This window comes from Elgaria multicarinata, chromosome 6, assembly GCF_023053635.1.
Source record: "Elgaria multicarinata webbii isolate HBS135686 ecotype San Diego chromosome 6, rElgMul1.1.pri, whole genome shotgun sequence".
In the NCBI taxonomy this organism is placed as follows: Eukaryota; Metazoa; Chordata; class Lepidosauria; order Squamata; family Anguidae; genus Elgaria; species Elgaria multicarinata.
Genome location: NC_086176.1, coordinates 48,405,085 through 48,520,535, shown reverse-complemented (window position 1 = coordinate 48,520,535; position 115,451 = coordinate 48,405,085). Strand labels below are relative to the sequence as shown.

Below are 115,451 nucleotides of genomic sequence, written 5' to 3'. Positions count from 1 at the left end.
CCCCAGGGCTCAGGCTTCTCAAGAGTCTTACAACAAAATCTACAGTGAGTCTGAATTATGCAAATTAATTAACATCATTTCCTCTGTTTACAATGTTTGTTTTGTTCATCAATTAGTCTACTAAGGAGGGAGCGCATTTTAGGAGTGAAGGTGTCTGACAAAGTAGTGAAGGAGAGTTAAGACCAGTTTTTTAAAAACTTTAAAATGTACGTCAGGGCAACCCATCACCCACGGGCTGCATTTGGCCTTCGCTGCCCTTTAATTTGGTTTTAGAAAGTGTTTTGTTTTAAAATGGCATCCACAGTAGCTATGGGTAGGGTGACCATATGGAAAGGAGGAAAGGGCTCCTGTATCTTTAACAGTTGTACAGAAAAGGGAATTTTAGCAGTTGTCGTTTATATGCATCTAGCACCTAGCAAAATTCCCTCCTCATCACAACAGTTAAAGCTGCAGGAGCCCTGCCCACTTAGTGACCAGATACAAAATAGGGACCATGCACATTTTCTCTAGAGAAAAAAAAAGTAAAAGGATACACCTCAGCTACATACTACTCAATTAACATAAGATGAAGTTTGACCCTCAGAACCAGTTGGTGAATCAATGCCTTAGACATTCACTGTGCTCGGTTCATTGAAAAGCAATGTTTCAAGTCGTAGAAATGTGTTGATATCTTCCCTCTGATTTCTTTGTGCCAGTGGACCAGTGGGAATGACAACACGGGGTGGGGAAATGCTTCAGATGCACAACATCAATGGATCTAAACCTACAATTGTACAATAGAATGTGAATGTCGGAAAGACAATATTCTGCCTCAGGTGACCCATTAAAACTCTAGATTCTTTTAGAGAGCAGACTATCATGACAGATTTTTATCACAATGACAAAAGTACACCTTGATCTGAAAACAGAAGAAGTACTGTTTGGTCCTGTGGAAAAACATAATTTTCTGAACAGGTGACTCCTTTCAGATTGTGGCCAGTTATTTAATTGTAAGTAGGAGCTATGTAGCCTATCATGTTGATCAAATTATTCAATGACAAAGGCAAAAAATGAAATGGCAGGAAGGAATCCCTCCTCTTAAAGGATTTGCATCAGTACCATAATATACTTTACAAGAAAATTGGGCGCAAGCAAACAACAGCCAGCTGTGATGAAAAAGATATCCCATACCACAAAAGACAAGAGGCATAGGCCTGTTCATTGAATTTGTCTCAAATCAATCAGAAATTACAATGTGTAGCTGAAGACATTTGAAACAGCAATTGCCCTACAATGCAGCCTAAAAAGGGAGTTGTTGATTCTACTTTATCGCTTACACCATCCATTAAATTGTATACCATACCTGTTTCAAAGCAGGACCCTGAAATTCCTGGCCTTAGCTAACAAGTAATCTGAGAATACATCATTCTCTGTGAAGGCCAAACCTTCACAGAACAAAGCTTATGCAGACACACAAAGCTTATGCAGACACACAAGGAAAATGCACAAGTGTGTTGCATCAATGCATGCTATGCATGCAAATTATACTTTCACATCACTGTGCAACTTTGCCCCCTCTCACAAAAAAATAATAATCTTGTGGATGCCCATGAATTCCAATGATTGAACCTGGGATCTATTGCATACACCATGCATACCACCATGCTACAGCCCTTCCTTGCTATTATTTAGCCTATTCACAATTAACATCTTTCTAATTAAAGTCAATCATTGGTCCACTCCCATGAAACAATCCACCATACCATCTTTACTGATTTCCTTGCCTCAGCTTCTTCAATTGCAGTGGTAATTCCACCCACCCAAATGATTATGAACTCCATGTATTATGAAAGATGTCAAGTTAAACTCATGTTACTTCTGCAGAATGAGTTGATAAATACCTCCAAAGGATCCCAACTCTATTGGTAATTACTGTTCTCTTATTGTTCTTGAAGGAAAACATATGTTTTTGCCAGTTGTCTTCCCATCACCATCTTATAGTTGCCATAACTCTTAGAAATATATTATGCAGCTACTTGTTGTTATGTTTTACGATTTCCTTAATTTATTCATCCCACAGCCTTACAAATCTCTGTCTGTTTAATATCTTTCTTCTGAATATGTTGGTTCTACCCATCTGCTGTTCGGATGCATTTTGGTACATGTGCTAGCTAGACTGTGGGGTAAGCACAAACCTAGGTCAAGGTAATCCCATTTAAGACAATCAAATCAATAGGAATTACTCCCAAGCAATGTATTTAGGATCAGAATGCCAGTTCCACAGAATAAGAGATCGTGAACAAGCAAACTTAGCTTTTATTGGATCATGTGGTACAATTATTAGAACTTCAAGGAAATGTTTAAAAATAAGATGTTAGGTTGTTAATAATTTAGGCTGGGGTCTTCTGAGGACAGGGAATATCTGGGGCAGTATCCAAAATTCCACTACATCTCCGTTCTTTCTATTATGCCAGTGGAACCTACCACTAGTGCCTCTTAAAGCAACCCCCAAAATGAGTGAAACACTCATTTCCAGAATGGGACATACCAGTGGAGTCTTCGAGTCCCATGAGGTTCTCTCTGCGGTAGTAGTGAGTCCCGCTAGTGCACATGCAACATTGGATACAGCACCTGAGCTGTTGATTCAATAACGTCTTAATTTGATACAGCCCAGAAGATATAGAAACCATATCAGATTTCATGCCTTTTCAAACTGAAATGCTAAAAGAAAACAGTAGAGAGGAACTGCTTTGGTTCCTTGCTAGTTTCAAAGTTTTATTCTAAAGTAGAGAATGAATAAAGCTAAATTAAAATGCCATTTTATTAACTTCAGATTACTTGGTGAAGCACACAAGGAAGAGGCATCACAGTTTTAATTTGGTCTTATTATAGCCCAACAACTTCACTTTCCTTTTATTCAACATTTTCCAGTGGCTTTTCGTTCCAGATACATGATCAGTATACTGATATAGTCAGGATATGGTATTTCAGAATACAGATCCAAGCCGCTGCACACATGCCTCAAAACACAGAAACCCCAGCCATTTTACACAAGCGTAGAGCTTTCATTACTGAAGCACCACTTGTACGCAAAGTCCAAAGGGATTTGAACAGCAGCAGCATTTGATGAATTCCATCCTTTGTCAGTGGATCCAATGTCTTTGGAATGCTTACATCTTCCCAAAGTTGTTTCATGGTGTATCTTTTTGAAGTTTTGTGTTTTTTAGTCAATGAATAATAGCACACCACTGTCCACTTTCAACCTTGAAGTGAACTCTCTGGTTAGCCTTAATAAATGCTCAAAGTAACACCAAAACTGCCAGTAATAACAGATTCAGTCCTATCTGTGTAATATTCTCCAGCACCAATTTCTTGTGTTTTTCTTCCTATTGTTTTACAGTCCTGCTAATTTTATTTTCACCCCTCATTTTCAACTCAATGTTCCCTAATCACAGCAAGATACCCAAGATAATTATGGACACCAGCACTTTTGTGTGGGCAGGAGTTGAACTCTAAACCCTCAGGCCTCACTAAACCCCCGAGGTATGCTGAAATTCATAACAACCCTTGGTTTGTGTTGCCATATTACTTAATTAATCCAGCTGCTCCAGACTTGCATTACTAGATATTAAAACAACTTGTCAATCTGTAATTGCAGATCCTCTTCCTCCCCTTTTTATCTAATTCAGTTGTGTTATATTAAGTCAGTCTCTTCCCTGCACTCAGTCTCTTTGTTTCATTAACTTCTAATAGAAATGCATTTGATAAAATGACTCGCAGTGAAAATGCCATCTGGCCAGCATGGACAGTGAAGGCTGTATTTATGAAATCTCACATATACTTGGGAACTACACTAAAACACTGTTATGAAATACACAAGAATATTTATACGTGAAGAATCTGGGAAATAAGGTCAGTCCATTTTTTGAAAAGATGCCATGTTGCACACACACAAGTATTCACCCAGGAAGCTTCATGGCTTTTGTTGCATTTATTCATTTGTTTTTAAATTGTATTTCACTGTTGCATTCATAGAATGTAGAAAGCAGTTTTTGAACCTTTTTGAAATATTCGCTATGCAAGTTCAAGCATCTTTTGGAACATTTCACTGGGATTTAAACACCCATCTCAGGTGTGTACAAGCAAGGACAACCTTGCAGATGGGTAAGCTGGGCACTGAACTGAAGGGGGCACCACGCTGAGCTCAGTGATTTGGTGTTTGTTGAGTGTACTGTCAGCAGTGAGCTAAGGCAAATCTAAGCAGTAAGTGTCTGATCTTCTTCTTCTTCTTCTTCTTCTTCTTCTTCTTCTTCTTCCAAGTTCTAACTTTGAAGTACTAACGACAAAAAATAATTTCCATCCATTCACTTTAAAGTACATTTCTTTTTCAATTTCCAATTTGATGTCATTTGTCCAACAGAATCAACAGAACACTACAAGGAGCACTATAAATAATATTACAAATATTATAAACACTACAGCAAGCAAACATATGGCTCATAGATGGCAACTGGGGAGAGGGGGAGGGGCATAGGATATTTTGGATATTTGCATCGTAGGTTGGAGACATCGCTCTGAACTTGGATCCAGGAATCCACACTTCCTGCCCCCTCACAACCAGCATGGAGAGAACTGTGATGGCTGCCTCTCCATGGTTTCAAAAGCAACCTCGGTGAGGAGATAAAGGGGGTGCTTCTGTGGGTGGGGCAGGGCAAGGTGGGAAGGAGAGGCTGGCCTATGAAGTATTGCTAGGCTTCTCAAGACTCCTTCCCTCTCCCTCCCCAGCATCTAGCTAGATGGGCGAAAAAGCCCGTCTAGCCAAAATGCAAAGCAAGAGGACCACAGAGGTGAAGATCACCTCTGTTGCTCCTCCACCTCTGCATTGGAAGCCCATGAGCCTCCGAGTCCAGCGGCTTACAGCCATTGGGATAGGATTGCACCCTATTATAAATAATTCTAAAAAATCTAATCTGATGGCAGTCTCCTGCGCTTTTTGAGCATTATCTCGCTTTCAAAAAATTCACCAATCCAAAACCAAAATCCTAGCTGAAGCCTTTAAAGAGTGTTCAGAAACTTCAGCTGGTTCAAAGAGCTGCAGCCAGAGTGTTGACTGGAGTTGGTTACAGGGAGCATACAACTCACATGTTAAAACAGCTCCACTGGCTTCCAGTCTGTTTCCGGACACAATTCAAAATGCTGGTTATAACCTATATAAATCCCTATAGGGCTCAGGTCCAGGTTACCTGAAAGACTGTATTCTCCCTTACAAGCCTGCCCATCCTCTGAGATCTTCAGGGGAGGCCCTTCTCTCGGTCCCACCACCATCACAGGCACACCTGGTGGAAACGCAGGAGAGGGCCTTCTCAGTGGCTGCCCCAGGGCTCTGGAACTCCCTTCCCAGGATTTACACTTGATCCATCAGGGAGAGACTGATGTCCCCCACACCCAAAACCCACAACCAAACAAATATACACACACACACACACACACACACACACACACACACACACCATAGATGTTGTAGCAGCATCAGGGTACATAGGTTTAAATCCAACATCGCACAAGCAGACTTCTGTTTGTGCAACAGGACTTCTCTGTTCTCTCCTCCCATCCTTCTAACCCCCAAGCACCCCCAAAACTGTTCCAGAGCAGATTTGGAGGGGATTCTGAGGACTGCAGCCAACAGGGGAAATCGGTTCCATCAGTAGTTTCCCCTCTATTGCTGGAATGACACCACTGGACCCAAACCATACAGAAAACAGCTTCCAAGACAGCACCATGCCTAACAGAGAAGGAATAAATAGATTAAATGCTGCCACGAGTACCCAATAGAAGGTCAAAGTAGAAATTTGGAAAATAAATACACACAGTTCGCACATTACATATTAAGAGTGTAAGTCAAATGTATACAAGGTCACCCATGGTGAAACCAGTGGCATCTGAAGTTAGTTCACACATCTACTTAATGACGGTGTATGCCCCAGTGAGATGCCGACAATGCCATATTAACTTGGCATGAAACAATGTAGAAGTCCAATGGGTCAGAATACACTGTCTCTAAACTACAACAACTGAGCATCTCAAGCAATCACAGTCTTCTTAAAATCCAGATCCACAGAGAAGGTGGTGAGCGTACAGGTGCCCGTTCCATCTCATTAATCTTTAGCCTCTTATCTGATATGGTTTAAAATTGATGGGTTTCTTGCTGGTGTCTGCCTGATGCTCAGTAGTGCTGATGTGATCCTCCAAAAATGCTTTGGCTGACATGGGTTCTGAGGACTAACCTAGACCTGACAGAGGGGTTGTCTTCATGGTGCCAAGCTGGTGCTCCTTCACCACCAAATCCAACAGTTTCACTGGTGCAGAGTGCAGGAGGTTATCTAGATGGAGGGTGGCAGTGTGGGCTTTCTGGCAACCATTATCTAGATGGAGGGTGGCAGTGTGGGCTTTCTGGTAACCATTATCTAGATGGAGGGTGGCAGTGTGGGCTTTCTGGCAACCATTATCTAGATGGAGGGTGGCAGTGTGGGCTTTCTGGCAACCATTATCTAGATGGAGGGTGGCAGTGTGGGCTTTCTGGCAACCATTATCTAGATGGAGGGTGGCAGTGTGGGCTTTCTGGTAACCATTATCTAGATGGAGGGTGGCAGTGTGGGCTTTCTGGCAACCATTATCTAGATGGAGGGTGGCAGTGTGGGCTTTCTGGCAACCATTATCTAGATGGAGGGTGGCAGTGTGGGCTTTCTGGTAACCATTATCTAGATGGAGGGTGGCAGTGTGGGCTTTCTGGTAACCATTATCTAGATGGAGGGTGGCAGTGTGGGCTTTCTGGCAACCATTATCTAGATGGAGGGTGGCAGTGTGGGCTTTCTGGTAACCATTATCTAGATGGAGGGTGGTAGTGTGGGCTTTCTGGTAACCATTATCTAGATGGAGGGTGGCAGTGTGGGCTTTCTGGCAACCATTATCTAGATGGAGGGTGGCAGTGTGGGCTTTCTGGCAACCATTATCTAGATGGAGGGTGGCAGTGTGGGCTTTCTGGCAACCATTATCTAGATGGAGGGTGGCAGTGTGGGCTTTCTGGCAACCATTATCTAGATGGAGGGTGGCAGTGTGGGCTTTCTGGTAACCATTATCTAGATGGAGGGTGGCAGTGTGGGCTTTCTGGTAACCATTATCTAGATGGAGGGTGGCAGTGTGGGCTTTCTGGCAACCATTATCTAGATGGAGGGTGGCAGTGTGGGCTTTCTGGCAACCATTATCTAGATGGAGGGTGGCAGTGTGGGCTTTCTGGCAACCATTATCTAGATGGAGGGTGGCAGTGTGGGCTTTCTGGCAACCATTATCTAGATGGAGGGTGGCAGTGTGGGCTTTCTGGTAACCATTATCTAGATGGAGGGTGGCAGTGTGGGCTTTCTGGCAACCATTATCTAGATGGAGGGTGGCAGTGTGGGCTTTCTGGCAACCATTATCTAGATGGAGGGTGGCAGTGTGGGCTTTCTGGCAACCATTATCTAGATGGAGGGTGGCAGTGTGGGCTTTCTGGCAACCATTATCTAGATGGAGGGTGGCAGTGTGGGCTTTCTGGCAACCATTATCTAGATGGAGGGTGGCAGTGTGGGCTTTCTGGCAACCATTATCTAGATGGAGGGTGGCAGTGTGGGCTTTCTGGGAACCATTATCTAGATGGAGGGTGGCAGTGTGGGCTTTCTGGCAACCATTATCTAGATGGAGGGTGGCAGTGTGGGCTTTCTGGCAACCATTATCTAGATGGAGGGTGGCAGTGTGGGCTTTCTGGTAACCATTATCTAGATGGAGGGTGGCAGTGTGGGCTTTCTGGCAACCATTATCTAGATGGAGGGTGGCAGTGTGGGCTTTCTGGCAACCATTATCTAGATGGAGGGTGGCAGTGTGGGCTTTCTGGCAACCATTATCTAGATGGAGGGTGGCAGTGTGGGCTTTCTGGCAACCATTATCTAGATGGAGGGTGGCAGTGTGGGCTTTCTGGTAACCATTATCTAGATGGAGGGTGGCAGTGTGGGCTTTCTGGCAACCATTATCTAGATGGAGGGTGGCAGCGTGGGCTTTCTGGCAACCATTATCTAGATGGAGGGTGGCAGCGTGGGCTTTCTGGTAACCATTATCTAGATGGAGGGTGGCAGTGTGGGCTTTCTGGTAACCATTATCTAGATGGAGGGTGGCAGTTTGGGCTTTCTGGCAACCATTATCTAGATGGAGGGTGGCAGTGTGGGCTTTCTGGCAACCATTATCTAGATGGAGGGTGGCAGTGTGGGCTTTCTGGCAACCATTATCTAGATGGAGGGTGGCAGTGTGGGCTTTCTGGCAACCATTATCTAGATGGAGGGTGGCAGTGTGGGCTTTCTGGCAACCATTATCTAGATGGAGGGTGGCAGTGTGGGCTTTCTGGTAACCATTATCTAGATGGAGGGTGGCAGTGTGGGCTTTCTGGTAACCATTATCTAGATGGAGGGTGGCAGTGTGGGCTTTCTGGCAACCATTATCTAGATGGAGGGTGGCAGTGTGGGCTTTCTGGCAACCATTATCTAGATGGAGGGTGGCAGTGTGGGCTTTCTGGTAACCATTATCTAGATGGAGGGTGGCAGTGTGGGCTTTCTGGCAACCATTATCTAGATGGAGGGTGGCAGTGTGGGCTTTCTGGCAACCATTATCTAGATGGAGGGTGGCAGTGTGGGCTTTCTGGTAACCATTATCTAGATGGAGGGTGGCAGTGTGGGCTTTCTGGTAACCATTATCTAGATGGAGGGTGGCAGTGTGGGCTTTCTGGCAACCATTAGGCTCGGCAAGCCTGTTCCCTCCCCCTTCCATGGCTTCCAGTGATCAATAGCAGGTCGTCTTCAGCCCGGGAATCCCCCCCTTCCTGGAGCAGCACCTGAACGAGGACAGATGGGAAGAGCTGCACTAACTTCGCTCCACATCCTTGGCTCTTTGCTCCAGGATGGCTCTGAATAGGTGGCTGCATCATCTAACCAAGGCAACGCAGATTCGGAGCCACCCTGGGGCAAAGAAAACATATAGATAGCCCCATGGGAGACACATACACAGTCTTACAACTGAAATACAGTCATGGGAGACCACAAATTTGATCACAGCAGTAGAAAAGGAAGTCAGGTGCTAAAAAGAAAGGGAAGTGCCTTTCCTTACAAGATCCCCCCTAATTAAAATCACCCTCTTCATACTGCTTTCACACACACACACCAATAGAGTTTACAAGATAATGCAATAAAGTAAACATACATGCCATCAAACATTAGGTTTCATTTATACCAGCTACATTAGTAACCATATGCAGATTTTTCCTGGCTTTTCTAATAATTTTCTGGCTAAAATTAGAGTAACTAACTACCAAGCTATGCTTCAGAGCACAGCAATTACTTCTCACATTAACTAAGTCTTTGTCTCCCTCAAGTGTCTGTCATTTGAATGGCAGAGGATAAAAATCAAACACTGTGAGTGGAGGGTGGGAGGGGGGACTTAAGCATTGTCAGAAAATACAGAAAATACTTGAAACTGTTTGGTATTTTGTTTTTGTTTTTCAAGTATACACAAATCATTAAATAAACCCAGGGAAAGTTGGGTTTAAATCTGACGGTATCAGAACAATGCTGAGCCCAGGATGCACAAAATTAATACAACAGATCTGAGGCTGCCAGAGATTCAGGATTGATTTTTCACTTTTCCCTCCTCAGCAAGCGATTATATTTAATACTTTAGTGTTACCTTGAAATATTACATTCTGCAAAAGCTTATGTAGTGAAAACCTCTAAAATGATGCCTTTTATAATCATATAGATAGCTGAATTTGCATGATCTCATCAAGTAATCTTATAATGGCGTCAATGATTAATCTTATTAATATGACCAAAAGTAACCTGAAATAAGCTCCTATCAAACTGTAATATATGAGTTGTTAAATTATGTCATATCTGGTACACTGTAATTAAACGATTCACAAGTTTTATGTGCCTGCGCATTGTAATTATACTCATCAAAGCAAATTAGCTTTCAATCCACTAGAATACTATTTATTTATAAACTCTCTAATTGTATACTAATTACATTAGAATTAGTTAATGATCAACAGTCATTTGGCATACTAAATGCTGGCTGCTCAGGCTCCCATGCATTCCATGTGGTGGTGCATTCGAAGACAGTTCAAAGGATGCAGTTGGCACCTCTTGGTCTAGTCAAGGCTATCTGTTAAGCAACTAGCAAGGTCAGGCTGCAGATGCGTCCCTGACAACTTGTGACCACTCCTATAAATAGTGCTTTAAGTGAGGTTGGTCCCCAAAGGGTTATGATCCACATAGGTTTAATCATATGTAGAATATTTTTTTAAAAATGGATAAAAATGAGGTCCAACTTCATGTACAGATGGGGTTGTTCAAATAAATAAAAAGGAGGGTGGTCACTTGCAACCCTGCTCAGGTTATTTATTAGCCATTTAACTAAGGAAGAGGACCTGCGTCCCAATCCAGCAAGGGAGAGCCGAATGTGGAAGCGGGCTTTGATGTGCATAGTTGATGTGAGTGCAAATCTGAGTACAGCTGATCCAGCTAGGATGTGCATCGATGTACATTGTTATGCTCATTCAGCCTCCACTGAATTGGATGCGTGTTTTGATGTGGCTAGGAATGCACATCTCCGGGCAGAGGGAATGTGCCACTAGCTGTTTTGCACAATTCGTTGCATGTGACTACAGTTGGAGCATGGCCCGAGGACATTTTGGTCAATTTTTTTTGCACAAAAGGTCCATATTAGTTTTCTGTCTGTTACACACAGTTCCTTATTTCCAGTATTCAAGAGATCCCTTTCGTTGTAAGGGTATTGCAGTCTAAAGAGAACTCGCAGAATGGACATGCATTCAGTCCTATTGTGATTGCTGTGTCAAATGTGGCTATTGTTTGTGATAGGCAACGCAATGTCACCATCCATGTGCCTGTCTTTTTGTCATGTTTTTCAGTTTTGTGCTTCCCTGAAATTACTAGGCCTTAACAGAAGCTCCAGCTGGCTTTTGGGGCAGCAACTGATGATGCTAGTGGGCGTGGTCCCATCCATGTAATATCGGTGGGTGTGGCTCCATCCATTTAATGACTGTGGGCATAGTCTCACCCATGTAACATCATCTAATTCTCAGAAGGCTTGATGGGGGGGGTCATCTAGCCCCCCACCCAAATTAGGTCCCCCACCCCTGTGCTAGAGAATGCAGCAAAGTACGTCATTCACCCCCAAACACAAACAGTAATGTCATTGTCATTTAAACATTTTATTTTATTACGCAGAGTTTATTTATATATTCAGTGGCTGTTCATTCCTTCTCCGTACAACTTCGGTATTCAGTGTAATTCCCCCACCTCAGTCTCTTCCATGCACTCTAGGGCATATTCTTGTAACCAGAATGTCACTGGTGTACTGTGCAAAAGCTCATATGCAAGTGTGATCTGCCTGGTGATATTCTACCCCAAAATACCGGTCCTAAGAATCTACAATTACATGGAAACAACCCTTCCAAAGTATGTAGATCATTAATAATATAAGAAAAAGCATGCACGCTTTTATAGACAGACATCCCTTGGTTGTTCTTAAAAATGCAGGCCCGTTATCTGCCATTACTTTTCACATTCTCTCATCGTCTGAGCAAACACCAAGGAGTCTGCCAGCTAATGACTGCTCTTGTAATTGTTTGGCCTGGCAAACCAAGCTGAGGACTGAACCACACAGTCGCTCGGCTCAACTGAGGAATGATCTAATCTTGATGGCAACCTGCAAAGAGACAGATGCAGTACAGAAAATCCTTTTTCCTAAACATGGATGTTATATCTTGTTGACATATGTGACCTAGGAGAAATCAGTCTATTATCAAACACCTGGGAGTACATTCCCAAACCATTCTAAAGATGTCTGTCATTGTATAGCTTGCCCTAAAATCAATAGGCCAGTGTCTGAACTCATTTATAATAGAGAGCTATGTGTCAGCAGGGTGACACTAAAAATGTACCCCTCTCTTTCTATTACATTGTCACTATTCTTTCCCATCACAAGGCAAGGATGAAGAAAGCTGAATAAAGGCTGCAGACTTTGTGAACCCCTAAACTAGGGGATTTGTGGGATCTTTAACTGTTGCGATTACAAATAATCCTGAGTCACCCTGACCCAAATCTTAAATATTAGATTCCATTTTTCACATACAGATGCCATTGTTGCGACATTTATCTTTTGCTACCATATATTGAACCACAGCAGGAACCTAGACCATCCTTCATAATAGAGTTCGCTTTCGAAAGTGGAGCTTCGGTATCCTGTATTGATTCAGCGGTTGCATGAGAGAATTCACAGCAGTTTCTCAGATGTATCAGCAGGAGGGCTGCTCCTCAGACTCTTAAAGGAAACTAGCATTGTTTTGATCATTATTATCTATCTCAGCATTTCAAGGAGGAGCAGCCCACAATTCTAGCTAAATAAACAAGCCGTTTAAGGAGGTTGGTGTATTGACAGGCCTCTCCATGAAGGGGGATCCACCATATGTATCTGTCAGTCAGTCTTGTCTGACTGTCAATAATACACAACTAAAATTAGCCCACATTTTAAGTGACCACCACTATTAAATGCTAACTCAACTAAGGAAACTTTAAAGAGTTTTTCTGAGGTATTCAGGCCCAGACTGACAGACCTTTATACATCAGGGGCAGTTACCATGAAGGCCTTTTTTTTAAAAAAAAAAAGGGGGGGGGAAGCAGCATGCTAAAAGTGAACATACACATAATTCTATGTAGCCATAGTAACACATGCCTTGATTACATCCAGTTGAACTACTGTAATGTGCTCTACATGGGGCTGCCCTTGAAGTCTTCAGAAGCTTCAGTTGGTGCAGAATGCAACAGTTAGGGTTCCAACGGGAACGCAGTTGTGTGAGTATCTTGGATATCTGCATTGTTTATCAATATGCTTCAAGACACAATTCAAAGTGCTGATTATAAAATCCTAAATGGCTTGGGTCCAAAGGTAACTAAAGGCCTTCCTTTTCCCATGCCAGCCTGCCTACACCCAAGTTTTGGTGGAGAGGCCCTTCCCATCCTGGCATTAGTGTATGCTAGGTAGTCACGATGCATGGGAAGTCCTTTTCTGTGGTTGCCCCACCCCAGTTGTGGAACTCTCTCCAAAATGCTTATAGCATCAAACAAACTCCGCTTTCTAAACAACGTCCCCATTTTATTTGAATAAAGCACTCTCAGCAGCTTGTCTCTTCTGAGATTAGAGCAAGGAGATGTTGCTCTTAACAAGTCCCAGAGAAGCACAACCCATTCAGGTTGTCTGGTAGCACTTTCATGTTGTTGCAATGCCCATGCTTTCTATACTTTACCTCAATTCCTGTCCACTTGCCAAAAATTGTTATATTTATTTATTTATTGCATTTATATCCCGCCTTTTTTCCTCCAAGGAACCCAAGGCAGCGTACATAATACTCCTCCTCTCCATTATATCCTCACAACAACCCTGTGACTGGCCCAAAGTCACCCAGTGAGTTTCCATGGCCAAGTGGGGACTAGAACCCAGCTCTCCTGACTCCCAGTCCAACACTTTAGTCGCTACACCACACTGGCTATTACCAATTCAGCTTCATGTGCAGTGCAGACCGAAGGCGATCCACTGAGTTCAATGACACTTATTCCTTAGTAAATCTGTTTAGGATTGTGGCCACGTCCCATAATAGTCCCTCTGCCTACATACTGATCAGGTTCTAACCTTCTTGTTCATTCCTAGTAATTCATATGCTTGTCAGCTACATCTTCACTTGGTTCTGATCCTAAACTCTGCCATGATACCAATCCTACACTGAGTCTACCAGGCTCCTAGCACTTGACCTGCCTCAGGTCCAATGCACCATACAGGGCTGCCTAGGGTACAATCCAACTGAAGTCCTACTTAGAGTAGACCCATTAAAATAAATGAGATTTAAATTAGTAATGACTAACTTAATCCCATTTATTTCAATGGATCTACTTTAAGAAGGACTTTAGTTGAATTCTAGCCCTAGGCCCAGTACTATTTTGTTTTTATATGATAGGCCTGTTCTACCACATATGAAACCCCGAAGACCAGCAAAACCTGTTAGGCTTATTGCGCAGCACATTTCATTAGGGTCTGCACCCAGGGATTTATTTGTTTTTAAGGTGAACATTTAATGCATACTCCGTCACAAAGGACTTTATTTTTATTCATTTATTTACTAAACACTGATGCCCTACTCTGCGTTCGGCTTGCCTAACCACAGGAAGGCCATTGCAGGTGGGGGGCGGGGGGAATGAGGAGACGCTTCTCAAGCCCCACCATTGGTGGGGTTTTGTGCTGACACTGGCCAGAGGAGGGGCTTAGGAGGTGATATTAGCCTTCGGGGGCCCTTCTCCTGGCCTCTTTGAAGCAAGGCTTCTGTCAGAGTGGCTCCCAGAGGAGCAATTCCTTTTCGCTCCTGCGGCTGGGAACAACAGTAGCAGTTCTTTGGTGTGGCAATGAGCAGCTGGAGGGCAGCCAGGGGACTATTCCTGCTGCATCTGGATCCCTACTCAAAGGCCCCTTCAATTCAGTGTTTATTGCTTGAGACATTAGGGTGTGCCTGGGCACATCCAGCACACCCCTTGCGCATGCCTATGGATGGGCAACATTACTGGACAGAATCTTTCCCTTTGCTTGTAGAAGAAATTATTATTATTTCCTCTGGTACATGCTGAGGAAGTTAATAGCCTTGGTTAATGGCCAGTGGACTTCTATAAAATAAGCATTTATTGTTGTACAAATTACAATTCCATTTCTAATCAACCTTTCCCATACAGAGCCATATTTGATTTTTTTTGGTGGGAGGGCTTGTGTCAGCCCATATATGTTAACACAGACATTTTTGTTTTACACTGTTTAGTCATTTATTGCATTTTATATTACACTGTCATTGAAATCAGTGGTACTAAAATGCTCCATTAAATGCCTACGTTTAATCTAATTTTTGCAGGGCTGAGCCCTATAATTGTAGTAAGTCCCTGCCTCAATTTTGTCCTTTTAAATTGAACTCTTTCCATTGGCCTGTTAGACCAACTGCTGCTCAGATCCGCTGGGTCAGTGCAGGAATTGGCTGTGTTTGCTTTCTGCAAAACGTGTACTTACGCAACTGATATTTCAGTATTTTGATGCTGCATTTGGCACTTCTAAACTATTAATTGTTTCTCCAGTCAGGGCCACCCCAAGACATTTTTGCTGCCCAAGGCAAAGAACAAGATGGCACCTCCTTCATTCCATGTACAAAAGCCAGCTGGGCTGGCAATCAAATCTTTCTTCAATATGGACAATGGGACAGCATCCTCTTCCACACCTGAAGGGAGCAGGCTAGCTTAGGGGGCGCAGTGCAGGCCACATGGCACACACAGCCCTCCCTTCATCACCTTGTTACCACCTCACTTTGCCTCATGGTAGGGCCAGCCCTGCATTCAGGTGTTGTTGTTTTTATTAAGTCATTAGCTAACTCAAGTCATATGATGCAAAATTCTACTGAAATACTGAAGTAAAACAACTAGATGGAACAAGGAAGGGTGAATAGTCAAATAATAATTCAAATTGGTTTCAAATTGCTTTCCCTGTCCTCCTGTAAGGCTGCCATCCGATGGGGGGATCGTGGGAGGGTATCCCAGTGGTGATAAGAGATTGCGAATCTCCCTTTCAATCCACAAAGAGGTAGGTCCACTCTTGCAAGGCTCTCTGCTGCCAGCATGGACATCTGCCCTGCCCTTGCTGTGCTGGCATCAGTTCTTCAACAACAATAATGACAAAAATAGGGCATGCTGGGGATGGATTGGAGGAAGCTTTGGATTCACTAGGGCCAGATCTACACTACTGCTTTAAAGCGCTTTATAACCGTTTTATCGCACTTTAAAGCAGTTAAAGCGCTTTATAACTGTTATAAAGCGCTTTAAAGCAGTAGTGTAGATCCGGCCCTGGGCCCCAACAGTTCTCAAGACTGTTATAAAGCACTTTAAAGCAGTAGTGTAGATCCTGCCTAGATCCCTTTTTCACTGGAGCCCCCTCCCTTTTCCTCTGACACCCAAATTGCTTTAGGGTAGAATGTGCATTTTGCTAAATTGGCACAAATGGGAAAGAAAATCAGGGAGCGGTGGGGGGGACCAGCTGGATAGGAAAGGGGAAATGGAAAATGCACCCCCAACATACACCTCTTCTGTCCTGCTTACACAACCAGAGCAAGGCTTTGGGTTTGGGGCTGCTTCCTCTACCTCCAGTTTTCCCTCTCCAGCCTCATAGGATTGCTCTGTCCATCCCTCATTAAGAAGACAGGCCATTGCAAATTGCTAGATTCACTAGCCACAGCTATGCTCTGAAGACACATACTGCTGTAATATAGCTGAGGCTGAGGCGGCCTGGATGGGGAACCCTCTCCAGGCTGCCCTGAGTTAGATGATGGGGGGCAGGTGGGATATAAATGTAATAAATAAAGTAGAAACATCAGTACTTGCCTTGATCTTTGCCGCTCCCACCTTCTTCCCATTTCTCTGTGCCCTGTCTTATTTCTGTCATTTTGAACAAATCCTGGAATACCTTTGGAGACAGATCAATGTTAATAATTACCAATAAATGTCAGCTCCACAGCAAAAGCTTACGACAGAGTAAAAGAGAGCAGGAATTATTTTATATATTGAAGGTAAGTCTGACAGCTTCGGAAATCTGAGGCTCAGAGACAGCTCCATTTTGTATTTCAAAAACACCTTTTGAATTTGTCAATACACATGTGCTTATAAGCCAACTCTGTATATGTTGCGTTCCCCTCACCCTCTCAATTTTGCCAGGTTTGCTGGGAATAGAAAGAGGCGCCTAACTGCCAATTACCAAATGCATTCTTCAAACAATTGGCACACCTGTCCAGAGAGCTCAGCCCCACCAAGCGATGCCTAGCCCAAGCCCTAATAAACTATTGCAAAGCAGGAGAGGTCTACCAGGACAAATGCTTGTGAACCTTTGAATTCAGACAGAAACACCTTGGTTATCCAGTCACAAATAAAGAACGACAGTAGCTGTTTCCCTAGCCCACTGGAAACTTGCTTAGATTTTGACAGAATAACTATCCACATTTAAGTGCTATTTTTTCTGCTAATTTGCAACAAGTTTCTGGAGATCTACTGTACTTTTATAATGCTGAGTTGTGCCAAAAATTGGCCCCGTTCAGACAACACGCAAAACCATGCTGCTTAACCACAAAATGGTTAAGGGGATGCATTAAGGTTAATGCATTCAGTTAACCATTTTGTGGTTAAGCAGCATGGTTTAGCGTGTTGTGTAAACGGGGCCATTATGTCATTATGGAGTGGGGCAGGGTAGAGACACAGTGGTGTGCATGCGCATAGGTTTGTTTTTTCATAATACCATAACATTTTGAAATAATTAATAAATATTATATTATTCTAATAAAATCAAGCTCTTACATAGGACCTCTTACAGTGTAATCCTATGCATGTCTACTCAAAAGTAAGCCCTACTGTGTTCGGTGGGACTTACTCAAAAGTAAGCCCTAATGTGTATGGGATTACAGCTTAAGTTCAGTTACATAACTAAGGGCACAATCCTGTGGGGATGGCCATAAGCATAAGGAATGGGCTAGGTGGAGGCAAACAAATTGGAACTTAATCCAGACAAGACAGAGGTGTTCCTTGTCAGTAGTAAAAAAGACAAATTCGTTTCATTTCATTCATTTATTATATTTCCATACCAACGCATAGCCGAAGCTCTCTGAGAAGTTCACAAAAAATTTAAAACCATTAAAATACATTATACAAAGTCCAAAAACTAAAAAGTACTTGCATGAAAACATATTGATGCATAACAAACACATGGACAACGTATAAAGGCAGACACAGCAGATTGCAACAATTCCAGGAAGCCTAGAAGAAATTACCAACAATTTCAGGGAGCTAAAAAACCACACACAAGAACCATTAGCAACCTTTATAGGCCAAATGCTTGTCAGAATAAGTCTTTATGTGGTGGGAAAAGGTCATCAGGAAGCAAGCAGGGTGTTCTACAGCCTGGCCACAGCGACTGAGAAGGCCCTCTCTAGGGCTGAACATACACTATTTCTTGTTATCCTCTGCATGTCTGAATTAGATACATCTCAGAACTCCCCACCCCACCCCACCTACACACACACTATCAGCTAAGGGAGGAGCAGATGCAACATGTCTATACACAAAGAAACAGTAGGTTTGCAATTGTTGAAAATGTTTGTTTTGTTGTCATTTAATGCATTATTTTAGCCATAAGAACAAATTCTTACCCACCATGTCTGACAGAGGCTGAAAGAGAACTGTGGGATGGCAGAAGGAACCTTGGGGCTGCAGGGCCTCTCTTTGCGGATCTGATGTGGGGTAGCCCGTAGGAATGGGTTTTTCATAAATAAAATCCTTGTTCCAGCATCCAGAAACATTTCTCTCCATTTTGAGGACTGTCTTTACATTTTAAAAGCCCCGCGGTGGCTGCATAGCGGCGCTGTGTCAGTTATACGATGCAGCAGCCACCACAGGGATTTCCCATGAACCTCTACATCGGAAATGTCAGGAACTTACCCTGACTTTTCCTGCTAGAGGTCATTATGGCTCTTCTGCCGTCTTTGCTCTGATGTCGCAACGGGGGCATTTTTGTATGGAAGGTGAGCTCCAATTGGTCACTGGAAGCTGGATGAGGGGCAGGGGCTGGGCCCGGGGAGCCAAATGGCCACTAGAAAGCCCACACTGCCTCCTCCAGTGAAGATTACTCACTGCCACCCTGCAGCGGTGATACCGCGGGGTTTGGCAGCAGAGGCCAACATGACACTGTGAGAGCAGGGTCTTGGTCTGCCTTTAGGAATGCTCTTTTGTCTCTATTTATATATTTGTTTAAAAAAGGCAAATATAACACACACACACACACACACACACAAATCTCTAGTTATGCAAAGAAAATAAAACCCACTTAGTGCTGGCCCTGGCATTTCCCACCATTAAGAGGAACAGGGGGAAGCATGTGCCAACAGCATACTCTGTAAGCTTGTCTGGTTCAGGGCAGGCCAATACCAACTCAGAGAACAAACTTGTTCCTCTTTTTTAACACTCATAATGTGATTAGAGAATGGAATCAGACCTGAAGTACCGAAGCTGCCATGGGGCATATGGATGCCTCATCAACTTGTGCCGAGGTACATTTTATTGATAATAGCTTAGATTATAGCAAAGCAGCTAATTAGGCCTATCACACTTTTCAAGCGCCTTCTGAAAGCTCAGCAAAATCCTGACTTTTCTTTTCTTTTCTTTTTGGAAATGTGCCTGCATTATTAGTGCCTGCAAGCATATTGTTTTATAGGCTTTCCAGCTTAATTTACTGTAACTGTAACTTTACACCTTGCCGCTGTGACTGAAGAGGCTGGATGCTTGCCTATCATCTTCAGCTCTGGAAGAATTCTGATAAGAAATAACAAGCTGATACATGCTAACAAATTAATTAATAACAGCTCTACTCTGAAGCAAAACAAACAAGGCTGTGCTTCATTTTTTTTCTTTCACATAAGGCAGTATAATGGATTAAGAGCTGGTAGAGACAGGCATAGGCGTGTGCAGGGGGTGTACCGGGGGTGCCCAGTCACGCTCTAATGTCTTGCAAGGCTGCCATGCATGCTCCCTGGTCAGCTGGGCGGCTCATAGATGCTCCCTGCTCGACACTGCAGTATGAAGAGACAGAGACAAGCAGTGGTGCTGGGAGACCCACTTCTTGCAGGTTCCATCACAGCGTGGTGAGCTTGGCCCTAGCTAAGCTGCAAGTGCTGTCTCAGCAGTAGCTACTGCTGCATTGCTCCAGATCCAACCTCCCCACCACAGCAGTGGAGAGGGGACCAAGCCCTGGCCCCTCTCAGGGAGTAGAATGGGTGAGGACAGGGTGATTTGCCGCCACCACCACAAGAGGAGCTAGTAAGAGATTTCCCTTCTCTGTCTTTCTCTCTCCCCCTTTCTGCCCCATGTAACCCAAGACCAGCATCCGCGAGCTCGCTTCGAAACCCGGCTTCCCTAGCAGCCCTGCCACCCATGCCTTATGAGGCCTAGGGGTTGCAGCGGTGTTGCTGGGCATTGGTGGGGGGGGGGTCAGGCATGCCTAACTCTCACATGACCACCCCTTGACTCGGTTGTAGTTAAATGTGATGTTATTGAGGAATTTAAGACCATAACACCTGGTGAGTGATGACTCATTCTCTAGGACAAGAAGATGAAGAAACCTTAATCTGTTTTAGCCAATTTGTGTTAGCTCATTCTCTGGTTAAAGGTAAAGATCATGAAAATTGACTGTACCTTTTATACTCCTTCGTAATCACTACAGCAAAAATGTTGTATTTTGTTTCTCATTTTTTTAAGTTTGTATTTTTTAAGGAAAGTTTAGTTACTAATTTTTTAAAAAATGTTTAGTTAAGTGTTAGTTTCTTTAGTTGATGAATAAAAATAATGCCCTTTATGAGTGTGTATTCAATAAATATTCACCTTTTTTAAAAAAAAAACACCTGGGTGCACACCCTAATGAAATGTGCTGTGCATGCCTATAGAGGAAAGGCAAATACATTATGAAGGGCTGCATCGTTAGTGGGGAAAGTACAAGAGGTTGTATTATTTCACTTGTGGTTGTGTGTTTTACTAGAGGTTGCGCAAGCACTGGCAGAACTACTAGCACACGCCCAGGCTTCCCCCAAAACTCCACCTCTTCCTCCTGCTCCACCCCGTTTTCCCCATAACTACCAGTCATTTGATGGTTTCCCAGCTCAAAGGTTGAACTCCCCCTCCTAAGGCTGAGCTACTGGCAATAAGAGAGTGTTCTTCACTGCAAGGCCTGAGGACCCCTGGTAGCGCCTGATCACCTCATGCATGGCTCTTCACATTTCTCTCTTTGCATAGCTGCTCACTCTCAGCAGGGGCTCTCTAGCTTTGCTTTATTGTTTGCTTTAGCAGTGGGCAGCTGGCTGCTGTTGTCTGGACTAACAGAGGAGGCTTTTGTGGTGGGGAATTGGGAGACCGGCAACTCATCAGCATAGGTGTGCACAAGGGGTGTGCCCAGGCATACCCTATTGTCTCAAACAATAAGTGCTGAATTAAGGGGGGCATTGAGTAGGGATCCAAAGGGGGATCCAGACACAGCAGGAACTGCCTTCTGGCTGCTCCGCTGCCACACCGAAGAACCGCTGCGTCTGAGAGAGCATCATGACTTCCAACAGCAAGAGTGAAAAGGCCAGTGTCACCACAAAGCCCCACCAATGCTGGGGCTTAAGGACTGTCCTCTCATCCCCCCCACACCCCTGCAATGGCCCTCCCATGGTCAGGCAAACCGAACACAGAGTAGGGGATCAGTGTCGACAGTGTTTAATAAATAAATGAATAAAAATAATGTCCTTTATGACTGAGTATTCAATAAATGTTCATCTGTAGATAGATAGATAGATAGATAGATAGATAGATAGATAGATAGATAGATAGACATAGATAGATAGATAGATAGATAGATAGATAGATAGATAGATAGATAGATAGATCGATCGATCCCTGGGCACACACCCTAATGAAATGTGCCGCACACACTTATGCTCATCAGCTATTAGGCAATTGGAGCAGGGAGGAAGAGGAGAATGCAGGAGCAATTGGTAGGGGAGGAGCCCAAGGGGCAAAGAGCAACATGATAGGCTGCCTGCAGTTGCCAAAGATGGAATGGAAATGGAATGTGCAGGCTAAGCTACAGACAGAGCAATGTGGACCTGTGCTGGGAGATTGTGCAGCACTGAGTTTAAAAAAGAATTCTGTGTGTAATGAGAAAAATATCCATTCCAATGTGGCCCTGTCAGAATTTGCCTGCCTGTTGACTGACTGATGAGGCCTTGCTTAGAAGTTATGGAGGGCAATGGGGAGGTGAGGCCACCAGTCAAGGTGGGTGCACAGCAACACCGCTTGAGCTTCCCACAGCCCAGGCAAAGTCCCCAAGTGGCGCTAAGTGCTGGTTCCAATGTGGCTCTGGTTTAGTGACAATCACTGCAGTGGTATTTTTGCAACTTTGGCTCCACTGCTTTTGACTTTGGCCCCACTTCTCAAGAGCTACTCGAAAATGGAATTTGGCCCTTGGCCAAAAAAGCACCCCGCCCCGCCCCCTTATAGGGACTTCAGTTTTCTGTGAAATATAAACCGTGATCTTCTGCTACATGGACATATTCCATCATTTACAGATGTTTAACTTCCATGAGAAAACAGGTTACTGTTAAACTATCACTAATTTAATGCATAATGGATTCTCTGTAAATCTGCTACTTGTTATCTTAGCACCTAAAGACCGTGCCTGACAACTTGGTTCCACCTTCTCAAGAGCTACTCTTGATTGGGGATGATGGGAATTGGGGATGATGGGAGTTGTAGTCCCAACATATCTGGAGGGCACCAAGTTGGGGAAGGCTGATCTATAAGGAATGATAACTTATTTGGAGGTGGAGACTTGCAGATATGCCATGGGTCAGGAAGCAGAGCACTACCAGCTCCCAGCAGGCTTGATGCTTTAATGCTGACGCTGACAAGTTCCTAGTAGACATGGGCAGGATCTACACTACTGCTGATAACGGTTTATAATGGTTTTGACAACTGTTCAGGCCCAGGACACATTACATATACAGTTTTCAAACCATTTTTAAAGTGTTGTATCCTGCTTGGTGTAGATCTGGCCATGGTCCTCATTTCCCCCCTATTTATGTCTACCCACATTCCACCCACACAAAGAAGCATTTGCATATTATTTTTTAAACGTATGCAGCCATGCACACCGTAAGCTGCAGTGGGGAGGAGAAAAATAAACAAGAGAGCTCAGATTTAGCTAATTATATTTGTACAAATTATGGTTTCTAATCATCTCAGTGGCAATTCCTGCTACAATACTTCTGCACACTCAAATCCCTGACACATAATTTCTGCAGTTCGAATGTTATGCAGATTAATACATTTTCTAAAATACTCATTTCCTCTCCCAGGCTCTTGAAGAGCCTTTTCCCCCACTCCCCTGGGATTTCAGATGTTGCATAAGCTTTTGTTTTTGCTACCAATACACACTTACTCTTTAGCTCCTTTAAAACCTAATAAATCTTCATGTACTAGACAGCTTTTCTCTCTATCTCCTTCCATCTCTTTGATCTAGCCATCCAGGAGTAATCCATGGGTAATTATAACTTCTGAGCTTCTTTTAGCCTAAAAAGGAACCAATTTATCACAAACTGTCATGAATCCTGATTTAAAATCATCAAGAGCCCAATTACCAACAGAAGTAAGGGATACTTCTTTCCAATTAAAGTGATTGATTTCATATAAAAACCAAGTAACATTTCACTTTTTAATTATGCACATTCTTATCAAATGTGAAGAGGTTCTCCCACATTTTATTTTACATTCCAAGAGTGTAATATAACAAACATTAATCATATGCTGATATGCCAAGCCTAATAATGTTTTCATCTTAATTTGACAGAAACTAATCTATCAAAATATCCTATCACCTTTAATGGTTATTCCTGGTTACTTATAGCATTTAATAATTTGGAGAAGCAAAATAAGAAATCTGATTTATTTGCTATATCCAGCCATCCAAGGTGATATTAAATCTACCCCTCAGATTTAATTTGATTTCAGCGGAGTTTGAGTTGACACAGAACATTAAAGAGCCATGCGGTCATGTTAGTTTAGTTTTAAAAAATACATTTTATTACAGATACTTTAATGCCAAAAAGTGAGGGCATCCATTTCCAGATAAATCTTTTTAAATCATGCAAAATAATGTCTATGAAAAGTGCATCAAGTTCTAAAGAAATGAAAGCACTGATGACATATTATATTCAATCCCATCTGATGAGAAAAACTTTAACTTCATGCCATGAATTCGAAGAACCAAACCTGTTGCAATGCATTGTTTTTACTGCTGTTTTGTTTTACATCATATGGGCAACCTGCGGCCCTAGAGCGAAGTTCAAAAGCCCTCTGCTTGTTATCACTTTAGACTCTGATAAGAGCGACCTATCCCTCCGCTAGCAGCCCCCTGGATTGAAACGAAGGGGCAGAGGGAAAAGGGATGGCAGAAAGAGAAAGGGGACAACCCATAGTTAAATCGCAGTGCAGGGTTCACATGTAATGACAATTCATGATTCAACAACCCATACTCAACCTGTACTCTGGGTTGCTGCCATTATATACTGGCGGACCACATGGATGGACAACTGGCAGACCAGAGGAACAGAACCCAAGTTATGTTTCATGCTTTATGCATAGCTCCAAAGTAAGCAAATACACCTGCATGCCCTCCCCCCTTTTTAAAAGACAACCAAGTTTCAGACCACATTAATGTCAAGCAATCAGAAGCCTTCATAAAATGTCACTTTCCAGTAAAAGTGAAAGGGATGAATTAGAAAATTCCATTAAGGGCCATGCTGCCTGCCTTTAGCTCTGCCACAGCTTGGCCAACAGCCATGAAGGCTCATTAGTGGCTGAACATTGTGGTGGATCACCTCTCTCATCTGGACTGCTAGCTCACACCCAGCTGTGGAATGGGAAGAGGCTGTGCAACAGGTTTGCTAAGCCAGAGTGTATGGTGTGGACCAAGAGAGCAGGAAAGAGGACCATTTGAAAGTGGGTAGAATAAACATTTTTAGAATTTGAAGCCTGGGACTTCAAATGTGCTGATATTGCCTTTAGAAAGTGATTCTGAATGCATATGCTTACTTGTTTCCCATGTGCTCAATCTGTATACTTTTCCGATAGATCCCATAAATTAATACTATCATTTCTAAAAGGAAGATGACTCTTCAAAGCTTCCCTGGAACTTCCTAATGTTTAGGGAAGCAAACAGAACCTAGTTGCCATTCACTGTTCAAATTCCACCAATTGTTTCCAAAGGTTCTGTATCCATCCACTCTTACCATGTACTACCACATTAACCATACACAGTTTGGGTCTAGAACACCTGATAGACTTATTCCACCCGTAAGTTCCGTTATTCTTTCCAAGGTCCGATTAAGAGAGTATTCAAGTTTGTTGCCTTTGTGCCCAGTTAAAATAGCAAGAGGAGATTTTTACTGGAAACCCCATATTTCTTCTACATGGAGATGCAAAACTTAAGCATATTTTGGGCTGCTTTTTTATTGCAATTATTATAAAGGCTGCTGCAATGTTGTCAAAGAGTGAAGCAGCGCCGCTGCTGGGGCAGGAAGACCGCAGCAGAAGGAGGCAGGGAATGACTCAGATTATGCATAGTAGCTTAATAAACTATGCACAATAGTTCATTTGTCTGATCATGTGGGGGATAACAGTAGCTTATTTTCAAAATAAATAACCTACTGTGAATAGCTTATTAACCCAGCATGGCTTAAAGTGATGAGTGATGTCAAAGCGTGGCCACATTGTGACAAAAGGAGCAAAACACGCTACTGCAAACCAGTAATAAAAGTACGTTTTTAAAATATGTAATCATTTCCGGAATTTCCGTATCTGTCCTGTCAGCTTTCACCACAGGAAACATCATAGTGGTGATTATCAACTGTATTTAAAAATGGTACCTGGATATTATAGAATAAACAATGTAATAGGAGAAACATCTGAGCTGGGATGAATAAAGTATAGGATTATAAGGAAAGTTGGATTTGGGACCAGATTAGATCCTGGTACTGTTGAGTTTGACTGAAGATACAATACTAAATGTTATCCAACATTATGGAAACACATGAATTTCCAGGTCCAGGGGCAATTATTTTTGCCTCCACAAAGTGCCAACAGTGAAAATACTGCAAGCAGGGGGTCTGGGGTGGGTGGGCTGCTGGACTCCTCTGTTGCAAGTAATATAAAAATAAATTCTGGGTTTTGAATTAAATTAAACCTTGTTAACATACTTTGGGGGTTATCGAAGACCAACAGACAACATTGTAATAACATATGTGTTGATTCCAGCATGAATCTTATTTGCAAAATCCTGGCAAACGATTGAATTGAAAAAGATATGGACTATTTTGCTCATTAATAAAATCACAAAATTATAAACTGTTCTGGGACAGATAAACTCAGCTCAAAACTGGATTACATTTATTAGCTACTGGAATTGATATAGTTCTGATGAATTAGTAATTTTCAAAATTGAATCTGAGATAAATGTAATTGGAACACTATGTGCTGGAGTATGGACAATGACAAAGATTAAATGTTTAAAAACTGTAGAAGAGGTAGGATTGTTTACAAAAGTCTCACAGAAGATAAATTTCCATCACATTTTCAAAATTAGAGCAAAATCAAAATCAATAGTGTTGTTTGAAAGACTTTATTACTTTTCAACTCAGTGTTAACACAAAAGAAATCATGTTTATTTTGAACTAAACAGACAAAACCATTTCCTCCATAGTGGTGCATGTATACCAACTCTGGGCATTATACCAGGAATAAAAAAGGGACATTTATTTAGGCATATATGCTATGCTTAATACTGTACATGATGAAATTCTACATTAAAATGGGAACTCTGCTTCCAGCTCAATGAGTTCCAGTTCTCAGAAACTGATTAGGAGACCACAGTGTTCTACAAATATTTACTTATTTCATATAACAAGCAGCCAGGAGAGCTTTAAAAAATGCTCAAAGTTAATAAACATAGGCTTTGAGGTGAATTGTTTTGGTTAAGTTTTATTGGTTAAGTTTTATTTTGAACACAAGACATCATCAGGCAGATTAGGGCTTAAGTTAGAAAAAGAACAGGAAAAAGGGTGAGAGGATGGGAGAGGTAGAAAGACCGTAACATGTGGTGAAGGGAAAGTTCAGTGTTAGAATGTGGGCTATTGCACACATGACAGGTTCTCTACATGGAGATAATATCATTGTAGGAGGGAAAATATATAAAAGTGAATCATGTTTGAAGGACTTAGAAGCCCCTGTTTTGCTGTGGGCACACCTTCTGAGAAGGTACAAAATGTACAATATAGCCCCTGAACAAAAAACCTTCATAAGATGCCTTTTTTAATGGTGTGCTGCTTTTAATGATGCACTGGTTTTAAACGTTTGAATTAGTTGTATGTATTTGATGGTGTTTTTATTAGTTTTGTACCCCGCCTCGATCCAGAGGGAAAGGCGGGTAACAAATACAATTATTATTATTAGTAGTAGTAGTAGTAGTAGTAGTAGTATTGAGAAATGTGGGGAGTCAAGACAGTCTTGTAAAATGAAGTTGACTTCAAAAAGAGAGACACCAGGAAAGGAAAGTTACTTTGGCTTTTGTGCTGTCGAATGCAAGACTGCCAAAAGGAAATTTTCTAAGTCAATATTTTAAGTCTAAGTTTAATAATTTAGTGAAATGTGCGCTTAACAGGTTAAATAGAAAATAATGCCAGAGCCAAATTTATAAAACTTATCAGGCTTCCCATTTCAAAATGTTTGCAAGAGTAAAGCCTGAGGTCATCAAAGCATAATTGGCAGTTGTTTGCTCCTTTAAGCACCATTATAGTGATGTGTACTTGGAATTATCGGTCATATAAAAAGGTGATGCTGCCAAATTTAGCTAAAGGTGTTAATTTAACTCAGCTTACTAGACCAAGGACATGGCACTCTTAAGTTTTATAACTTAATTTTAAAAAATCAAAAGAAAAGACAAACAGCAGGAAAACATAACAACAAAGAACTTCTAAAAGGTATTTTACAAAGAACGAGGTTGTTTACAGGATCACTTACATCAAAACCAAATGATTGCCATGTATGTAAATCAAGTCTAATACACTCTGTACCTTACAAGTGCTGTGGTCTGGTTTAAAATTAAAAGCGTAAATATTCTTTGATGGACCAATGAATATCCCTCATTCATACACTTAACAACAAAAGAAATCTCTAAGCATTGTGATAAATATTGGGACCAATTCCAAAAGTGCTAGCCCATGGCTACAGCTGAGACTGCTTTGAATATTGAAGTGACCAATGAAGAGATGCCGGAATGTTTAACTGTTGCAAAATCTTGACTGGGCTAGTTAATGTTTTATGTGAAATATTTCTACCATCTTCCAATTCTTTAGACTTTATTTCAAAGCGGTGCAGCGCAACGTGACTTCCTGAGTTCACGGCCGATACGTCTCCATGAAGGTTCTCATGAACGTTGCTAACTTCTGAACATCTTCTACAGTCACAGCATTATACAAGGAAGCACGGATGCCTCCCACAGATCTGAAATGTGAGTGGAAATATAAGAAAGATATAGTTGGAGGGTCATTCAGTTTAACAAGCACGTTGCGTCTCTTTGCACTCCAGAAGATTTTGCTTACACGAACAAGAGGCATGCACTGCTAGGATGAAAAAATACATCATTTCTAAAGATAGCAACACTTTAGTTTTCTATATGCATAAGAACTGAAAAGCAGCCTGAGGAAAGCTTCCAACAATATAAAAGGTGAGGGGACAACACTACACTGCAAGAGTGAAAGAAAGAAAGCCTGACTGCATGAGAGTCATTTATGCTGGATCAAACTTATTCTGAATCTCCACTTTACAAAGATATCACAACCCAACAGGAAAGTGGTTTTTATATCCTGAATTTTGGGCTAAACAGCAGGTCCAAGGAGCAGCAGCGCAAGATATAAAGAAAATAAAACTCCTATGCTGCACAAAAAGGTTCATACTTCCTCAGAATTGTGAAAGGAACATCTATTATAGTTGCTTATATAATAATTAGGGTTGAGCCAGAAGGGGGTGATTTGCATGAACATTTGGGTCAGCAAAACACCCATTTTGGCTGTTACAGAGAAACAAGATGAAAGCGGTGGTCTGTTCAGGAAATACTGCCCCATTTTGAAAAGGCTTCACTTGCCCTCAATGGCCCCCAAGCACTACTGAGGATAAGTGAAGACTAATCGGAATAAGGATTATTCAGAATTAGGATTAAATCACCCATACGACTAAACCCAAGGCTTCGTTTGCTTACTTTATAAGTTTATGGATATTTTTTTTAAAGGTGCACATTCATGCATTGGAAGGATTTTTCAGAAAATACTGAAACGTTTTATAAATTTTCAATATATTGAAAATATTATTATTCAGTACAGCTATATTTCCCAGAATTACCGTATTTCTTTGATTGTAAGACGCCATCGATTGTAAGACGCACACTAATTTCAGTACCACCAACAGGAAAAAAAAAAACCTAAGACACACCCCATTTTTAGAGATGTTTATATGGGGGAAAAAGTGCATCTTAGAATCGAAGAAATAGGGTAATTCTAAGAAATGAAGATTCTTTTTATCACTCTTTCTCTGTGTGTGTGTAGGACTGGCATTGCCTTTTCCAACATACGGTATAGTGATCGCAGCCAAAATGCCTTCACAGATTTCTCTCTTACCTATGCCCTTTCAAGGATATCATGTTGCTTTCTACGGCTTTATCAAGGAATTTCTTTTCCAGGGCATCATCACCCTTAATACTGCCGATCCGGAAGGGAACATTCATTCGGCTTCTGCTCTTTCTTTCCACAGGGCATCTGGAAAGGTCACAAAACTATGTTTTATTACAGCCTTATTTTTATTGACTTATTATAAATTCAGTACTTATTAATAAATTATAATGCATATCTAAGAGACATGGTTTGTTCAGTCACAAAAGTCACTTCCCTCTATTATCTCTCAAAGGCTATTTGAAAGATAATTACATGATACATGAAAAAACAATTTAAATAAGCCCCGAGGTTTAGGGGTTAATACATAAAAGCATGACCCTGCATTCCAATACAGCTACTGAAGAAAACAAAACAGTGCCCCAAATTTTGACAATTCATTTACAATGGGCTGTCTCCTATGGGACCACTCCGCCTCTGCTGGTTCCATTGCGTTAGTGGGACTGACTGCTTGCACAGCAGGGCTTCTGCACTTCTAAGAAAGATCAGGACAGGTCAGCCAAGCTCCCTTCTGCAAGCTCTGCTGACCTTTCCTGTTCCGGAAACGAGCCCTTCCACTCGTTCCGGGTTACTTTTAGAACAGCAAAAGTACCATTGCACAAGCAGTGGTGCCCATGAGCTCACAGGAACTTTAGGACACTACCCTGTGTAAATTAGTATGTTAGAGTTAACAAGAGCCTCTCAGGGCTGAACTCCACATTCAAAATATCACATGGTACATGGCACTTTGGATACCGCTTCAGACTGCAGAATACTCCCACACATATAACACCACTCACAGCACATGGATCACCCGCAAGTCAGAGAGAAGCTTAGGTTAGAACACAGTTTTTCACAGGCTGGCAGTATGGTTACCAAAAATAAGCACTTTGTACATGAATACACATGGGAATCACCATGTTGACTAACACACACTCAGAGATATAAACACAACTTTTCCTAAATGGCTAAAAAAAAGATCCCATCCATTACAAATTAAAACTCTTTTTTGAGTTGTGTTAAGACTCTTTTCTTAAAACACAACACTCATTAGTTAACCTAAGAAGAGTCCTGCTGGAACAGACCAAAGGTCTGGCTAGTTCAACATCCTGTTTCTCATAGGGGCCAACTAGATGCCTATGGGAAATGGAAAAGCAGGACCTAAATGCAATAGCATCCTCCTGCCACCCTGCTCCCTAGCAACTGGTATTCAAAGTTATGCTGCTGCTTCTGACCCTAGAGGCCCCATACACAACCATTATGACTAGCCGCCAGAGTTAACTGGAAACATGCATGTTCTTAGGCAGTAGTGACAATAGTTCCCACAAGTCCAAGCCCATATGTACCTGCCCGGACATTAAGATCATCCACAGGGGTCCTTAGGCTCTGTGAGCCCCTGGCAAAGGAAGTAATGCAGGTGACTACTAGGAGGAGGGCTTTTTCTGTTGTGGCACCCTGACTGTGGAACGAGCTCCCAGAGAGGTCCGCCTGGCGCCTACACTGTATTCTTTTTGCCAGCTGAAGACCTTTTTATTTTCTCAGTATTTTAACACCTAATTTAACTTAAATTTAAATTTTGCTGTTTTAATTCTGTATTTAATCCTATATCAATTTCTGCTGTGTGGTTTTATCCTGGTTGTGCTTTTTATATTGTATTTTGTATTTGGGTTTTTAGATTGTTGGTTGTTTTATTATGTTCCTCATGGTTTTAATTTTTATTATTATTAATAATAATAATAATTTTGTACCCTAGTTTCATTATAAAATAATCCCAAAGCATGTTACAATTAATAAAATGTACAAGACACTGTCAGGCCCATTGAGCTTTCCCAATGGGGACCGGAGCTTTCCCCAAACGGAGGAAGAGGAGGGAGTACTGGCACCAAATGACAGAGCAAGTGGGAAGAGTCAAGACTGAAGGGCAGTTATGCTTGTCTGACAGTTCCAGCTGAAGGCAGCTCAGTGCACAGTTGAAGAACATGAAACTTGTATTATATTTTTTATGTTATATATTGCAGCACCCACCATCTGGAATGCATAAGGATGTCGCGAGCACCCAACTGGGTCCAGGAGTCTGGAGGATCCCCTCCACCCCCGGTATCTGCTTTCTAGACCCAGTCAGGCCCTCTTGCTGTGATGCAGACCCCCCTCTCAAGCACCCATGAAGCCGCAAGAGCTCTGAGCAGCCACACAACCTCATGCCGAAATTGCCTTCTTCTCCCATCCCTATGTCAATGGCGGATGCCACTGATGCCGGGGGAGGGGCGAAGAGAGGCTGCCAAGTGCTCAACAGGCCAAGGTAGGCCTCAGAAGAAGCTCATGCAACCCAACGAGCATGGGCAACAGAGCGAGCATCTGCCAAGGTGGGTGAGTTTGCCCACTCCTAGGAATACATTATCAACTGTCATTAGACAGGTCCCCAGTTTAGCCTGGAGAAGAGATTGAGGGGAGACATGATAGCACTCTTCAAATACTTAAAAGGTTGTCACACAGAGGAGGGCCAGGATCTCTTCTCGATCCTCCCAGAGTGCAGGACACGGAATAATGGGCTCAAGTTAAAGGAAGCCAGATTCCAGCTGGACATCAGGAAAAACTTCCTGACTGTTAGAGCAGTACAACAATGGAACCAGTTACCAAGGGAGGTTGTGGGCTCTCCCACACTAGAGGCCTTCAAGAGGCAACTGGACAACCATCTGTCAGATATGCTTTAGGGTGGATTCCTGCATTGAGCAGGGGGTTGGACTCGATGGCCTTGTAGGCCCCTTCCAACTCTGCTATTCTATGATTCTAATGGTGGATGGTTATACAGTCCACCTCTGGTCCTGGTTGAAATGGATCAAAGGAAGTGCGTTGCACATCACAAATGCTCAAGATTTAAAAGTGCGATCACAATTTGACTGGCTTGGAATTTCCTACTGAACGGGGGAGCTGACTGCAGCTGGACTTCAACTACTACGCACAAGTCACTTCTGAAGTTGCCATTTAACTGTTTTGCACTGCCCTATATTATTAGATCCAGCAAATGGAAGCACAGGGTAAAATGCAGACAGACTGCAGCCATATGCGAGATGGTATACGATTACCAGTGCATTCAAAGGCTGGTCACACTTTGGTCTGTCCAGTGAAGCGTTTCGTTACCTAGGTGGCATTTCTCAGGAAAACAGCCCTGCTTCAGATAAGGCTTTGCCTCCAGTCAAAACGCATGGCACAGACATTGCCACCTAAGCTGCAAAATACAGCAGTACATACTGATAAGATGCACACCGCTCAGCAGTGCTGTAATTCCATCACAGTTATGGCCACCACCTCCGTTTTGAATTCCTAAACAGAGTCTATCTGCTAGAGGCAAAAACTGAATTAGTTGTCTGGAAGAAAAAGTTTCTCCAGGCTTTAAAAACTCACTTAAATCCCCAATCGCTTTAGAACCAACAGCTAGAATTTAGGAAATGGTTAGGATGAAGGTAAAAATATTACAGATTGCTTTTAGCTTACTGGTCAAAGTGTAATGTTTCCTGCATGGCACTGTCCTCACAGCACCACCCATCCAGCAAAAGCTGGTTCATCATGGAGAAAGCTAGGTTACAAGCTTTTTCACTGATGTGCGAGTTTTCCACATACAGGGTGATTTTCTTTGAAAGCACCACTTGGTCTCTGTAGGACAGGACCGCTGGCACATCTGATCTGAGGGAAGGCTGCTAGTCAGTTGTCAACAGCAAAGATGAAGGTAAGGATGGAGACTAAAGTGTGGAAATACAGCAGAGGTGTGCTCTGGCTGGAGTTATAGAAGAATGGGGTCATACAAAAAACACAGACAAGTTCCCATGTTCAAAAGGAAAATTCCTCATATACTGGTGAACTGAGCCAGTGATGGGTTAATAAAACCTAATAAAATCCTCATTCATTTTAAATTAAATTCATGGAATTAAAAAAAATTAAAGCAAAGCTCAGTATAACTCATGATTTTGGCATGGAATAGTTCTACATTTTCTCCCATTACTTTCTATGAGTTTCTCGCAACAGAATTAATTTGAATGATTTCCTCATAGGTGCAGACTGCTTTCAATACCTCAAAAAGATAATCTCATAAGAACAGAGGAAGCTGCTTTACACTGAACCTGGCTGGCTGGTCCACTTAGCTCGATACTGAAGGCCTACAATGACGGGCACCGACTCTCCAGGGTTTCAGGCAGGATTCTTCTCCCAGCCCTACCTGGAGAGGCCAGGGATTAGAGTTGGGACCGTCTGCATACAAAGCAGATGCTCCAATACTGAGGCATGGCCCTTCCCCACTTATGTTGAGGATTAATGGGGAAAAGGCAAAAAGGCAATTCTATGGTGAGGTGTTGTTAATGCCAATTTGAAACTTTGCAAACCTAGTTGCCAAGTTGGCTCGGTTTTTACTCTCCATCACCACAAACCCAGACAAATTTCATGTGTTGGGTAAAAATCTGGTAAAATTTGAAGAGCTGTTAGCTCACATTTAATTAACATTTTAATGTCTTTAATCTCGCCACAGGCAACAGACTTCTGCACTGTACTACAACATATAAAATTAAATAAGATATCCAAAGTATTTCTACAAGCCCATACAAGTAAAGCTTCAAATGAGCTTGCCATATTGTTGCTACAGAGTCACATTCTTCCTTGCATGTTTATTCAAAAGAAAAAGAAAAAAAGAGCCATCCAAGATCATCCTAGTGATCATTAACTTCTTTCCCTGCCTCCCATGGCTCTAATACCTGGAAAAATTTCAGCAGCAATTCATAGGATTTCATTCAGCCTTCCCCAGCTTAGTGCCCTCCATATGTAGGGAAGGCTGGTTTATTCCCCTCTTTTCGAAGTGACAGATGTGTAGGCTGGGATTCATGCCTTATTATCTGCCAGTTACATTACAATAATGATAATAAAAGGTAGAGTAACTTACACATAGAATCCATCGGATCCGTCGATAATGTCATAAATCATCTGCGATTTAATTTGGCTATGTTTATCCATAGCCACAGCTCCGCCATTGTTTTTTATCCACTCTAGAACCAACCCTGTGATGTAGATACTGGAATCAAAAGAGGAGGCACCAATTACTTGCAGTAAACTACATCCATTAATTCTGAATATGTCTCAACAACGAGACAGCAAGTTTTGCTTACAATATATAGAATGTTAGTTTAGCTAATATTGCAAAGAACTGACATAGAACCAGGACTGGAGGGAAGGGGGGCAGAGGAACAGAAGAGAAAGCCAGCCATATCTGAGGCAAAACTTTAACATTTCACTTATTCTCCCAAACACACCCAGAATCTAGATCAGCATGCACCATGCAGAGTTGAAGTATGTCAACAGCAAGGCGTCAGCAGAGCCGCCAATTTTAAATGGTTCAAGCAAGTGAGCTAAGCCACATGCTAGAAGGCAACACCGATTTTTTAAAATGGCAAGTGAATCTCCCCAACTCATACAGGATAGCTTCCTATACAACTTAACGTTTTCTGATAACAACTTATCTTCCAGTGAACATTGCTCTAGGATTCCTAACATCCCAGAGACAACGGGAGGCTCTAGATTTAAACTGGGGGGAAATTCCCATTATAAATTTCTTCTGTATAGGTCCTGTCACAAGTACAAACATTTGGGGCTCATGGTCACATCTGACAATTTGAGGAATTGTTCTAGGTGCCACCACAAAATGAAAGCATTGGCCTGAAGCCGCTTCATTTCCTAAGAATGTCTCTGAGCCCTATGTGATGCTCAGAGGTAAGAAATACCATGATGGATCAGACCAAGGTTCCATCTAGTCCAGCATTCTGTTCACACAGTGGCCAACCAGCCATCGGCCAGAGATGAACAAGCAGTTATTGAATGAAAACAAGAATGTAGTAGTAATATTACATACTTAGCACTTTTATAGTTCCTTGGACAGTTCAAAGCACTTGCAATAGAAAATCTCTCAGTAATCCTTATAACAACCCTGTATGGTAGGTCAGTATTATCTCCAAATCACAGATGGGATAATGGTGCCTCAAGGCCACTAAGGCAAGATTTGAACCAGAGAATCTCAGCATTCCAAGGTAACAAGGAAGTTGCTCTCACTGAACTCCATGGGATTATGTTCAAAGAAACACACTTCAGATCCAGGCTGTTACCTTACAATTAACTATAACTTGCATCTCCAGTCCTACAATGACAAGTATGCTTATCCAAATCTTTACAGTCCATGTGCACAGAGGGACTGCTACATCCCACATCATTGACCATGTAGCTGGTATGCGGGGGGAGGCTGCAAAGGTGCCCCACCTTTTCCAGGAACATTCTAGTTGGTCACTACTTTGAAATAAAGGTCATGGACATTTGCCATGCACACGTGCCTGCATTCATAGCGCTGCCCTTGTGTCAAGGTTTGGATCTGGTCCCAGCCTTATCATTGGCGTTGCATGGATCTGCAAGGCCATGTAGGTACTCGCCCCATTTTCAACACAGCTCATTAAACAAAAGGCACTGGCACCAGTAAGGCAAACAATGTCCATCATTCAGTGTTCTATGGGCTCCAGGTGCTTTTTCGATAACACAAATTCAAGCCAGGGAGCTGTTTTCAATTGTAAGGAATGCATCGTGGCAATTGTGCTGAAGCTGGTGCAGGACAGATTGAGGGAGGGTGGGGATCCATATTCCATGCAAAGGACAGAATTTGATATGCCGTAAGACAAACACTTGTTTGGCTTGCAGCAACTGAAACAGATGCAGCGCTATCACAGCGGCATGCTGATAGCTTGCTACACATACAGCACATAAGCCGCTTACTTCATGTCCACCTTGTGCTACATGAACCTGCCTGCTCATTGAAGTCATCAGTGCTGTGCCCTGCCATTGTCAGAGGTGTGTTTGTCAGTGACATGAGACAGAGTCTTTTCAGTAGCAGCACCCAGGCTTTGCCCTCCTCCAGGATGCTCAGATGGATCATCACCTTACAGGAATTTCAATGTCCATAAAACCCATTCCAATAACCATTCTGTTTTGCTGGACCTTGAATCAGAGTATTTCCCAGCTGCGTTTGCTGTATTTGATATTTTGCTGCTGTCGTTTTGGGGGTTTGCTGTTCCACTGGTGTTTATTTGAAATTAGTATATTGAGTTGACTTATATTTTTTAGGGTTTTTTTAATGGATTCTTTTATTTCAATGCTTTTATTTTATGTTGTACAGTGTTTTGCCTTTGGCAGACAAACAGCCTAAAATATTACAAGAATTCTGTTCATCAGCTGTTTGGTTATGTTTCTCTCCCCACAACTCTGCATCTGCAGACCTGTTGCAAATGTGGGACCCCCAGAAGAATGTCTACATCTCCCAGCCAGCTAATATAGATTGCTCTATATTCTACACAGGACTGGATTTCACCTAAGCCTTTACTACCCAAAGTACATCCTCTAAATGGGTAGGTGGGTGGGTAATTGAATGACCCACTTTAAAGTCACATAGCAAGCTTCAGTGCCATCCCCAAAGCAGGTTTAGTCACAGATTTAAATATCAGGCAAATCCTTGTAGCAAGGAAATGAGATTTCTTCTGGGAGGAAAATGCTATTAATCTCCACCCAGGAGATTAATGTCAGGAAGCCAAGGCTCCTTTTGGAAAGAGGTTAAAATGATCCACATTGCACTAATTTAATTCAGTGCTTGTCTACGCCAGCTCATGGACATTCAGTTCAGGTTCCCAACCAGCGAATGCCAGCGCAGAGAAGAAAGAGAAGCAGAGGGGGACAAAAATTGAAAAAGGAAAAGAAGCCTGGCCAATTTCTTGCAACATACATGTCACATTTTAAAATCAAACCCAAGGTAGACTCATCCTGCCAATTTGCAGGTTAATATTTACAACACTGGAACGAGTATGTTCTGCAATATGCGTTACAAGCACACACACCAAAATCCTTTCCCCCACCACCACCAAAAAAATGAGCTTAGAAGCTTGCAGTTGTCGGCGTGGGGGGCACTTGTCCCTATTACAGTAGACAATTATTATACAAGCTACTGATAAGTACATTATCGCTTTAAGCAACACTGAGAGTTTTCTCTAAAATCTAATTCTCTTACAGAGGCTTAAGAATTTCCTTCCAGAGTAAGTTTATCACAGCCTTCCCCACTGGTGCCCTCCAGGTGTTTTGGACTACAACTCCCAACCAAGCTGGCTGTGGCTGATGGGGATTGAAGTCCAAAACACATATTGGACAAGGTTGGGGAAAGTGGGGTGATCCTAAGAAGTTTCATGAACTAAAAAAAAAAGCAACCACTGCCTGCTATCATCCCCACTGGACAAAAACTAAGGGCCAAGCCAGGCACCGCCTTAAATGCATGGCTACCACTGCTCCACATCTCAGTGTTGCATCCCTTGGTAAGGACTAGCTAGGGAGGGGAGGGAAGAACCTCTTTCTGCCCAAGGGCTCAATTCAGTTTTGGGAGAAGCTCTCTGGAGCCCCATTCCAGTGGTGGGAGTGGCCAAAGGCAAAGGGGGCAGAGCCTAAGATACAAAAAAAAATCAGCATATTGTAGCTGAAATCTCTTATTCTCAGTAAGTAAGCCTCAGGGGATGCATTTCAACCTTTTAGAATGGAGAAAAAACTACACAAAAGCCAGGAAACCACCACATGATTGGTGTTCGGGGTGAAGCCAGAGGAAGGGGACATGGCCATCTGGGGCACCCAAGAGGACTAGACTGGAACCCCAGGAGGGAGGGAGTAGGACCCAGGCTCTGGCATCCCTGAAGCAGATGAGTAATAGGATGAACATCCAGGGTTTGCCTACTCCACCTTGCAGGTGGAAATTAATGAAGGAAGACCGAGGTGGGGAATTGCTGGGCGTGATAACACCATATCAGGTATCTGTTTCAACCAGATGTTACTAGGAGGTACAGCAACAGCATGTTATTTTGAAATGTGTGGCCACTTCTAATCCACGCCTAGTTTGGTTTCAGTCACATCTACTGACCATTTTGGCAGAAGTGCCTTTCGATTTGAAAGTGGGCAATACAGAAGCACAAGACAAAAGGAAGCACAACGTGTTGCGATGACAAAGAAGCCTTCACTTGGAATCCAAAATGGAGTCACTGCAGCCCTATTCAGATAGTAACTTCCCTTGCATGATCAGAACTGGGGGAGGGGGGAAGAGACTGTTCACAGCCAGTTCACAGCCAGTTCCCCTCAGGATTTAGAACCCTTGGAAATTGGGTTTTTAAACTGCATGGGGAGCAACTTAAGAGTAGAAAAGGCTCCCCACTGCAGAAAGTCACCCTCCAACTCCTGAAGAGTGATGGAAGATTGAGCAAGCACTCTTGTCCCCACTTTACCTCAGTGATTGGAGGGTTTAAAACACCCAAACAGGGTTAATATGGACATAGGAATCTTTATTCCATGTTGTGTGAGGGCAGTGTTCTTTTATCCAAAGGTGATTGATTTCAAAAGTTCTAATACTGTCCTTCAATTAACACATGTTCAGAGTAGTTTATAACACTATCAAATAAATAAATAAATACAGTATTCCCCTCCTCCGAAGGTAATATAAGCATCTGCAAGGCTTTTTAAGTCCTGTCAAATGTGATAGGTTATTTTTTGTTGACTAAAAGTAAAACCAAGAAACACTTCTGGACAAAGACAGAAGCTGGGGGGGGGGGGGGACACACAATGATATTAACTTAGCATAAAAGTATCTTTATGCCTTTGGGCATGTGTGGAAAAAAATGGGAATGAAATAAAAGACATATCAGCTATACATGCCAGGCACAAGTTATAAAATTAAATACAGGAAGTTGTTTTTCCAAGCCTGGGATTTGATAAGCCTACTCCACCTGCCCACTCTAGGCAATGTAACAGGACATAAGCTGAAGAAGACTTTAGAAAGTCTGCAGATTCACAACACTAAGCCTAAATTGAAAACAAAATGCCTATTCTATATATTCCTTGCCCATGTTAGAAAAAGTTGTAAGAATAGCTGGCGTAACTTCAATTTACTGTTCTTGTAATTCAAACGCTCACACTGTAGAAGTGAGACTTGTTGGTCTGGTATTCAGAGGTTCAGATCCACACACTGCCAGCTACACACTCACCTCGAGCACGACAACTAGCTCTAATTACCCTAGTAACAAAACACCATTTCCCTGCTGTCAGCAATTCAGAGGCAAGGAGAGCAACCGTGCAATTCAGTTTCGCCACGTTTGCAACCAGAACTGCTAACTGACTTGCTCTTTTGCAATCTCAATATCTAGGCGACAATTAAGTGGAAAGGACGCCGTGCTCTTTTCATATTTATTTTTTCCTGGACTTTGGTCTAGGGAAACAGTAGTATGAACAGATTCGCCTTGAAACAGGTAAGTCAAGGAGGGCACCTAGACAGCAGAAGGGACTGTGAAATCACAATGAATTTAGACCATTGTCAGAGGCCACCCAGCATCATTGGAGGCAGCGCTGCTACGACTACAACGCCTCCTTGCGGGGAGGAGGGCACTGCTGGAGGAGCAAGTTGAAGGAAGGAATCATGCCAAGGGTACCCTCCAGCCTGAAGCCAGGCCAGCTAAGTGGACCAATCCAGAAAAAGCAGGATCTCCACTAAAATTTCCACTATGCTAATACCTAGGAGAATTTGACTGGGCAAGTGAGTTGGCATGCCAAGGGCCCTAACACAGCTTTCTCCAATACAAGCAATCTTGTCTTTGTCCTCCTTCCCATCACTGATCAAAACACAAATGCTCTACATAGCAAATGACATGTGAGCAATTACCAGGATGAACAACATTGTACTTACCTGAAGCATGGAGGGGTGTTGTATAATGAGGTGTTCTCTACTTGCACTTTGTAGTCCAACACTATAGGGCACTCTTTGAGTGCAAAGCCAATTAAGTCCTCACGCACTATTACCACCGTGACTCCAGCAGCGCCAATATTCTTCTGGGCACCAGCAAAAATTACACCAAACTTAACATTGGGGAAGGGTGGGGAGGGGAAAACAGGTATTAAATTCATGGACTTGTTTGTACATTTTAAGCAGAATTTACAACAATGCTTCAGTACATCCATAAAGAAAGGATCTTAGATAATGGGTACCCCCTTACCATTGCCACATTTCCATGTAGCAAGCATGGAAAGTGATAACAATGACCAAAGAAGCCCAGAGGCTATTAGTAGTTTTAGATTTTTCACCTCTCTGTCCTCCCTGTTTTGCTTCTTTCTCTAGATGGCCTCTGAGCCCATCTAGAGAGGTTGCATTGGCTGGGCTGGAGAGGCCATAGGATTCTTTGTATCCCGGCCTCTCCCGTCCCCTCCCCGCCTACCAGCATGCTCTCTTTCTAACCTCTCCAAGGCTGCTTTTGTAACCCCAGAAAGCAGCCAGGTAGTTCTTTCCACAGCAGCTATAAGGCGACAGAGGGAGGAATTGGATCCTGAAGTCCCCTTCCAAGGTCGTAACAGTGTTGATGGCCTCGGAGGGGCAATTCCAAAGAACCCTATGGTCCCAGGGATGTCCCCAGTCTCTAAACTGGAGAAGTAGTTTTTATTCCATCTCCTCAGAGAATCCTTGAAATTATAGCTCTGAGAGGAGAGCTAGGCATGGCAAGGAGTTGTAGATGGCTTAAAAACTACTAAGCACTTTTTAAACTTGTTCATAAGCAATCTGAAGTTAGGAGTGTGCAGCGAGGTGACTAGATTTGCTGATGACACCAAATTACTTAGGGTGGTTAAAACAAAAAAGGACTGCATAGAGCTCCAAAACATCTCCAGACTTCGACAATGAATATTAAAATGGCAAATGCAGTTCAATGAACACAACTGTAAAGTGATGCACAGCAGAAAAAAACTCCAAACTTCACATACACACTGAGGAATGGGATCTTGAGGTTGTTGTTTCAATGAAAATATCGCCCCAGTGTGCAATTGCTGTGAAAAGAGCATATTACTCATTGGGGATCATTAGAAACGTTGAACTAATCTGTGGTGCGACTGCACTTGGAATACCACATAGTTTTTGTCACTGCACCTCAAAAAGAATATTACAGAGCTGGGAAAGGTGAAGAAAAGGGCAACCAAAATTTATCAAGGGGCTGGAGTAAGTCCCTTATAAGGAACGGTTACAATGCTCAGGCTCTTTAGCTTAGAAAAATGTTGTGTAAGGGCACAATCCTATGGCCACGAGACACTGGCCATAGGGTTTTTCAGTTTCTGGGAACATTGCTCCTCAGAGCCAGCATGGTTTCTCCACCCCCATCTGCATGCTCAGAAACAGAGCATGGAGAGGGAAGAAAGGGGGGGGGGTGATCTCTGTGCTCAGGCCACCCTGCATTGGATAATCGTCAGCCTCTGAGTTTGGGGGCTGACAACTATCTCCATAGGACTATGCCCTAAAAGAGTAATCCTATGGCCCATGGAGAGCATTTGGGGGGGGGGGGGGTGCGCGCAAAGGATAGTTTGGACTCCTGGACCAGATGTAGGGAAAAGCAAAAACTTAAACTAGTATGATATAAGTTCGTAAAATAAAAGCAAATAATATTAACAAGGAAAGTTAGAAAAAGTGAGAGAAGAGAATAAGGAAGAATGAAGAAAAAAACGCCACTAGATGATATGTTCGTTATAATTCACGGAGAATTTCCCAGACGAGGTCACCACAATGGCGGTTGAAAGAGAACGGAGGAGACTGAGGCGGGAACCCCCTTCAGGCATGCACAGTACGGAGGGGGGGGAGCGGTTCCCGCCTAAACCACCTCAGCTATAGAAGTTTCCCCCCCACCCGCAGAGCCCATATTTGTGTGATGCACAGAGACCACAACGAAGAATTGGCCTTATTGACTCCAAAGTTTGAGATATTAGGTCGCGCATTGCAAAAACTGTCCTTTGGAAACTTTACCTTAGAAACATCCACTGGCCTGGAGAGGAAGTTTGACGACATATCACAAACTAAGAGTGCCTTTCCAACATCAGGTACAAAGTCAAACTCGACACCATGCACAGTCTCATTTGCACAATAATAGACATAAGAGGCATCAGGGTTAAGGTTCCAAGTGCCTGGGTCAGGGATTTCTAAAACAGATAAGGAGAGAGAGAGAGAGAGAGAGAGAGAGAGAGAGAGAGAGAGAGAGAGAGAGAATGAATGGTTATATTTCCAAATTGGTAGATTCAGCAGTCTGGTTGTAATAACATGCAGCTATCCTTAAACAACAAACTTTGACAACAAGTCTGGTTCAACACATTCCGATTGCTTTGCCAGCAAAGTACATTAATTCTTGGACTTGTTATGGAAAGTAAAACACTGCTATTCAAAAAATTAAGTAGAAAAAACATAACCCATTGTGCAACCTACTGGAAGAAGCAGCATCTGTTAAATCAGTAAGATGATACTGGCTCATTTCAATATGCCAAAACCAATATCCAAAAGAAGCCATACAAAACAAAACAAAAATCTTCTGCAACTGAAGAGGCATTTAGCCCACTTAAAGGAACGTTTCTCTCTCTTCTATAAAAAAAAATAAACCTTGCATCTACTCAATATCACACTAACGCTCACTAATGTAACACTTTTGCAACTAAAGATTGGCTTCTTGCACACCTAAGCACCAACAGAGCATTGCAGTTTATTTATTTGACTTGTACTCCACCTTTCTACCAAAAGAGGCACTGAAGGTAGCACTACAATGACTGGGCCACAATGTGGGAGTTGGTGCCATTGAATTCCTATTGCATCTAGACTGAGATGCACACAATCCAGATGCACCCAGGAACACACACACATCTCACCCTCAGGGAGATGCATTGGTTACTGTTTCCCAGTGGCCCTTCTAAGGGCTGTATCTAGCTGTATCCTCCACTAGAAGAACGGACACCACTGGCGGAATAAATCCTCCTCCATGTGCAGCCACCCAAAAACTACTGGAAGCCCTGCCAAGTCTAGCTTTGGCTTCCAACCATTGTTTGCACTGTCTCATACCCTCTTCTGCAGCTTTGAAGCCCACATTTATTTATACTTAGTGGGAGGCTAGAAAAACTAGACTTAACTGTCATTGCATTGCATACAATACAGTAAATTCATAAAGTCATGTTTGTTAAAAATTGACAAATCAAGATGCTTTTATACACAGAGAAAATTGTCATACTCTTGCATACTCTGGATATTTCCAGATCAGCACTCTTGTCAAATTGCATTTCAATCTCCCTAGACTAATTTATCCCATGGGCTTGGGTAATTCTAGTTGGTTTTCCCCAGGCACAATTTCAGCCCAATACTTTTGATGTAACGTGCCCCCACTCCCTAAAGGGAAGAGGGCTGAGATGGGTTGAAATAGCCAGATTTAGCTTCTCCTAAAAGTACTCCAGAAGAAATCGGCAAACCAACGATAGTGAATGCACCCACAGGTACAACAGTGCCAATTCAGTGCAAACTTTCCACCCATCAATTATCACAATGTTTATATTTCTGTAATGAACAGAAATGAACACAAAAACATCTAAAGTTGTGTTTCCTCAACTTTAAGTCCTCATACACATAGACTCTTTTGTTTTGTTTACAAGCTCATAGTTTTCAACAAATTATAGGAACTGGAGAGACAATAATTCTGGCACATGTGACTATAGTTTCCACTAATTCTAAGCTGAAATTTAACTTACTTGTGTAACTAGAGAGTTTAGGGTGAACAAGGTTCACTTTGCAGTATTTCTCCGCTTCCTTGGCTGCCTTTGCTGACCAAGCACCTGTAACCACATAATCAGCACACCTTGCTTCTTTTAGCCCGATAAGATTAAGTGGGATACCACTGAATTGTCCAGATCCACCTCCTTGGAGAAAAATCACTTTGTAATTGTCTGGTATATTACTATGCAAAAGAGAAGAAAAGAATATTATCAGTTCAAGATTTACAATATTCGTTGGTTACATTACTTTTATTCACATCAGATGCCTGGTGAATATACCAACTTTAAAAGACAACATACAAGCAGATGGAACTCTTTTTTTAACTCAAAGTTAAAGTATTATTTTATTGTAGCTTCTCCCCCCCCCCGCCCGCATCACATTGCCATCCAGTTAATGTATCAATATAGCAATAAGAATTAGTTCTATAGCCATGCACATACATTTGCTTATCTATTTTACCTGCTGACCATGGTTAATGTTATAACCAAGCAAGAACTAGCCTTGGGCTGCTCTGCAAAGTTTTAGCAGAACACAGAATGTAACAGAAACTCCAGACGACAGTTAACCCTGCTGGTTAAGGGCTTTTGGTTAAGCAGCAGGGTTTAAGGTGTCGTGTGCAATGTGTTTTCCTTAATGAGGTGCACCTGCTAACCACATTGTGGCCAGCTTCACTAACCCTGTTATGCAGCAGGATTAGCAGCACTAACTTTGGCATAAGGTGTCTTATGAGATGCAGCTCTGGCTAAGGGGGCGAAATCATAGAGCTAGCAGTACAGAGCGGCCTAAATAGCCTAGGCTGCTCTAGCTTGCAGGCTCACCCACTGCCCCTCATAGTTCCAGTTCTAATTCAGCCACGGCAGCCACCATTTCGCATAATCAGCCCCGTTTTTCGAGTGATACATGCAATTTAAAGAGCCATGTACTGAATCCAGCCCCCCTTTTTTTACTACCCAAAGACACATCTCCAATACAACCCTGTCCAGAATCCAGCCCCAGTGATCCACAATTACCTCCACAGACCAGGTAGACACTCCCAAAATGGCAGCGAGTTCAGGATAGCGCTGTGGAACCTTCCATGTAAACAAATCTGCTGGCATAACTCCTGACCAGTGAGAGGGTAGGGATCAATATTCCTGAATGGCGACCACCGTTACAGCCACAGGACACAGTGATCGCAAGCATAAAGGGCCACATTACAGCAGTAACGGCTGCTGACTCCAGAAACTAAACTAAAATGGCGGGCGCAAGTGCCGGCTCCTGTAGCACAAAAGCTGATGGGATATGGGGCGGAGCATTCAGAGGACTCAGGCACTCGTCTAACAAGTTTGTGGTTAGCGTGTGGTTACAGAAATCAATTTGCAAATACACCACTTGCTGGAGGCAAGGATGTAATTTGGGCATGCTCAGCAGCCTCCTAAAACATCATGAGAATTTTTGTGCCACTCTAGGAAACCAACTTGCAGGCTCCGAGTCTCTGGTGCAGCTGGTGGGTGGTATTTTCACAAGCCCACTGCCTGCACCACAGATGATAAGATTTTCAGGATTTTCAGAACCCTCTACAGTGAAGCAGATTGTGGTCCCACTCCAAAAAAGGTTCTAACTCAGCCAGCACCCAGGGTTCCTTGACAGATCCTGGAAAGGGACACATTTGTCCTCCTTGCACAGTTGCTTTGCTCTTTAAAAAATATTGTTGGATCCAGTTTGCTACATGTAGCACCCCTTCAATCAATCTGAAAAGTTAGTCATGACTAATTAAGTCTCATGAATTATAATGGGAACCATGTACAAATAATGTAGTCTGGATCAAATCCATGGTGTTGGGGCATGATTACAGGTGTTAGTGTGTAACACTAGCACCTGCAACCATAGACCTTAATAGCAGAATCCATAACTGTATCAATTTGTCAAGTTTTAAAAACAAACCATGCTGAAAAGAGCAGCAAAATGTGTTTATTTCCGTATCAATAAAGAAGACACCTTGAACTTAAAGAATCTCACACATTACTACAGCTATAAGGTCTTCAAAGAAGAAATATATTGTGTAAATAAATGACTCACAGGAGTTCACGCAAGCAATTTTCAGCCGTTTTGATGATTTTTGAAAAATCAGACGTCCTGTGGCTCATTTCTACAACAAAAGAAATAAATCAAAAACACCATGATACAAGCCAAACCACATGTAAGCAGAATTAATTAATCTGCTAAAGTCAGCAGGGATGCCATGGGCAACATGGAGCTTTTTCTTTTAAATAGGGGAATGCTTGAACCAACCCTCGCTTTCTCAGTCTTTATACTTCAGGCCTGCTCCATATGCCATCCCGTGCACTAGTGAATATGTTAAATCCAAACACATACTGCCCCATACATCTCAATGGCGTCATCATATCTATGGGTACAAGATGTGTGTTTGTATTCCTCCACTGAAATGAATGGAGCGGCCTTTCCTGGTCCCAGGGTTTCTTAAGTACAACAAAGCTCCAACATCCATTAAGACACTTCTGGAACAAGGTGATATGTTTCAATCTATTATATCCTTTACAGCAGGGGCAGTCAACTTGTGGCCCTCCAGATGTTTTAGCCTTCAACTATCATAAGCCCTAACAAAGACAGCCAAGAGTGAGGGTTGATGGGAGTTGTGGTCTCTAGAAGTTTTGGCCTACAAGTTGCCCACCCAGCTTTAACAGCATTGATGTAGAGGAAACAGCACAAGTAGCTAGAAACTCAATTCATTTTATTTAGAAGTGAAAGGGGAATAGGAAGCACAGATGTACAGATTGGAATGCTGTAGTTAGACCACGAAAACCTAGGTTTAAAGCCCTCTTAAGCTATGAAGCTCATTGAGTAATCTTGGACCAATCAGTCTCCCACTCCAACCTTCTTCATATGGTAGTTGTGAGGAAAAATAAGGCAACACCTCTCCACACATTATGTATGTTCTCTTCAACATCTTGCAAAATGGGTGGAATAAAAATATGATAGAGAACTTTCTGTTTGTTATTGATCTTAATTTGAGGGAGGGTGTCTTAATTTTACTGTTGGGTTTTATTAGCTGTTAATTCTGATTTTAGTTTGTTTTATTAGTTGTTAATACAGTTTTTAGTTTGTTTTATTAGAATTATAAGCTGCCTTGAGAGGGATTTATAGTTAAAGCTGGCCTAGAAGTACTTTAAATAAGTAGATATTTCCAAAAGGACAATTCTGAAATAGAGAACATCTAGACTGAAATATGTTACTCTTCTTTGTTGCATTCGTTTTATACAATTAAAAAGATGAAAAGCTTAAAACGACATTGTGATGTTTCACTGTTTTATGCTATTTATCTGTAATGTAAATGCTGTTTGGACTTCATATGGTAAGGTTGGTAAGTAGTTAATTCTGTTGGGAGGGGGAGTGACTGAATGGAATATTGGAGTGAATGCTGATTGGCTGTTGGATTCAAGTGTGTGAAGGGGAATGACAGTTTAGAAATCAATTAGTAGTTTGAAGTTGGGAGTGAGAGAGAGTCATGGTTAGTCTGCTGAAGAGGTTAGATCAGTGTAGGGTCTGCATGTTATTGTTTTGGGAATAACAGAGAGAAGGAGGAGTTAGATTTGATTTTAGAGGGTAGAGCAGGCAAAGATACATGACAACTGTATTGTAACAACCAAGTACTGAATCAAATGAAACCACAAGCTTAATAACATGTGTGAACTTGCTTCTTGTTAAATAAGTTATTTTTGTTTTCACACTGGATTAGATTCTTTAAGTACCTGAGGTAAGGTACAGAGTTATATGGTGGCAGCGGTAAGGAAAAAGGGTGAATAAAAAGGAGCACAGAGTGCCAAGCTGGTAGCTGTGGGACCATGAAGGGTCAGAGAAATCACAGAACCAGTGGGAGAGTAAAAGGGGTGATGCCCAGAGGTGGGAACTGAAAGGAAAATCATCCACAGATTGGGCAGCCATATACTGATTGCATTCATGGCTGGGATCCTTTAAAGAGAAAGGTAAAAAAGTGTTCCATGGGAGTGAGTCATGACAAGACAACCAGAATAAATAAGAGAAGCTTACCAAGAACACTAATGCCAAGGCCTTTATAATCCACCAATTCTTTCTGGGCTTCTAACAATACCTACAAAAGAAATTAATTAAACAGAATTGAGGACATGTCAATGGCTAAACACACACAGTTCAGATAGTATATATTACACACATGCACACAGTTATGACTGTATTAGAACATTCATCCAAGTGTAGGAAAGCATAATTAGACAAGGTCAAACTATCTGTCCACCTACCCAAGTGCTGTCTAATTGGACAGGCGGCTGCTCTCCAGGGATTCAGGTACAGGTCTTTTCTGTCACCTAACCCTTTTGGAGTTTGTTTTTAAACTGGAGATACCAAAGGCTGAATCGAAGACCTTCTACATGCAAAACACATGCCCTACTACTGCACTATTGTCCATTCCTATAATTTTATGATTTTAATGATGTATGTGAGCCATTTAGGAGGTCTTTGCCTTGAAAGGTGGCAATGTAAGTATCAGAAATAAATAAATGCCATTTAGACTTTTGAAGTACCCCCAGGGATTCATCACAGGATCAAATTATGTGTTGCCAATGGTTATTTCACTATGGAGCCTTATTTCTAGAGTTTAGCAGCCAGGCAGTAAGGTAATTCCTATTGTTTCAGTTACACCATCCCAGACTAGAAATGGTTTATTAACACATTATTACATTGTGTTCAAATTAGTTCCTTCCTTGTGGTGATGTTCATTGTTCCAGAAAACTTGCACAAGTCTTAACATCACACAAGGCGTTTTAGATAATATTTTCGTTAGGGAGCAATCCTATGCATGTTTAGACAGGAAAAAAAAGTCCTTCAACTCCCAGCATCCCAGGTTTACATCCCAGCATGGCTGGCGGGGGAATGCTCTGAGTTGTAAGGCTTCTTTTCTGCCTGAGCATGCATAGAATTGCACCCTTAATTGCTTCAGCAATTTGAAAATGACAACTATTTAAGTCCGATTTGTAGGGACTACTTCTGATCTTTCCCCCAACCCCACCCCAGTAAAAGACATTTTTACACGGCCACTGACACACACATCTATTTAGGAGCAACATGAAATTAAACATTAATGTTCCTTTCTTGATAAAAGCACACACTGAACAGTTGATTGAGTGCCACAAATAAGACTCTGGCATAAAAACCTTTACAATAGCTATCTATGTTTATATATAAAATGCTCATATATAAAATTAATTTAAAAGGGCGTTCCCCTCCCCCAGAAGTTGATTTGATGAGTAACTGACATTCTAATTCAAACAGACTTCAGAAATTAACAGCAATTTCACAGCTTTCCAGATCTAAACAAGAACAATGCTCAACAATACTTAAAATGAAAAAGTGCTTAACCCTGCCATTCTTGTGGAAAGTTGGAAAAGTTGATATATCTTGCAGGAGCCACGCCTCTCCCAGATGTGAATGGATCAAGAGAGCTGCTGATGCAACTTTCTGAACAGATGAGTCCATACCCTACACATTAACAGTTTATGTTCCTTAACATCCATTCCTCCAGTTAGCATGAAGCTGTTTGAAGTTAAACTAGCATATCTGCCAACACTTATCTTCTGCCCTACTTGTTCACAAAGGATTAATTTAGTAATGGAAGACAACGGGCTCTTTAAATAGAAGCCCTGTGAATGCACAAACCAAAGGGATAAGAATTACACAAAAAACAAAAAACCCAAGTACTCAGCTACTCTGGCTTTCTCAACGGGAAAAACAAGAAACCATTTCTTTTTGTTTTCACAGCTGTTGGAGCAATGAGAGGAGGGTAGACTTCTCTCAGATTTTTCAAAGCTGCAGGGACACAAGAAAGTGAACATGCACTTTTCATAAAACCTTTAAGTAGCCCCATCTAAAACTAGCCCTGTTCTATCAAGCTCAAAGCACACTTTTACCTGAAATTAACAGCAACAACATAAAAACCATTGATCTCAAGAGTGACATGAAACAAACATGTCTAACTAGTTGGGGATTTGGCAGCCTAGATGAGAGAATAAACATTTTAAAGGAATGACATGTATTAAATGTTCTTTAAACAGCAGCAACAACAAATGACAAAACGTGTTTTGAGTTCCTCAGAGACTAGACATAAGGTTTGACAGGTAAACAGGGAGGGGGCGCAGGGAAGAGAAAATAGCCTTCAATGCAAGTATTCACATGGACAGATGTTCCGGAACGTCCTTGAAAGAGGCATTCCCCCGACTTTAGCATCCTCTCCCAAGTGCAAACGCCTCTTCTTCACAGGATGTGCTCTCTTCTAGATTTCGCTGCATTTCCGCAGCTTTAATGAAGGAAGAGAATATCCGAGCATACCAAGCAGAGAATGGCTTTAAGCCAGGACTTAAAACAAAATGCGGGGGGGGGGAGGCAAGCTAGTGCTAACACGCCAACAAATTTAGTTTACCCGGCAATGCAACACCATCACAGTGCTAAAGGGCGCTCTATAAAGTAGAACACATTTCAAAGGCTCCATTCTTAACCATGACCACAAACATTCCTCAACTTGCAGCGTCCCTTCCTTAGAGGGTCCCTCCATCCGCAGCTCCCCTCTGTTCTTAAAAACAACAGGTTTGCAATCGGGTCTTTTAAGAGGTGTTTCTTCCACAATTCTATCTATTGCCTTTCGTCCGTGACAGCATCGACGAAGTGCAATAAATCCTTTCATCACGATTTGTTGATCTAGGAAGTCTTTTCCCGATCTACAACTCTGAAGGCTGTGATTACCACCGTGCGGAGGGCACCGAGAAGCAACCTCGCCCTACGCAATCACAGCTGTAATCTGAAGGCCAGCCCAAAGGAGCAATGTTCGTACTCACACTTACTTAGTAGTAAGCCCCACTTCAACCAATTCCCCGTGCAATACTGCACTTGTTTACTCGGAAGCAAGTCTCACTGAGTTCCATGGAGCTTACTCCTAGGTAAGTGTGTACGGCCACCATAGTACGCTTTATTTCTGAATAATAATGCATGGTTAAAGGCATCGCAAACACACTCCATTTTTTAAAAAAGAAAATCCTACAGCGTTTACACAAGGCGCCGTCGGGGGCTCAGAAGAAACCATCCCATGCAAAAATCAACCTACGCAGCTCTTACCGATCGCGGCAGTTTCGCAGGTCCTGCGCCGAAGTTAGCCACGTGCTTCTCGGCGTTCATGGTTCCGAGTGATTGCGCCTCTTGCTGCTCTCTGGTTCTGGGCACAACGCTGCCTCTCCAGATATTCCGAACGCGGCGGCCCACTCAGCCATAGCAAAGCTCAGAGGTGCCGCTTTCCTATTGGCTACTTGTGCGTGGGTATGGTAATTAACACGCCGCGATTGGTCAACAGCGTCCAGCTGGCCTGGTCATTGGTCCCGAGGGCCACGAGTAGGCGGCGTGATCGTTCCATTGAGAAGCGCAAGGCAACAGGAACGTTGCAACATTCGGCGGAGCTGAGGAGACGCGGTGGCGCTCAGCGAGTCAGTGGCAGCCTTGGGCACGTTCCTCGGCCCCGCCCCCTTGGCAGCGGCGAGTGCTAAAGGAGCTGTTTACTTTTGTGCTCTGGGCAGCAAGAACAGCTGTAAAAAAGCATGTTAATAGGAGGGAGGGAGAACTTTTTTTAAAAAAAAAAAAAAGTAGGCTGCCCTGTGGTTATAGGTTGGGTAAAGAGGAATAATGGTCTCCCACGCTGCTGCATCCCATTTGCACTCTCATTCCAGCCATTTAAGCAAATTAGGTCAAATTGTGCCTGACAGGTAACTCCCAGGCAGTTGAAGTCGAGGATTGTGCAAAGACAGCTCATTCCCTCTCAAAAGAATTGGTACGAATACGCCATAGAATACGGTGAACTTTCGACACCGGGCTGCGTTTAAACGAGGCCATCCCGAACTAGAGAGCTGGTCCAGTATTGTTCTTCCTTCCCGACGGCTGCAAGAGCAGCCGAACCTGTTCCCAAAGATGTCTATTAAGGCCGTTCAGCGGGCCAATGTGGCATGGTGGTGTTGGACTTAGGAAGATCAGTGTTCAAATCCCCACCTATCTACCAAGCTCACTCCTGGGTGACTTTTGCCCCCTTCTCTGCCTAGCACTCCTTTGAAGACAGGTGGACTATGGAAAGTCGCCTTATTCAGAGTCAGATTGTGGGTCCATCTAGCCCAAGTATTGTCAACACTGACTGGCAGCGGCTCTACCAGGTAGGAATTTTACCTGCCCTACTTGGTGATGCCAGGGATCAAACCTGGGGCCTTCTGCATGCAAAGCACATGCTCTACTACTGAACTACAGCTTATCCCCAAATTGGATGGGATGTAAAACCCCAGGTTCAGGGGAGCGGGGGGGGGGGGGTGTCGGGTCCCTTTGTGTTCCTGTGACCAAGAATAGGAATCCTTTCCAGAATTCTGTCAGAAGAGATGGTAGCACACTAAAATGGATTTTGAGAGCGGGGTTAAATGGATTATTCAAAAACATCCAGTGTACTGATCCTACTTTTCCCCTCAGCCCCAACAAACACACTAGTTGCAATGCAGCTCTGTACGCAACTGCTTCACACAATATGCAACAGTAAATTATTCCTAAACTCAAAGCAGGAAGTGACTGAGCAATGTTGATTTGTTAAAACAAGTGTCCTTGTTTGCCACAACTAGGCTGTCTTCTGCTTATTGCACTCCATCTAGTTCACAGCTCAATAGTGCAATAGTCTGCAGTCCAGCGTGTACATGCTCTGCAATTGTACAGTTGCCTGCCACCTTACAAGCATGACATTGGACAGCTTTGGGTTGCAAACTATTAGACATCACATTTATGTTTTAGATTCACAAATGCATTTTGTCATCTAGGGCAGGAATTCTCAACTTGGATTGATGGTGGTCCACAAAAAGGTTGCAGAACAGTCAAGAATATCTATACTTGGTCCTGCACTTGATTTGATTTTTTTCCTGATGACAGAGCTGGCTTACCAAATAAGCTAATCATTTCCCCCAAATTTCACAGTTAAAGGGAGCCTTCTCAGGAGTCTGGCCTAGGGCCCATGATCTTCATAATACTTTGTATGATGCTGGTGCTGAAAAATAAAATATGAACTGTATGCACTTCGTTTTGTAGAACAAAAATCTTTTAGTAGTATGCTGTGACCCCAACACAGTCCACCCAATTTTCAAATGGTGCATAGCAAAAAAAAAAAAAAGTTTTAGAACTGCAGGTCTAGGGACCTTCAACCACTGATATGGGGGTTGCTCTAGATCACTCATCCTTGCAGTCGGACTTACAGTGGCTATGCACAATGGGTAGAATGAAAGGGAAAGGTTTAATACACCAAGAACAACTTGAAGCTTTTTAAAGGAAGAGCCATAGCTCATTGATAGGGCAAAAGGTCCATGTTCAATCCCTGCCTGGCAGCTGTCTGAAATTGGAGACCCACTGCCAGTCAGTATAGACAGTGTGGAACTATTTGGACCAATGGTTTAACTCAGTATAAGGCAGCTTTCAATGTTCACCCTGACAGAAAACCAATTCTGTCCACATGTGTCTGGCTGAGAACCAGGAATGTGATGTACTCTTTCAGTGTAATATAGGGAAACTGAGTTCTTTATTAATTCAGATTAAGGTTCAATGACTCAAGTGGACAAATAGCGCAATCCTCAACTTACTGAAAGCTGCACAGAGGGTGGGGGAGGCCTCGGGTTTTTAAGAGATGTGAATTGCCCTTAGAGCACACAAAGCACATTGCACAGATTATGAAATGGACAAACTGACGTCACGTATGACGGACAAATGCTCTCATCAGCTATGCAGGAAGCTGGCAAAAAAAGTCATTGAATTACTGCAAAAGGTCTTATCAAAGGTCCAAGAAACCAATGCCTCATGTAGAAAAATTGCAGAATTATTCTGTTCGCATAAGAATTGCAAACTACTGAAAAACTGTCCAAGCAGCTAATCTAAGAAGACACCCTTCAACGTACATCATCAGGAGTGAACAGAATTTATAAAGTAACAAATCCACGTAATGGACACTGCAAGACATTCTGATAAATTATGCAACAAAAAAAGTCAGTGCATTGATTTAAAGCTTTTGCCATCTCAAACATAAAAGTACTGAAAAGTAAAACATTAACCATCTTGCATAGTGTTGGGTTGTATTTTTTTAACCAAAATGCAACTATAATGGAGACACTTGTATGCCATATACATTACTTTTGTGCTTCTTAAAATAGACATCGTTTTTGTAAAAATAAAAAAGCCTTAAATCAAGGCTGAACAATTACTGCTAGCATGCAAAGCAGTTAAATTAACTTCATAGATTCTATTTAGTCAAGACTGAAATACTAGAAAATTCTTACGCCATTTTAGCTGTAGTAAAAGTAGTTATACCTAACTCACTAGCTCTCTCTAGAAAATAAAACCAGTTTGGGGGGTTTCAGTCAACTTAGGTTTAATGATAAAGATCATTAATTTTTAAAGTGGGTGAGGTACCAAATTATTCAGTATAGGCTGACATACAACATGACTTTGGCCTCGTTCACACATGCATATACAAATAGTTATATTTATTACTTGTTGGATGCCTAGGCACCGTATAGAACACATAGTAAGACCAAATAGGCTTTCAGTATAAGACAAACAACAAAATATTTCATTCTGAATTAGCAAAGGTTTCTGAGCAGTCTTGGTTGGTTGCAATCTGTTTCACACAATCAGCTTGGAAACAGCAAGATGTCGGCTACAGTATCTTAAAAATTAACAAGGTTAAGTTTCTAGAATCTGTGTCTTTTGAAAGAGAACCAGAAGCCTGCCCAAAAAACCCACATGCTTCTGTGTTTGCATTATAGACGAAAGAATGACCTGGTTTGCATGGAACAAACTGGCCTACAAACTCTTCTCCATTTACTCTGAATATCACTCCAGTTACCTACCTCAAAAAGGTGCAAAAGCACTTGCTAATTTTCCCAGCCAGACCTTTTTCTACTGCACTTTACCTTACATTAAACAGCACCTACTGCAAAATCAATTAGCCTATCAAAAGCTTTAAACTCCATTCTTTGCAGCTTAGTTACACTTCTGCTCCTTAAAGGCACTGATCTATTGGCGCAGTCCTGACTATATAGGTCAGTGATTATTTATATTTAATTGGCTGGAAATGTGGTTTGGGCAGAGGACTCAATTAATTTCTACTAGAAGTGAACATGCATTCATGCATACGTAAAGAACGTAGCATACTTATCTTTAATATCAGTGTAAAGAGCCTAGGTTGCATATTGCCAATGTAACCTTGTTAATTTACAGATCTCTCACATGCAAAAACTACACTATGGAAATATGCCAGTCTTGTATATTTAAGAGCAGATACAATAATCTTCAAATAATTTTGAAATTAATTAGTTTTCATGCAAGGAGAGAGCAGCTCTCCACAGTTGTATAAAGAAGTTTGCTTAATTTCAGGCCAGCGTTAGATTAAACAGTTGTCCAGTAATTGGACAACTGAAACAAAGTCATCTTTATATACTCAGTTTTTAACTCTGACTCAGACCCTAATTGAAAGTACATAGCTAAAAAATAAATCTACTGAAGCTGCTCAGAAAGATTTTCTTTTATAACCTTAGCTGACAAACACAAAAATTAAGCTCTACACTAGGAGTGAGCAACTTGTGGCCCTCCTGATGTTTTGGCCTGAAACGCCGACCAGCCCTAGCCAGCCTAGCCGATGGGGTCGGTGTCCTCCCCCACTTTCAATGCTTCCCCGAGTTTCCGGAAAGTCCAAAAATGCTGTTATTGGCTGTCTTTCCCTTTCCATGGCTCTTTTTTGGAGCAGTTTCTTCTGCAGTGAGTGTGCTTTAGTGGATTTGTGCAAATCTCGACAGTTTTTTTAAAACCCCTTAGAAGGCTGCTGCATGGGACTGAGTGAATAGAGTCTCAGGAGGGAGGGTGTAAATACTGTGCCCATTTGCTCTATCCCATTCAACCACCTCCTAAAGGTGGCTTTTGTTTTTGGTAAATGGGAAGATTTGTGCAAATTTAAAGGCTGGGAAGTAAATGAAGGTGAAATTTGCACAACTGCAGTAACTGCTCTGAAGAGGAGCTGAAAAACTGGGAGGAAACCAATAACTCTAATTTGTGGAGACATGGGTAAGTGTTAAAAGGCAGGACACTGACATTCGTCAGTTCAAGACTTAATAGTGTGAAGATGACATTGCCAAGTGCCAAGATGACCTTACCCAATAGCAGGAAATGACATTGCCATTATGTCCACCCCTTTGGTGCTCCTTTTCAGGGGACTTTTGCATTTTTTCCCTTTTTCAGTGTTTCTGAATTCCTCATTTCTCTTACATTACTTTCCCCCTAGTCCCTTGCAACTGTGCACAAATGAACCTATCTGCAGTCTCACTTTGTTAATTTCCTTGTATGTTACCTACTCCACTTTGGCACTCCTTTTGACAGCTAAGACAGACATGGAAATTGACGAGACTACACATATCGGACAACCAAATCTGTGTTCTTGCACAAGGCCATAAAAAAGGACCCCATTTGTGTATTTATTTATTTTTTAATAAAAAGATGGCCAACAGTGATGGCTCCTCCAAACTGCCATTTGGGTCCCGGTGGAGAGGCAGTCATCAGTAAAGGAGAGTGGAGGTAGCATTGACAAGCTCGTGAAGAGTGGCATGGGCTTTTCCCCACACTTTTGCCAAATCACTATGTAGCCGCCTGGCATAAGCTATGGTGCCAGGTTCAGACATCGCGACAAGCCACCCTGAAAACAAACTATGCTCAATAATCCTACTACAAGCCGTGTATTCTCAGGGTGGCTTGTTGGCGAGAAACAACCCACGCTGAATTGCCCATTTCAGGGTGAGCCACACTGACACCAACATGGTTCACAACCCACCATGGCTTATTGGGACATGCAAACTCAGTCAAAGTATCCACTTGGAACATAAAGGATGCAAATTGAACATTATTCAAGCAGTAATGGTATTTACAGATTCTCCACAGTTGATTTTATTGTTTTAAGATCTTTGAAGGTTTATAGTAGTTCTATAGGGTCTCTACTGGTTGATGGAAGTAGGTGGGTTATAGTTTGAGGTGGCTTTTGTCACTAGCAAACTTTTTAGTCTGTGCTGGATTTGGTGTAATTTGATGGTACTGCAATTATGTTTCTTAATCTTGTTTATATTTAATTGATTGTATATCATCTAGAGAATATGTTATGATGCAACTAATAAATTAATTAAAAACAAAAACAAAAGCCCTTGAAATATTCAGTTTAATCAATATGGCTTCTCTTATTTGAAGATAAATTAATTTTCTGCCCGCAAAAAGAACAATGCTAAAAAGGAGAAACAGTGTTCATTACATGTGCCATCAAAATAATTACTGACATAATAAAGTAAGAAATAAAATAAAAACTCAGTCATTTTATTCATTTGGAACTATCATTTTAAAACTTTACTCACATTAGAATTATACATGAGAATTAACTGAACACAAGATTCAATATAAAAATTATATAAACGGAAAATGCACAACCAATCCTTTTGATACTGCCAAGAAGTATTCTCGCTAACATTTACATAGCAAGAAGATAGAGATGAAGTAGAACCATAGAGTGTAGGTTGTTGCATAAAGTTTAAGAATACATTTCTCTCAAATGACCCACACAGTGAATGAATATTAGCAATCTACCTATTGGGAATGGATTTTTCAAACACTTGTCATAGAATGGATGCTTTCTTGTATTTCAGAATCAGATGCTATTGTGTCATTTCTAGAAGGAACACTTTGATGTATACTTTGATCTCCTCTAGCAGAAAAGCTTGCAGTATAGGGAAGTCTTTTTGAATTAACTTTACTATTTTCACTAGCTAGGGCACTAAATTTGTTACTATGCCCACTATACACATTTACACTGGGATCGGAGATTGAATGCTGACTCATAACTGGTTGCCTCTTAGAGGAATCCCTCATTTCCAATTCCACAGGTTGGCTGCACCTTTTAGAAGGTGTTGCCTGGCTGATTTTTGATACATTTTCTTCCATTCTCCAACTACCACCTTTACCTTCAATGTCTTGCCATAAGCTTTGCTGAGACTGACCAATGACCTGAAGCTCTTGTACTTTTGTTGTAGCAGGAAGGACTTCATTTGCAACTTGACTTAGACCTAAATTAGCCTGGAAGTAGACAGGACCAGAAAGAACAGCTGATCCAGCATTCTACAAAGAAGAAGAAAAAATCAAAATCAACTGAACCTTAACAATTATACTGTACTTATAAACATAACAAGCATTATGGGAGAAAGAAAGTTCCCTTGGTATAAGACATCCACAGCATGCTCAGAATTTTTATGTTGCTTTATACACACTGGAAAAAATGGAAGTTAGTTGGAAAGTGTGAGAATGAGCAAATCTCACCACAATTGTACAGCTAACAATTATTTCCAATTCTTTCCTTTGTTTGCTGGCTAAGTCTATTTATTTATTTATTTATTTATTGCATTTCTATACTGCCCAATAGCCGAAGCTCTCTGGGCAGTTTACAAATATATTCCATGTCTTATGAATTTTGATGGCATCTGCTGCGATCAGTCACAAGGATAACAGCTCCCCTGAATTTTAGACTTCATCACTTGGAAGTACATGTCATTATGCATAAAGAAATGCCACTTGGGTATGTCTGACCAAAGTGTTTAAGATGAATTTAGATGATCTTCTTACCATCATAATCCAGGCAGCATTAGGACATGTAGAGAAATTCTCTACACAGCATTCCCCCAGCTACTGAACTTTCTGCTTGTATAGATTTAAAGAACAGGTATCATTTACAAGCACTCTGAGGCCTTAAAGTTTCAGTTGGCTTTTTAGGGCAAGAACCAAACTACAAGAGTGAGTTCTCTTCATTTAATTGTATGTTATCTGGTACACATTGTGTGCATATATGTATATGTATGTAAATATCCATAAGAGTTTATATTACGTTGATAAAGGAATATGGTTTTAAAAGTTCTGTCGTTAAATCATTAGGCACTTCACCTCAAGGCTTACAGCCATGCATTTCACTTGGGCAGATATTCCAAGTAAATGGAGAGCACTTTATGCAAAGTACTCAAAGTACATTTTCCTGGCCTGGAGACATACAAGAGCAGCCTTGTAGTTAAGTAGTTACCTGGTAGCTGTAGGTGACAAAGAACTGCAAGCAAGTGAGTGAGCAGGCTGGCAGAGGAGGGATGGAGTGTTCCGTCCCTCCTCTGTGAATCCCTAACAAGCTAGTGAAAAAATAATAGTCTGCAGGCTAGTAACTTTTGTGGACTTATTTACAAGGCTCCACAAGAGCATAAGGGGAAGGGACAGCGTTAGAAAAGAGAAACCATGTAGAAAGGCTTGTAGGTAAGAGCAAAAAGGGAAGGATTTTAAGAACAATAGTTATTAATTTTAGACAGGCAATATTCCTCATTGATGACTTCACTTACTTTGAAATTCTCAATGTGTTCTTGTCTTTCTTCTTCAAAGGACTTCTCCCTTTGTGTTATTGCGGGTTGAGTTAGAGTAGAAGTCATTTGCGGGTGGCGTAATAAGCCAAAATCTGATTGGTCTATCCCAGCCATTGCAGCAAGCTGTCCAAGTCTGCAAGATTCAAGAAATCATATACTAAATGCAGCTGTTCATAGCACAAGTATATAGAAGAAAGTGATATTACATAGGTAAATACAATAAATTCATAAATATTAATGAGTTTCTTTATAACAAAAATAAACAGCAAATAAAACTTAAAACTTAAAATATATAATCAAATTAAACACTAAAATCAACAAGTAAAAAGCAGCAGAAATACTCAAAACCAATAAACAAAACATAAATACAAAAGCATTTTATAACTGAATCCCTAGAATATTTTGCACTATAAAAGCCATAATCAGAGTATAAAAATGAGAAGATCATCAAGTTCACTCTGTTTCCTTTGTCTGGAGAGAAGAACAGGATCACAGATTAGTGCCAAAGGTGGAATGTTGTATCCTCCCCATCACCTTAAACACCAATCTCTAATAACAGTCATTTTAACAACGTTGCTGGAGACCAGTATGTGCTCAAAATGGTTGCAAATGCAGGGAAACTTCCGATGCTTCCCCAACTTTGTCTGTGGAGCAGTGGCATCTTGAATCTTCCTTCTGCATTACACTTTTGGTGTAATGCATCCAATCATATATACAGCCAATAAAATACTCCTATCGTTAGGAGCATGAAAAGAATTTCTGCAGTTTCAGATACACTGACTACCATACAGGAATTTTTTTTTCTCTTTTAAATATTATGTCTTTGATCAAAAAAACTGTGCACAGAGGAAGACTAGACCCTAGCACTATTCTAAAAATGCCTAAGAACCTTGTGCGGGAATTCACCTAGTGGAATCATCATCATCATCTAGAACAGTTCTCATGCTTCTGCAAAACATTTTATATGCTATTGAACAAGAACATATTTAAATTTAGTTTCAGTTTTCTCATAAAATGTTCTAGTAAGAGGTATCATACAGCTATTGGAAGACACATTCCATACAGAAGAGCACCTTGGGATATACAGTAACTACATAACAAATGCAGTTTCTCCTCCTTGGGCCAGATTTTATGTTCAAGTTTAATATCAGTCTCTCCCACCCACCCCAACAAAATGGTGTGGCAACATTCCATCTTCAAAGAAATCTCTTTGCCTTGACTTGTGTTAAGGGGTCTTGTAGGATTCAAGATGACAAGCAGACAATTTACTGACTGACTATCTTCACGCACACAGCCTGACTACAATCTAATAAACTGATTAGGCATCCTTTGAGGGAAAAGACCTTTAGAAGATGAAGCACTGCTGTTTTCGAACTTTGTTATGGCATAGACAGTGATATATAAACAAGGATAACTGGAGAAGAGCAAACTCAACAGAAGATACATAGTCTCTTACCCAGCATCTTTAAGGAGATCTAAAAAAGCATGAAACTTTTGGAATGAGCTCTCAATACTGCCCAAAACTCCTTCATCTTCCAGAATTGTGCTGGCTACTGACTGCGCATGGAGAACCTCTGACAAAGAGCAGTTTAGATTCCGTAATCGGGCATTTTCTACTTCCAGCTACAAGAAACCATGAAACAATTTAATATTTTCAGTATGGAATGAGCTCCCCAGAGAGGTCCACCTGGCGCCTACACTGTACTCCTTTCATCGCCAGTTGAAGACCTTTTTATTCTCTCAGTATTTTAACACTTAATTTTAACTTAAATGTAAATTTTACTGTTTTAACTCTTGTATTTTAATTTTATATCAATTTTGCTGCGTGGTTTTTATTCTGGTTGTGCTTTTTATATTGTATTTTGTATTTATGCTTTTAAACTGTTGGTTGTCTTACTATGGTTTTAATTTTTGTGAACTGCCCAGAGAGCTTCGGCTATTGGGCGGTATAGAAATGTAATAAATAAATAAATAAATAAATAAATAAATAAAATGCTTCTTTCCAGACAACTGGTAGTGACAACTAAGTGCCATCATTTCAAAATTTAAGTATCCCCAACACCTTGGTTTCACAATGTACTTCCCAGCATTCTAGGTGAAAAGTCCAGTAACCACAATATAGACAGCTGTAATACATAGGGGCACTGACAATGCAGACAATGAAGTCCATGGGCCATATCAGAAAACATACATTGCCATCTGCTGAGTTAGCAACTTTGTAGATCTGTAGTTTTTAGGAAAAAAAACCTTAGGAGACAAAAAATAGCCAAATTGCCCTTACATTAGCTATCACTGGAGTGAGAGAAAGGTTACCACAGTTCAACACTGTGGTAGCCAGATCTTACAATTTATCGGAAATGTACCTGATGTCTTATAAAAAACTTTCAGACTTTCAGTTGCCTGAAAAAAACTACCAGTTCTCTCAAAGCAAATATACTAGAAACAAAATAGAACAAAATCTCAGAGCAGTTACCCCAGTATATTCATTGTTTATACTTAGCAATTACACAAATCAAAACCAACATGTTCAAGGACTTAAAAGCAGCCGCCTTTTCAAAACATGAGAGGCATTTGCCCGGGATTGTAGCATCCGGAGTTAACACAGTGTAGGATGTTGGAGAATGGGAGAAAAATGAAACCATCCCTCACTTTGGGTTTTCTGCTCAGTCAGAAGAACAGCTAGATATCTAGCTGTATTTATATAGTATGACTTTTACAACGATATACTGCAGTGCTGTTACCAGATAATATCACTTGCAGGTTTCATATAGAGGCCCCACAGATAATATCACTTGCAGGTTTCATATATGGCCTTCAGTGGAGAAGAAGCTGATGCCTCTGCTTGCCTCACTCCCGCCCAGTATTATATATTCATTTAAGCAAGGATTATATTATCCAGTGGAATTCAAAGGCATTGAACAGAAAAGAAATTACATCTTCCTGCATATTGATGTTCTTATGGCTTTAAAGTAGACAAACTGTATATGCTCGGTTGAACTCAATTTGGAAAGCCCCTAAAACCTAAAGTCCTAGAAAATTCAATTTTCTGCCAATATAAGAAAAAGACTGAAAATATATTTAAAATGAGACAGGTTAAATTGTTTAACTATGGTGTGCTATTCTTAAAAAAAGAAATTCTAAGAAAGAAAATGTGTGCTACCTCCATTATGCGTTCCTCTGCAGTTACCCTTGCTTTTCGTTCTTCTTTTAAGCTTAGCTGACATTCTTCATAATCCATCTGTCAGAAAGAATACTGTCATCTCTTGAGACACTTGCCAATATCATTCTATGGAAGCTGAATTCAAATCAGATTCTCCCTTTGGATATAATCATTTAGAATTTGGAATTTTAACATTTGCTAGATTAAAATATACTCTCTGCTCTCAAAATCAGAGGTTTAACATCAAGAAGTTAAATCAAATTAAACAAACACATTATTGTCCTGGCTTTATAAATTAAGCAATACCTCATATATTTGTAAAATTTGTAGGTATCATTCAAATCTTAGATATATTCTCTTATTTATGCCAGCTGTTTACTTTCAAGGTCAGTATTCCAAGTAATATTACTATCAATCTGATCAGAAGCATCCTACATTGATGTAAATTCAATTAAAATAGGTATCACTAAACTATTATTTACAAATGAGAGAGAGAGAGAGAGAGAGAGAGAGAGAGAGAGAGAGAGAGAGAGAGACAGAGTTTCATATAGTAACTTCCAAGCAATTTTGATTCCCTCTAGTGGACCTTGTTTGAAACAGCGTTTACAATGAAAGAGAAAAAGCCTACAACCAAAAAGTCATCACTTTGGAAAGAAACTATAGATGATCTGTGGGAGTTATTGCAGCAAAAAAGAGAAGTCCCAAAGGCATGTGCAGTTTCCATTCCTTGCCAGCATTCATCTGGAGTACAGTCTGTATTTGCAATTCATTTCTATGATTATCCTTTTGAAGACCTGTATTTAATATGCGTTTTAGAGAAGTCAAAAATTACATTATTTATTTAAAAGATATATAAGCTGCTCTTTTGGATAAATCCTCCCAAGGTAGCACACAACAAGATTTAAATTCACAAAACACAATAAAATTATAAAAAAAACGAGTATAATTTAACAATTAAAACCAGACAGCATCATATACCAAACAGTGCCCAGTGAAGTCTTAACTCAGTTATAGGCCCAGGTAAGTAAAGAATTTAGGCCTGTTGGAAGGCCTGTAATAATAGGGTGTTATGGACATCAGTTGGACCCAAGTTCCACAAGGTGGCCCTCTCTTCTCATGCCTGCCAGCGTAATTGCTCTTACAGACATGTACAGAGATGAAACCTCCAATGCCGATTTTGGAGTGTGGGCATGTTGGTATGGGTGAACTCTCACGTACTATAACAGGATCACCGAATTAAGTCTTTTATAAATCTAAGATAGTAACCATACCTGTAACTGATGGCATTGTTTCAAGTTAATTATTTCTGGAGACTTTGTGGCATCAGTTTCACAAATAGCATCCTCTATGGCAATATCGGTCTCAGTTTCAGATGTAGAAGCACTTTCTACTGTAACTTTCACAGGAATACCAGACTGCATAAAGGAGGCACAGAAGGATTCTACAATTAGATCTAATTATGCTAATACATTTCCTTTTACAGGTGGATTATATAACATTGTGAACGTTTCAATTAGATATCTTTTCTCTAAAATGGCACAGAGAATACGCCTCTTCCACAAATCAAGATCACACTGTACTGGTTACTGAATAGTAATATTTATGTTAAACTCCCTTAGATAAATTAAGGAAACATCTTAATCTGTACATCTTAATCTGTACTTCACAAAACCAATAATAAAAGTTTAATTCATTTCCTAGAACTGAGTAGAAATTGTGTTACCTGGATTTGCAGTGGAAATTCATGGGTTTTCTTCCCAGATGAAACCCTAAAAACAAGTTCAATGTTTTAGGAAAAGCGAAAGCCTGATTTTTGCAACATCAAACCACAGATTAAACTCAAAACTAGCATTTCACTAAATTTGTTTCCATCCTGAGAACTTGACACACATACATCCCAAAAGCGTGCAGTTATTCCACTCACCCTATTCACTGCCTTTGTTTTCCACATTTATCTGTAAAATTGGTCATTCCTACTTAGAGATAAGAGTTCAACTGCCATGACAAAACACTAACAATGGCTTCTTCCTCCAATCCCAAGAGATACTGTGATACATGAGACACTAGCTGTGCTCACAAGAGCATCAGTGGAGTGCATTACTTTACTTGCCTCTTAATTGCCACTTAGATTTTTTTTATGTGGATGGCCATTCCACACTCATGAATCTACTTGTGCAGAATTCATAAGTGATCAAAACAGCCGCTACAATATTTATTTATTTTATAAGCTGCCCTATAACAAAAAAAAAGTTCACTTTATCAAGAGTTCTTTCTATCCCACACAAGAGCCATGCTTTTCAAAACGAAGTTTTATTAGTAGAGGCATCTAAAGAAGCTGACAAACTGCAGGGCATTTAATGCTTAAAACAATTTGAGCTATTGAATATGCAGAAGTAGAAGCCACTTTGCTACATTTCTTTAAAAGACATGATGTCAAGAATTTGATGATGGATTGATAATTAATGCATTAACAAGGTGCAAATCAGCAGTTGATAGGAACAATACTTTCTCCTTCTGAGGCAGGTTGTCCATCACCATAGTGATCAGCCTCCATCATCAAAGCCAGAAGCGGTGTATAATGTTACACCTATTACATTTTGATCCATTTTCTCACACTAAATTAACTCTAAGAGGAAATCCAGATTTTAAAATGTGTAAGAAAATGTTTTTGTAGTGGACTTGGAGGGATAAGTTGATATTTTACCTTGGATGAATTAGTGGATAAGTGGATGAATTAATGATAAGTTTTGTGTACCACATATGATTTTCCTGTTACAACTGATTAGAATCTAGGTTTGTCCCTACTGCTTTTACAGCTTCAAAGTTTTCTTCACTATTGGAAACACTTATAGAGGCTGATCAGTTATACTGATTCATGGTCCATGTTTATAAATACTTATCAGTAAATATACAGGATCTTAAGCAGGAATGGAATAGGCAAGTGGATTGACCCATTTTGCCTAATCAATGGATCACCGCTTTAGCATCTGTATCCGAAGCATCTAAGGACCTCAGATTACACCTTATGCAGCAAAAGCTCTTTCTCCATGTCTATTGGATACTACGTCTCTTAAATATGGATTCTCTGAGCCCTTTCAACAGTTAAAAAACTGATATTACAATATTAGAAGGATAAACACTCACCATCTACAAATCTTTCAACCTTTGAATGGGTGGTGCATAGATGCCACCTGCAAATGGACACTTACTTGGGTATTTCTTCAGCTTTTATTGAGGGTTATGTATAATTCTTAGAAAGCTGTATTTTCATGTGTACACACATACTTCATATGCATGCACTGAAATTGATATATTATTTTTCTTGTATTATTGAAAATTCACAATTAAAATTTAATTTTAAAAAATCATCTACTTGCCTTCCTTCCCCCCATCCTTGGTATGTGCATGCTATGATTTCTCACTGCCTCCGATATACATTACCTGTGCTGTCTTGCACGTTCAGCTGTACGCCAAGGCAGAAAACCATGTGCTTCTGGGGGCAATGGCTTTGGAGCATAGTTGTTTTGATCACATGAAGTCGTCCTACCAGGACTCAAGGATTTTTTGGAAGGAAATCCTGTATCATGCAAGAGAAAGAAAAAATATAGAACTTTTAAGATTTTTAAGATTTAGAGATAGAAGTGGATGAGAATTGGTTTCCACTCTCAATCCAAAAACTACACACTGCCAATCATCTAAGAAAAGGGTATCCCTGAATTTACCAAGAATCTGTTTAGCTGGGGCAAAACTGACTTTCCTGGATTCCCCATTTGGCCCTCTTGGTTTCTGCAGATGGCTGCACCCTCTTCCCCTGGGCTCCTGACCACCAGTTGTTTGGGGTTTCCTGGTTTTAGTGCAGTTTTTTTCTCCATTCTAAAAGGCTAAAATGCCTTTTCTAAGGCTTAGTTACTCACAGTAAGAGCTTTAAGCTAAAATATCCTTGTCTTTACCCTATTTTGGCCTTATCCTTTGGCATTTTACCCACCTACCACTGTAATGCGGCACCTGAGAGCATCTCCAAAAATGGAATTCAGCCCTCAGGCTAACAAGCAGTTGTAGGTTATGCTCCACAAGAGGAAGCTACCACACAGTTGCAGTAGCCTGGGAAGATGTCAATAACAAATTATTTCCTTCCTGCCTACTTCTATCACATATGCTAGGAATTGTCCATCTGGAAACACTCTATCAATGAAAAGGCATTGTGCAGCAATTCCTTCTTTCTTAATCAATTTTCTGGAGTAAGAGAAATGATGGAAGAAGTTGTGGGAAAACATGGGAGGGTTCTGAGTTGGGGACGATATCTGTATCCCCTGTAAAAGCCTCATCTGGAAGCACCCATAGGATCATAGAGCTTTGTGAGACTCAATAACTTTCTTACATAAGGACTTATTTTTCAAGCTTATTAAGCATATGTTTTTCGAAGAATCTTTTACAAAGGAGCAGCTAATGTTAAGGCAAGCTGTATAGGTGGTGCATCACGCTTAAAAGATATATCACCGCAATTCATATTCCAGACACTAGAGTATGCTGTTGTTAAACACCCAGTGAAAACTATATATCTATGTATTTTTGCCTTAACAAAAATGTTGCTTTATACGCAGATGCTATGTGCGCTTAACTTAGATGAAGTCTTACCAAGTTGAATAGAACCCACCTCTTCATAAGTTAAGATTGCAATTGTGCGTCCAATCTTATCCATGTTCACATGGGAAAAAGTCCTACTAAATTTAATTGATAATAACCAAAATGGATTTCAGTTTTACAAGGTAATCCTGTTCATGTTTACAGAACAAACATGTTCAGTGGGGCTTCACGCCAGCATATATGTGCGTAAGACAGCAGCCTAAGTTTCCAAATATCTCATAGATAGTACTATTTTGCATGCTTACCTTTGTGTCGCCAAATTACTGAAGCAGAAGTAGGAAACACAGCCAAATAGATAAATTAAGCAAGATCATACTTTTTAGATAGGCTTCAATTTAAAACATTGAGTTTCAGTGTCCAACTTGCTCAGGAGTTATCAGTTTAAGGGTCTTCCCTACCAACTAAAAGCTCACATTTAGAACAAGAAACTCCAATTACTATTACAGTCTAGAAACAAGCTTTCTGTCTACAGGAAACAAAACTCAGGACATTAAAGTTATTGTGTAAGGCTAGCACAAGCCAAGCCCCCTATAGATAGAATGTTGGGCTTCAGGAATTCAGTTTCCACATCACACATTTAAATCAGGCTTGAATTGTAAATGAAGGGATTTAAAATGGAAGGCCCAAATGTACTAAGCTTGCAGAATGCAAGCTCTATTACAAGTAAAGATACGTGCCTCAAAAGGCTATAAGCATGGGTGAAGGACTTCCACGACAGATGGAAAGCTGAAATTTGGTGTATATGTACCCAAGAATCACCCATCACAAGAAGAGTTTAAAACAGGCACATTTGCTATAGACATGTATTTACTGCACATTTAAAATGTAGCCTATCAGGTTAGTTTTATCAAAACATATTTTCTATGTAGTACAGAAGTAGGGATAGGAGTAGCACCAGCAGCCTATGACTATTACAATTTGTTCTTAGATAGTATGTATAGAAGATATTTATATTTATCTAATTTCTGTTCAGGCCGACCTGAACGCTCATTTAACAGAGTTAGAATTTTAAGAATAATGACACTTGGAAAATATGAAAGTATTTTAGAACTTTACAAAAACAGTATTCTGTCTTTCTCTAATTAGGACAGTCAGTTTTTGATCTTTGAAGAATGCAAGTCCAAAAAAGGGGAATATTTCAACTGGTTGAAATGCATTGATACAATCTTTGTGTCATCTTCATTACAAAGGTTAAAATATATGACTAGCCCAAACAACAACAAAAAATTCCTGTCATCTTCACTAATTAATGACAGTAGGGTAAAAAGAAAAAGAAGAGCTCTAGACTAAAAAGAAGCCTCCCCAACTTAACTTGAGAGCTTTACACTGCCTTCCACTGAAGTACAGCGCTAGAGCGAAGACAGAGAATCCCTTCCAGAAGGACACGTTTTCTATATTATCGATCCTGCCTTTCATAGAAGAGGGAATTAACTCTTTCTTGTTTACTCTACTTCCTTACTGATCAAGAACAGTCAGGAGATAACTGCAGCTTTCTATTTTCAAAACTTCAAAGCAAAGACAACTGTATTAGAAAATCCTCTTCTTTTTAAAGTTTCATGGTTTTTACAGTCTCACCTCTAAACAAATATGACTACCTACAAGTTATCAGTTCACTGATGCATCAGTGAATTTGTATATCAACTCACACAAAAGAAATAAATAGTTACCAATACGAATAGTAGCTTTTCCTTTCCTGCCATTTCCCAAGACAACTGTTCTTTTTTTAGGTTTATTCTTAACATCTTTGGAGGATGGGGATGCAAGCCATTTATACTGGAACAAAAGGGAAAAAAACCAGAGTGAAGATGTTTTGGTTCTGCAGTTACTAAAGGGAGAGGGCCTTCTCAGTGGCTGCCCCCCCCCTCCACTATGGAATGAGTTCCCCGTTGACCCCCGCCTGGGGCCAACACTGCCATCTTTTCAGCACCAGGTAAAGACCACTCTCTACTCCAGGCATTTAAATATATATGATGGGCATCTATGTCTGCTGGTTTGAATAGGTCTATTAGGGAAATATTGTTCATTTAAAATTGCTTTTAGCTTTTTATACCATTTTAATTTTTGTGTGTTAAAATTGTTTTAGACTCTTTTTATCATGTTGTATTTTTGTATGTTGATGTATTTTTGATGAGTTGTTGTAAACAGCCCAGAGAGCTCCAGCAGCAGTAGAGAAACGAACTAAATAATAAATAATATTTCAATGTGTGAACACTTACTCATACTAATATTAGAATTTGTAGGATACCAAAATTAACATGTCATTTGCAGGACCTTTCCCCGCTAATTTGTGGCGACTTATTCATCCGAACCCAGTGTGTGGCAGGGGTGGCTGTGGTGTTACACCCCACAAGTCAATTCCAAATGTATGTCTGCAGTTTGTAAGTCTGTGGTTTGTAGAATGTTGGCCTGAGTGGGCGGAGTTAGAATGTCTTGGGAGGAGGGAGGAGTGATATATAAGGGAAGGACTGAGGGGATTGAGAGTTCTTGTTCTTGTGCTTTTCAAGAAAGCTTTTCAGGGAGACTTGTTAAGTACTCTTAGAGTCTGTAGTGCTCTCTGTATTTATGTACTTAAATTCTGGGAAATTTGAGAGTCAGTGTAGTGAGTGGTGTCTTTAGAGTGTGGTGTGCACGTAGTGGATGTATAATAATCAATACTGATAATAAAGAAAGTTCAAGAGTGATTGTGTGAGAAAAAGGAAAGCGCGAATGTGGGAGTGACCGGATTGTATGAAAGGTTTCAAAAAGGTTTTTAAATGTTGTTATTTGAAACAAAGCTTATGAACTTTTAAAAATAAATTTTAATTGTTTTGTTTTTAAAACTACCACAAAAATCCCACGTGTCTGTTCGGCATTTATCATCTTAAGTTTACACATTTAACACCCACTCTGACAATCATTCACCTAAGCAGATATAACTCACAGTGCATTATTATATATATTAAAATCCATTCTCCATTTTAAACCCCTTTCTCCACATAGTTTGGAGGAAGGTGGGCTTTATCCCTTGCCTCAGGCGTATCAAGTGGTGGTGCTTGGCTTGAGCAGGGAGTAGCCTCGGCCGGGTCTGGTGTTCAGAGCCTGTATCGCCCCATAAGAAGTGGTGGCAGACGTGAGGTCTGGTGTTCAGAGCCTGTGGCAGTGGCTTGGGACCCACCCTGCAAATTTTACTTCATGTCATGGGTTGTATTGTGGATACAAAGTCACCCCCGCTGTGCCCCATGCCGGTTTCAAATGACGCTCCTACATCAGTGAGGGATTATGCAAATGACTGTCATGTGCACAGCACACGTGAGGAGGGAAGCCACAATGGCTTCTTCCCCCTGCATGATCTTCCAAACCCAGTCATTGTCAATTCCAATTCTCTAAACCAGTGGTTCTCAACCTTCCTAATGCTGCGACCCTTTAATACAGTTCCTCATGTTGTGGTGACCCCCAACCATAAAATTATTTTCGTTGCTACTTCATAACTGTAATTTTGCTACTGTTATGAATCGTAATGTAAATATCTGATATGCAGGATGTATTTTCATTGTTACAAATTGAACATAATTAAAGCATAGTGATTAATCACAAAAACAATATATAATTATATATTGTGAAATATTTATTTCTAATTACAAATAAATGAAATATGTGTTTTCTGATGGTCTTAGGCAACCCCTGTGAAAGGGTCGTTCGACCCCCAAAAGGGTCGCGACCCACAGGTTGAGAACCGCTGCTCTAAACAATATCACACAAAAGATCTTTCTGGAGCTTTCTACAAGTTCCTATAGAGAGCTCCAGAAAGACCTTAAATACAAACAGCCTCATGCATCACATATCAAAGACCCCTTTGTTGGTTCCCCTCCTTGGTTTACTGAGGAACACAGAGATAGCTAGAGCAACACTGATGGAAAACCCACATCAAGCCTAATTAAATATGCCATAAAAGCCCATTCCCAGGCAACAGCAAATAAATCTTCCACCTCTGCATCAGCAGAACTGCATTAATCTCAACTACTCTGACAGTTTTGCCTGGTGCTTCTCTGATAAAAGTCACGCAAATTCACTCTGACTTGGATGCTATACAGAGTCTACAGCAGAAGCAACCACAGTTGTAGTTGCTTGGATTGACCTGAACAGATCTCTTGAGGAAGCTAATAGGGTGATTGGGGTTGTGAAAATCACCATGTGGTGTATGAAGTTCCACAACATCCAGTGTTACCACCAATATTATTTAACATCTATAGGAAACTACTGGGTGACATCATTCAGTGCTTTATAATTGGGTGCCAAGGCTGTCACAGTTTAGAATCATTGTCTGGAAAATAAGGTGATGCTGATGGAAAATGCTGGAAAGAAGTAAACTGCTTCCAATAGATAAAGGTAACTGTCTCACTGTCTAAACAGGTAAGGAGCTTACTCTGAGCATCCTGAAAAAAACAATTATATAATATTTTGAATTTTAAACACATTCTTAATTGCTCAAGAACGTGTTCTTGTAAATATTTTCATTATCCAAAATATAACGATCAAAGCTTTGACCAATTCAACCATCTATCAGGTATGCTTTAGGGTGGATTCCTGCACTGAGCAGGGGTTGGACCCAATGGCCTTATAGGCCCCTTCCAATTCTACTATTCTATGATTCTATGAACTAGGGGGGAAGGCTGGCTCCGATATTGATAGTTCATTATTTTATAGATTTTATCATACCAATTAACTATTTTTAAAAATCTGCCGAGATTATACCTCCAAATTAGTTCCATCTGCATTCATCAGGACTTTTTCAATTATTTTCTTCATTAAGGCATGTTCTAAATAAAGATTAATGAAAGTGTCAGCATTTGTACAGTATATTTAAAAAAAAAACAATCCACCCCCTTGTCACTCACTCAGCCACTTTCTAATATGAAAATGCACCCAATAAATGTTATGAGACTGAACTGCTCATACTGAGCCTAAATGGCACACCCTTACGTCTAGCACATGTCCAAGCTGTAAATACATTTTCTCTTTCCTTAGAGTTAGAGAGCTGCTTGCTCTTAAATGCTAGTGGGGAGAAAGAGTAAAAACCAGCCATCTACTAGCTCCATGACTGCTAAACAGAACTCTGGAGTTGTGGGTTATTAATACAACAGCCCACTGCTAAAAGGCTATTTTCTTCCTTATGCTAAAAGAGCTGCCACTTCTGGCAGGCAAAACATTCCAATTTCCCCCTTATACACATCTGCTACTCACTTCCTTATGTGTTTCTATTGGCTGGTGAATAGAAGGCAGCAACAGAGACGCCTAAGGAAAGAAACTGAACACAGGCCTGTTGCTGTTCATGCCAGAAAGGGAGGGGAAATTAAAGAGCCCCTTCTATCTCACATTTGTGGAAACTGTCAGTGGAGGCAACACTGATAGTTCTCCAGTCCTTGCTCAATTCAAATAACAGCCTCTGTTAAAACTCAAAGTTATAGGTGGTTGGTGCACAACCTCTGCAATACTTGTTCAGTCTGGGTATTATATTAAATTAAACGTTGGTCTTTCCCTTCAAAAGGAAACTTACTCTATAAAGAATACCCTAAACTTCTCAACACTTAAAAAAGGGGGGTGGGGAGGAGAGATGATGGCCTATAAAATGCATTATACTGTTCAAATTGCATTGAGTATGCATTTTTCCACTTTAGGACACTGAAACAGAAGTGTGCATACCTACTAATGGATTTTTTCTGATGTCTAAAACCACTAGTGTTGCATTAGTCTTAAATGCATCCAAGAATGATTTTGCTCCCTCATTGGTAATTCCACATTGCTGCAAATCAAGTGCTAGAATATTAAAGAGGGTTAACATTACTATGGTATAATGTATAAGTATTTAAGCAGAGACATAAAAGAGTAAACATAAACCACATGAATTTCAGAGAATGCACTCAGCTTGTCTGCTCTAATTGACATTCTGTAATAGTTAAAATTCAGGAAGTAGTACATTATTTCAGCACCATGTTCTGTGTAATGTTATACACACTTAGCCATTAAAAACATTTGCCAATCCCCTGGTCAGTTTCATGAGTTTCACTCACCAAGCTGTATTTTGTTTTTATGTCACTTTTTATCTATCCTTTGCATGTTTTGGTGTTGATTTTGTTGGTCTGCGACCATAATAAATAACAATTAAAATTATTACACATTAATTTGCATATGGCTGTCCCACAGCAATTACTCCTGCTTTTCTGGTTTCAACTGCTTGAGTTTATTCAGCGCTACTCAACTGAGCAAAGTGGAACAGAGGGGGTTAATAGTCTTCATTCCTCATGCTGAAGAAGGCTGTCTTGATATAAGACGTCCCCACATTCTTTAAAATCAATCACTGGTTGATAAAACCCATGGAGGTTAAGATGGGCCAAGAGAGGAGAGGAGACAGCAATGATTGCAGCAGGGGAAAGAAACCACCCATTGTGGCTTCTCCCCATGCGTGCATTTTTAATCTATTATGTTATTAAAATAGGTAAAAACAAAGATATCTCATCGAAAAGGAGAGGCATCCTGACATTCCTCACACTGTACCACTCTGAGTGCCGTTTTTCTTGATAGAAAGCAGGAGAACAAAGCAAATTAATTAAATAAATAAATATTAAGGACTAGGTCTTGCAAAATATGCAAAAATGTAGATACATGCTCAAAGCAGTATCTATGTGGCACACACCTTTTAGCCACAGGTCTTCTCCCAGGCATTCAGCTAAAACATTAGCACCTCGGTCACCAATAAGTGTGTTGCAGTTGAGAGTGATGCGCCTCAAGCCAGCCATGCAATCCAAGTCAGGTCTCCTATACCGCAGGCTCTCAGCCCAAGCTTCACCATGTCTTTTCATCGCTTGGTGCTTTGGAAAAGAAAACCACACTACAAATAAATATAGCTGCTGCAAAGGCTAGTTAGGAGGGGGAAATCAAATGACCACTATACTGTTGAGGCTGTTATGAGTTAGATTTCAGACTCATTCATTATTGTGTGAAGACAAATAATTTGATAGAATTCCTTAGGAGCCAACACAGCTTTTTGAATGGCTTATCTTGCTGTGAACTTCAAACAAAAATCATATAATGTTTTACAAGTTACTACATTAAGATTTCAGTAAAAGTAGTGATTTGGGACATGAACCTCTTATCATCACCAGAAACACTACATGCTTAAAGATAATGACATTGTGATACATTTATTAAATTAGAAGGTGAAACAGAAGACTAAGGGTGCAATCCTATGCATGTTTAAACCAATGCAGCCTCATGTATCTCTCCAGGGATGATGTTCCAAAGGTGTGGGGGCATTACTGAGAAAGTCTGTAGTACCTGCCAGCATAATGGCTCTAATGGGCCAGAGAGTAGGACCTCTGACACTGATCTTAAAGCTTGGACAGGGTCATACAGGTGTAAGCAGTCCTTCAGAAAATATTTAGGGTTTTAAAGGCCAAAACCAGAACCCAGAATTGGCCTCAGAAACTAACAGGCAGCCAATGTAAATGATACGCAATAAAAGTCATATGATCTGAGCACCTACTCCCACAAGCATTCTAGCTGCCACATTCTGTATTAGTTGCATCTTCCAAATCATCTTCAAGGATAGCCCCACGTAGAGCATATTGCAGTAATTTAATCTAGATATAACTGTAATTGATGCCACCTAGGTAAAGCACTGAGTCTAGGAGCACTCCCAGATTGCATACCTGGCCTTTCAGGGGGAGTGTGTCCTACCTAGAATTAGATATAAACCTCCATCTAGTTTAGCAGATTTCCCAACCTACAGTACTTCCTTCTTATCCGGATTAGGTTTCAGCTTGTTAACCTCATCTATTCCAATAAGATACTCAGACTCTCGTCTAGGGTTTCAATTGCCTCCCTGGGATTTGATGATGAAAAAGAGGTAGAGATGCATGACATCCTCATATCCATCCAGAGAGCTTCGGCTATTGGATGGTATAGAAATGAAATGAAATGAATAAATATTGATGACAACTAGTCTAAACCTCTGGATGGCTTCTCCCAGCAGTACTATCTGTCCATGTAGCTGTTGAAAAGCATGGGAGACAGAATGGAACCTTGAAGCACCCCAAATAACAATGGCCAAAGGGTGAAACAAAAGTCCCCTAGCCACACCTTACAGCTCTATCCTCCCAGGAAGGACTGAAATCACTGCAACACCATCCCCTCAAGTCCCATCCCAGAAAGACAGTTAAACAGGATACCATGACGAATGGTCTTGAAAACCGTTGAGAGATCCAAGAGAACCAACAGGATCATAATCCCCCTATCTATTCCTCTATCTATTCCTCTTGGTTGCCTGGTAGTCATCTACCAGGAAACCAAGCCAGTTTTTATCCCGAGCCCAGGTGGAAAGCCAGACTCACATTAGAAATCAATCTTCAAAAGAGCTGTCATGAAAGCAGGTTTTACCTTTAAGATGCTGGCTATGTGTTCTGATCCTCGCCAGGTCAAATTGCACCCTGTAAAATCTATAGATTTGATGCAAGCTGAATTCTTCACACTCTGACAAATAACTGAAAATAAAAAGAACACATTTCACCATTTAAATAACTAAAGTTGCCATCTTAAATAGATTACAATTAAAGGCACGAGGGGAGGGGGATCTAGGTAGTTAACTAAATTTCAGTCTTACCTACTTATTTATTACATAGCAAAATGGGGTGGGAGGAGAGAAGCTACTGTATAGCAGCTTTGGTTCATGCAGATCTAGCTGGATCTGTTTTACATGGACTACATATGTTAGAAATATACACTTCATGTAACATAGGCAAACACTGGCTCTACACGCAGCATGCTGTTTTCCATTCCTTTCATTGAAGTTCTTCTTTCTCATTGCTCAACAATAGCACCTATTATCAGTGGCGTATTTCTGGAGTCCCTTTAAAAATCCACTACACAAAAGTTACTTTCCTATTTGCACACACTATTCTTTCAGTTTTAGAACTATTAACAGAATGCCTGATAATGGATGGTGTTGTGTAGTTTTGCTCTTTTGTTGCTATTTATTGGCACCCATATTTGCATAACAAGCTGTTTCTAGAGTTAACCCCACTTGTACTAGCTCCTAATTAGTTTAGGTTTCTTCAAAAGCCAATGTGTGTTGAACCCCTTGGAGAAGCATTTTCTCCTTGGAACCTTGGCCTGGAACTAAGAGGTTTGTTTCCTTCTATCACGCTTGAGATGAATTTCTACCATTTATCTGCTGGAACAGAGAAAGATTTCCATGGTGTATCGGCTATACTTGATCAGCTGGTTGTGTCTTAGCTGTGACATCATTATCTGTTCCTTGTTATTCAACAGCTGTAATCTGGTGGTCAAAATCAGATTGTTTGTATTCTTTGCAGCAGATTTCTTTGCATTCCATTTCAGAAGAGAATATTCTGAGCAATGAGATGAGAGAGAATATTTCCTCTCTCATCTCACACTATTGCCCCTCTCGTCTTCGCTCCTCTGATGCCATGTTTCTCTCCTGCCCAAGGGTCTCTACTTCCCTTGCTCGGCTTTGTCCATTTTCTTCCGCTGCCCCTTACGCCTGGAATGCTCTTCCAGAACATTTGTGAACTACAAGTTCAATCGCAGCTTTTAAAGCTCAGCTAAAAACTTTTCTTTTTTCTAAAGCTTTTAAAACTTGATTTTGATCTGACTTTTATACTGTTAGTTTTACTCTACCCTGTGCCTGTTTGGTGCATTCTCTTCCCCTTCTTATTGTTTTATTATGATTTTATTAGAATGTAAGCCTATGCAGCAGGGTTTTGCTATTTTATTGTTTTACTCTGTACAGCACCATGTACACTGATGGTGCTATATAAATAAATAAATAAATAAATAAATAATATAGTAGGACGTGTCTTTGCGGTGTGAAACCACTACCTGCTAGCCATTAGATAGTGGCAATTCACACATCACAGGTACCCTAGGTAGGTTTAAACAAACCCTAGGTAGCTGTGGAAGAGCTGGCTCCCAGGCACCTGCCAGCTCCCACTGAGCAAAACAATCCAGGGACACACCTGAAACAAGCTAAGCTATTATCCAGAAATCAAGACGGAACATGGCCACTACCTAAATGTTCAACTTTCAATATAACAACAGAACTTATGTTCCAGCTCGAAGGACTAGTTTAAACATTACAAGATTGATTATAGTGTTTATCTAATCATGATATTCTAAGAACTTCCAGTGGAAGAAAGTCAAGAAGCCATAATTTTGTTTCAAATATGGAAAATGCTTTAACATACTAAAAGAAATAGATCAAGGTTAAAAAGGAAATGTTATATTAACTCTACTTGTTGGAACAATATTATGAATGTATGAGACTACAAAAACAGAAGCGAGACATAATCTATTTTTAAAATCACATTGCTTCACACATAGGTCTATTTTTCTTTAGAAAATTCAGAACTTACTTTCCAAACCTCCATCACCAATTGGTGAGTGTGCTAAAGATAGTCTCTCTAAAGATGATGTGTTAGCCAACCCCTTCAAAACAAAGAATATTAATAATTTTAAAGTGGGCACAGAACAGAAGTATTTTCCTAAAAAAACCACATTTTTAAAACAATTATGTTTTCTTACTTTTGTCAAAAATATTAAGTCTTTTTCCCTCAAAAGCAGTCCCTGTAGTTCCAGATTTCCCAGGGTACTTGATATCATCAGACAACCTTTGATAGCTTTACATAGTTGACCTGCCAAGTCTTTGGATCGAATTGCTGGAATTCTTCGTCTTATATGAGTCCCCAGTTTTTCAACACCTATCAAACAAGAAAATTAGATCAGTTTTGATGTTAGTATTACTGTTTATATAGGTCATTCACACAGTGTGTTAATTCTGCCTACCACACCATCTTATCTCTGCATTTCAGATGCAACTTCTTTTGTACCAATAACACAGTAGTCGAAGGTATTTCAAAACATAAGAAGGATGGAAGCCATGTGCATAATTCTCTCTCTGCTGTTAGTTCTTAGAGAAATAAGGAGTAAGGGATTCCAACTGAAAAGCTGGAAAAAAAGGAAGCGATACCATTAGAGGAGAAAATGAGACTAAAAATGCAACAAAAAGAGGGAAATAACCACAATTCTTACATTAAGTCTAAGTTTATTTACTTTTTAATTTTACCACTACAAAATCAATTTAATTTGACTTTATTAGACATTGGGATGCTCAAAAAGTTTTAGTATTCATCTATGGAAGCTCTCAGCAAGAAGCCATGTAGCAGTTGTATGATGTTTAATTGGCCATTACCTGAGTCTCCATGTCCTTGATGGTGAAAACTCTTTATGGCAATAGAAGTCAAAGTTTTGTTGTGCCTGATAGCATTCAGGAGGGGTACCCAATCAGAAGTTTTGATGCGATCTGCATTTATATCAAGAACACCATGAGGCTTCTTAGCTTTCACAGATGCTAGAGGGACACAGCCTTCAAGTGCACAGAGGTGCTCATAATGAGAGTAAAAATCCAAGCTGCACTGTCTTCTTATTCTGACTGAGTCAATCATTTCTAGTCATGTAATGAGTGGGGATTCAAAACTAGGAGAAAAAGTAAAAATAATGTCATGTTAATTTAACAGGTATACACAATATTTGACACATACTATACTGAATTCACCAGAACTGTAACTCTGCCCTGTTATTATTTTCCTTCAAGATTGCAGCCTGGGAGAGACTGGATACAGGACTTGAGCATACATGCATGCTTCCCTGAAGGACCAGTGAGCAACTAAACCAGGAACCCGTGCTTCTTTAAATGTGGGTATTTCCTAGCCATGACAGATTAAAACTGAGATCAATTTGAATTATTAGGAAAGATCCTAATCTGTACGCTGCCCTGAGATCTTAATGATATAGGGCGGGATACAAATGTTTTAAATAAATAAAGATCCAAGTTGAAATAAATGCAGAGATTCCTGGTTCACTTCTCTTTGTACTAAGAAGTGTGGGAGAGAAAATGCAACCCTGAGATCCCCTCTCAGTCTCTTCCTGAGCACAATCCTAAGGGAATGACATCTGATTAAGGTTATGAAGGCCATGGCTAGACCAGGCCTATATCCCAGGATTGTCCCGGGATCATCGCTATGCATCCAAATGACACACAGGTGATCCCGAGAGCAGGCAGGGATGACCTCTCCATTTGCCTGGGATAATCCTTAGGTCTAGCTAAGGCCAAAGAAAACTTTACAATATCACCATCCCAGTTATTCCAGGTACCAAGAAGCAACCATTCTACGCAAGAGACAGCTATTGACCAAATTCTGTTCATGGGAACCAAGCTAAAACAGACAACTAAAGGTTAATCACCTGTTGTAGTGACTTACTAAATGCTGGCTGAATTATTATTATTAATATTTATTTATAAAGCGCCATCAATTTTCATGGTGCTGTACAAAACAAAACAAGACAATCTGCCATATAGCTTACAATCTAAAATCACAGTAACAGACAGGGGAGGGATGGGGAAAACCAACCGGGGTAGGGGGCCTTAAAGTCAGAAAAAGGGAAAATGCTATGATGTCTAGCTAAGGCCAGGTGGAAGTTTCCTGCAAATTTCTGGGGTCTCTGAGAAGTTAAGGAGCAAGGAGGGACTAGACCAACTGGTCAGGAACATAGCCCAGCGGAAGTATGGAGACAACTGGGAACTACTCCATTGAACACAGAGAGCAAAAAGTAGTAGTACCTGGAAGTAAAGTTGCCAAGGAAAGCTAGATGGAGATAGAAGGTGAATGCTTTTATTACAATGAGTTTATGTGATTACTCAATAAAAAGGTTTCTATTACTTCAGTATGTGCATTAAGTGAATACTGGCAGCAAGAGATCTATTGATCTTTGCTACTATTACATTGTTGCAGACCTAGCAGTGAGGCAAGACCAGTCCAAATCGCAGCTGTGGTTTTTCCAAATTGACACTATATCAACTAAAAAAGCTACTATACAGAATGTGCCATGCTAAAGGGCTTGCAATGCACAAACCCTGCCCTTCAAACTCAGGAAGAATTTTACCTTATTTACAAATACAATATTAATGCGATACTAAAGCAAAGCAAAGGGTGCTATGTTCTGGCTCGATGCATCAACCAGAAGGTTAAGGGCTGCTGGGTTGTGTATGTGTACTTAAGGCAGGTATGGTGGACATACTCATGGTGGACAGCTCGATGAAAATGTCCACCCAGTGTGCGGCCACTGTAAAGAAATCAAACTCCATTAGGCGTTATTAGAAAAGGAATTGAGAATAAAATGGCCAGTATCATACTGCCCTTATACAATTCTATGGTGCGACCACACTTAGAATACTGTGTACAGTTCTAGTTACCACACCTAAAAAGGATATTATAGAGCTCGAACAAGTGCAGAAAAGGGCAACTAAAATTATTAAGGGGCTAGAGCATCTCCTCTATGAGGGAAGGTTACATCAACTGGGATTGTTTAGCTTGGAAAAAAGAAGGCTAAGGGGAGACATGATAGAGATGTACAAAATTATGCATGGTGTGGAGAATGTGGATAGGGAGACATTTTTCTCCCTCTCTCATAATACTAGAACCCGGGGTCATCCCATGAAGCTGATTAGTGGGAGATCCAGGACAAATAAAAGGAAGTACTTCTTCACACAGCGCATAGTTAAATTATGGAACTCAATACCACACGATGTAGTGATAGCCACCAATTTGGATGGCTTTAAAAGGGGGTTGGATAAATTTCTGGAGGCAAAGGCTATCAATGGCTACTAGCCCTGATGGTTGTGTGCTATCTCCAGTATTCGAGGCATTAAGCCTGTGTGAATCAGTTGCTGGGGAACATGGGTGGGAGGGTGCTGTTGCACCATGTCCTGCTGTTCATCCCTGGCCGATGGCTGATTGGCCACTGTGTGAACAGAGTGCTGGGCTAGATGGACCCTTGGTCTGATCCAGCAGGGGACTTCTTATGTTCTTATGCCCACAGCTCCAGCTCAGATGATACTGCTGATATTATGCAACTTCAAGAAGTGGTACAAGAATGTTCCTGCTTTCTTCTTCCCTCCCCATTCTTTTGTATCATGTCTATTAAATTATGAGCCAATAGGCAGGGACTGCTTTATCTTAATTAATTTCTGTACAGTGCTTAGATAAAATGTAAGCATGTTATAAGAAATAAATGACATACTAATTGCCGCCTTCCTGTGCCTACCAGGCATTTGAACTATAAGAACATAAGAAGTGCCATGTTGGATCAGACCAAGGGTCCATCTAGTCCAGTTCACACAGTGGCCACCTGTATGCCTTGGTAAGGTGTTCACCCGTAGCTTGTTGGGAGTGCTGTGTGTAAAGCCTAGAACTGAATTCCCCAACAGGTCTTTGTGTGAAGCTCAGACACAGATTCCCACACTCCACGGTCTTATTTGGAATGCGCTATTGCTACTCTTACCCGCAGGTACACACCCTTGGACCCCCAGCTCTACTTCCTTCCCACGCCACCTACACATCCCGTACAAATATCACAGCTGTATACAGGAGTAACGAAGTATAGAAAAGTAACAGCTGTCTCTCCCAGAAAGAATGCAACGACACTGACGGCGGGAGTGGGCGGGCGAGTGAGCTTCACCTGATGCATTCCCACCAGGGGGAGCTTCGCCAGTTGAATTCCTACCTATTATACCACAGACAGCTGAGCAAAAGGCGTGAAAGCCAGCTCTAATCTAAAAAGAAATGGATCTCTGACTAAATTCGGGGGGCGAAGAGGAAGGACAGCGAGAGCCACGCAGAAGGACACCACCCCACCCGCCCCACTCCGGCGCAGTACCTCACCTGGGGGCTGCCTGACTTAAGCCCCGCCTCTCCACTCCGCGCGTGCCACCGTTCCCTTGGTTTCCCAACCGCCGTTCCCACACGCACACGACTTCCCCACCACGTGACCTTACAAACAGGCGCCCTTATTGGCCACTTCCTCAAGTAGCGGTTGCCGCCAACAACCCGCCCCATCTCTGTCCAGCGATTTTTTTGTCTTTTTTTTTTTTTTAAACCACAACCTCTCATTTTACTGCATATTCGGTCAACACAAACTAGATTACCTTAACCCCGGGGGTGGGGGGGGCGAAGGCGGAGAAATTCACCACCACCCACCTTCCACTCGCGTTGCCCCCGCACAGACGACCGCGGACAAAACAGCCATAAGCCACCCGCCTCCAAGCATCGAGCGGCCCGGTCCTCTCCCTCAACCACGCCCCCACCCTAGGCCCAAACTGAAAAGATTGGCTCCCTCAGAAACGGGCAGCCTTTCCATCCGCAGCCTGGTGCGCAGGCGCAATGGCGAGAACCGAAGCCGCTACCCGAGGTTTTCCTAGCTCCGTCCTTTCTCTTTGAGGACTAGATTCCCCCCCCCCGCCGTCCCACAATCTTATGTGCTTCTTCTATCATCTATCTAAAAATATTTCTAGTCTGTCTTCAAGGGTGGAACCCTCTCCACCCTTGCTTCAAGACCCATTGCAGAAGTTTTCCCATCACGCGTATATAATTACAGACTTCAAAACTGTCATTTTAAGAAATGAGGATCCTGTGTCGTCTAAAGCTGCTAACCTAAGCACACTAGCAGCGCAATTCTTTGCATGACTACATAGCCGAAGTCCCATTGAATTCAATGGGGCTTACTCGCAGATAACTCTACATAGGATTGCAGCTTTACTATGGAGCGAACACCGAGGACCTTAAAACCAAGTAAACGTGCTTAACCTTTCTGCTGTAAGTTCAATGGGCTTTATCATCGTTTAATCCTAAACACACGAAGTAGTAAATAGCATCTGATGAAGGCAGCCCATGAAACCTTATGCCATAATAAATGTGTTAGTCTTTAAGATATCACAAGATTCTATTGTCTTTAAATATGTATTGTAACTCTGGAGTCAGCTTGGATAGGACTATTTGTTTCTTAAGGCACAATCCTATGTATGTTTAGGCAGAGAAAAGTCCTACAACTTCCAGCATTACCCAGTCGAATGCTGGGAGTTGTAGGACTCCACCTCCCGTCTAAACATGCACCGGATTGCACCCTTACTCTTCTTTTTACAAAGCCAAAGGCAGCTAACAGCGGAATAAACAGCCACTTAGGTAATACTATTTTATCAAGAAATGCAATACAGATCAAGTTTAAACTTGTGAGATTTACCAGGTTATTGTAAATAGGTTCAGATGTGAGGTCTACGGCTGCATAAGTCCCATTAAATTCAATAAGATTTACTTTTGACTAACTATGCATAGTCTTCTGACTACAAAATAATTTTTGCATTTCAATCGTCTATGTTCCAAACATAAATCTATGTTGACTAGAATGTATATTTGAATTCATAATAGCCTTCATCTATTTTCTATCACACCATTAACATTCCACCCATTCTCTTTCCCTGCCCCTTTCTTTATGTGCCACATCTGTAACCTAGATTACAAAAATGTGGACAGCAGCAGTTTTTATAAAATGCCTAATCAACTTTTACCATTCTTCGTCTCCCTCATCCCTCTCTCTGTAAACAACAATATTTACACGTGATCATAAATACTGCAAGATAAGTTCAATGTTTTTATGCAGACCTATTGTATGTGTGCATACTAAGAAGTAAATTCAACTGAATTCAAACAGACTTGGTCCACTGTAACTGTACCACTAGGGTTGTAGCACAATTCTGTGCAGAGACAAGGATGCTAATGTATGTGATGTGCTTTGAACACAAAAGTTAGAACCTGCAATATATTGCAGAGCTTCTACATGAAGCATTTATTGTGTGCTCATGATTCCTCGCTCACAGTAGTTTACATGTGCTTTACAAAACATCATCATCTTCCAGGGCCTCTCCTGCTCTTTGCAACCATTTTGGCATTTTTTCTCCTTAACATGGAAAGTCTGATATATTTGTGAATGGTAGCATGAAACACTGGTGTATTTGCACAATTCTGCTATACCACAGGATCAACTAGTGGTTGTGTAATGGAAGAAAGAAATGAAAGAAAGAAAGAAAACGTGTAAAGAAACTGATCTTAATCCTGCAAAGAATCTGGAAGCAGAAGCTTCCAGATTTAGTAAAGTGGCAGGTGAAAAGCTTCATGTAGAAAAGCCCACAGCATGGAATGCTCCTGTTCAGGTTTCTTCTTGTATATGGATGGATTGCTTTAATGACATACGGAAATGTAGCCCTCTTCATATGAACCAATGCACAACTTGCTGAATCTGAAGGGGCCACCTTCATTGTCTGAGGGTTGGAGAGCTTCTGAACAATATGAGTTGGAGTGGGCTGCTTGACTAGGAGGGCAATCATATATGTGTCTACAGAAGTAGCTTCCATTGAGTTTACCCAGGTAAATGTGTATAGGACTGCAGCCTAAGGGTACAATCTTATGCATGTTTAGACAGAAAAAAGTCCTAAAACCCCCAGCATCCCTCCAGCCAGCCATGTAGAATTGCATCCTAAATTAACTTAGGACAGAGGCCTATGCATGTGTTTACACTGAAGAAAGTCTTACAATGCCCAGCTATGCTGGCTGGGGAATGCTGGGAGTTGTAGGACTTCTTTCTGTTTAAACATGTATGGGATTGTGCCCTTAATTTCGCATCCAAGCCCAAATTTGGGTGAATCTTCCCTCCCCTAGCAGGACTATGCTCCAACCCACAACTATTCTGAGAGTTTTTTCAGGCCTTCACAATTATTGCTAAAATAAAGTAAGACTGTTACATTAAAAGGGGGGAATCAAAAACTTTTTTTAAAAAAAATGGATTGTTGTATTAGTGTGTTAGAATACTATAACACCATAATTAAAAAATAATGTCATAGAATTATAATATTATGGTGCTAGCCCTCATTCATGAAAATATTTTAATGAGAATTAAAAGACTGAGTAAGGGAGCAATTCTATGGCCCCTATACAGAGCCTGTGGGACATAGAATAATTCAGATTCCTGGATCTGAGGTTGGAGACAGTGCTTGTCAGCAGCTCCGTTTTTGTTTTCCGCTGGAATGAGGCCAAAACCCCACAGAGTTTCCATCTAACAACACAGGAACCACTATTGATGCATGCTAACCCTGCTTTAGCAGATGTATAGCAGCCGTGGCTAATTCACCCATCATGGGGTAGGGATAAACAACACTAACCCACTGTGAATCATATTTTTGGGCAATCCACAGTGGGATAGTGTGTCATCTAAACAGGCCCGATGTTTACTGAGCTTTAAATGGCTCCACCCACGATAGCTATGTCACATCTACAGGTATGAAGGCCGCCTTGAGGCCCAGCATTGGGCAAAAGGCGGGATACAAATAAAAATAATAATAATAATAATAATAATAATAATAATAATAATAATAATAATAATGGGGATGTAGCAGGATGAATATAGATAAAGTGCAATACTTTTGATAGTGTAGAAAGTCAACTACAATTCCACAGTCAATTGCAATCCAATAATTGGATAATGCTAGGAGCCAACAGTCTGGACATGGTGATGGAGATGATTCTTCTTCCATGCAAGCACAGAGATACCATTTGGACTATATTTATTTATTTATTTTAGAAAACCAGAAACATGAGCGCATTTCTTATAGGAGATAATAAGATTCTAGATGATTCTTAGTTGTTTCATGAGCAGGCATTTTGTTGTCAGTTTCCTGTCAAAGTGAATTGGGATTGTGCAGATGAATTATGAATCCCTACAGTATTGCTGTTGACATACAAATGAAGAGAAGAGGTTGATATTTGCATTTATATTTTCAGCTTTTTTGTATTAATCCTGTCATCTTTAGAAAAATAAATTTGTCAGGGTAAAAACAAGATGAAAAATAAAGATGGCAAATAAAAGTGTATAAGGCAATTGTCCTCAAACAATTCTACTTAATCAACTCCCATTAAATTCTATGGAACAAGAGCAGACACAGTGACTGAGGAATCAGATGGATAACAACAGTCCCCCCCATCCCACCAAAGTATTCACAAATGAATCCTAATTATAACCACTTAAGTTTTTTATTATATTAGGTACTATAGAAGTATCGCAAATAAATAAATATATACAAATTCTAATAAGTCTTTTCAGCCCTAGCTGTTCGTTGACTTAATTACATTCTAAAATTGTTACCATATAGGAATTTTTATTCAGAATGGAATTAAGTAACTATGCAGTATATTTATATATTTAAATGACTATCCTGTCTTAGTCCAAGGGTGTAGGGCCAGGAAACAACAATTTTAACAAAAATTCAGCAAGGGGGGAAAAGTCAATTCTGTTGAGCCAAAAGTGCCATGAAACACACAAACATATTTCAGGACTTTGATGCTAGAGAAGGATGATAAGGTACTGCGACATAGCAAGTTGCCTTACACCAAATCAGACGAGTGGTCTGTTTAACTCAATATGGTTTACACTGAGTAGTAGAGGCTTCCAGGTCTACTTAGAAAAGTAGAGTTGGAAGGGGCCTATAAGGCCATTGAGTCCAACCCCCTGCTCAATGCAGGAATCCACCTTAAAGCATCCTTGACAGGTGGCTGTTCAGCTGCCTCTTGAATGCCTCTAGTGTGGGAGAGCCCACAACCTCCCTAAGTAACTGGTTCCATTGTCGTACTGCTCTAACAGTCAGGAATTTTTTCTGGTGTCCAGCCGGAATTTGGCTTCCTGTAACTTCAGCCCATTATTCCATGTCCTGCACTCTGGGATGATCAAGAAGAGATCCTGGCCCTCCTCTGTGTGACAACCTTTTAAGTATTTTAAGAGTGCTATCATGTCTCTTCTCAATCTTCTCTTCTCCAGGCTAAACATGCCCAGTTGTTTCAGTCTCTCTTCATAGGGCTTTGTTTCCAGACCCCTGATCATCCTAGTTACCCTCGTTTGAACACGCTCCAGCTTGTCTGCATCCTTCTTGAATTGTGGAGCCCAGAACTGGATGCACTACTCTAGATGAGGCCTAACCAGGGCCAAATAGAGAGGAACCAGTACCTCATGCGATTTGGAAGCTATACTTCTATTAATGCAGCCCAAAATAGCATTTTCTTTTCTTGCAGCCATATTGCACTGTTGGTCCTTTCCCTGCCTTACCTGGTGGTGCCAGGGACCGAACCTAGGACATTTTAAATGTAAGGCATATGCTCTACTACTGAGCTTCAGACCTTATTACAAGATTGTTTATGCCCATCTGCCACAAAGATGGAAGCATCTGTTCTTACAACTCATCTCTATTGCTGGAATGCTGACATGGACCCCCACTCCTTCTACACTCAGGGACAGCAAAGACAACTGAACATTGGTATTTACATCTCCCATTGCAAGAATTGACTGTTTATTGCTACTCTCTATTTTAACCTATTAGCAATCCGCAAAAGGATCTCTTTCTCATTCCATGTCTTCTAAGTTTGCTCAGGGGTTTTTGGTGAAGGAAAAGGAAAGGAAAGGAACCTCTCGTGCAAGCACTTGAGTCATTGCTGACTCCTAGAGGGACGCCTGCTTTTGCTGACGTTTTCTTGGCAAACTTTGTAGCGGGGTGGTTTGCCATTGCCTTCCCCAGTCGCAGTTACCTTTCCGCTGGGATCGAACTCAGGCCATGGGGAGAGTTTTGGCTGCAGTAACTGCCACTTACCACTCTGCACCACACAAGGCTCCTTTTGGTGAAGGACTTTATCAAAAGCCTTTTGGAAGTCCAAGGCCCTGCCTTCACAGTGCTAAGTTGGCACCACGTTCCTCCTAAACCCCGCAGTTTCGTGCCTGTGAGGTGGCATCAAGTAATCCCCAAGCCAAGACAGAGCGCAGGGTTTCCTACAGTCATCTGGGTACTGGAGCTGCTCCCCCACCTTTCCTGGCTTCCGGAAACCAATCGTTGATCGCCATCCACACGGAATGCCTCCAGATCGACCACAGAACAAGGCCAGAGGAGCCAGGGTGACCTTGCTCCCAATGAAAAAGTTAGGGTAAGTCCTGACTTTTTAACAGCACAGCTTTACAGAAAAGCCCTGCAGTGGTTGTGAATCTGCAGCTGTGTCATATAGTTGACTCAGTGCTAATTCACAGCCACTGCAGGCTTTGAATACAATGTTTACAAGATTACCCGTCCACATAACACTTTCAAGATTCTTTTTCAGCAGGGCTTGACCTCTATATCGCTGGCTGGGGCATGTTGGGAATTGTAGGACTTTTTTTGTTTGTTTGTTTGGTCTAAATATGCCCAAAACAGCATCTTAAATGTATTTTAAGAACATAAGTTGGAAAAAAACACAATGTGAGATCTCTCTGTTTATTTCTCTTATTCCAAGTGGCAGGAAAGGGGAGAAAAAATTTTAAAGGAAAACTCCACCAGTAGGTGGTGCTATATTGTTGTCTCAGTGCTGAATTGGTAATATCTGTTCTTTGGTGTGGGCGAGGCCAAGGAAATTTAACAAGAAGTTAGAACAGCTTAATTTGTTTCAGACATTACTGGCAAATAGCAGAGCCATTGTTCTTGATAGATAAACAAATCTGACACAAGCTTTTGAAGGCCTTCAGGTGATACTTCTTAGATGGCTCATAGTTCTTGTGTCTAGCTCCCACTTCTCATAGCCTGTTAGGATGTAGTTATATTGAACCATGAGCACAACCTTAGTACTACACTGCATCCATGATTGCCCATTCAGCATTGAACGTTGGGTTTATGTATTAATTTATTGCATTTATATCCCACTCTTCCACAATACATACTAAAACTCCACACAGCCAGATAGAGTACAGATTTCGATTATTAACAGCCAACTAGAAAGACCTACCAAAGAAGGAACACTTTGGGTCACAATAACAAGACACTTGTAATAAATAACTGGGAAATCTGCCAATGAACACGAGTTTATATGCAAAAAACAAAACAAAAAACAAGCACACATACAGCCATGACAACTGCCCCCCAAAAGTACAATTTGGTGTTGAGCCAGCATTAGTATGCTTACTTGAAAAATATGAAAGAGCAAACTATAACAAAGTCACAATGTATGAGGGAGAAGGGAGAATGAAAAAGTGGAAGGAAAGGAATTCAGTAACATGAAAAAGCAGCCCAGACATATTTTAGTGTCCGATACAGCTACGGTAATTTTTTGTTTGCCAGCATCCTGGAAACTAACACTGTCAACTGGAAAGCCATGGACTCTGATCCTTAATATGTAAGGACATTGTGTTATACTCAGCAGTGGAGGAAATACAGTCTGCACATACTCAGAGATATCATCCTTTATTATTGCTCCAAGTATTTCAGACTGAATTCTGAAACTGAAAATAGGTTTGGGGTTGCACCCTCCTTTGTACAGCATCAGTGTGACAAAATCAAACTCCCCTGTTGAAATCCTACTGTTACATCATAACAAAGGCACCAAAGAGCATTATGTCATCTTTTCTTCCATCCTGTTTATAAAGGCGAAACTGGAACAAAGGCAATATACAGTTTGATCTAATGGGTGTTTATCCAAAGCTTGGGATTTCTTCCTAAGTAAGTGGATAAGATTGCAGTCTACTTTATCTGGACTTCATTTTCTGTAAAACACACATCATTGTAATTGCAAGTCTCACTTACCAGCTTTAAGCTTAATGCAGATTTGGCAAACCCTGTGAAATGCCTCAATGAAAGAATCAAGGTGCAACATATTATATGCCTCATTATTTCTAAAGTGCATTCCATCCTGAATATGAACTTACTGAAACACATTAGTGCTTCACATTTATAATGTCCTACTTACCTTTCATATTTGTTCAGTTTTAAAATCAACCCAAGTTCCATCGGTCTCTAGTTAGGGTAACTTTTTGCCTTAAGTAATACATCACCTGGGATTGATTAATGCAAAATCAGTGAATTTTCTTAAAGAGTTGTGTTGTTTGCTACAGTTGTTACTCAAATAAAAAATAATCTACTTAGTTTCCCAGCATGCAGTAATGTTGTCAGGTCAATATTTCAATTATAAAAGTGTGGAGATGTGGATAGTATTATACAGGGTACTTCCTATCGCTAACCATCAAAAGGCATTGTGGATCTATTCTGTCTTTTCTACCTTAACATACTTTTTTCTGATAAAAAAAATGGAAGATGCGGTGGGAAAACACCAGAGGGCTTCTAATTGAAGATTAGGAGCTCCCCCACCCCGTAAAATTCTGTTAATGAGTCAGTGTGCAATCACAAGAAAATCCTAATAAAATCAATCACTATAAAAGCCTTGTTGGAAGTACCCATGGAATTCTATGGATCTATGATGTTTTATGTTGTTCTGAATCAAAACATTTTTTCTCATGTTCTAAGCCAGTGAATTTCAAACTTTCTGCCTCAGACAATATTAATTAATCTGTGGGAAAGCCAATATATATGTCTGTCAAGGAACCGGAGGTAGGATTTTACAGTGTACACTCAGTTGTAAGGGCTCCAGCCAGGGGTGCTTCCAGACAGAGGGCTCCAGTGCTACCAATCAAAAGGTATCGTGAACCTATTATGTCTTTTCCTCCTCAATGGGTTTTTACTAGTAAGAAAAAAGATGGAATAAGTAGTGGAAAAACACAGGTTAGTTATGAATGGAAGACAATGTCATCTGGATCTCTTGTAAAAATCCACAAATAAAACAGGGCAACTGCAGGATAAAAGGTCCATCTGGAAGCACCCCAAGTCTGTTGGACTAGCTGCAGTGTTGTCTTGCATGAGCTGAGGTTTGATTTAGACAGAGATCAAAATGAAGTGGTAGAAAGCTGAGGTGATAGCATGTATTGAACTACTTCGGACTGTAGATAAGAGATACAATTTCTGAATGCTCCATGTGAAAACTCCCTCTGACTATAAAACAGCATATCAGGAGAAAAGTTACACCTGCCCACTTCCTGCTGTGCTATTTTTCTACCTACAGAGAACTGAGATAGGAGGGATTCAATAACCCTTATTGTAGGTCCCCTCCACCTGCAGCCTGAAGTGGTACAGTCCACTCTACCACCTTAGTCTGCACATGGGTAGACCTAAACCCAAAAGTGACTCCAAGAATATGCCCAACAATTTACTGTGGCTGCAATGTAGATTGTTAATCTGGTGGTAAAAGGGTTAAATTATGCTGCATGAAGAAGGCTACCTCAAGTGATATATGGATGATTTGATCTGGAATGGGGTGGCTTGAGTGAGGGTTTTGGGGAGATTTACAAGAAGACCCCCTAAAAAGACCCCAGACTCATATCTGAAATACCCCAGAGATATATTCCAGACCCCTGAGCCATGGACATGAAGACCCTGAAGGTTGATTCTATGCTAATTGACTTTATACCATTAATTAAGACTTTAGCTAAGATGTGCAGGATTGTCTTTGAAGAAAGGAGAAAAAACCCACAGTGGACTTTTACAAGTGGCTTCTTAGAGTACGTTCAGGGCCAAAGTGCTGAGAAAGCGCTGAGCATGCTCAGATGTACACTAGGAGGGAAAATTGTTTTGAGATCTTGTGGTGTGGCACCTGCTGATAAGAAAATGTCCTCACTTGAAGTTGGGCGTGGAAAGCCATAATACAGAACAAACATGACCCTTGGGAGGAGGTGTTTGGGCGGATATGACCAAATATGTCCGAAGAAGAACACGAGCTCAAAGAAGATGTCCTATACGCCAATCAAGACAATACACCCATATGGCAGCCATGTTTTCTAGACCCCATGAGTATAACATGTGAGATATTGGGAAGGGGGAGACACCTAACTTCTGACTAGTGAATGGATGGTCTAATCACTTATTCATACCAATTGTGATTGGGAGATGACCCCCACCTTTGGGCCAGAACAAGTGTATAAAAGCACAGGTAGCAGAGCTAGAAGGCAGATTTATTTTTTTATTTTCTCTTCAACTTCACCGTAGACTTGACAGAGTTGGGTAACTATGAATCTACTGTATGCTTTTAGACTTTGGGACTTAGAGTATTCCTCTGAAAGTTGGGACTTAGAGTATTTTTAGACTTTAGGACTTGGACTTATTTTCTGAAGCTGGGTCTTGAAATTATTTCCAAGTCTTAGAAGTTCTCTGTCTTCTGCTTTTACTCTTCACATGCCCAGAAGAACTTCACCATAGCTTTTAGATTCAAATAGTATGCAGGAGAAAGAGTAGGGAGGGTTAACTACTATGTTTTAGTATAGTCGAAAATGTTTTTAGTTCAGCTTTAGATGGCAAATAGTAAACAGAAGCGGATAAGGAGGAGTCATAACAATGCTGGAGCTCAAGCCATTATCTTAGTAGCTAAATTTGTAATACCTACTTTAGCAACTGCAATTCTTTTAATCTTGTATTTACATTTCATTCTCTTTTCTTATAACCACAGAGAGAGAGATTGTATACATATAACCACCATGCCACTTGTTTAATTTTGCAATTTTTACAATAAATAGATTCTTAATTACAATCATGTCTGTGGTGATGCTTGTCGGCTGAGATTAAATGTTTGTCTGTTTAGATTAGTTCTGGTTCCCCACTGGACTGTTTTGGACCCAATTTGGTGTAAGTTCTGAAGTTTAAAAAGACCAAATTTACATACATCATAACAAAAAATCAGTAATGGAGGACAACCTGTCTTTTGTCAACTCATCCAGTACTTTTATTTATTTATGTATTTATTTGTAATGCTTTTATACCCCTTAATATAATATCCCTATAAATATTAAAAATCACATTGAAAATACACTATTAAAAACCATTCCAACAACAATAACAATACAAAACAATACAAGGAACAGTAAGGTGGAACACCATATGACTAATTACAATTACAAGAAAGATAAAGTCCGGGAGAAGAAGTGCTTTTACAGGAGGTGTTTAAAATGTACCACATCTTCTGCCTCCCAAACTGCACAGGGGAGGGTTTCCCTGCAGTGGGTACTACCACCAAGAATGCCTGGCTTTGAGATATTACATGATGACATTGTGTCAGTTGCAGTATGACCAGCAAGGCCACCTCTGAAGATCTTAAAGGTAGGCTAAGTATATATAGGGGAAAGCAGTCTGCTAGATATCCTGGTTCCAAGTTGTTTAGGGCTTTGGATGACGATAACATAACCTTAACTATGGCTTAGTAGCTAATAGGCATCTGGTTCAGTTCTTTTCACACAGGTATTAGCTGCTACATTCTGCACTAGCTGCAGCTTCCAAACCAAGCACAAGGACAGTCTCACATAAATCACATTATAGTAGTCTAATTGTGAGGTTAACAACACATGGATCACCAAGGCTAGGCTGGTGCACCAACCAAAATTGGTAATGGGTGCTCTGGGCCACTGAGATCACCAGGAACCCCAGTGACAAAGGTGGAGCCAGGAGCATCCTCAAACGACTTGCTCCTACAGAGGAAATGCAACCTCATACAGAACAGGCGAGCAGCCCAATTCCCAAACTGCCCACCCATAGGTTCTCTGTCTTATCAGGATTCAGCTTGAATGTATTAGCCCTCACCCAAGCCACAACTGCATCCAGGCACTAGTTCAGAATGTGCACATCCCAAGTCAGATGTCACAGAGAAAAACACCTGGGTGTCAACAGCATACTAGTGGCAACTTGCCCCAAATCCCATAATGACTGCTCCCAATAGCTTCATATACGGTAGATATTAAATAACATTGGGGACAAGATGGCATGGCAGAATCTCAAGTTTGAAACCAGCTTTTTAAGTACCTGTGATGTTTTGGAATAATAATAATAATAATAATAATAATAATAATAATAATAATAATAATAATAATAATAATAATAATAAAAAAAAAATTCTTACCCACCTCTCCCTCTGGATCAAGGCAGGGAACAACATCAAATACAAAAATACTATGAAATACATAAAACTGATTAAAAACATATAAAACTAATACATTATTAAAATAACAGCCAGACATCTTAAAATTTGACTGGGTAGGCCTGCTGGAAGAGATCAGTCTTTATAATAATAATAAAGAATAATAAATTTATTTCTTACCCGCCTCTCCATTCTGATCAAGGCGGGGAACAACAATAAACGATAAAATACATAAAACTGAGTTAAAATGTAATATACATTGTTAAAAACATCCTTTAAAAAATTCTAAAAACATCTTAAAATTTCACTGGATAGGCCTGCCGGAAGAGATCAGTCTTGATAGCTTTCTTGAATCGCTAATAGACTCTTAAGTTGACGAGTCTCCTCCGGCATGCCATTCCACAGTCTGGGAGCAGCAGAAGAGAAGGTCCTCTAGGTAACAGTTGTTAATCTAGTTTTTGCTAGCTGAAGTAGATTTTTCCCAGAGAACCTGAGTGTGCGGGATGGATTGTATGGGAGATTCTGTTATGAATAGGGAGATCTGACAACCCTAACTGACAAGTTAATTTGTCTAACACAAGGGTTGTCTATATGTCTTCTTTGCCTCACAGTGGCTGTGTGGTGGTTATAAAATTCAGCCGCTGACTCGCAGCCACCATGAGATGTTTTCCTGAAGTTATACATTTAAAAAGTTGGGGACTTATCCTGAATTTTTCCTTCCAAGAGAAGTCACTATGGCCCTACCGCCACGTGATCTGGCTCAGCATTTCAGGGCAGATGGTGACTGCTGATTGGTCACTGGAAGTTGGGCAGAGGGTGAGCCCAGTGAGTGAAATGACCACAGGAAAGCCTGCATTGCCTCCTGCAATTGGGATTAGCTGCCGTGACCCCTCAGCAGTGAAACTGCAGAGTTAAGCAGCAAGCAGCAGCAAAGCAGTGCCGTGAAAGCAAGCTCACAGACATACAATATCAACATCTTCAACATTGGCTGATCTAAAAGGCAAAACAGATGTTTTCCACTGGCATTTCTGCAAGCTTTTACTTAAACACGTTCACACAAATAGAAATACACATTTATATTAAAAAGTAATACAAACACTCTATTTCCAAGCCCTTTTAAGAACCTGTAGGGCAGGAGGGTATCCATATTTCTGTAAGAGTAAAACCAATTAAACTTACTGCCCTTAAAAAGAAAATTGACTTTAACAACACAGGCAGTGGAGTTTGTTCTCCAATCACCATCAACCACATTCTGTTTCAACTGGTGACTAAAACAATCATTATCTTGTCAGTTCCAATTACATGGGAAGGGCAAAGCTTTTCAACTTACACTATTCTGCTGGCTTTGGAAAGGCATTTCTCATCCAATATCATATTTAGCTTCTAATCTCCAGTCATCAAATCCACTGAAAAAAACACTCATAGGAATTGGATTTTTTTTCTTTCAGAAATACATCAACTTATTTTGCATATTTTTCTTGAATTCTGTTTTAAACCTATACTTCAGCAACCAGTCTCTGGCATCTTATTTCCAACATCTCCAGAGCTCTGTTTCCTCAACAAACAAGGCAGACTAAACCCTTTGGGCCAAAGCTGCTCTTTAGGCTTCAGCTTGGATACTGTTGGCTGATTGCCCACTAGTCCCTAGCTGCTTGGTTTGGTCAAAAAGATGGCATGTCCTCTCAACCCTTGCCTTGTAGTCCAAGGAGGGGAGATAGTAAAGCAATTCTCTCTGATTATTATTAATGCCTCCCTAAAGGAAGGTATCAGACAGTGGAAGCACTGTATTGATGTTGCTCTGTTTGAAAAAGTCGGGGTAAATCCCTGACTTCTTCAAATCGTAGCATCACAGGAAAGCCCCGTGTTGGCTCTGAATCTGTGCTTGCATCGTCTGACATGACGCAGATCCACAATCACCGCAGTGTTTTCTCCATGTATAGACAGTACCCTGACCCATCTTAGAGCACATATATTGCCTCTGGTCCCTTAGATTGATGTGTGTGTGTGTGTGTGTGTGTGTGTGTGTGTGTGTGTGTGTGTACACACACACACACACAGTATGCCTTGGCCTAGTTAAAGCTATAAGAACGAAAAGGGGCTTCTGCTGCCCTTTAAGCTTGGATTGGTGGTAAGAGCAACAGGGGGCAAGTCATTCATGGTGGGGAGGGGATGGGGCAATTGTGGTGGTAACTGACCATGCCTATCAAGACAACCATTTTGTGGGTGACTATGCCCCTTGCCACCCATTTTGTGATGGTGTTCGTGACACTTCCTTAAAATTCCAAATGTGCCTACTGACTCCCAAAGGTTGTGAGCCCCTGTCGTGCCCTGTACACAAAGGGGGCATGATTATACCATATTATTTTAATAGGATTACTTTCTTAACACAAGAATGAATCATTTTTGCTGCTTTTTAAAAATTGTGCAGAGCTCCTAAGAATGCAATCCTAATGCATGAATAAAGCCCACTGTGTTCAATGGGGTTTACTCCCTAGTTGGTTTAGGATTGTACCCTAAATGTGTTAGTTCAGTGTAGTTCAATTACTTCAGTGACAACCCCTTAGTTTCCAATCCAGAGGGCACTGCTTCAGTCTCCAAGCATTCTGTTGGGCTCCTATGTTCCCTCTTTCCAAAGGCAATCTGCACTATCTGATAAATCGTTCTCTAAACTCAAGGGAGCTTTCAAACAGCATCTTACTGAGTGCAAAGATTTGCTGTTGGCAGGGGGTGGGGGAAGTGAGAAAAGTGTGTGCACCTGAAATTGGTTAATAAATCCATCTTTATTTTCCAAAGCATTTAACTGCACATGTGGGTTTTTGCACATTTTATGTTCTATAATGCTGCACCCTGAATCTCTGCACAATCTCTCTTTAGCATTGTATATGTGCAAGAATAAAACTCATTAGAAAACAATATTTAGTAAGAGTCATAGAAGCATAGAACCACAGGGATGAAACTTACCTAAAAATTATCTAGTTCAGGCCTGTACTCTTAGATAGATCTGCCATGCATTAAACTATATTCACACTACGCATTAAACCGCTTAAGGATTAAGTCACCTCATCCTGATTTAATTAAATTGTGAAAAGTTATTCACAACAAGAACAAAGAAAAAGAATGGTGTAAATCTGTATCATTGTGCATATTTAGGCTCATCAGCATCAACTGTGCTAAGCACACACAACTTCAACCTAAATGTATTGCTTTTGGAGTTCAAAATGGCTCTTGGAATACAGCTGAGAATCAGATATATGAATGTTTCTCTTACCAACCCCAAATGAAAGACTGACACCTCCATCCACTCTTGCTTGGAAGTAAGCCCCAATAATTTCACTGGAACATAACTTCAAGTAAGTTTGCATATAGAATCAGAGCCTATGTGAATATGAAATTTCTAACATAACAATTAAAATCTTAATCTAGAATCTTGTTGTCAAAGTGAAGTTCATTTGCCACATCAGTATTGGTGCTCTAAAGCCTAGCATGAATTAGTCAGAATTCCACTCTGGACAATTAGGTTAGCACAATTTAAAACATAAATAAGGTCAGAGTAAGGTCTTATATGCCTATGTAATAAAAGCCATTCATTATTTCTGAAATTTAAAATGGGGAGAAAGTTGTGGTCTCAGAGATTTGACCCAAGAAATTATTTATGCAAATATTTATAGCTAAATACAATACCCTATTTTGTGGATAGTCTCATTTACTACATACACTATGAGCATCATCAGACGAGCATTTTATCGCACACTTACTACTGCCCATTTATGGATGTTCGCATGTCCTTTAGACAACAACGTTCGACTCCCACTGCTCCTTCCCCTGCTCCTTCCACTCATTTTTCTGACACAAAATAGACCCCCTTTAATCCGTCTTTTTTTTTAAAAAAAACAATCAAACCAGAATGTGCTTCAATTTCCTGCTGCGTGCAGGAAAATTGGTGTGATATAAATGGCCCCTGAATGGGCCACATAATCGTTGCTGCTTCCTCTTTTTCTCCCTGTTTTTCTCCACAATAGAGACCGTCGCTATTGTGGGACAACAGCAGGAGGCCATAGTGACAGTAGGAAAACGCGAAAAACCCCTGTCTGATGATGCTCTATAATACGGATAGTCTTAATGGAATTACTCACATTGGTAAGTATTTGTCAGATGCAAAATATATGTAGAATCAAACTAAAACAAGTGGAAAAAACTGGCATACTAAATGGCACTGAGCAATGAAAGATGCCAGATCACATGTAGAAATTCAAGACCATTAGAGACATACAGTGTTATCTTCAGAATACACACACATGCATCAAGAAAGGGAAGGATTGTTATTGTTATTATTTAAAACATTTCTTAGCCACCTTTAAGGGCAGAAATCCTCCCAAGGCGGCTTACAACAATACATAAAAACAATATAAACATTAAAAGCAATAAAAACATACATAGTAAAATATCAGATAAAAACAATAAAAGTTAACAGTAAAAACTAACAATAAAATCATCAAGAACAACGGCAATAGCAGCAAAACAGTATTCATTTATGAGAAGGCCATGGTAAAATAAAACATTTTTAAGGCCTTCTTAAAAGCCTGCAAGTATGGTGCATGGCGGACCACCGGTGGGAGTTTATTCAACAGGTGTAGGGCCACTGCTGTCCTCTCCCATGTGGACACCCACCTAATTTCTCTTTCTGGTGGGCAGATGAGAAGGGCCTCTCTTTCTGATCTTAAAGTGCAGGCAGGCTGATGTTGGTGAAGGCAACCTTTCAAGTAACTTGGTCCCAAACCATTTAGGGCTTTAAAGGTCAAAAACAGTGATCACTGAGGCCAAAAGACCATGAAATGGAAAAGGATTGCAGTAAACCTGTGACATTTATATGCACACGGTCCAAATTTATACGAGGTAACACAATAACAGCTACCTTGTCCATTTTTAAAGTATAATCGTTTTTAATACCTAAGAGTGGAAGGATTACACATAAAAAATGCTTCGTAAGGATGACAAGTATCATTGGCTCAGCGAAGCAACAACAAAAGAAAACACCCAAGAGAAACACTGTTATCAAGAATATTTTGTGGCTCCACAAAGAAAGCAATGAAAAGATTAGAAGAAATTTGGAAAGCAAGTCCCAAGGCTAATCTGTTCAGGCAGGCAGCCGGTTTATTCTTCTATGGGTTAAGTACTAGATAACCCATTATCTCTTAACTACAGAAAAGTGGGTCATATCATATGGGCCTATTAAGTGCCAATAAAATATTTTCACCCCAATCCTAAACTCATTTATTCAGAATTAAATATCATTGAATACAATGCAATTTACTTCACAAAGTGGATTAGGACAACAGATATGTGCTGAAAAAGCAATTAGAAAATGCTTTTTGGCAGTGCTGAAAAAGAAGTCAGAAAAATACTTCTTACTGATGCAATAAAATAATCGTAAACACAGCACTTTGCCCTGTAACATGATAGCTGTGTGGTGTAGTGGCTAAAGTGTTGGCCTGGGAGTTGGGAGATCCAGGTAGTAGTCCCCACTCGGCCATGGAAACACACTGGGTAACTTTGAGCCAGTCACAGACTCTCAGCCAAACCTACCTCACAGGGTGGTTGTTGTGAGGATAAAATGGAGAGGAGTAGGATTATGTACGCCGCCTTGGGTTCCTTGGAGGAAAAAAGGTAGGATATTAAATAAAATAAATAGGTGTCACTTCTTCCCCGTCTGATCATGGAGACCAACCCCAGATCATAAAAATAAAAGCAAATACTCTAGCAAGGTCTACAACCAATGACAGATGTACAAAATCTAAATAAGCAAGTCTGCATAGCAAAAGGCCTAAAACCAAAAAATAACTTGTTGGCTAATTGGCTCTATATCTAGCATAGCTAAAGCAGACTATATGAATGCACATGCATTCTGAACGGAAAAACTTGAAATGTGGGTTATATCATTAATTTCCAGAGGCCAGTTTATGCATGGGCTTCACTATGAACGTCATTACAACTATTTATTTATTTATTTATTTATTTATTACATTTTTATACCGCCCAATAGCTGAAGCTCTCTGGGCGGTTCACAAAAATTAAAACCACAATAAAACACCCAACAGGTTAAAACAATTACGAAATACAGTATAAAAAGCACAACCAGGATAAAACCACACAGCAAAGTTGATATAAGATTAAAATACAGAGTTAAAACAGTAAAATTTAAATTTAAGTTAAAATTAAGTGTTAAAATACTGAGTGAATAAAAAGGTCTTCAGCTGGCGACGAAAGCAGTACAGTGTAGGCGCCAGGCGGACCTCTCTGGGGAGCTCGTTCCACAACCGGAGTGCCACAGCGGAGAAAGCCCTCCTCCTAGTAGCCACCAGCCTCACTTCCTTTGGCAGGGGCTCACGGAGAAGGGCCCCTGTAGATGATCTTAAGGTCCGGGTAGGTACATATGGGAGGAGGCGTTCCTTCAGATAACCTGGCCCCAAACCGTTTAGGGCTTTAAATGTCAATACCAGCACTTTGAATTGGGCCCGGACCTGGACTGGCAGCCAATGAAGCTGGAAAAGGACTGGCATAATATGATCTCGCCGGCCAGTCCCTGTTAATTATAACTATTCTATAATCTGTTTTGTTTGAAAACTTGATGACTAACCACTCTGAGGACATATACTACACTATGTAGTACAGTACCCAATGCCAAACACTCAAGCATCATTCTGAAATGCAGGGAAAGTCAACACACATTCACTTCACAATTCATGCCTTAACAGGTGTTCCCTGTGATCAGTAATGATGTTGTGCAATGTCACAAATTGTGCTTGCTTACAATTTACTGCTAATGCACCTACACTTTTCCTTGGTCTTTCAGGCCCAAATCCAGATTGGGAGGATGAAGTTAGGGTGACCATATGAAAAGGAGGACAGGACTCTTGTATCTTTAACAGTTGCATAGAAAAGGGAATTTCAGCAGGTGTCATTTGTATATATGGAGATCCTGGTGAAATTCCCTCTTCAGCACCACAGTTAAAGCTGCAGGAGCTATACTAGAGTGACCAGATTTAAAAGAGGGCAGGGCACCTGCAGCTTTAACTGTTGTGATGAAGAGGAAATTTCCCCAGGTTCCCCATATATACAAATGACACCTGCTGAAATTGCCTTTTCAGTACAACTGTTAAAGATACAGGAGCCCTGTCCTCCTTTTCATATGGTCCCCCTAGATGAAATGCCTTGGACCAGCAAAGATGCCCATATTGTCCTGTTCCTGTATTGCTTTATGAAGCATCTGAACCCTACTGTATCACTAGAGGAATCCTCCTATGTGTTACCCCATGCCTATTTGCTGCCTTGTAAGCAAGCACAATTTGTGACATTGCACCACATCTTCACTGATGACAGGGCACATCTGTTAAGGCATCAACCTTGGCTTCCCATTTTCTGGCTTTGAGGAGCTCAAGCCAACATGAGAGAGCCTTAACTCTGTCTTTAAACCAACAGAGTTTTTGATTGGTGAATTTCCCTGGTTTTTTAAATGGAAATCTACAGTGTTCTGTTGAGGGTGGGAGGCAACCAGGAACACGTCATTAACTGAATAGATGCATACAAATGAATAGTTGTATCATAAATACTTACTTGTCATTAAGCTTGTAAAGGATTCGAGCATTTTTCCTTTTCCTTCCCTCTCTTCATCAGTGATCTATCTGTGCAGACCAGGACACAAAAGAAATTGCAGGCCTCAGTTACTGGTAGTTGGTTGTCAAGCAGCTAATGATTGGTAACCGGGAGAAAGGCAGAATACAACTTCTGCTGCTCTTTCCTGTCTTTCTTTAGCCCCCTCAGTACTTCCCTCCTACTTTCTAGTCCCCTCAGAAATAATCTGCCCACAGTAACTCCTCAGGGCCAAAAGGGGTTGAGATACTGCCATTCCATCATAGGGCTGCAGTCACACATCATTCTATTCTCCCTCCAATCCTGCAAATTTAAGCTTATCAAACTCCATAAGCTAAAATGGGCTGAAAAATAACACTCACTCCCCCCACAAAAAAACCCTAAAAATACCTTTTACTTCTTCTGGAGCAAAGCACAAAATAAACCTTTCTTAGCTAAGATCATAGAATAATAGAATAGTAGAGTTGGAAGGGATCTATAAGGCCATCAAGTCCAACCCCCTGCTCAATGCAGGAATCCACCTTAAAGCATACCTAACAGATGGTTGTCCAGCTCCCTCTTCAATGTGGGAGAGCCCACAACCTCTAGGTAATTGGTTCCATTGTTGTACTGCTCTAAGTCAGGAAGTTTTTCCTAATGTCCAGCCAGAATCTGGCTTCCTTTAACTTGAGCCCATTATTCCTGGGGTGATTGAGAAGAGATCCTGGCCCTCCTCTGTGTGGCAACCTTTCAAGTATTTGAAGAGTGCTGTCATGTCTCCCCTCAATCTTCTCTTCTCCAGGCTAAACATGCCCAGTTCTTTCAGTCCCCTCTCATAGGGCTTTGTTTCCAGACCCCTGATCATCCTCGTTGCCCTCCTCTGAACATGCTCCAGCTTGTCTGCATCCTTCTTGAAGTGTGGTGCCCAGAACTGGACGCAATACTCAAGATGAGGCCTAACCATTGCCAAATAGAGTGGAACCAGTACCTCACACAATTTGGAAACTACACTTTTATTAATAATACATCCCAAAATAGCATTTGCTTTTTTTACAGTCACATCACATTGTTGCCTTATATTCAGCTTGTGACCTACAACAATTCCAAGATCCTTCTAGCTTGTAGTATTGCTGAGCCAAGTATCCCCCATCTTGTAACTGTGCATTTAGTTTCTTTTTCCTAGGTGTAGAACTTGGCATTTATCCCTATTAAATTTCATTCTGTTGTTTTCAACCCAGCGCTCAAGCCTATGAAGATCACTTTGAACTGTGTTTCTGTCTTCCAGGGTATTAGCTATCCCACCCTACTTTGTGTCATCAGCAAATTTGATCAGCATTCCCTACACCTCCTTGTCCTGTTTTCCAAAAGATGCTGTATAAATGGAGAAATGTTACTACAAAGAGAATCTCATGCAAGTCTATGGGGAAAATACAGACAATATCTGTCAAACTACAGGTGAGCACTTGGTAAACTTCAAACTCCTATAAATAAGCATTTACTTGCCGTTTTACCTAAAAATTAGCACACCTGATGAAAATGAGAAGGACAAATAGAGCTGTGTGTCATTAGTGTACTGATGACAACACACACCAAAGCTCTGGATGACCACACCCAACTGTTTCATGTAGATGTTGAACAGCATGGGGGACAAGACTGACCCCTGCAGAACCCCATACTGGAGAGTCCACAGGCCCAACCAATGTTCTCCAAGAATGATCTTCTGGAGCCGACTCGCCAAGTAAGAGTGGAACCACTGCAATGCAGTACCTCCCACTCCCAACTCAGACAGTCGTCCCAGAAGGGTACCATGGTTGATGGTATCGAAAGCTGCTGAGAGATCAAGGAGAATCAACAGAGTCACACTCCCCCTGTCTTTCTCCCGACATAGGTTATCATACAGGACGACCAAAGCTGTTTCTGTGCCAAAATCACGGACATATTATAAGTCATTAACATAGATGATCAGATTATTCTCCAAAGGCCTGCTGGAACAAATAAGATTTAGCCTGCTTCCGAAAGCCCATCAAGGAGGTAGCCAGTCTAGCTTCCCCGGGAAGAGTTCCAAAGCACTGGAGCAGCCACCGAGAAGGCCCTCACCAATGTTCCCACCAAGAGCGCCTGTGAAGATGGTGGGACTGTAAGAAGGGCTTCTCCAGAAGATCTCAAAGCACAGGCACTGGGAAGGCTCATAAGGGAGAATATGGTCTTTCAAATAACTTGGACCCGAGCCATTACAGTGGGCTTCAGATGGTTCTACCATGTCCTTGGGGCCAGCATGTAATAGGCCCCTAGACAACTCTGAAAAGCTCCACTGGGCAGCAGATTGATGATTCGATAATAGCAACAAGGCATTTTTTTTGGTTGCCCTCGCTGCCCCTGAATATACCTTATTATAGGCACTTACCAGGGTTTGATTGTATCCACTAGGAGTTGTTCTCCATCTGCACTCAAGCTGTCTCCTATTTTGTTTCATCGCTCTAAGCTCTGGGGTATACCATAGAGCTGTATGAGCTCTATTCAGGACAGGGTGCTCAGGAGCAATCATGTCAACCACCTGGTTCATTTCTACATTCCATAGATGTTTTGACAGGAGAGCCAGCCCTATCACCTGGGTCATTTCTACATTCCACCAGGGTTTTGCCAGGATCCATTAGCCTCCAGGTGCTTACCATCTTAATAGGTCTCCCACCCTTACAGAGGGGGAAGCTGCTGTAAGTCTAAACCTCAGCAAGCAGTGGTCTGACCATAGCAAAGGGATTGATGTGAAGTCCCCCACTTTCAGATCACCATCGTCATGTCCAGTTGTGAAACCCAGTCTAGAGTATGCCCTGCTACGTGCATTGGGCCAATGGCATATTGGGACAGTCCCATGATTGTCATGGAGACCATGAAATCCCGAGCTGCCCTGGATAAAGTGCTCTTGTCATGTATGTTGACATCCCCCAGAACCAGCAGTCTGGGGAATCTCAGCAGTGCACCTGAGACCACCTCCGTCAGCTCACCTAGGGAGTCTGTTGTGCAGTGGGGGTGGGGGTACACCAACAGGATCCCTAATCTGTGCCGCTGACCCAACACAAAGAGCAAACACTCCAGACCAGTAGTCACAGGGATAGGGAGTTTGCAGAGGGAGATGTAGCTTCTATAAACCACAGCAACGCCCCCTCCCTGGCCTTCAGTTCTATCGATGTACAAAATTTAAAACCTTAAAAGGATAAAAACAGACAACATACAAAGACAATATACATTTAAAAACAACTTTGAACTCTTACCCAGGGGTCAATCAATGTGCTGTTAAATGCCTGGGAGAAGAGAAAAGTCGACCTGGCGCCGAAAAGATAACAATGTTGGCGCCAGGTGGGCCTCGTCAGGGAGATCGTTCCATAATTGGGAGGCCACCACTGAGAAGGCCCTCTCCCTTATTGTCATCCTCCAAGCTTCCCTCATAGACACCCAAAGGAGGACCTTAAATGTTGAGTGTAGTGTATGGGTAGGTTCATGTCAGGAGAGGGGTTCCATCAGGTATTGTGGTTCCAAGCCGCGTAAGGCTTTATAGATTAAAACCAGCACCTTGAAGTGGGCTCGGAAACATACAGGCAGCCAATGCAAGCTGGCCACTGACCTCCCGGCCCTCATTATTAATCTGGCCACTGTATTTTTCACAGCTGCAGCTTCCAAACCATCTTCAAAGGCAGCCCCACATAGAGTGCATTGCAGTAATCTAACTTGGAAGTTACCAAAGCACAGACAACTGAAGCCAGGTTATCCCTATCCAGATAGGGGCGTAGCTGGGCCACCAACTGAAATTGGTAGAAGGCACTCTGAGCCTCAAGGAGAACCCCCAAGCTACGAACCTGCTCTTTCAGGGGAAGTGCAGCCCCATCCAGAACAGGTTGAACACCCTCCATCCAGTCAGAAGAACCACCCACTAACAGCATCTCAGTCTTATCTGGATTGGGTTTCAGTTTAATAGCCCTCATCCAGTCCATTGTCGCAGCCTTCTACCAATTTCAGTTGGTGGCCCAGCCATGCCCCTATCTGGACAGGGATAACCTGGCTTCAGTTGTCTATGCTCTGTTAACCTCCTGGCGGATGCCAAAAATTTTATTCTGGAAGTGCCTAGCAAATATATTACAGCGGGCCTCAGATGATTCTACAATGTCCTTGGGGCCAGCTTGTACCCGGACAACTCTGAAAAGCTACGCTGGGTGGCAGATTAATGATTTGATAGTGGCAGCAAGGTATTGCTTTTTTGCTGCCCTCAGTGCCCCTGAATATGCCTTACCATAGGCACTTTACAGTGTTTGATTGTATCCGCTAGGAGTTGTTCTCCATCTGCACTCAAGCTGTCTCCTATTTTGTTTCATCACTCTCAGCTCTGGGGTATGCCATAGAGCTGTATGAGCTCTTCTCAGGAGAGGGCGCTCAGGAGCAATCGTGTCAGCCACCTGGGTCATATCTGCATTCCACAGATCAACCAGGGTTTTGACAGGAATGCCAGCCCTATCAGACGGAAAACTCCCCGGAACCCTTTGGAAACCATCTGGATCCATTAGCCTCCAGGTGCTTACCATCTTAATAGGTCCCCCACCCTTGCAGAGGGGAAAGCTGCTGTAAGTCTAAACCTCAGCAAGCAGTGATCTGACCATGGTAAAGGGACTGATGTGAAGTCCCCCACTTTCAGATCACCACCGTCATGTCCAGTTGTGAAAAACAGGCCTAGAGTATGCCCTGCTATATGTGTTGGGCTGGTGGCATGTTGGGGACAGTTGTCATGGAGACCATGAAATCCTGAGCTGCCCTGGATAAGGTGCCCTTGACGTGAATGTTGACATCCCCCAGAACCAGCAGTCTGGGGAATCTCAGCAGTGCACCTGAGACCACCTCCGTCAGCTCACCTAGGGAGTCTGTTGTGCAGTGGGGGTGGGGGTACACCAACAGGATCCCTAATCTGTGCCGCTGACCCAACACAAAGAGCAAACACTCCAGACCAGTAGTCACAGGGATAGGGAGTTTGCAGAGGGAGATGTAGCTTCTATAAACCACAGCAACGCCCCCTCCCTGGCCTTCAGTTCTACCCTGATGCTGAACCAAGTACCCCGGTGGGCATAGCTGGGAGAAACTGACTCCTCCCTGCTCACCCACCCAGGTCTCAGTTATACATGCCATATTGGCTGCCTCACCAACAATTAAGTCATGAATGAGTGAGGTCTTATTATGCACCAATCTGGCATTTTAAAGCAGCATCCGGAGACCTGAGGGCTGGCTGATAAGACAACCAACTTACCTGCGGTTTCAGGGAGGACTGGAACACAGCACAGGTGTTAACTGTTTGGGCCACATTCCCCTTACCTGGCAAGTCCTCTTCACAACACCATGTCTCCCTCTGCCCATCACTGCACTGATTGGAGCCCCCACAAGTCCCCACACTTGACCCTCTGTCCTCCCTCCCAGGCACATAGTTCAGGACCCACAAAAAACCAGGCAGAAAAAAAAAAGAGCCTGCAGAGCTCATGGTCAGGTTGTGGCAGCAGCAGTGAGCAAACAGTACTCCCTCTTCCTTGGTGGGATGTGTGTGCAGCAGCCCTCCTCCTGCAGGCACTGGCTCTCCAAGGACACCTCAGTTGGCCAGCTTATTTATCCCCTTCCAGGTGGAGGACAGGTGTGCCTCTTCCTAAAGTTGGAAGACCTAAAGACGGTAGTGCACACGCTGGTAACTTCGAGGCTCGACTTCTGCAATGCACTCTACATAGGGCTACCTTTGTGTCTAGTGTTTCTCAGTTGGACTACTGCAACCTTCTTCTCACTGGCCTTCCTTCTTCTCACATCAGTCAGTTGGTTTCTGTTCACCACTCTGCTGCTAAGATCATCTTCTTGGCTCGCCGCTCTGACCATGTAACTCCACTTCTGAAATCTCTTCATTGGCTTCCAATTCAATTCAGAATCCAATATAAACTTCTCCTGTTGACCTACAAAGCTTTTCACTGTCTAGCTCCTTCCTATCCTCTCTCATCTCACACTATTGCCCCTCTCGTGCTCTTCGCTCCTCTGATGCCATGTTTCTCGCCTGCCCAAGGGTCTCTACTTCCCTTGCTCGGCTTCATCCATTTTCTTCTGCTGCCCCTTATGCCTGGAACGCTCTCCCAGAACATTTGAGAACTACAAGTTCAACCGCAGCTTTTAAAGCTCAGCTAAAAACTTTTCTTTTTCCTAAAGCTTTTAAAACTTGATGTTGCTCGGACTTTATACTGTTAGTTTTACCCTACCCTGTGCCTGTTTACCCTACCCTGTGCCTGTTTGCTTTCTCTTCCCCTCCTTATTGTTTTATCATGGTTTTATTAGAATGTAAGCCTATGCGGCAGGGTCTTGCTATTTACTGTTTTACTCTGTACAGCACCATGTACATTGATGGTGCTATATAAATAAATAAATAAATAATAATAATAATAATAATAATAATAATAATAGTCCAGAAACTTCAACTAGTTCAAAATATGGCAGCCAGGTTGGTCACCAGTACACCTAGGGGTGACCATATTACACCACTTTTAAAATCACTTCACTGGCTGCCAATTAGTTTGTGGGCGAAGTATAAAGTGTTGGTTATTACTTTTAAAGCCCTACATGGTTTGGGTCCAGATTACTTGCGGGATTGCCTTCTCCCATACAATCTGCACTGCACACTCAGGTCCTCTGGGAAGAATTTACTTCAGTCAGCGAAAACTAGGCTGTCAGGTATTACCCAGAGGACCTTCTCTTCTGCTGCTCCCATACTGTGGAATGGCCTGCCGGGAGAGATTCGCCAACTTAACAGTCTTCCTGAATTTAAAAAAGCTATAAAGACTGATCTCTTTCAGCAGGCCTACCCAGTCAAATTTTAAGATGTCTGGCTGTTATTTTAATAATGTATTAGTTTTATGTTTTTAATGATTTATCTGTTTTATAGTATTTTTGTATTTGATGTTGTTCCCCGCCTCGTTCCAGAGGGATACACGGGTAAGAAATAAATTTATGATCATAATGATGTCAGTAGCAGCTGGCTGAATACCTGGGGGCCTGGGCCTGCAGGGCATGGCAGTCTGTTGAGTAGAAGTCCATGTCAATGTAGGCATGCCTAAATTTAGTGAATTAGATTCAGAATAGGGACCTCATTCAGAAATAACTAACTTTTCCCATGGATTTCAATTGGACCTAAGTGTCACTAGCTTTCTCTGGATGGATCGAGCCATTTTGCTGAACCTGCTGTGCCTTTCAGAGTAAATCATACAAGGTTTTCTAGCTGCTGATATTCTGCTAGTCTTCTTTCCCCTGCCAGCATACCACTTCATGGAAAGAGACCAACCATGTGTCAGAACCAGCAATGCAATCAAGTGACTTCCAGTGAAAAAGGAAAGTACCTTATTGCTTCAGTGATGGTTCCTATGCTTTGAGTTTCATATTACAGTACTAAATTGAAAGACTGATACAGCACTGTAAAATAACTACAGAGTTCCAGCACTTTTGGGACCCTTGTGAGCAATCTCTCCACTTCTTGGAGAAACTAGTATAAACTCCTTTTGCAGCCCTTTGTGCTCTGTGCTTCTGGGTCTCATTCTTACTGTAGTTTATTAGTAGGAACTCTTACGAAACATTTGTTGGTTGTTACTAGGTTTGTTTGTTTTTAAAAAAACTGTTGTTGTTTTTTGCTTTAAAATTATTGCTTTTATTTTACATGCTCCAAGCCATTTTGAATTACTTTTTTGGGTGGGGGAAGCAGCAAAGCAAATTGGAATCCTTTTGCTTTCTTGTGCTCCAGCAAAATCCCACACCAGACTTTAGTGGGTTGTCAGCGGCATAATTCTGCTGATTGGGCCCACCACTGCTGAAGCCCCCACTGGCCTACTCATCCGCCCAATCTGCCCCCCAATCAAAGCCCTCCACCCATCTGCTGAAGCTGCCCACCCACTCCCATCTGCATCGCCTGCCCACACATGCTGCTTGCTTGCTACCCCACCCTCTACTCTGGGTTTTTATTTCTTTACGTGGTGGCAGTAGCAGGTCCTGCTCTTACTTCTACTGCTCTCCCTTGCCTGGCCTTTCTTGCTGGCAAAGTGCTGCAGAACCCAGCCAGCCAAGTAATTTAAAACATTTTATTTTGAGTAGCAGCAATCTGAACCAATCAGATACTGACTTGGGGGGAGGTGTCTTTACATTAAGGGGACATTGTGTTGCTTACCCGGAGCATTTGTGCTTTCTGGTGTGAATGTCATGGGCTGCATTACACAGAGATGGACGACCACATGCTTTGAATTTGCCCTCTAAGTGTGCTCTGTTCACTTCAATTGAGACAGTGCATCTAGTGGCGGAAGATCCCCCCCCGCCCCCCCCGCCCAGGTATTACCACTTTAAAAGTGGTTCTTTTCATGACAGAATTTTCAACTAAAAGCAGCAGGAGATGTCCTGGTAGTTCATGGTGTCATTTAAAAGACCCACAAATTTTCGTGATTGGCCAATCATGAGCGTGCAATAAATCACTCATTTAGAGGAGCCCTCAGTCAATGAGGGCCGAGGAGCAACGTAAAGACTGCACTGTACCCTTATTGGCCACATCCCTCCCCCAAAACGTAGTATCTTATTTATTCAGATTGCTGCTACTCAAAGTGTATGTGTGTGTGTTTTTAATCCTTTAAAAATAAGAGTGCTGCTGGGCCTGCAGGTCCAGGCAAAACCAAAAGGGAGGATGGTGGCAGCTGCAGCAGGCTCAGGGCCCATCTGAGCCTATGGGCTCTAGCAAGTTGTCTGCCCAGGCTAAATACTGATGTTGGGCCTGGCATTTTTATTTCCCATCAGTGACCATTCCCTAACTTATGGGAAACAAGAGATTTATTTTCTCTCAAGGGGCTTCCTCTTCCCATTTCAGCCTGCCCATTAATTAATTATGGAAGCCCTTCACTATCCATGGTGGAAGCATGGTTGGTTGAGACCAAGGATAGGTGAGCTTTCTCTGGGATCGCACCAGTATTGTGAAACAGCTTGTCCCATGAGAATGACTTCCTCTCTGATTGCCTTTCACCAGCTTGGGAAGATGTTCTTATTTTGACAGGCCTCTAATTTGCAAGGTTGAAGCTATTTTATTGGAAACTGTATTTTAACTGCCATTCCCACATCTGTGTTGTTTATATTGCTGTTGGATTTTACTATTGTGGTTTTAATTATTATAAACCAACCTGCATAATTCATATATCCTAAGAAGGAGTATAGATCTCATAATCTCACAAAGTAGTTCTGTTTCCTGCAACTAGCTTTTGAGAATACCAGTAGCAGCAGTGGGGTCCAATAGACTTTTCCAAAGTGGGGATTGATTGGGCCACACCAGATCTTTGAGACCGTTGGAATGGCTGATATAAGCAGCACTATTGGCCCAAGACATTTTGCTGCCTGAAGCAGAGTTCAAACGGCACCTCCCCTCTTTTAGGTCCAACACTTAAAAATAAGTTTTGCCGCAAACACCAAATTTCTGACTTCATCTGTCTCTCCCACATGGCGCCACCTGAAGCAGATCACTTCATCCTGCTTCATGGTAAAGTTGGCCCTGGATATAAGCAGATGATTGTAGGAAAGTATTGCCCTCACCTGTCTGAAGAATTTGATATTGAACATTTTGTTACAATATTGAAATGAGCACACTATGTTTCTGATAGTGAAAGTGAGATATGCACAATGTGTCTTAACACATTTCGACGCCAAGTAAAAACATGGCTTTTTAACAAAGCCTTTGATGGTTAAATCCACTAAGATGGCATATCGTTTTAACTGTTTTAACTACTTTTAAATTATATATTGTTTTAACTTGGTTCATGGTTTAATTTGTTTTTAACTGTGCATATTTATTGTTTTATACTGTATGTTTTTATCTGTACGCCGCCCTGAGATCTTAATGATATAGGGCGGGATACAAATGTTTTAAATAAATAAATAAATAAATAATTTCAAGAGGAAGTTTTATATGGGCAGAATCCAATGGGACAGTTACACCCCTGCCGATTCTCTTATGTCCTGCAGGTTCTGTTACTCAAATAGTGAGTGTCCCCAATTCTGTTGCACAAGCAGGATTCACTGCTTGCATAACAGAGATTTAACACTTCCCAGAGGAAGTCCCCAAATGAGCAGAAAGGCTTGCTTCTGGATCAGGACATGTCAGCAGAGCTCCTCTATATGACCTGCCCTGTTACAGAAATGAGCGTTTTCATTCATTTCCAGTTGTCCTCAGAAGTGCTAAATCTCCATTCTGCAAGTGGTGGGTGCTGCTTGCGGATGGGATTTGGCAAGGGCATAAGCACCCTGATGGATTCTGCCCTATCCATATTGAATTTGATGCAGGTGATATACAAAAATCAAATGCAGAATATGCTTACAGTTCAGACTGGATTTCACGGAAGTGCTAGTGAGACAAGTTGGGGTCTAAAGCACTTGAAAGAAAATGATCAGGAGATTGCAAAGCTTTAAATCTAATCTAAAGTTTAGATGCTAAGAAAAGGAAACAGCAGGGTATATTGGGCAATATCCAATACTACCCCCATGCTAGCAGGACCTACCACCAGGGCTATGGAAACCTAGCTATTCAGAAATGATCCGAAATAAGTGGAAATGCTAGTTTCCAGAAGGGTACAGATCATCACATCTGTAGGTTAATTAAAATTCTTCTGAATCCACCCTCAGTTTCTTTATGATTGCTGCAAGAAAAATTGCAGAAGACTCTTCGGAGGGCTAGTTCCACATGGTACCTTCTTAAGAAAGGCACATGTGAAATCAACCCCCCTTCTAACTACAGCGGTCAGTGGAGGAAAAGAGAAGTCTGCATTCTGCCAGTAGCAAATGCAGGTAGTGGTGACAGCAGCATCAGCTAGGAAGTCTTTTGAGAATGAGGGTTCTCTAACATACCTATCCATTTCATGTAGCCCCTTCCTTAAAAGATTATATGTATTCCTATGGAGGACCCATAGGAATTCAAGCTAGAATAGGCTCTCATCAACAAATCAGCATGTAGGTATATCTGAAAAATATGTGTGTGTATGCATGCTGCATACAGAAGCACAGTCCCTTGTCCTTAAGAAGATGTCCTTAATCTATGCAAGATCAGAGCCTGAATATCTGAATTCACATTATACCTGGTATATGTTCTAAGCCACAATACATGACCTATATTACCTGTACATATAATACACCATATATATGCTAATCCCAGCATTCAGAAATGTTGGTCAAAGGGTAAGAAAGTATAGAGAACATAAACATTTATGTATCATGTTACCTATTTAAAAGTTTACTTTAAAATAGATAACAAATATACAATAAAGGAAAACATTCTGCTAAATGAATATACTAAATTAGAGCTCCCCGTTAGTGGCTCAGGCTTACCCAAAGGTAGTGAAAGCCAGCCCAAAGACGATGTCTTACAGCACTTCCAGGGAAGTGGAAAAAAACAAATCTAGAGTGTGCCTTGTCTCACGTATCTGGCTAGTTATTATTGGAGATATCTCTATGGTTGTCATGGAGGCTATGAAATCCCAAGCTGACCCTAAAGAGTCAGTCTTGGCATAAATGGTGGGGCTGTTTCTCAACAATGAGCTATTACATTATAGTTGCCATCGTTGTGTGAAAACACATCCGCGTGAATCCATTGAAAAAATGTAATGCTCTTGTTAATTTCCTATCTTAACAATAGGAATTAATATTATTATCAGCATTATTAGTTATTCAACACCATGGGTGTACATGTACACCTATTACTATGTACAGCACCATGTACATTAATGGTGCTATATAAATAAATAATAATACATGGCAACTAAGAATTCCATAGGCAAAGATAGACATTTCCCTGCCTCAAGGTGCTTGCAATCTAAAATAGACAATGAGGAACATGACAGAGCAAGGGGAGGGAAGGATGTGGGCAAGGCATTTAAAAACTGGATTACAATGCGAATTAAGGGCATATACCAAAGGCGATGCAAAATTTGAGGTTTAAGGAGGGAGAAGGAAAGCTCCATGTATAAGTTCATGGAGGAAGTTTCATGCATAGGGAAACACTTTCTTGGCCTCATTCCAGAGGGCAGTTTGTAAACATCACTTCACTTCACTTCATTTTGTGGACCCAACTAAGCATTAGGGTTGTCAGCTGACCAGAGAAAAAAAGCCCTTTCCTGCTCTTGTGTCTTTATAGTAGCTTGCTGCCATGATCAGTAATGAAGTTTTTAACAGCAAGGAGATAAACATTATCATCCACTAAAGTCTGCACATTAAGTGTTGTCAAAGACACAGTGGTACTGGTTGGAAATCCTAATGTTTGTTCTTTTATATTTACGTAAGGAGTTGCCAGGTATGTACTCCATATGGGATAAAGGAATATAATTGAATAAGCTTTCATCTCATCTTACTGATGCCTTAGACAACCGAAGACTGAAGAAAAAACAAGATTATATTAAAGTTATTTAAATATTTGATACATGATATCTTTTGCAGAGTGGCAAGTGCATTCAGTCCACTCCATGGCTATTAGTCTCATGTGATTAAAGGTGTGGATTTCAGCTAACCTCTATGTTAATATCCAAGTGAGTGGGGTCTTTGTTTCTTTAAGGCTGATATTCAGTACTTCATGGGTTGAGAACCTGTGGCTCTCCAGATGTTGTTGGATTTCGACTTCTATTATCTCCAGCCAGCATGCTAATAGTCAGCAATGATGGGAACTGTAGTCCAGCAACATCAGGAAAGCTACAGGCTCCTTATCCCTGCCATTTTTGTGGGAGTAAGCACCATTGAAATCAACAGGACCTATGTGCCAGCATGCATAGGACTGGGCTGCACAAGGTCTGCTGTAGCAAGAAGCTAGATAAATCAGTTTCTGAGAGTGGCCAACTCTTCAACCAGTCCCTGTAGCCGTGCTTTTAACATAATTGTGATCTGCTGACATGTACCAAACACTCCTGATTTCTGCAGATCAATCTGCTGTTGAAGATAAAGGGGAAGGGCAAGCTGTAATTCTATCCTCACATATATGAGCAAACAAGCAATTGACTCTATCCCCTACTTCCTGCGACATGTCTCCATTGTGGTCAGAGACGCTGCATTTCCCTGCCTTCCAAGAAGCACCTACCCCAACTGGATAGCTGGCAATAAAGCACTGACAGTAATCCGAGGTCCTCACAGCCAGTCATGGTGAGGGAAAATGGCACATATTCAAATTGTCTGGGTTAAACTCTGTCACCTGGCAAGTGGAATGATACATATAAAATAAGCTGCATGTAAGAGAAGTATCTTAATTCTCCTTGGGTAACTAGGGAGAAGCACACATGTCCCCTTCCTCGGTATACCTCCATCCCCAGACATAACATTTCTTAGGCAGTGGGCGTCCTTCTCAGCTTTGCTTGGGTACTATTCCTGTTTTCTCCCAACAGCGTCGTTGGGCTTTCTGAAAATGAGAGGTTGCCGTAAAATGCAATATAGCAGAAGTGTTAGAAATTCTTGGCGATGGTGGAGAGGACAACTAATAATAAAATTAATTTAAGACAGTCTTCTTTGCGGCCATTTAGTGGGGGGAAACGGCGTGTTCCTTCCTCTGTTATTGCTGGTGCGTGGCAGCGTTGCAGCATAAAGTCAGTGCAGTGGGTCTGAAGGTTTACTTCCCTGGGATTTCGATTCGGGGGGCGGG

The 115,451-nt window shown here is 41.3% G+C and overlaps 2 protein-coding genes across 3 annotated transcripts; both read right to left on the bottom strand.

The window, feature by feature from the left end:
• Nucleotides 1-26,388: 26,388 nt before the first annotated feature.
• On the bottom strand, nt 26,389-51,382 carry PSAT1 (phosphoserine aminotransferase 1). The gene is made up of 9 exons (XM_063129370.1): nt 51,255-51,382; nt 48,165-48,225; nt 46,176-46,245; nt 44,093-44,298; nt 42,339-42,511; nt 40,248-40,417; nt 34,398-34,526; nt 29,444-29,581; nt 26,389-28,274 (listed from the first exon to the last, which is right to left on the bottom strand). Exons 1-9 carry the CDS (start codon nt 51,312-51,314, stop codon nt 28,169-28,171), a joined length of 1,113 nt encoding a protein of 370 aa, XP_062985440.1. The 5' UTR covers nt 51,315-51,382; the 3' UTR covers nt 26,389-28,168.
• Nucleotides 51,383-57,501: 6,119 nt separating this feature from the next.
• Nucleotides 57,502-78,927, bottom strand: CEP78 (centrosomal protein 78). 2 transcript variants are annotated; one of them, XM_063128567.1, is made up of 16 exons: nt 78,661-78,927; nt 77,994-78,169; nt 77,825-77,897; nt 75,831-75,934; nt 74,089-74,263; nt 73,098-73,211; nt 72,150-72,214; nt 69,086-69,191; nt 67,664-67,681; nt 66,216-66,351; nt 64,498-64,543; nt 64,046-64,189; nt 62,775-62,852; nt 61,071-61,237; nt 59,594-59,747; nt 57,502-58,340 (listed from the first exon to the last, which is right to left on the bottom strand). In XM_063128567.1, exons 1-16 carry the CDS (start codon nt 78,911-78,913, stop codon nt 57,831-57,833), a joined length of 2,319 nt encoding a protein of 772 aa, XP_062984637.1. In that variant the 5' UTR covers nt 78,914-78,927; the 3' UTR covers nt 57,502-57,830. The 2 variants fall into 2 exon arrangements, with proteins under 2 accessions (XP_062984637.1, XP_062984638.1); XM_063128568.1 differs by lacking the exon at nt 67,664-67,681.
• Between the last annotated feature and the right edge of the window lie 36,524 nt (nt 78,928-115,451).

Excerpts from the sequence above, each read along its gene's own strand:
- CEP78 (XM_063128567.1), bottom strand. The coding sequence starts at position 78,913 with ATGATTGACTCAGTCAGAATAAGAAGACAGTGCAGCTTGGATTTTTAC. Across the intron at positions 73,212-74,088 it reads AGAAGACCTGTGGCTAAAAG|CACTTGATTTGCAGCAATGT; the intron begins GTGTGTGCCACA and ends TTAATATTCTAG. Across the intron at positions 69,192-72,149 it reads CAGATGGAACTAATTTGGAG|TATAAATGGCTTGCATCCCC; the intron begins GTATAATCTCGG and ends CTTTTGTTCCAG.
- PSAT1 (XM_063129370.1), bottom strand. The coding sequence starts at position 51,314 with ATGAACGCCGAGAAGCACGTGGCTAACTTCGGCGCAGGACCTGCGAAA. Across the intron at positions 46,246-48,164 it reads CCTTGGCATTAGTGTTCTTG|AAATGAGCCACAGGACGTCT; the intron begins GTAAGCTTCTCT and ends CTTTTGTTGTAG. Across the intron at positions 44,299-46,175 it reads AATTGCTTGCGTGAACTCCT|TAATATACCAGACAATTACA; the intron begins GTGAGTCATTTA and ends TCTTTTGCATAG.